Consider the following 129,077-nt stretch of genomic DNA (forward strand, 5'->3'; position numbering starts at 1 on the left):
TTTTTTCTAACTCTTATTGTTTACTTACAAAGCAACAAAAATGGTACTTCTGAGAAATGCTGTATGTAGTTTATGTAGGTACACTCTTCATAGTAAGTGTTCAAAATGTACGCCACCCTGTGCTAAACAATATTCTGATCACCTCCTAACATCCGTGATTGCACTTCAGAACAGCTGAGAGACCCACAGGCTTCTCTAATTCTTCGTTTTGTTGAAGATTCGGAATGCCTATTATATATCACAACCATCTATAATTTGTAGATGCACATATCCACTCTGTTGGTTTTTAAGAGTTGTTTAGGCCTATTATTATTTTTTGTAATTAGTTATACCTATACATGTTTCTTTTCACTGCGTATTTACAGGATTTAAAGTTGACTGAGTTTACGCTAATTGGCACATACTTAATACAGCAGATAATGATATTGTGTTTTGTTACATTTTATGTTAAAGGAATGTTTCTGTACTCTTTCATAGATCTTTATACTTGGCCTAGCTGTATTTAACACCACCAGAACAAATAAATTTATAATTATTATTATTTATTATTATTATTATTATTATTATTATTATTATTATTTACACCCTCATACTTTATTATTTTATGTCAATAGTTTCCTTTGTTTATATATTTTTTTCATAGTTTACGTTTTAAATTTATTTTCTGTAGTTATATTTATTGAAAATTATATTTGAAAAAGTTTACAACAAATAATTCAGGATACCGGGTAACAGTATGTTATGTTGACTAGCGAGGTTCAAACAAATACTGGGTTCCTAAGCATCTGAAATATTTATGGAAAAGCACGACTGATAATCGCATGAGATTAAAATGTATTACGATATCCTTGATCTTTCACGTCAGAGGGACACACCATAAAGCGACAAAACATTGTCAATTTACTAGCCACATATTGGTTAATTGATTGGAATAGGGTACTGCGAAAGTACATCGTTATTGAATTACTGAATTATTTATTTTTGGTACAAGTAACATTTATTTATTTATTTATTCATTCATTCATTCATTCATTCATTCATTCATTCATTCATTCATTCATTCATTCATTCATTCATTCATTCATTCATTCATTCATTCATTCTATTTATTTATTTCTTTATGTATTTATTTATTTATTTACCCTTGTGTACCACCAATAAAAACACGTATGCTTTAATTTTTTTAAAGTTATTTTAAGTGGCGCAATCTTTGTATGTAGGCCTAAGTACTTACGCGGTACTCTGAAACTCAAATAAAATATCTTTTCGAATTCCGTAATAAATTACGTATGATACTCTGAATCTTGATCATATTCACTTTTGTATAGATTAATATTGGAAACCTACGCGTGACAACGAAACCAAAACATTATAATGTCAAACATCGTGTTGTATTTCGCTTCCGCCCTTGCCTCCGCTCAGCGTTGCCAAACGTACGCATGCTCCGGCTTGGAACTGAAGAATGCTCTGACATAACCTCTTTAAATATAAAACAAATGAAGTTGAACCCGCCGAGATAAACAAAACAAATTTACGAGTGCATTGCAGGAGGGATAGACACAGCTCCCATAGGGGACAGTGTTGTAATCTCGTTACAAATTTTCTCGAATGGCACACAGAAAAATGTTCCACGTTTAAACACTAAACTTTGCCGCTGCTCCATTTCAACATTTGAGGCATTGACATGGGAAAGGTCGTAACTGCCAAAAATTCGAATTTTTATGTTTTTCATTGAGAAGGTAGTAAATGGCCATGCCAATGGCACAGAGAAGGTAGGATGTACGTATGTAATGAAACGAAGTTGAAAACGTAGTCACTAGATGTTGTAAGTTGTATGTGCACAGCTGTTGGCGCGGAGAAGGTAGTAGAGTGTGTCTAGACAAATATGGGCTGATAACTGTGCAGGGCAGAATAAGAATCGGATGCTTTACATTATTGCCAAGAAACATTTTGATTCACTGGACTTGAAATTCCTGGTTTCAGAACATTCCTACATGCCATTTGTGATAGGGAATTGGGCATCATAGAGAAAAGAAAAAAAAGATGCAAGACCATGGTTCCAGAAGAGGTAAGGCCTAATAATGTAATAATGATGAAGGATGAGGATTTCTTCGACTTTTCTGCAAAATGTGACAAGTTTTTGAATACAACTCCTATCAAAATCAGCACCCTCAACTGGATTAGACTCTCAAGAGCTGATTTTCCTCTAATAAAAACAAGACAGTCATTTAATAACATTGAAATGTGGACAGAGCACAGGATTTTTAAGAAAGGACAGTCATTAACGTCAATCACTAACTTGCATTGCTTGCAAGGCCTTGTAGGAAGACCAGTCGTCCCTGATGCCAAAAAGAGAGACTTGTTATCTATGTTAGACTTCCTCGATGAAAAGTATCATGCATTTTACCGAAAAATTTGTGAATAATGTATAAATAACGTTAATTCTCAGTTTGGCTAAGGAGTGATTTCAATGTTGTATTTTCATAAAATAGGATTTCACAGATAAATCTGTGCCAGACTTTTCAAATTTCATATGTAACACAAACATGAGTGTATGCCTTTCATTTAAAGCAGTTTCTGTAATAATGTAAGTGAGAAAGTGTTCATAAATTTGTTTTTTGCTTCCCCTGAAAAATTTTGTTTTTGGCAGTTACTACCTTTCCCATGTCAGCGCCTCATTTATAGAACAGGAAATTCTCCATTTTCTTTATTTGCTTATCATCTGAATACAAGGTCAGTTTACTGACTGCAAAGGAAGATACTTGTTGAAGTGCACCCTGTAAGACTTACTCATGATATATAAAGCAACAGGATTCAAGCAAATGCTCAGATTTCTGATACAGAATAAGATCACGTTGACTAGAATGAAAGTCCTGCCATCGAATGAAACTCCCAGTTGGTGATGGAGGAAGATCAAAAGGAAGTGGAACACGTATCCGAAGAAATATAGAATAACAAGTGAAAGCAACACTTTGAAAGCTAACATCCGGTCGTGCTTTAATTTTTTCAAGCCAGTCGTTCCTTCCCCTGGCATCTTCAGGACGCTCCTCTTAATGTGAACAGCAGCCAAGCCTGAGAATACGGCGAGAAGGATTGTGGGAATTATGCAGTACGTAAACAAATCAATTGTGCTTACCATCCCAAAACTATGGTATCTGACCTCAACACAAAAATCACAAATCACATCCCCAGCGATGGCGTGAGGGATACCAACGATGCAACCAATCAACCAGACGGTGATTAACATCAGGATGGCCTTCGCTTTGTTGCCCAGTTGAAATTTCCCTGTCATCGGAACATCTCTTACAGCCATAAATCTCTGAACGCTTATCATTACGACAGAATATGTACTGACGCTTATACACATGTATTGGATGAAAAAGAATATCTTGCATCCTGTTAAACCTAGCTGCCACCTATAACGAAGTCGCAGGAGGTCTACAGGAAGGGCAAGAACAACGGCGAGACAATCAACAAATGCCAAATTTATCACCATAAGATTAGGAAGCGTTCTCATTTCTTTGTGTCTGATAAAAATTAAGAGAAGAATAGCATTTCCTATTATACTAAAAACGAATACAATTCCACCCACTATAGGTTCCACGACATAGAGAGTAACATCTATGTCTTTGAATGAATCCACAGCCCCTTGGCTTAATGCTACGATCTCCTTTTGGTTGTGTAATTGCTTCTCCCAGAATTTGACATCGATTAACTGAGAAGTAGTTTTAGTTACGAATATGTTGGACAGATGGTTCTGTTGTATATTCTCAGATAAATTTCCAGCTTTCTGAACGTAGTCTGTCATTATATTCAACAATAACTTCTGTTCCTTTGTAATATTTTCCCACACTGCCGTTTTGTTAAATTGATCGAATGCTTTAGCTTGTTTATAAAAAGAAGTCTGTAAACGAACTATTTTGTTGTTATCGTCCACGAGATCTCTGAATTGTTGCACCACAAAGATAACAGACTGCGCGTCAGTTATGCTTTTTTGATAAGGTCTGGAATCAAAAACTGGCACAATTTCAATCTCCGTTTGTTTCAATTTCAGTTTCTCCACGAATTCCGTGCATTTCTGAACATAATCGTTCAAACTGTCGATAGTGTCTTGTCCTACGGAATCGTTTGTAAGACAAGCGAATATCATCGCAGATTTGATAACTTCCTGAAACTGGGAACGTATTTCACTGGCCATTGTTGTCAGTTCTTGGACCGGTTCTTCATGCGGTACATACACGTAGTATTGGTCGTAGCGCACGTCTTTTGCGCAGTCGACTTGGAGGCTGGAAATGTCAATAAACGGTTTTGTCTGAAATTCAGATACTTTTTCTGTCTTGCAGTCTGCGAATGAAGCACTATCATCTTGGCAATCTGTATCGTTTGTAGCGAAATCTGAAGCTATCGCGTTTATTTCAGAAGTATTCTCTTCTTCAGTAACGTCCATGTCATTGGACGTGTCAGATGGTAGAACTGTAGTAGCTGTAGTATACAGGAGGTAGCTCCACATCGCCACCAATATGAAAGCTCCGTGTCTGGACATCTGGGAACAGAATAATACGCAAACATTTAGATACAGGGACATCATTTTATTTTTACTTCAATTTTTATTGTAACTGAGTTTTTTAATGTAGGCCTACTTCACTCCCACCCCTTCTACTAATGAAGTTCAACCGTCCTCCACACAGATCCAAGACCGCATATACAGTCATAGTAGCCTTACGGTCATAGTAAACAGTACGTTCCAAAAAATATGTTCGCGTTTTCTAGTGACGAAATAGCTTTCAATATTGAATCATTTTCGCACAGGTACCGTCGTCCATTTGCCTACGTCGTATCCCGGTTACCCCCACAGCTTTTATTCGCCAGCTAGTGGCTGGGCTGTCTTAGCTCTTTTCCGAGAACATTAATTGCTGTTAGGAATTGGACGTCTACGTAATATTATACAACTGTTTAAAATAACTTAAATAAAAGGGCCTCGTTAAGTAATTAACTGTCACGTGATTTCCTCCCTTTCTATGACCCTACGACATAACCACTTGGACGGACAGTAGATAGTATGTCTGAATAATTTTATCTTTTCGGGTCGGGCAGAAGTGAAGATTGAGTTTACAGTACGTAAGGTACTCTTTCATAGAGTAGGTACAGAATTAGTTCAGCATGAGTTACTAGTACGAAGGACGAAACTGGTAATTGGGATTAGGTACAATAGTCTATAGTGCGATAATATGCACATTAGAACCGAAGCCTGTATCGAAATGAACGGCCACCATTTTCAAAAATGTTTTTAAATATCCATTTTATGATTATTTTTCAATTTAACTTCATTCTCTATATTGTACGCTAATGTGCTGTAGACAGTATAATATACACCGCATAATGAATACGTCCGCATGGACAGCTCAGTTCGTGAGTAAAAACATTCATTGTTAATACTGTACTGAATTTCGATTAAGTAAAAACCTAATGGAAATGATCAAACTCAAAAGTGCGATATTTCCTAGTTTACGTAAATGGATGAACTACTTTTCTTCCCTCCTATACCTAGAAAAGTGATTTGTTTGTATATTACGCCAGTATCATCGAACTCCAGTCGTGGAAGGGGGTAGCAAATGGCGTTGGCCCAAATGTATAGCCAGGTTAATATTACAAATGTTAGTAAAAATAAAATGATGTCCCTGTATTTATTTTAAACAAAATAACATGTGTCTCAACTATTCTTCCGTTAGCAATGAGTGTAATGACTAGACTTCGAAGTTGAGGCACATAAACTCTGAAGTTACGTGCACACAGGATAAAGCAGTTCCTACAGAACTGTTACGAAGTCATCTGAAATCAACAAACATTCCAATGCCAGATACCCTGAAACGTGTAGAGGAATGAAGACAGAACAAAAATGTGGATTAAAGAATATTTATTTATTTACTTATTTATTTGTGTGTTTATTTCCTTTTTAGGTTGTTGATTTATTTCCTTGTATATATATATATATATATATATATATATGTTTTTATTTTCTTATTCCTTTCATTATTTAATTGTTTATTTATTTATTTGTGTGTTTATTTCCTTTTCAGATTGTTTATTTATTTACTTGTATATTTATTTATTTATGTTTTTATTTTCTTATTTATTTCTTTATTTACTTGTTTATTTATTATATGTGTGTAGATTCTTATTTGTTTGTTTATTTACTTGTTTATTTATTTGTGTGTTTATTTATTTATTTATTTATGTGTTTATTTTATTATTTGTTTGTTTATTTATTTGTGTGTTCATTTCCTTATTTATTTATTTATTTATTTGTTATTTATTTGTGCTTATTTCCTGTTTTTCTTGTTCAGCAAATTATTATTATTATTATTATTATTATTATTATTATTATTATTATTATTATTATTATTATTAAGTTTATTATTGCAAGCAAAAATTACATACATTAACAAAGATTTTAGTAGATTTACTGGCATGTAAAAGAACTCCTGCGGGACAAAATTCCGGCACATCCGGCGACGCTGATATAACCTCTGCAGTTGCGAGCGTCGTTAAATAAAACATAACATAACATTTAACAAAGATTTTACAATATTATTGTAATACTCGTATATGAATATTCTTCATAATTCGAAATTGATTACCAATTTCATATTCAAATGCATTACAATGTTGTATGAATACAATGTAACTGGCTCACGCCCGAAAAAGCAAGATGCTTGAGGTCGGGTGTGACCAATAACGAAAACTGGATAGAAGAAAAAAAAATCACAACTGTGATTAAACTGTTAACTATAATTACATATACTTACTTACTGGCTTTAAAGGAACCCGGAGGTTCATTGCCGCCCTCACATAAGCCCGCCATCGGTCCCTATCCTGAGCAAGATTAATCCATTCTCTATCATCATATCCCACCTCCCTCAAATCCATTTTTATATTATCTTCCCATCTACGTCTCGGCCTCCCTAGAGGTCTTTTTCCCTCCGGCCTCCCAACTAACATTCTATATGAATTTCTGGATTCGCCCATACGTGCTACATGCCCTGCCCATCTCAAACGTCTGCATTTAATGTTCCTAATTATGTCAGGTGAAGAATACAATGCGTGCAGTTCTGTGCTGTGTAACTTTCTCCATTCTCCTGTAACTTCATCCCTCTTAGCCCCAAATATTTTCCTGAGAACCTTATTCTCAAACACCCTTAACCTATGTTCCTCTCTCAAACGTGAGAGTCAAAGTTTCACAACCATAAATAACAACAGGTAATATAATTGTTTTATAAATTCTAACTTTCAGATTTTTTGACAGCAGACTGGATGATAAAAGCTTCTTAACCGGATAATAACAGGCATTTCCCATCTTTTTTCTGTGTTTAATTTCCTCCCGAGTATCATTTATATTTGTTACTGTTGCTCCAAGACATTTGAACTTCTCCACCTCTTCGAAAGATAAATTTCCAATTTTCATATTGCCATTTCGCACAATATTTCCGTCACGAGACATAATCATATACTTTGTCTTTTCAGGATTTACTTCCAAACCTATTTCTTTACTTGCTTCCAGTAAAATCCTCGTGTTTTCCCTAATCGTTTGTGGATTTTCTCCTAACATATTCACGTCATCCGCATAGACAAGTAGCTGATGTAACCCGTTCAATTACAAACCCTCTCTGTTGTCCTGGACTTTCCTAATGGCATACTCTAGAGCAAAGGTAAAAAGTGAAGGTGATAGTGCATCTCCTTGTTTTAGCCCACAGTGAATTGGAAATGCATCTGACAGAAACTGACCTATACGAACTCTGCATGTTCATAAACATACTGAGTTAAGAATACAACATTGTTAAAGTGACAAAAAAAGTGACAAAAAGTAGCCTAAAGGATAAGAATTTACATGATTATAATTTTATATATTTTTAGGCCTATATATTATTTTTATTATTTTATATAATAATCGTTCCAACATTAAGTTTTTAATTTAATAAAACTCTTATAAAGTATTTATTTCTATGTCGATACCGTTGAAAATATGAATGAAACATGATTGCATATACTTACTTTTTCTCAATTAATGTGTGTGCGAATAAAATGTTCTACAAAAAATGGATATGTCCAAATGTTTTTTTTTTTTCTTTTCAAGAAATCATACAACAGAGAACAGTGAAACTTTTTACCAAAGTTGGTAGATATACCTATGAGATACCTATATAAAATATATCAGATTATTTTATTGTATGAGAAACATAAGGGACAATTTTTTTTCGTTTTCTGAAAAATTAATATTTTGGACTTGTCCGGTTTTTGCTATCAACCCTCAATTCATTCATTAATTCATTTGCTCGGCGTAAGTTATATTGCAAAGCCCCAACTGTTTAACGATGTGTATATGATGGAGAGGACTATTGTACCTTGCCAGCTGCTAGGTAAATACTATTTGTTAAGAGCTTTTTGACTTGGGAAATCTCGATTTGAGTATTTTTACTGAAGTTTTTGAAATAAGGATCTTCGGTTTCAGAAAATGGAATATTAGCAGATACCATCATTTCACATAATTCTTGAAAAAAAAAAAAAACAAATCACATTATGTAGCTGAAAATGCTTCTTAACTCTCTTTGCTTGCTAACAAGTAAACATTCTTCATGTGTTCTATAGATTTACTATGACGCTTTAGTTACTGGCATTTTAATCCCTTAAATTCTATCTGACACAGCTTACATAGTATATTTTTTCTTTTTACTGTGAAGTGTTGAATTTCAAATTATTTCTCTATGAGCACATTCTGTTTGTAAATACGTGTTGTTGTTTGTTTCATCTTAATAAAACCGATAAACATCCACAATAACTACCACACTATCAGTGGCGGTTCCTCGGGGGAGGGAAGGGAGGAACGTCCTCCCCACATTTTTCTTCTCATGTGCTGTAGAAAACTGTGAGAAAGATGCCAGATTGTTTGTGTGGAGGAAAGCCAATCCATTCCTCCTTTACTGCAGTTAATACACATAGACAACAGCACACTAGCGGCCAGAGAAAGAAGCAGAGTTTTAAAGCGAGTAAATGAACGGAGAGGGAGGAGATCCTCCTCTGAATCAGCGCATGGGCGGGAAATAGAAACCGACTGGTTGTGCAGCAAGCTCGCTACCGCTGTCATCTAACGATCTTGCATTCAACCAGACTATAACACATCTAGGAGGATGCACAATAAAACGCAACGCTATGAAAGACACCATATAAACCTTTTTTTTTAATTATAAATCAAAAATATTATTCATTGCACTTTATATAAGCTACTATTCATGGTTTGAAACTTTCAAGGATATCTGAAAGTTAAAGTCGGGTTTATATAAAACAAAGAGAAAGTAGTTCTGCGTTAGTATCGCAGATCTGTTTGGCCCCTGAAATTCACTTCCATTCGTTGTCTACTAGACAGGACAACAGCCAAGTTTTCAGTTTTGTACAAATATATTTGAAATTGAAAGTAGTACTCCAAATTACAAATTATTTTTTAACATAAAAAATTAATTGGCCACCGGCAACTTTGAACAATAATGGTAATATGACTTTACAAGAACTGATATTCTTCAAAAGCATGTGATACTGAACTTTTAAAATGTGCATATGGCAACACAGACCACGTGGGTGGGTGCAGTATTCTCGCTTTCTTCAAATTATTTCCCATTCCCATTTCGCGATTCCGATTACGTGTTAGTAGCTATAGTCTCTTCCAACACGTGTGATGCTGTAGTGTGCTCGAAAAATGCTGCGAGGTGAATTTCCTTGTAATTGTTAATTTGTGCAATTATTCAACAATGAATGGAAATGAAAACATTATAGGCCTATATTTTGGAAAATTTAGGAAACTCAGTTTACAAGAACAGATTATTGCTATACAGAAGGAAGACCAACCCCGAACACTACCTGGTCTTACATGTATGCATGTAGGCTAGGCTAATTTGTAGCATGTTTCATTCAAGAAGGTGTCATTTCGTCCTGTTACCTTCTTTCCTCCTCTTAAGAAATACGCAGGAGCCGCCACTGACACTATCCACTTAGGAAGACACTTAAGTACTGTTATTGAAACGAGACTGTATAGCAGCGGTGACCAAAACTCGAACGGCAGTGAGACACGCGAGAGAGAGTCTAAGAAGTAAGGAGACGGGGGAGAGGTAGATGGCATGAAAACTACAACCATTGGTGGTGGTTCGTACACTAACACTGAGTTCATCAACCCCACGAATAAAAATAGCAAGCTTTGCTGTATCAGTAATGTCACTATTGTCATCAAGAACCAATAAAAAAATATATACAAATTTTCTTGCTTGTTTCAAATATTCCTCATGAACACAATCAGAAATTTCCTGAATTCTCTTCTGGATATTTAGTCGAGAAATACTCAGTTTTTCAAAATAAAATAACAACTTTCATTGGACAAATTATTTCAGCCACCTTGATCATTACGCTTTTATAAAACTCTCCTTCGTTGGAAGGCTTAAGAGAACGAGCTATTCCGTTCCCCACTAGATAGCTGACTTTTTTACATTTATTTATGTCATCTTTCTCTTCATGACGATGATTTATGGCTGATTTCAGTTCTTGGAGTTTAATAGGTCGTTTCATTACTACACTAGCACGTAATATTCACTCAGTTTCTCTATATGATGATGATGATGATGGTGATTATTATTATTATTATTATTATTATTATTATTATTATTATTATTATTACTGCTGTTGCTACTGATAAAGATATCAGTATTGTTATTATTATTATTATTATTATTATTATTATTACTATTAGGCCTATTATTAAATCAATAACTAGTAAATAACTGATAATAGTCATCAAAGATTAAAAGAGAAATTAAAATGGAGATATGGCATAATTATGTTATCATTCAAGGGAAGATGTAGGCCTATATATTGAGGGATGCATATAAGAATTATGATTAACACTTGCTGATAAATAATAATAATAATAATAATAATAATAATAATAATAATACCTGTTATATGCCTGTGTATTCAGTGTAATGCCCTGTAATGGAGGGGCGTTTTCACAAAACTCGTTATCTACAAAATCTTGTTTTTTTTTTTTTTCAAGAGAGCTCTTTTCTAAAATACACAACTGTAGATACCGAGTTTTGAAAAATCTCTTTTATTTCAAGATCAATTTACTTACCAACTTTAGCTTAATTCTGATAGCAGTGATAGCACCATTGGATTCTCCTGACCCAAAAACATAAGGATACGCTAAAACCTCAAAAAAAAAAAAAAAAAAAAAAAAAAAAAAAAAAAAAAAAAAAAAAAAAAATGTAGATAACGAGTTTTGTGAAAACGCCCCTCAATGTCGCTTCTATATACTACTACTAATTGAACCGTTGAGCAAAGCAACATATTACATTTTCTCCGACAGAACAGCGAATAAATTCCTCTTCCCATTCTGTACGAAACCTTCTGTTCCTGCTAGTAGAGACAGAGGGCTTGTAGAGCGACATGGTACCGACACTGCTTACCTTCAGTACGTGAGCGAGACAGACAGCAATGTACAGCATACTCCCCTTACCAGTATGAATGTCTTTGATTACACGATACCCAGTTTGGTCACCGCTGGTATAAGGATTCACAAAGCAGGAAAACAGCTATAAATTATGTAGGCCTACTTTTTTTTCCGAAAGAATTAACTAGGCCTACATATCGGCAATGTAAATGTCTTTGACGTACTGCGTACATAATGGGGTAATACTGTACTACTGTCCACGAATGATGTGATTCAATAAGAAAATTATAATATATACTGTGCATAGGTAAAAATTAGTAAGGGCTATCCGCCTAATGTGCAGTCGCTGCAAATACGCGGTTTACAAGCGATTCTTTAAAGAGCGTCTTGTTGAGGATATACCATAATAATAATAATAATAATGTTGATGATGATGATGATGATGATGATGATGATGATGATGATATTCATAACAAATTTTTCGCGAAGCACCCTGGTAATATTTCATTTACCCCTGTGCTGTGTATTAAGTACTATTATTGATGGATTGTCTGTTAGAATTGTAGGCCTAGCTTATTTAATTCCGTCCATTAGACGCACTTATATTTTACAGCAAATTATATTTATTTATCCTAATTCCATTATCCTAATCCTGCATACACGTTACACTCAATCACAGAGGCCTCCTCAAAGACCCTATCATTTTTTCGCAGCTTCACAACAGTAGCTTATATTCGTATAATGATATAAACTTAGTATAGAATAAGAAGAGGTGGAAAAATTCAAATATCTTGGAGCAACAGTAACAAATATAAATGACACTCGGGAGGAAATTAAACGCAGAATAAATATGGGAAATGCCTGTTATTATTTGGTTGAGAAGCTTTTGTCATCTAGTCTTCTGTCAAAAAATCTGAAAGTTAGAATTTATAAAACACTTATTACCGGTTGGACTTTCACCTTGAGAGAGGAACAGAGGTTAAGGGTGTTTGAGAATAAGATTCTTAGGAAAATATTTGGGGCTAAGAGGGATGAAGTTACAGGAGAATGGAGAAAGTTACACAACACAGAACTGCACGCATTGAATTCTTCACCTGACATAATTATGAACGTTAAATCCAGACGTTTGAGATGGGCAGGGCATGTAGCACGTATGGGCGAATCCAGAAATACATATAGAGTGTTAGTTGGGAGGCCGGAGGGAAAAAGACTTTTGGGGAGGCAGAGACGTAGATGGGAAGATAATATTAAAATGGATTTGAGGGAGGTGGGATATGATGATAGAGAATGGATTAATCTTGCTCAGGATAGGGACCGATGGCGGGCTTATGTGAGGGCGGCAATGAACCTTCGGGTTGCTTAAAAGCCATTTGTAAGTAAGTAAGTTGTAATAGAATAAGAAATTGTGTTAAATTTTTGTCGATATGACGCTTACCTTGCGTATTAGTATCTTCTGCTTGTGAAAAGTAACGCTCCGGCAACCTCAGGTGCAGAAGCTTTCAGCGCAGAGATCTGCAGACGTGTGTACGGGGAACAACTCTCTGGTACGTACCTCTCGTAGCCTCAGGCGTGACGTGTTTCCCAAGCAGGTGACCTCGAGCCCCAAGAGTAATTCCTTGCGGACTGTATTTCGATGGAGAGATTATATCCACAGCGCTTATTTATTAAGTTAAAATATGGCTTTGGAGTGTGCAATACTAAAATAATATGTCTTGCTCTGTATTCGCATAATGCGTGGTGAATTCTTAACTAAATCTGTTCTTAACTCAAATACACGCGTAATAATAATTGATTTATTTTGTTATTATTACTATTGTTGTTGTTGTTATTATTATTATTATCTATAGTAATGTCACAAGAGGTCTGAGATTTGCCGATAAATCCACGAGCGAAGTGAGTGGATTTATTTGGGAAATCTCAGACCTCGAGTGACATTTATTAGGACTATTTCGTGAATAAAATAAAAACGTAAATAATATATCCCTAAAATTCGCTCACAAAATGTTAATAATCGTATATTTATTAATACTTAACCTATTCAGACATTGTGAAGTCGAATAAATGAGCAACGATTACTTCAATAAAGAAATTGAATGTTATTCAGTAATGCCAATTGAGAAAAGTGAAATACAGGTTTAATATGTTAATTACATGTACTGTACTTTCCTCTTGTTATAACAGAAATACGTTTTCATTATCTGCTGAAATCATAATTTAATTTAATCATGTTATAGTATAATTACAAATAAGATTATTATTACATTAATTAAATGAAAAATTGTTATGAAGGAGTGTCATTTTCTTTAGATACAGTGGACATGGAATTAGAAGATAAAGATGCAGATGTGGAAGTAGGATTTCGCACTTTATTTAGTACAATGGATTCAAGCTCATCGATTTGCGTGGAAACAGTTGACGACACTGACTAAACAAAAGAACGACCATGCGATAAATTGATAGTGATAAATCGAGCTGCAGAAATTATCGCAATGTATAACTGTGCTTGGTTGGAATTCAAAATTTCATTACACTTCATTGGCCGAAAATGGAATGACGTCATATAAACGAAATAGTCATCATAATATTATTATCATTATTTAAAAACTAGTTGTCAAATTCACGTGTCAGGTATGATTTTTGAAGTAAAGTAAAACTAAATTTATTTTAATCATAGCAACGAAAATAGCTAAACCTGTTGTAATAGTTTATATACCTTCTTTTAGGCTGTGCTATCATATCATGCATGAAAGATACTGTATTTTAAAAAATCGTGCTTTATGACGATCTTAAATTGCAATGGAAAAAATATAATTGATGATTTCAACAAATGTTTCCTTTTGAATATAAATCGCATTGGATAAATGCATTTACAAAATATTATTGACACACATTATGTAATACATTAATGTTCATATTACTTAAATTTTTATGATGGGCCCTTTTCGATTAATGAGATAAAAATTAACATATCCTTTTTTTAAACTAATCATCCTTATTTTATTTCCCCTTCCACCCACTCTGCTCCTTATCTTCAACATAAAAAGACATTTTAAACATCTACCATATGCTGGGTTTTTACGCGCTTTCGGGTCGAGAGATCAACAACAGTAGTAGGGAGCAGTGAGCGTTGTATTTTCAGGTAAAATCTGCCCTCGCACACTTAAATGCCATCGATCTGGCACGGGGTAGAACCCGCAACCTCGGGCATAAAAAGCCAGCGCTATACTAACTGAGCCAACAGGTCGACTCGTCTATTTAAAAACTGTGTAATACTTAATCTTGTAGCCTCCTGTCCCTAGTTATTATTATTGTTACTGTTATCATTTTGAGCCCAGCGGATTCGTCCATGCAGTAAAACGGTGCTGCTACCCATGTGTTAACATATTTTAGAGACACGCTGTATTAAGGAATACACAATTTTCGCGTAATTTTAAAGTGAACGTTCTGTTGATGTAGAAACAGAAGTAACAACTTTTTGCTCAGATGGTTAGACTTTAAAGATGCTACGTAATGGCATCTCATGCGTGCTGAGCAATAATTCAATGGTGGCATTTGACCCTTTCCTCGTTCTTGGCCTTGCAGGACGAAGCTAGTCGGCCGAGATGCCGGATGTGCATGCAACCTGTTCAATCCAGAATTTCCAGTCAAAGAATTGGCGTCGTAGTGGACACCAGAGAACCGACAAATTCATTCAGATTCCTTCCTCTAAGAAAGCATGTTTATCTTGTTTTGGGCATAGGCCTATACAAAATGGAAGTGAAATAAACTTGCAGATTTTCAGAGCGAATAGCTCATGTTGCATATGAAAAGTTCATAGTTTTCTCAGAAAAAAAAAGTGTTTTTTTTTTTTCAAATATTTAACACCCTGTTATTCGGTAACTATTGTGAGTATGATCGTGATTTTTGTCCATATCGATAGAAAATCTAATAAAAAAAATTATTCCTCTGGCGTATTTCCACGGCGTGGACGGCTTACTTGTAAATTTAATTTAAAAACCACTAAGTTCAAGACACTGAACGGTGCAACCGGATTGCAACGTTGTAGCCAGAGAAGGAAGTGGGAGGTAGTTCACGCAGGAAGACGGTCACACGTGATAACCATCACTCCACAGCGGTGGACTACGTCACGTCATGGACGTCTTTCATTTTCCCCCCCCCCTGTGAACTGAATATACAGTCTGATCCGTTTGGGTATGGATAATATTAATTTATTATTATAAAGCTATTATGATAGTAGGAAAAATTTCTTGCTGGTTATAGGCCTATTATTATGATTAAAAGATGGGAGTTTCCATGACAATCAACAATGCATAATCTGAAAGGACAAGTGAAAATCGTAGATGATTAAAATGGCTACTAAAAATCAACAGTGGGCACAATGTGGTTGTGAAATTTTTCTTTCATACCATGGCATGATTGTGACTATAATAGTATTTAATTCATTAATATGTCACATCAACGGACGTATATACGTCACCCAAACATCGTAAGATGAAGATTACAATGTGTTCTTTGGTATGCTAAATTTGAGAGTGTTAAAGGAGTTCAAAGGGAATTTCGACGTGAGTATGGTGTGCGTAATGTAGCTAAATACGAATGTTGTGGTATCCAACATTTGTAGAAACAGGCTCTGTGTTGAAAAAAAAAAACATGCAGGAGGCCGCAGGCGAAACCCAGTACGAGAAACAGCTATCTCTTGGCTTGGTCCCCAAACTCTCCAGATTTAACCCCTCCTGACTTCTTCGTGTGGGGTAGGGTTTTGTTAAAGACATTGTCTATTCACAGAAATCCAGGAACATTGATGATCTGAGAGTAAAAATTACTCAAGCTTTTCAACAAATCACCCCTCTTATGTCACTACGGACATGGGCTGAATTGCATCATCGTTATGAGTTGTGCAGGGTGCGCAATGGGGGTCATGTTGAGCTCTGAGGAATCTCCCATTTTTCAGTGTTGTATGCACAAACTTTCAACAAATAAAGTTCAGTAGTAAATGTTTTACGGCGTTTTTATTTTATCCATACCCAAACGGATCACCCTGTATTATACTTCGATCAGTGTAAGTTATTAATAGGTACTATTTTAAAAAGTCCCAGAACCAGACCAAATTTTCATCTCTGGCCTTAGGGGAAGAGAATAGTATAATTTAAATTTTTTTCCTAATTGTTGCACATTTTTCATTTTTCGTATGTAGGATTGTCATTGATGCAACAACTTAAATTCGAGATCAGTTTTTTTAAAAAGAAATTGAGGTAGAAATTTAAAATGAAAGTATCAGGATACACTCATTCACTAAAATGGACATATCTCAGCAATTTTTAAAGATAAATTCAAAATCTCTTTGACATTTTACTCCTGTATATATATTATTTTAATGTACCGAAGTACATATGATGTTTCCATGCAGATATTCTGCGCCATCATACGATGAAAGAGTAGTGGAACGGAGAAAAATTCTCTCCGGCACCGGGATTTCAACCCGGGTTTTCAGCTCTACGTGCTGATGCTTTATCCACGGGATGGGAATCCGGTGTGGCTTAGTGCATAAAGCATCAGCACGTAGAGCTGAAACCCCGCGTTCAAATCCGTTCCACTACTCTTTCATCGTATGATGACGCAGAATATCTGCATGGAAATATCATATGTACTTCGGTACATTAAATAATATACATATATGATATGCGTAAATCACTTCGTGATTTAAGACGGCGCTTATTCCGTCGGATCCCGGCCAACTAGTCACTCATAACGAGTGCACCTCAGCACATTTGTGGACTTCAGTCCTACGTTCATAGACATCTATGACGTAGTGCAGAGGGCGGCCACTAGAGGGAACTCAAGAAGTGGAACTTAAACTGAGACGATTCGATCCGACACCGGGATGGGAATCCGGTGTGGCTCAGTGGATAAAGCATCAGCACGTAGAGTTGAAAATCCGGGTTCAAATCCCGGCGCCGGAGAGAATTTTCCTCTGTTCCACTACTCTTTCATCGTATTTTACTCCTGGTTCAGGATTTTTCCGGCGTTTTCCCTCAACCCATTATGAGCAAATGCAGGGTAACTTTCGGCACTGAACCCTGGACCCATTTCGCCGGCATTATCATCAACTCATTCAGACGCCAGATAAACATAGCAGTTGATAAAGTATCGTAAAATAACCAATAAAAAAAGATACCGGTACTGTTGCAGAAAATTGCATCCTTTCTTTTGCCTCACATCATAGGTTCGTGTTTTTCCTCTCTCTGTGTAACAAATTAGAATACCAAATGGTTTGTTTCGTAACTCTACAAGCTGGAATGCGTACTGAATAAGTTGGGAATTTCCTCTCCCCACTACGTTACACAAAGCCAGACAGAGTTCAGTTCGCTACAACTACTGTAGCAATACCTCGTTGCATGCGTGATTGTGTGTTGGTTGAATCACAATGCTTCGGGCATCTACAGTACCTACTATTATAGAGCGGTGGTTTCCAATATTGTTAGCGTTGGACAGCGGATCAGCTGTTATAAAATATCTAAGTCAAGGACTCCCTACTCTTGAATTTTATAACTGTAACTTATGGTAGTTACCTAGCTATGCGAAACAATTGAGTCGGAGAAAATATAGGGTAAACCTTAATTAGTAAAAAACAACAGACCATAAATTGACAACGAAAACGACTCTTAGGAAAATTGAATATTGCAACATACTCTGAAAAAGGATAGAAGCTCAGTTAAAATTTGAATATTTTATAATTTTTTTGTAGTTTTCCACAACTTTGTAAACATGGAGCTACCTCGATTTTGAGGCAGGCCTTGAAATGTGTTCACACTTATCACATACAATCGGAAAACGTATTGTGTCTTTCTCGTGTTAAATTTTACAGTACAACTCATCCATTTTGTCAAGACACTCGCGATGTGCAGTGCGGAAACGTTTCTGTGTAGGGGGTAGTAGAAGGGAAGGTCGGGCGTGTGTCTACAAAGTTCAAGGCAAAGACAAACCCATTCCCCTATAATTCTTAAGTAGACTCATCCTATCTCGTGCACAGCTCTGTAAGAAGAGTGGGGGAGTGTCTTGACAAAATGCATGAGGTGTACCTCGTTAACATGTTTCAGCCTGTTATCGGCCATCTTTAGAACTGGTTGTTGTTGGTCTTGGCGCCTTTTGTTTGTAATTCCTGTGGGGATGTGTTTTTGTAGTGTAATGTGGAGTCAAAGAGTGTGTGTGTTCTGAAATTGAGTTGTGTTGAGAATTTCATTTGGATGTGTTTTTGTGTGTCTGTATATTTCATATTGTTCTAGTAATCTAGTGTGTTTAGTTTCTGGCTTTTTGGTTGAATATGTAGAATTTCCATGTCTGTGTTGATGTCTCTGTAAGTGTGGTTGGCATTTGTGATGTGATCTGTATATGTGGAAGTGTTTTGTAGTTTTGTTATGGCTGTGATGTGTTCTTTGTAACGTGTTTGAAATGATCTGCCTGTCTGTCCTATGTAGAAGTATGTTTTTCGTCATTATGTTTTGGTCCACACTTGTGGAATAACGGTCAGCGCGTCTGGCTACAAAACCAGGTGGCCCGGGTTCGAATCCCGGTCGGGGCAAGTTACCTGGTTGAGGTTTTTTCCGGGGTTTTCCCTCAACCCAATACGAGCAAATGCTGGGTAACTTTCGGTGCTGGACCCCGGACTCATTTCACCGGCATATCACCTTCATATCATTCAGACGCTAAATAACCTAGATGTTGATAGAGCGTCGTAAAATAACCCAATAAAAAAAAGTCATTATGTTTTGTCTTTCTTATTATGTTGGGGTTGTATCAGTTTTCTTGTGCTATATATTTGTGTTTAGCTCTTCTTTGTAGTCACGTTGGTTCATTGATATGTTAAGTAGTCTGTGTACCATTGTTCGGAATGCAGCTTGTTTGTGTTGTGTTGGGTGATTGGATGTGTTGTATATGTGTGTTGTTGTTGGTTTTCTGTAGACTTTGAATGTGTGTTTGTTGTCGACTTTTGTTATTGTGATATCTAGAAAATTTATGGATTTATTGTTTTCAATTTCTAATGTGTAGTGTAGCTTTGGGTAACTGAAAAAAAAAAAAAATCTTAGCGTAGCTCTGAAAAATCGTACACACTTCTACGGTTTCCTCGACCTGTCTTACGCAGCAATACTCTTATTATTCTGAAACTTTTTCATTATGAAACAGCAAGAAAGACGTGCATATCGAAAAGATTGAAAACAAAATGTAATTTCAACTACAGAACAATTATTAAACATTTCAGACTTAAAGATAAAAAATCTTTTTCTTAGAATAGTGTTTCGAACCCCTTAGATGGGTTAAGTGGTCCCCCTGGGATCAGCAGACCAATTAATTGGGGGGACCACTGTACTTTTTTTAAAGTGAGATTATGCCACACGAAAACAACATTCACCCGAAGAAATCAGTGCGCAAATGTGCTCAACAAGTAGGCTTTGTGCTCTGTAAGTTGGAAAAATGTTTGCATTTTACTACCTGTAAACTTCAGTTTTTGTTGTTCAGCTTGTAATTATTCTCTTAAATAAGTGGATGGATTGCATGTAGCAGTTCAGTATAATTTATTGACTTCAGCATCATGTTGGCAGCAGAACAACTGCTGAGTACCCAAAACTGCTCTACACTGTACTTCGTCTTGACGACGGGATCGTGGAAGACTCCATCGAAGATGGGAGCAGAATTAAATTTGTTAAGGAGAGGTTCCATTTAATAGTACATTATGCAACGAGCCTATAATGGTAGTAATTAAGACGCGAGTATGTTTATGAAACGAGCGCAAGCGAGTTTCATAATTTTCATACGAACGTCTTAATTACCATTATAGTCAAGTTTCATACGACTTTTTATGCTCGACCATAAGTTAATAAGTTATTAGTCACATCGAGTGCTTTTGCCGAAATTTCCGGCGGTGTAAGTTGGAGCTCATTATCACTAGTGTCCGCCATTTTTACTTTGTTTAATCTCGCGCTAGTTGTCTTTCGATTGCATATCCGAGAATAATTGATACTTGCGCTTTCATATTGCTACAATGGTATTTTCTGATTGGTGGAACACCTGAACTTCAATGAATAGGTGTACTTTAATGAGGTCCATTAAAGGGCTGCTACCAGGTGTATAATTACTACATTTCGGCATGGTCGAGCATAAAAACATAAAAAAAACTGTATTACCTATTTTGAATTATAAGGACACGTACTTTCATGTCCCAAAAGGATGTTCAATTCAAATTATAAAAGTGTTTTTAAAAAGTGACAGAGGAGTCTACTCTCAGTTGGCTGTCACTGTGATATTTAGATTTTTAAGGAATTGGTTCTTATTTATAAGGATTGCGAATATGATTGAGAGTGAAATATGTTTTATTATTATCACTGGTTATTTTCCCTTTATTTCTTTATTGAATATACATCGTATATTAGAGAGCCCCTGGTAGGCCTTGTCCTTTTTCAGAAGCACTCGCCAAGCATCTCTATCCTCAGCCTGTTTCTCCTAATTTGTAATTTCAGAATAACACTAACCTTGCATTTTGATTTAGGCCTTCTAATTTCAAGAAAAATAAAAGGCAGGATCAAATGAGGAGAAGCCAAGGCAAGAAAATTAAAAATTACTATTACAGGAACAGTATACTTGATTACTTAATACAAGGATTAAGGATGTAAGGACATGACATATGCAACAGAGAAAACTACGCAATGGTATTTAGAAATTTATTAAGATAAAATTAACTTTCATAAAACAAGTGATATTCATTTTTACATTTATAATACACACATTTAACACATGTACATAAACATATCTTCATCCAATCACACACTTACCTATAAAAATAACATAGTCCACACAGATTTCTGAGCAATGGAAATACAGTAGAATTCCTTCTATCTGGGAACTATGGGACACAGCCAGTGTCGGTTAACTGAATTTGTCAGTTAATTGGAAAATATTTTATAGGTTATTTAAAGATATAATTGGTACACTTGTGTAGAGATGCCGCCAACTTACAAGTTCTGTTCCCAAACCTACCTAGATCACTTAACTGCCTATCTCGAAAAGGGGCTCAGGTCGTGTAACTGTTCCGCCATTTGTCAAGCAGGCAAGAAAGTACGTATTATTCATGTAAGGGATATTTGTGCGCCTGAAAGAGGCACAAGACATGTAACAAAAGTATATGGAGTAAACACAGTTGTCCACTTTAAAAATGGCAGCTTCCAGCAATCTTAATCAGTGGTCGTCAGCACACTGCACCCTCGGGCTAGCGTCTCTTACCCACTGAAAAGACATTGTACTGGTGTGCATCCGTGGCTGCTGGCAGGTATGCTTTCTACCTCTCCCTTCTGCACAACCATATTACGTTGCTATCTTTACCCTTTACCCATTTCAGCGAGTGCTGACGACCACTGATCTAGATGTTTCTTTGTTTAGCTTGTGTAGTGATTGTGTGAACATTGATAATACTGCAATCTAATGGTGGTAGATTCAGGTGCCTCATTAAAAAATGTAGGTCGCAATATCAATTTCTAATTTACTTATTGACTTCCCTCATATTTTTATTTTTCAATATTTAAAAGTGCAGTTGTTTTGGAATTCCCGGATACCTGGCTGCTGGACATGAGGAATTCCACTGTAATTAATGACTTCATAACGTTTTGTAATTCATTACAATGATCGTAAGGTGATGTTCAGTTTTTTTAAACTTATAATAAACATACTGTATACAAGTGTAACAATGTATGGTTCTAAAGCATGGCCAATAACCAAGCAAAATAAAAACTTGTTATGTACTGCAATAGTGGGTTACTGGAGACAGTCTGCCGATATTTTAAGTAATAAAATAAACAGGAACATGATGAATTAAAAAATACATAATACATTAAACTGAGAAGTAACATCTGCTGTGGTATTAAAGCAATTTACAAACATTTCTACAGAGAAGTATCTAAACATGTTTGAATACTAGCAATCAAGTAGCACAATTTTCAGTTTTTGTATTTTCATTTTCTGATATTGAACAAACAAAATCAAAGAGCAAACTTATTGTCTGTGATACCATAATGTATCATTAGTCAGAAAAGAATTATTTCAACACAATTGCATAGGCAATCTGTTGTAAGTTGACTTTTACAATATGATTTATTTCTCCATCCAAAATTCTTGCACCTTATTTCCTTCTCTGACCGGGCCCCAGTCATTCAATCAAATACAGAATGGACCAAAAAAAGTAAACCCTTTTAAATAAGAATCATAATACTAATATCTCAGAAAGTATATTAAACTTCCTCATCCAAGCTCTCTCCATTGTAATGGATGATAATGTAGGATTCACTGAGGAAAGTTTTGTAAAACTTAGATAGGAAGTATAGGCAAGTACAGAGTCTATCCTTGCATCATTGCCTATTTTCATTCCATTATGTCCTACGGAATAATATTTTGGGGAAATTCTGCAGATAGTAAAAATATATTCTTATTACAAAAAAGAGCCATTAGAATAATAGCTGGTGCAAAGGCTAGAGAATCATGTAGATTATTTAAAAAAAAATTAGAGATTCTAACCTTAACAAATCAATACATATACTCTACAATAAATTTCCTCTTATGTAATGAAGATAATTTTCCAACTAACTCAGCCATACATAGTATAAATACCCGCAGAAGGAATGATTTTCATACGCCATCATCAAATTTATCATGCTTTCAAAGGGGAGTATGTTACATGGCGATAAAAATGTTCAATAGTCTTCCTGAAGACATGAAGAATAATAGTCAAAACCCTGCATTATTTAAGGTAAAACTAAAAAATTACTTAATATCTCACACTTTCTATTCTGTAGATGAATTCTTGACATTTCACAGTACTGTGTAAATATTATAATACTATTAAATGGTAAACATATTACATTGTATAAAATATTATTGTTATTAAGGTATTAATTCTGTACATATTTCATATTTGCATTTTGTATGTATTGCGTTTTATTGTTAAACATAAGAATTGGACATGTTCTTTATTCTATGCTTTAAAGCAAATGTAAGAACATTATGGAACGAATAAATCTATCTATCTATCTACAATAAGATCCCCATAAAGAAAGAGCTTGTATGGGATTGGAATCAAATTTGTGGTTATGTAGGTTTTGGACAGGGTTGCATTGAAAATAATAACTGTCCTTTAACCAGAGAAACTCTATTTTAAGGTAACTGCCTTAAAACGTAGCTGGAAAGTACCTGTTGGCTACTGCCTAGTAAATTGCACATCCGCTTCTGTAAAAGTATATTTAATACAGTAGTGTCATAGAAAACTGCATGAGACAGTAGACAGTAATAACAGTGGTCTGTCATGGAGTGACAACAAATAAATCTGTTATGGAGAAATTAGTTGTAATGTTTTCTGGCGATAACCTTGAGTTTTGGTTCCGTCACCTGTCTTTTGAGCAGAGAAGAGTTTAGAGTATATTTGAAGCTGCACATGTGTTAAAATTAACACGTAACCTAATGGAAGGAAAGTTCTTATTGATGTTACTGTAAAACGACATGACAATAATAAGATAAAGTGGGGATATTTTAGTACAAGTGGAAGAAGTTATGCTGTTTTATGGAGTTGTAGGCCTACTATAGCTGTAACAACGTAGGCCCATTTACCAGCAAGAGGATGTAACCATTATTTCACCTTTATCAATATCTCACCTCTTGATTATCAGTTGTCACTTTGAGAAGTGCAGAGTTTACATGCAGAGAATAAACTAAGAAGACAACATAATCCACTACAAAACCCAAAAAAATGAAAGTTGCTGTCGTTGCTCAGACATTTAGTAAGTCAGTGGATTCTGCCACGTTTTTTTTGTAATAGAACTGGATTTCAGGAATCTGAAGGATGTGACGCTACTGTTAACTTCATTAACAAGATACATTTGACATTATTGATATCTTGAATTCTTGTCACTCAATGACTAAAGGAACAAAATCGCCTATTTATAGAAAGAAAAAGTGACTGTCTGTAGCCAGATTAAGGGCAATGTTATTTCTTTACAAAACTTGAATCCTTTCTATAGAATACTTATCTATAAGTAAAATCAGATAATGCTACCGTAAAATGGGGTAACTTGAGACGGTGGTGTAACATGAGCCATTTTTACGTGTGTTGTTATTTTGAAGTGGTGTGGCAACACTGAAGACACATCTGGTGTTTGTGTATGCTACAAATGACCTACATGTGGCTGTATGTTGTTGTGATAAACTGACGAAAATATATATAAACGGTAAGAATAATATACTTAAATATATAATAAGGATAATTAAGATAAGAAATTAGATGCATTAAAACTTTATTTGCGGTGACAACACCATTTAATTTAGAGTGATGTTATTGTTATTATGTCCTAACCTCATATTAGCTCAATGGGAAGCCATGATGAAAGTCGCAGTATGACCAACATACCTCAGCCAGGATGTAAAATTTCCCAATGTGACTACTTGTGGGGTAACTTGTGACAGTGGCTCAAATTACCCTATCATATTTATTTTTAATAATAAATCACAAACTATTGAAAGTGCTTTAAATTTTAGTAAGTTACAATGCCAAGAAATCAAACACACTAGAACAATACGAAATATACAAATACACTAAAACACGCCCCGATCAAATTCTCAACACAGATCAATTTCAGTACACACACACTATTTGACTCCACTCTTCAACACCTTTCAACAATCAAATACACCCTCATAACAGGCAGAGAAGTTCGAGATGACGCAGTGATCTAGTAGGCTCTGAGGATGGTGCGTGAAGCACTGAAACAGCTGTAAGCCGGACAAATTTTACATAATTAGCACTAGTAAGTCCACTAGTTAATCAATTAATTATATTCAAGTGTTAAAAGTAGTGTATGCAAGATTCAAAATGGAATATCCAAACAGACATTCTGAGGCAAGAAAATACCAGGATTATAGCAAGGAAAATTTGCAGAAAGCCATTGAAGCTGTCAACAGTGGGAAATTGCCGCTGTGAAAAGCTGCAAAAGAATCTGGAATATCCAGAGTCACAATAAGTTAACATATAAATGGGAAAAATGCTAGGAAGGTAGCCCACCTTGTGTATTGGTGGAAGAAGACGAAAGGTCATTACTTCAATGTATCACTGCTGCTGGTGAATGGGGGTTTCCACTCACATTATTTGACATCAGATTACTTGTCAAGTAATTCCTTGACAAAAAGGGAGTAACAGAAAAGAGATTTTGCAATAATTTGCCAGAAAAAAATTGGGGCATGAGATTTCTCAAAAGACAAAAGGATATTTTGTCTTGTGATGATGTGATTTCCTTCTGTTCTTCAGGCCAAGAAAATGAAACAGAAGCCAGTGAAATGCCAGAACAATCCTCTTCCAATGTAAAAACAGTCTTCAGCAGTGACAGTTCTGTCCATAGTGATGATCTTCTAAGTGGTGTATTTGTTATTGTGATATTAAAATATAATGAAAACACTAAAAAAGAATGTGAGATAACATTTTATGGTCAGAGGCAATGCTATTTAAACGCTTCTCTGTAAGAAGACAGGCCATCATGAAAATGACTTTGGCTAACCTATTTGGTCAGGCCGAACTAAGAGAAACAGAAGAGCAAAATCCACAATCTCCATCTCCCTCATGTAGGAGCTCAGTTGGTTCAGATGAAAGAGTGTATACTGAGTATACAGTAGTAGTAATCATTCTACCCGTTTTGTGGGAACTTCACTACCGTTTATGTTCCCCAAGATACAAAGTTCTTCTTCAGTCGTTCAACATTCCACTCCTGCCATCAACAATCCAAATGCACTGGACCCCCCCCCACCTACACACGTCACCCAAGAATACAGCACTGCGAAGGATATTTATGAAAGTGGAGTACATTTCTGAACATTCAGTAACGTGACTGTTAACCATTTTGTTTACACAGAACGCTCATCAGTTTACGTTGAACAAAGAAATTCTTATATAATGTAGGACATATTTATATGCCAATTTTTTAGTAAAATTATGTATCTCATACTAATATCAAGTAAATGTTTAAACTAAATGCAAATTTGAATTACTTTGGTGAACCTACCTTAGACAAATGGCAAACCTTTCTCTTGCAAGTATCGGCCTCATCCAGTTTGTTATAAATTTTGCAATCTTTGGTTCCAGTAATTGATTCTAAGTTTCGATGCATTCACGAGGCATCGAAAATAAATAAAAAGAATCTATCTTCAAAAGATTCCAATTCTCGGCACAGTCTGTGATATTCGCCAAGTTGTTCCCGTTTCTTATTGATGTCATAGATCCATTTCCCCTTTCTACATTTTCTCATAACAATCAAAAGTGCAAGCATTTCCTCTTCATCAGAAGAAGAATTCATTGTAAATAGATAGATCACAATAGCCACTAGAAATAGAAACTGAGCAGCATGCACTCCATGTTGCTATTATAGGTTCATATTAGATTTAGCGCCGTCCGTCTAGTATATTGCTGTACATATGTCTGACGTCTCTGATCGCAGTCAACTACATTTTTCTGCAATGTCCTAACCGCTGCGGTAGCTGCATTCTGTGTGGTGAAGCCAATTATGGAGTCATAATAGCTATAATAGCTTTTATGGCTATAAAATAGTTGTCTAAAACATATAATTGGGATTAGTTGTAATGTTTTCTGGTGATAACCTGGAGTTTTGGTTTTGTCACCCATCTTTTGGACAGAGAAAAGTGTCTAGTATATTTAAAGCTGCACATGTGTTAAAATTAACATGGAACATGATGGAAGAAAGAAAAGTTCTTATTGATGTTACTGTGCAACGACATAACAATAATAAGATAAAGTGGGGATATTTTAGTCCAAGTGAAGGAAGTGGACTATGTTATGGAGTTGTAGGGAAGAGTGCCCGAATATCGGATGGTTGCCTAATATCAGATAGTAAGGTTTTTGCATTAAGGAACTGCTGCACTCTATCGGAGAATGCATAGACTGCTTTGCTTAGTTCTCCATTTCGGTATATGCTTGTAAAGTTTAAGTTTGAAACTAATGAATATAATTTAGTTCTGTTTTGTACGTAGAATAGTTCTCATGCTGTGAACATTAGTATTTGTTTATGGTGTGGGTTCCCATTATCTGATAGTTAGCAGGTAACCAATATCAGATATCCGATATTAGGCTTCAGTTATTTTTTTACCCATAATATTTGTCTTACAGATGTCATTGTCTAAAAGTGCAAAACAGCGGTAACAGTGGGAACCACAATCTATGATGGAAGCTGTAAATGCAGTTAAAGAAAAAAAATGGAGTATTTGAAGGCATCAAAAATTTACAATGTGCCAAAATCAACACTTTAAGACTATGTGGAAAACAAAATGGACAGTAATTCGTTAATAAATACAAAACTCGGCAAAATATGCGCGTTAGCCAGTAAACTAGAGAAGAGTTAGTGAAATATTGTAAAGTCACAGAAAGTAGATATTTTGGATTAAGAACTTCTGATACTAGACAACTTGCTTTCCAATTGGCTGTAACAAACAACAAAGATCATCCATTTCCACTCTCCAAGAGAGCTGCAGGAACTTTTTAAAGCGGAATCCCTTACTTAGCTTGAGAACACCGGAATCAGTATCACTAGCTAGAGCCAAAGGATTTTCTAGGGAGAGAGTAACTTTGTTTTTTGATATATTGGCGCCAGAGCTGGAGAAAATGGGTTTCAACCCAGCGAAAGTATACAATGTGGACGAAACGCAGATAACCGTTGTTCAGAGTCATCAATCAAAAGTTGTTTTTGTTGTTTTCTAATGCCAGGCATTTGACAAATCATGGCCTGTTGCCAATCTAAATGCAGCTACAGACAATTTGCGTGGTAAATCGGGAATTATGACTTTTTATGACTTTGGATAGCCGAGTCAGCCAGAAATGGTAGAAAGCTTACCGGCAAAGGAAGGTTTTGCTCAATGTACACACGGACGAGTGGGCCAAACATCGTACATAGACCTGGAAGTTGGAGGATCAAAATGGCGATCACCATTAATAACTGCAGACATAATGGCGGATATTTCTTGTTATCATAATGAGACGCCAAGACCTAGAGATATATTACTGGACTACGCAATCTTGAAGACCAGAGAGGATTTTCGTCTGCCAACTAAGGTCAAGATGCTTCATCTCAACGATGTGTTTTCGTCGGACCTGGATATATGGGATAAATCGCCTGGCCTCCCATGGTGTAAGATTGGCTACAAGACGAAGGGAGACATCAGAAAGGATCCGGATGCTGTACAGGGAGTTCGACGTTTCTGGCACTATGTAAAAGGAGGCAATCACATCCATCCTCCCGATTGTATGGCGTTTGCGAGATCGCACATGTGCCAGTGCGGCGAGAGAAAGGTTAGAGCAATCTGGGGTTACCCAGCAACTTTAACCTTTGGAGAGGCAGTGTTTGCCAAGCCGCTCATTGAAGAGCCTATAAAGATATGGCTGAGCATGACTGCCCCATTGCATATGGTTTTGAGATCGCAACTGGAGGCATGCGGAAAGTCATTAACAGGTTCGGCCAGTATGAATACTTTCCTGCACTGGATTTTAGCAGCTTCGATAAAACAGTGCCAGCATGGATGATCGACTTAGCGTTCGACATCCTATTAGAGAACATTGACTTAGTCAATTATCAAGATCACGGAGTTGCTGATGGCCGAAGGATGCTGCTTATGTATTATTACTTAAAGCAGTGTTTCATTAATACCATCATCAGAACATCTACAGGCTCAATATTTCAGAAGTTTTCCGGAGTAGCAAGCGGCAGCTACTTCACACAGCTGGTGGGATCAGTTTGCAATGGCATTATTGTAAACTGGCTGAGTTTATCCTTCGACGGTGCATTCCCGTTGGAGAAGTTATACATGGGTGATGATTCCTTGGTAGCCACCCATTCACTTTGGTCGCTAGACCAGTGTCAACGATTAGTGCGACGCCTTGGAATGAGCATAAACATGAGCAAATCGCAATCTCAGCATGATTTGCATAGCAGCAAGTTTCTGGGATACACCATCAATCATGGCATACCAACCAAGCCATTTGATGACTGGATGACAGCTTTGTGCTTTCCAGAGTATCCAGACAGAGATTTTGACGTAGTCCAGTCACGGGCCTTAGGCCTTTGCTATGCTAACATGGGAATCGATGAAAAGTTTCATGCTATCACCAGTGCAATAGTGAGGTTTAAACCCTTCACAATAGCAATCTCCAAGAATCTGGCACGCATCGATCAAAAGTAATAAGTATTAAAGGAAAGAAGCAGGTAGGAAATTTGTCTTCACAAGAGAGAGGGTCTCTTATGACAATGGTATCCTGTATGAGTGCATCCAGCGTGTTCGTTCCACCGTTGATAGTATTTCCGAGAAAAAATATGAAGGCTGTGTGAAGGATGTGTTTTCGTCGGACCTGGATATATGGGATAAATCGTCTGGCCTCCCATGGTGTAAGATTGGTTACAAGACGAAGGGAGACATCAGAAAGGATCCGGATGCTGTACAGGGAGTTCGACGTTTCTGGCACTATGTAAAAGGAGGCAACCACATCCAGCCTCCTGATTGTATGGCATTTGCCAGATCGCACGTGTGCCAGTGCGGCGAGAGAAAGGTTAGAGCAATCTGTGGTTACCCAGCAACTTTAACCTTTGGAGAGGCAGTGTTTGCCAAGCCGCTCATTGAAGCCTATAAAGATATGGCTGAGCATGCACGCCCCACTGCATACGGTTTTGAGATCGCAACTGGAGGCATGCGGAAAGTCATTAACAGGTTCGGCCAGTATGAATACTTTTCTGCACTGGATTTTAGCAGCTTCGATAAAACAGTGCCAGCATGGATGATCGACTTAGTGTTCGACATCCTATTAGAGAACACTGACTTAGTCAATTATCAAGATCACGGAGTTGCTGATGGCCGAAGGATGCTGCTTATGTATTATTACTTAAAGCAGTATTTCATTAATACCATCATCAGAACATCTACAGGCTCAATATTTCAGAAGTTTTCCGGAGTAGCAAGCGGCAGCTACTTCACACAGCTGGTGGGATCAGTTTGCAATGGCATTATTGTAAACTGGCTGAGTTTATCCTTCGACGGTGCATTCCCGTTGGAGAAGTTATACATGGGTGATGATTCCTTGGTAGCCACCCATTCACTTTGGTCGCTAGACCAGTGTCAATGATTAGTGCGACGCCTTGGAATGAGCATAAACATGAGCAAATCGCAATCTCAGCATGATTTGCATAGCAGCAAGTTTCTGGGATACACCATCAATCATGGCATACCAACCAAGCCATTTGATGACTGGATGACAGCTTTGTGCTTTCCAGAGTATCCAGACAGAGATTTTGACGTAGTCCAGTCACGTGCCTTAGGCCTTTGCTATGCTAACATGGGAATCGATGAAAAGTTTCATGCTATCACCAGTGCAATAGTGAGATTTAAACCCTTCACAATAGCGATCTCCAAGAATCTGACACGCATCGATCAAAAGTAATAAGTATTAAAGGAAAGAAGCAGGTAGGAAATTTGTCTTCACAAGAGAGAGGGTCTCTTATGACAATGGCATCCTGTATGAGTGCATCCAGCGTGTTCGTTCCACCGTTGATAGTATTTCCGAGAAAAATATGAAGGCTGAAATGCTAAATGGTTGCCCTCCAGAAACTATTGCAAGCTGTCACCCTTCAGGATGGATACAGCTTCATATATTTACACAGTGGTTCCAACACTTCTTGGAGTATATGAAGCCAACTCCTGAAAGCCCAGTTCTGTTAATCTTGGATGGATATTTTTCTCATACGAAAAACATTGATGTAATCCAATTAGCTAGGCAACATGAGGTTATAATTGTGTGCCTTCCCCCGCACACGACACACAGATTGCACCCCTAGATGTAGCCTTCATGGCACCATTTAAGAGTTATTACAATCAAGAGGTAGAGTCTTGGATGACCAGTCATCCATTTAGAGCCATAACGTCCTACCAAATTGGGGAAGTTATGGGAAAAGCATATGCCAAAAGCGCAACCCTGAAAAACGCCATGAGTGGTTTCAGTAAATGCAGCATCATTCCCTTCAACAGGAATGTCTTCGACGAACAAGAATTCTTTCCCTTGGACGAGCAGCAGGGTGTTGGAAATGAGGGTGAACCTGAAGAGACAAGTGGGACCAAAAAGACAGTCTCACCTTTCCATCTGCATCCACCCTCAACAGGTCAGTCTACGAATAGGCCTACAACAGGACGACCTACAGGTACAGCAGCTAAAATTCAAGCTCACCCTTCAAGAACGCCCTTGAAGTAAAGCTAAAAAAATACAATCAATCAAGAACATCGAACAGGAAGTCAGCTAGGGCATTGGCAACTCTGTCATCCGGAACATCGACGAGCAGGCCTACAACAGCAGTATCATCAACTTCTCAAGAAAATGGACGTAAGAAACTGACGAAAAGGCAGCGATGCCCTTCATTCTCCTCCTCCTCATCTGAGGACAATTGCGTTCCTTCGATCTCAATTGAGGATGAGGACAGTGCCGATGAAGGATGCCTATATTGTAATCATCCTTATCGTTTAGACAAAGGTGGAGAACAATGGATACATTGTATCAAATGTCTTCGTTGGGCTCATGAACTGTGTTCTGGTGTTGAAAAGACGGGATGAAAGTAATTTGTTTGTGACGTCTGTTCTTAAATTTTATGTAGGTGTAGTAAATTCAATATGTATTCAATAGATATTTTCGTGATATAACGTGGGATTGGATAACTTACCTAACCTTTTATAGAGATTCAGTAGTCAGGATCGCTATCCTTTTATAGAGATTCAGTGGTCAGGATTGCTATCTTTTTATAGAGATTCAGTAGTCAGGAACGCTATCCTTTTATAGAGATTCAATAGTCAGGAACGCTATCCTTTTATAGAGATTCAGTGGTCAGGATTGCTAGGATTGCTATCCTTTTATAGACATTCAGTGGTCAGGATTGCTATCCTTTTATAGAGATTCAGTAATCAGGAACGCTATCCTTTTATAGAGATTCAGTGGTCAGGATTGCTATCCTTTTATAGAGATTCAGTAATCAGGAACGCTATCCTTTTATAGAGATTCAGTGTTTAGGATTTCTATCCTTTTATAGAGATTCAGTAGTCAGGAACGCTATCCTTTTATAGAGATTCAGTGGTCAGGATTGCTATCCTTTTATAGAGATTCAGTAGTCAGGATCTCTATCAAATAGTCAGGATCGCATCCTCACTGCCAATATATTAGAGCTATCCCCCTATTATTTAACTGTTGGGCATGTTGTCAGAAAAATGCATTCATCCATGAGGTGGATGCAAGGGCACTCGCTGGCTGTGGGAGAGGTGGGTGGCATTGGTTGGAAGGTAAAAATTTATAACCTTATTGATCTGGAGGGTGGTACACTGTCTCACTTCAACTGAGAGAAAGTTTGTAACTGAAAAAGGGATTAGTTGAGTTTGTGCTTTTGGTCTGTGCGGCAGTGCATGTAATGGCTTTAATTTACAATACAAAAATAAATATATTACATTAGAAAATTGCTGGTCAGTAGAGTTAAGAAGTGTAGTTTATATTTTTTTGGTTTTAAATGAGCTCCGTGTGTATAACTTTCGATTTTATATTGTATGACTTAGTGTTTTATAATGAATGGAATTAAGTATTTATAATCGAAACATTTAAACACATGCAGACAGAATTACTGCAAAAGAACAACAGCTGAAAGTAAGCATTGTTTTTCAACCCTTAATCATATTGAAACATTTTTAAGAAATTCAATGGTAAATGAAAGACTGAATGCATTAGTTGTGCTCTCACTGGAGAAGAAAGTGATTTGTGACATTTCTGAATACAGCAAGAAGATTATTGAAGAACTTACTGCAGCTATAGAAGCATTAAGTTTTCAGGTACGTGTATTAGGATATTTTTGTGTTATTTTTACGCTTATACAGTGTGTGGTATGGGGTTTTCTTCGTTTATGTGCTTTTTTACGACCCAATATTATACGACATTCCAATTTTACTCTTCATGAGCCACCACTGGTGTTAATGGGGCTGCCAGAAGGTACAATGTATCAAGCATGACATTGCACAGACATTTGACAGGCAAGAACTGTTTTGTTGTGTAACACAAAAAAATTGTAGGCAGTACAGCTGACCTGCCCACTAAAGTCGAGTGAGAACTAGTTTTTCATGTGCTGAAACTCAGGAATTAATGTTTTGAATAATACCTACAGAACTGAGTTATTGAAATATCTGAGAGAAACGTAATTCCAACTAGGTTTAGCAAAGATAAAAAATGGTACTGCCTGTTAATGACGAGGCATCCTGGACTCAGTTTGCAACAGCTAGAGTTAACATTAGCTTGAGTAATGGGCTTTAACAAAGAGAACATACAACACTTTTTTGACGTGTTAGAGAGCTCAATTCAATGCAAGTATTTAATGTTGATGAGACAGGTTTGTCTACTGTCCGCGAAACTTATCTGGGCAGCTAAAAGAGGGGGGTGCGGGGAGCAGAGAAGTAGGTTCTAGCGGTAGCGAGGCAGGAGAGGGGAGGACAATCTACGAGACAGGTAAAATACATTTGCTTGCTTGCTGCTGAAGATACCTAGGCAAGAATAAAGAAGTGTATACAGTATTTGTGGACCTAGAAAAGGCGTTTCACAGAGTGGATTGAAATAAACTGATGGGGGATCCTAAAGAAAATTGGCGTGGGTTGGAAACAGAGGAGGCTGTTCAGTAACCTTTGTATGAAACAAGTCAAAGTCAGGATATGAGAAGAAATGTCAGAAGGAAGCGAAATAGAGAGTACAAGGATGACCTTTATCACATACCCTGTTCGACATCTACTTTGAGAATTTAGTGAAGAACTGTTTTCAGAACATGGGAGAAGTGATAGTAGGAGGAGGAAGAATAAATTGTGTAAAAGATTTGCTGATAATATGGCATTGTTAGTGTTAGCAGAAGAGGAGATGATACTAAAGGATATGCTACTGGAGCTAAATGACAGATGTGAGCAGTATGGAATGAAGATAAATGCCAACAATGTTAATGTTAATGTTATGTTTTATTTAACGACGCTCGAAACTGTCGAGGTTATATCAGCTGGTGTACCGGAATTTTGTTCCGCAGGAGTTCTTTTACATGCCAGTAAATCTACTGACATGAGCCTATCGCATTTAAGCACACTTAAATCCCATCGACCTGGCCAGGGATCGAACTCGCAACCTCGGGCATAAGGCCAGCGCTATACCAACTCCGCCAACCAGGCCGACTAAATGCCACCAAGACGAACATCATGGTCATAGGAAGAAAAATAAAGAAGGTAAACTTGCGAATTTTAAATGAAGCAGTAGAACAAGTGGACAGCTTCAGATACTTGGGAAGTGTACTATAAGCAGTAACATGAACTGCTGCCGGGAAATCAAAAGGAGAATACCAATGGCAAAGGAAGAAAAGAGGCATCTTCTGCGGAACTCTGAAAAAATAACTAAGAAAGAGACTAGGGAAGTGCTTTGTGTGGAGTGTAGCATTGTATGGGGGCAGCAACACGGTCATTACGACGAAGTGAAGGGAAACGAGTAGAAGCATTTGAAATGTGGATATGGAGAAGGATGGTGTGTGAAGCGACAGAGTGAAAAACGAAGCTTTGTTAGAAAGAGTGGATGAAGAAAGAATGATGCTGAAATTGATTAGAAAGAGGAAAAAGAATTGGCTGGGTCACTGATTCAGAAGAAACAGCCTTCTGAAAGATGCATTGGAGAAGAGTTCGGAGCAAAGAAGATATCAGATGATAGACGACATTAAGATTTATGGATCTATGAGAGACAAACAGGAAGACAGAAAATTGGAAAGACTGAAGGATGCTGGGTTTACAGTGGAACACCTGCCCTTGGACAAAACACTATGAATGGATGTACACAGACGAAGAGAAATACGATTTATTTATATTTTTGTGGAACCATATACCTTAACCTACCATATCCAAGCACTGAAAATAAATACCGAATGATGTTTTTGTAACTGTACGTACAACTGCAGCATCGAAGGTCAGGTAGCTAGCAGTTGGCTACGGGGCAGCGAGAGAGCACTAGGGGACCCAGCTGCCTAGATAAGTTGCGCGGACAATACTGTGCTGTACAGTACTGTTTCCCACATATGCTCGTGTTTACAAACAGAAGTTTGAATTTGTGATTGTGGATTACTTGATATAGCGTTGTTTATAGTTTGTTAGTTACTTTTAGTTATTAGTTATTATTATTATTTTTATTATTAGTGAACATGGAAAGACCCAAGGGACTTAGATCTAGTTATAGACAGCCAAAGAAGCGCCCTTCTAAGAAAAGTGCAGCAGCAAAAATTGCAGCAAGTAAAAGGAAGATTGCAAAACGAAATTCGAGTAATGACGAACTCCAAGTTGACTGCAATTTACCAATAAATGAATCTGTGTGCGATTCTAGTGAAAAGAAAGTTACAGCTAGTGAAAGGAAATTGTCTGCATTTGTTACTGCTAATTCTAATCCTAACACTGAGAATGCAGATTATTCTCGTTAGGGTCCGGCGTAGAAATTGGTTATCGCTATTTTACACTAAACCTTGTTTTGAAATTAAGACTATTGCTGTCTGATAATAATTCAACAAAAAAAATTGCGGATTATCCACAAATAAGACAATTTATAAAGAAATAGAGTTGCACTATTTCTCAATGCACTGGAACGGGTCATAGGTCTTGTGTATAATTCTACCGACTGCTTGTGTATTCTACGATGCAATCTTCTTTCATCGGAACTATTTTCTTCCTTCCGCATTGTGAATAAACTGCACTAAGGTTTCGATTAAGTGAATCGATATATCTCGGTGATTGTAATTGTTCAAAATGAGCAGCAGGAAAATGTCGTGGCACAAAATTTATATAGAAATACAAGATGTAATAGGCGAAAGGGATAAGTGGTCTTTGTACATCAGAAGAATACTATGGACCAGCAACTTAAAATACAAAGACCGTTTGCCTTTAACAGTTTTTTTCTTCGGAAATGGCTGCCCTATGGATTTGTTCCTAGAATTTGTTCAAAGTATCAGACCACGAACAATAACCCGTAAAAAGATAGCCAAGTTTCAAGGATTGTGGCAGTAGCTACAGCGATGTGTCGAAGAGAAAAGAATGGACATTTTAAAGAAAAGGAGTTACTTCGACATGATTTTGGGAAGAGTTCTAGACTTACGCCCAGATGACCCTTAAGGTTTGACAGTGGTCCAGAGTGTATTTTTTATTTTAAAGAAATAAATTATTTAAATAGCTTACGAACTTTGCATTATATAATTTTAATAGGCAGTTTTGGTGTATGCATTAGAAATAATAGAACTGTAGGCTATTACGTTATCGTTCATAAATATGTTGGGTCATGTTCCTGTATGTCTCCATCCCACTTTTTCTTACGAGAGAGAAATATCGTCTACAATTTCTAACTTCACATCTGACTCTTCGGAAGTTTCCTAGTACCCGATGCTCGCTACATAAGCTGTTAAGTCAGCCATTGTTGTATAATCATAAAAAATGTATATTTTCCCTGGACCAAAAATATATTACAAACTGACTAGAAACACACCTAGTAACAAACTATTAAAATTCTTTTCAGAAATTAGCTATTGTGTAAACACAAAAACGACCTATGTAACGAGTACCAGGTACTAGGAAACTACACACTCTTCTTCTTATCAATCTCATATCTTGTAAAGTTCTTAACGTGTTCTCATTACCTCATGAAAAGGTTTGGATAATATTCAATATACCTCTAACATCCATGATTGTCTGAAAATTGATGTTGAAAGTTCCACGCTTGTCATCTGTTACGCATTAATGCGCGTGAGCCTTTAATGCCAAGAATGTACTTCTACAACGCCATCCCAACGCGATGAGAAACAGTGCAACACTTTTTCTTTATAAATTGTCTTATTTGTAGATAATTCGCAAATTTTTTTTGTTGATTTTTTTATGAGACAATACTAGTCTTAATTTCAAAACAAGGTTTAGTGTAAAATAGTGATAACCAATTTCTACGCCCGACCCCAAATGCAATTTAGAGAGCATTTTGGTTATGTATCAAAATTGGTGGCAAAGTGTGAGGAGTGTGGGTTTATATGTGGTAGTACATATTCTTCACCAAGAGTAGACAACATACATTCGCAAAGACCAGCATTTCAAGTAAATAAGAGAATGGTGGAGTCATTTTTCTCCATAGGGAAGAGCCATAGTGCTATGGAACAATTCTCTATGAGTATGGGAATGAATGTTATGGGGGTCAAGAACTTTTACAACCCATTTGAATGCTGTGTGTGCTAACAACAATACAGTGAAAAAAGATGTGCTGCAGTTAGCTACAAATTTTGTGAGAGAGACACACAAGAAAATTGACACTTCTCTAGAAGTGATAGATATATCTGTGTCATATGATGGTACTTGGTACAAACGAGGTCACACATCAAATTATGGTGTTGGTATTGTAATTGATGTGTTGACTGGCGTTGCATTAGACTATGTAGTATTGTCAAAATGTTGTGCAATGTGTGAGAATACTGCAAAAGAATTAGACAAAAATAGCCCTGAATATGCCATATGGCATGAATGTCATGTCAGTTCAGGTGATGCCAGAAGAACTACTCTGTCTCTTCCAATGCAATGGAGAAAGATGCTGCTGAAATAATGTGGAGCAGATCTGTCGCAGAGAGAGGATTCAGATATACAACAATTGTGTCTGATGGTGATGCAAAAACACATGCACACTTGAATGATATCAAAGTATATGGTCCAAATACCGCATAGCAATGGAAGAGTGTGTAAACCATGTTTCAAAGAGGCTAGGAACTGCTCTCAGGAATCTAGTGAAAGAGTGGAAAGTAAAAAAGGTAACTTTGGGCGGACGTAAAGCTGGAAGTCTAAAAGAGTCTACAATAAAAAGACTGACCAGTTATTATAGAAATGCAATTACTGACAATGTTCCTGATGTTGAGAAAATGAAATCAGCCATATATGCCACCATCAGTCGTTATATGTCTACCGATGACAAGCCTCAACATGGGAAATGTCCACCAGGTGAAACGTCGTGGTGCTTTTACAACAGACTGTGAGCACAAGGTAAGACTCCAGAGTCACACTAAAATGAAAGTAACACTGACACCTCAAGTGGTAATTAAACTTATGCCAGTGTACCAGAAGCTTGCATCAGATGCTTTGCTCCAATGATGTGCAACAGGTAGAACTCAGAATGCTAATGAGAGCATTCACAGTGTTATTTGGAAGAAGTGCCCAAAGGAAATATTTATTTCAAAAAAGAAGTTAGAATTGGCACTAGTTAGAAGTATTGCAGAATTCAATAATATGGGATGCACGAAAACAATTGAAGTTCTCCATGGAATAGATGCTGCAAAAACAACAGTAGAAATTAGTCAACAACGCAACAAGAACCGTCTTCGACAAAGCAGGAAAAAGAGCTCACTGCATGAAAGATCCACCAGAAAGAGGACCAGAATTATGAAGATCTCTTCTGAGGAGGTGAAAAAGAAGAAGGAAGGTCCCACTTATGGTGCTGGACTGTTCTAGACCAAAGGTTGGTGACTATAATCTTTGAATTGATTTTTTCATGAAAAAATTTTACAACGCCTTGCCATCTATAAAAAGTTCCTTGCGGAACAATTTTCATTCAATTCCATTGAAACTTTGTGAGACTAACGAGGACAGTTGTAAAAACCAAAGTGGGTTAGCATTTTATTGTATATATTTTAGATGTTGTAGTTGTTGTTGTCTAGTGCCTTGCATTTGGCAAGGAAGCCATTAGCAGTCGTGCTTTCCAATACTTTTGAACTGTAGTTTCTTCTGATCTTAATGCTTCACAGGTCTGCAACTGGTCTTCATTCATTTCTGCTGGATCGTTACACAGGACACATATGGGTGAAGCTGAGATATCTATTCTGTAGAGATGACTTGCTAGACAGTCATGATTTGTCAATAGTCTGAAGGCTGCAACTGCTGTTTTCCTTGGTCTATGGGGGATTATATTTTAGATGTCAGAATTTGAAAAATTACAGATTTTGTGAAAGAAAATGAAATAAGAGGATTAAAAAAAAATATTTCTAACAAACTAAATTACTGTCAACAAAATGCTAACTAATTATTGTTTTTATACATATAAACTATGTGCTAACCAATTTTCAGAATTAAATTTAAAAAACTGTTCCGCAAGGGGCATTTACAGTATCGGTTATTAAAAAATAACAAAAATGTGTATACCTCTGAAATGAATTAAGTTAGGAATACAAAATTTTGTACAGAACCTATTGGCAGTGGCATATATATGTGGTTAAAATTTGAAAATAATTGGTATAAAAATGAAAAGGTTACAATTTTCACTCCTGTGTCCCCTAATAGCGAGAGTAGATGAGTTATTAGTTTAAGAGGCTGTCGAGATTGCATGCTGATTGTAGTTATATTAATAGAAAGTTATGGTGAAACCCGTATACATAAGTTGTGGTACACCATAACTAATATAAATGTTGATGACAAATAAATATCCATCCATCCATCCATCCATCCATCCATCCATCCATCCATCCATCGATCCATCGATCCATCTATCTATCTATCTATCTATCTATCTATCTATCTATCTATCTATCTATCTATCTATCTATCTAGATGGCCATTCTACCCATAGTAGAAACCTCGAAGCTTTAGAGATTGCTCGAGAAAACAGGGTAATAGTGTTGTCACTTCAGGTCACACACCTCAAAGACTGCAACCTTTGGATATGTCTTTCTTTAAGCCCTTAAATAGCTATCACGATTCTGAAATGGAAAATTCTTCTGCAAAAAAGAGCAGTGAAGAGAAACCTGCAATTGTCACATAGTTTTATATTGCTCGATTATTTGGTGAAGCATATGGAAAGACTGCAACAATAAAGACAGCAGAATTGGTTTGCAGCAATACGAGTTTGACAAGTCAACAGGAATGTGTTTAAAGATTGTCATTTTGTAGTAGCAACACAATTTGAAACATGTGCCATCCCGCCATGGAAGTACAAGAAATAGTTGTACCAGTCAGTAAGGAATTTCATGGGACACCTGTCAAAGATGTTTCAGCAAAGGAAGCAGGATCATTTAATAGTACCAATGGCTCAGAATCATTTCCATCAAATGAAACAGCACTGGCATCAAAAGTTCATGATTCTTTAGGTACAATCTCTTCTTTCCAAGACAAAATTTCTCCTGGATGAGCTTTGAATAAAAAGAGAAAAAAAGCAATAGTCATCACTACAAGCAGAAGCTGGAAGAAGTTGAAACACAAAGGAGTAAAAAACAAGAGACCACCAAGAAGAGAAGTTCCCAAAACCCTACCTCAGGGAAGTCAGCAAGAGCCAAACTCTCTTTTTCTTCGGATGCACTAGCAAAACCTCATTCTAAAGAGTCATGGTTGTGTGTCATCTATTTTAATGACATAAAGAAAGAGTTGAATATTTTCCCCACTACTGCTAGTATTTCAGAACAAATTAATGTTACTACATTCTATACAGTATGTAAATTATTTCACACACACTTCCAAATTTAAAGCATAAATCTTCACTTGTACTTTTCCAGTTTAAATTGAGCTAAATTATAATGTATAATTCTAACATGCTTGTCTCAGGTACAACAGTTTTACACATACATTGGAGTATCAATAAAATATTAATTATGGGTTGCAAGAAAACAAACATGTAAATAAATTATTCAATCACTAAGTAACCAACCTTTAAAGTTATTGCCGAAGCAATATTTAATAATATTGTAACTTATTACTACAAGAGACACTTGACATTGTATTCCAAGTGAGATGAACTTGCTCGCTACTGTCTCTTACATGATGTTCATAAACATAGTCTGATCTGTCTGGCTATGGATAATATTAATTTATTATTATAATGCTATTATGATAGTAGGACAAATTTCTTGCTGATTATATTATGATTAAAAGATGGGAGTTTCCATATATGACAATCAACAATGTATAATATGAAAGGACAAATGAAAATCGTACATGATTAAAATGACTACTACAAATCAACAGCGGGTACAATGTGTTCTTTGGTATGCTAAATTTGAGAGTGTTAAAAGAGTTCAAAGGGAATTTCGACGTGAGTATGGTGTGCGTAATGTACCTAAATACGATTTCATAATGTTGTGGTATCGAACATTTGTAGAAACATGTCCTGTGTTAAAAAAACACGCAGGAGGTTGCAGGTGAAAGCCAGGACGAGAAGCAGCTATCTCTTGGCTTGGTCCCCAAACTTCCCAGATCTAACCCCCTGACTTCTTCATGCAGGGTTTTGTTAAAGACATTGTCTATTCACAGAAACCCAGGAACATTGATAATCTGAGAGTAAAAATTACTCAAGCTTTTCAACAAATCACAACGGACATGGACTGAATTGCATCACCGTTATGAGTTGTGCAGGGTGCGCAATGGGGGTCATGTTGAGCTCTGTGAAATCTGCCATCTTTCAGTGTTGTGTGTACAAAGTTTCAACAAATAAAGTTCAGTAGTAAATGTTTTACGGTATAGTTATTTTGTCCATACCCAAACGGATCACCCTGTGTATTTTGTTTGGCTGAATTCACATAATACATCTTTTGTCATATTTATTTATCATATTAGATCTGTGACAGAACTGATGTGGCTGCATTGTATTAAAAAATCCTCATTCAATATTCAATAACGACACATCTATCTGCAATATACAAAATGAAGCAGTTGATAATCTATACAAATAAACAAACAAATAAAAAACTTTTTTTTTTTTTTGTAAATTTACCATTTTCATACACCTGTGTCCAATAACAGTGACAAACTGTAATTCGTTTTGATTTTATCACTATGTTCAAATACCAATTTAACTAGGTAATCTTGCAATCCAAGAAATCCAAGCTCGTTTATTTCCTGCTTCCTAACGAAGCATTAACTTCTTATAGAGGACCAAAAGCAGTCCTATAATTTGAAGAACTCTTTAGCAAACCATTAAAGTTAGTGGACATCCTTGCAACTCTACAGGGACATTAAAGATTGAAGAACCAAGAAATACGTTCTTGCAACCCAGCAAAGGTCAGTCAATAAATAAAGAGACAAATGCATGTTACAGTATTTACTCGCATAATTTCCCTTTCCTCAAAATTTGGAGCCGAAATTTCGATGAGGAAATTATGCGAGCACTACAAAATATCGAGAATTATCTGGTCATAAATAATAATAATAATAATAATAATAATAATAATAATAATAATAATAATAATAATAATAATAGGTCCAGAATGTAAAAAAAAAAAATCATGATTTCTTTATGGAAAAAAATAATGATCAATGATTTTTTAAAATTAAATCAGATTTGATTTAAATCGATTTTTTTAATTACATTTTTGCTTGTATAAATCATTTGAAATTATTCTTAGATTGGTGTATGCTTCAATGTTTATGATGTACCTAGAATGAATAATGAAGAATCAATCTACATGCTTGTGTTTTAACAATATTTTGAGTTTGGGATATGATACATTACATCATATTTTTAAACCAGTTCTTCTATCTTATAGCTGAATGCAACAGAAGGAACTGTTTGTAGTATAACAAATTTTTGCAACTTGTTTATCTAAAATCCTCTCTTTGTTTTTCACTTGTTCAAATGACAAAGCTGTCTTCGCTTAATTTTCAGAGATGGTCTCTCATTGGATAGCTGATCCATAACTGATGGTATCCTTTTGTTTTGATACTGAAGGTGCAATTACTAGACTTGTCTCTAAATTTTGATCTTCACTGTCAGATATTGGAATATTTTAACTTTTTCTTAATTTATCTTTTATACCATTACAGTTTTTAATATGTAACTTCATTAAAGCAACTGACCCCTGTGTTTCTAAACCATATAATTTGCATTTAGTTTTTATGTCTTTTTTTAAGTTAACAGCAACTTTCTTGCTACACTTTTACAACTATAACAACTCAATAAAGCCACTCTCCTCTTAGCACAGCAAGTTACTAATACATGTTAACTAAAAAATGACGTAAAAGAACTGAAAAGAAAGAAACAGCAGTTTGAATTTGAACAAGCAATAGACAACAACAAAAAAGCAAACAAATTTTAATTATTTATGCAGTGGGTATATCAACATTATTAACACATGGGATGTATTTGTAAATTATTACTTTAAAAATTAATAATAAACATGATTTAGAAACTAATCCACCAATAAAAATAATTTGATTTAAATCAGTGATTTATATAATAAAAATCAAGCAATTAAAATCAGTATTTAAATTTTGATTGAAATCATTGCACCCTGAACAGGCCTACAGCAACTGCATGTAATTATAGACAATTTGTGGCTTTTATTTTGTATTGCTGTGTATCAGTTCTACAGCCAGTAACCTGAACTTGACTAATCTCAGATCATTGTGTTATGTCCAATTTTATTTTATTTAAGAGGCAGAAATTACGAGGAAAATAAAATTCTGAAAAAAAAAAAAAAAAAATGTTACAAATATTTTGAGAAGGGGGGGATTACTCGAGAGGGAGGAATTCTGGGAGTAAATAAGGTATATTATTATTATTATTATTATTATTATACATTCATTTGGCTATTAAGAATCTAACCTGATCTTTATCTGTGTGGACTTCAACATAATTTCAGAGACAGAAGGAGAATCTTGAATTGTGCAAGATACATCCCTGAAAATCTTGTATTTTCCTTTATTTCACTTGTAAACATGTGATTCATTCGTGGTCATACCTTCTGTGATCGATGGCGCTTCTTCTTATTCTTCTTCTTATATCCTAAAAGAGAAATTCTTGACATTAATACTCTTAAAAAAAACACATACACAGTTTCAATTTTGTAGTTACACCCACTTCAATAAATGAATAATAATAATAATAATAATAATAATAATAATAATAATAATAATAATAATAATAATAATAATAATAATAATAATAATAATAATATCCTCCAGAATGTTGACAAAAAAGCTATTATAATACCCATTTATAAGAAAGGAGACAAAAAGAAATGTATGAACTACAGAGGCATCAGTCTTCTCAATTCAGGCTATAAATTTTTTACAGCCATAATAAATTGGCTCAATTCTATAAACATAAAATTACTGAAGAACAAAATGGCTTTCGACAAGGTCGCTCTTGTTGCGATAGTTACTTCATTATGAAAATTTTAATAGAAAAAAAAAACAGAGAATTCAATACTGAAACACACTTGGCATTCATTGATTTCGTTAAAACATTTGACAAAGTAAACAGAAACATTTTTATTGAAATTCTATGCCACGATATTGTACCAAATCAAATTATCTTCAGTATCTACAACTTGCATAACCAGAATGAATGGTTGAGAAGAGAGTATTCAGCAGTTTTTCGCATGAATCTCAGGATAAAGTCAGGATAATAACACAGAATTCAGTGATGTCTGAGATTATGGTATTACCAGAGTTTTAGAAATCTAAGATAATAGCAAACATTACTGGCATTTGTAAATATGGGCCTTGCCCTTGGCCCCATAACACACTACAGTGAGAAATATGTAATGCATTTGTCGAAGTATGGAAAATGCTTTCCTTTAGCACAGAGTAACACTCGAAATAAACCGTAGCTGACATTGGTCCGCTAACGATTTTTTGAAAACATAGCTACCCCCACTACCTGTATTTCCCGCTTCCTAATCTAATTGTAGCCTATAAAATTTATATATTAGGTGAATGAAATTGAACAATTAATAGTAAGTCAGCTGTCCAAATTTATGTAACTTTATTTCTGTCAGCTCATATCAAACTGCCTTCTGTATGGCATAATAAAATTCGTGTTTTAATTATCTATACAGAGATGGCTCCACTGTGTAGCAACATATTTCTCGCTGTAGTGTGAAGACATAAGCATTGCTAGCTGTTTCCACATATATTACATAGTTCATAGTTCTCAGCATAGTGTGTTATGAGCCTTAATGTCGAAATTTCAATTTCATTCTACATTTAAGGGGACCAGAAACCTGTGATATGCTCAAAATTTCAACTTTATATATTTTTTTGTCAATATTCTCTGAAAAATCTTCTTTCCAATGGTATATCATTTAAGCACATTATTGTTATTATGGAAACATATTTTAAAATTTTTATCTATGATGAGGAATACGGAGCTGGGGTGTTCTGATAACTTTATCCGCCATTTTCTGTAAGTTTGTATTTTTCTCTGTAAAGTGTACCATATCTTGGCTTCTAATGGTTAAATTTCAAATTTTCTGTGTCTATTTAGTTGGTATTGTAAATTGACACAGGGGTTTTTAAAAATAATGCTTTTTAAAGCAGATTTCTTGAGATATCTAGCAAAAAATGAGATACAAATTTACTTATTAAGAAAAAAAATTCATAAATTTATAAAACACTGTTATTTTTTAAAATCCTTCTATCAGATTACTATAATAGTGTTAGAAATAAGTTGTAAACATTTCATTGTTCTACTCCCAGCAGTCTTAGAGAAAAAGTACTGTAAGGCCCGGTTTCTTCAACCTTTGTTAAAATGCATCTAACATAGCATTAATTAACTGTAAGTTAAAAGTATGAATTGCTGTTAAAAATATTGCGTTTCTTCAACTTTACATTTCACATTTTAACATTCTGTTTGCTAACTCTCTGTTAGGACCACAGATTCTAGAGTTTAACCATAATCTATAACCAAGTATAGGCTCACTTCTGTTTTCTGAACTCTGACAATTGCGATTCTCGCTTTTTTTCCGTTGTTTGATTCAGAGAGGATAGAAGTCTTTCTATTCTCTCAGGTTTGATTTCTGCTTCTTTCCTCGTCTGTATCACAACAGCGTGGAGCAGCGTATTGATATTGCTGTTATGAAATGGAAAACACTGGAACAAAAAGAAATCGTGGGACTAATTTCTCTTCGTTCGAAAGAAACCTTCTGCTGGAAATTATTTCGCGTATAAACCAATTAATGAGAATAAACAAACAAACGGATCTAAGTTGAAAGCAAAAAGTGAGGCTTGGCAGAAAATAGCCTGTACCTTTGTATGAACTTCTGGTCTGTCAAATCACTGAAATCATCCACTCTGTTTATATATTCATGGATATCATTTTCTAAATAATCCAGATATATAAGTTCAGTAACTAACGCACCAGCCCTATTGGATACTTCTATGCTAACAGAGAGTTAAATGATTTAACTGCATGAAATTGGGCAGTAAATTAACATGGGTTTTAACAGCCTGTTAGTACTAACAGTAGTTGAAGAAATGCTTCAACTGTTAAATTTACAGTTAAAATGGAATAACACACTGTTATAATTTAACAAAGGTTGAAGAAACCGGGCCTAAATATAATTAATTTAACATGTGTTTAGATAGGAGATTCCCGGTCCCCTTAAAGTTCCAGTTAAAATGCAAAAAAATGTTGATTCTTACCTAAAATTCTCTGCGTGTGATACATCTCGAAGCAGTCTGGCATGTGGAGGGCAGCTCCACAGTTTTCACATTCCCATCTTGTTCTGGCTTCCACATTTTTTTCACAACACACCACGCATTGCCTAGTCGGCTGCGAGTTTGTGGGAATTGCAGGAATATGCCTTGCGAAATGTGCGAGATGAGATGCACGGAGCCTTGCAGGCACGACGTTGAATGGCTGTCCTCTTTCTTCATAGTTCGGCAAATGCACACGCTTCAACATATGCTCTGCTACCAGAAGTCTAAAATTTCTGTATAATAACTTAGTATTTCTAAGCTTATTAAAAAGAACAAAAGAATTGTAAAGAACTATTTCGAGCAGCACAAATAAAATGTTTTTGTGTGATTTTGCACAACTGCACAACAGTGGAAAGGATTCAAGTTTCCGATTCATTCTTTTTACACCATCGTTTCCCTTATCGTAGTCTATTACACATTTTGGTTTGAGTTCAGATTTATTTTCTTTCCCTATGTCAGTCATTTCTATTCCTTTATGTTTCGTTGTAAGGATATACACGGGTTTCTTGTCCATCCATTTAACAAACATCATCCTGCGGCCATATCGTGCTATAGCGGTCCCTTTATTCAACCTCAGTCTTATTAAATCTTCAGGAATCTGTTTTGATTTCTCCTGTACTGTACCTAGGACATTAGTTTTGGCTTCAATCAATCTCTTAAACAGTGTTGGTGAGGAAAACCAACTACTAAGATAAAGAGTATGACCCTTATTCAGAAAGGAAGCCATCATTTTCATTACGACTTCTTCGCGCGAAGAAAGAACTTTGTCCAATTCCCTATTATCAACGGAAATTTGAAGCTGACAACAGTATCCAGTTTCTGCTTCACACAGCTTATTGTAAACCACACCACATTTCGCCCTTACAAAGCCTTTTTTATCTTGACACTTCACTGCTTTCTCAACGATAACAATGTCTTGCTCGGGAGTGTACAGTTTTGTAAACTTCTCATTCATGTAGTCCAAATAATGTCCTACTTTCAAAAACGAGTCAGAAGAGTTCAAATTACTTTTATCTGCAATATATAAATATTTATATATAAGAGAAAACCTCCTAAATGGCATGACAGTAGCAAAAAATGGAGTTTCTGTCACTCCCCCTGTACTCCAATATGCTTCCAAATCATGTTTCTTTATGTGAGACTGTATGATACACAACGCAATGAACGCCTTCAATTCATCAGTAGTGCAGTCGAACCACTCAGATGGTTCACTACCCACATTTTGGTTGTTCTTCATTTTAAAGCTTGCATACCTGTTACACCCATCCCGCAACATCTCCCAGAAGTCTTCATCTAAGAATCGGAACGTGATATCTGCTATTTCTACACTACTGCCAAGAGCTGACACCTCACAACTTAAACCTGCTGAGCCACAAAACGTCTCTTCTGACAGGTCATCACTCCGCAGCACACAGTTCGATCTCCATGACCATGGTTCTAATTTTCGCTTTTTTATTTTTGTTACAGGAACTTCCTTCTGATCCTCCGCATCATTCTCACTGTCCGAAGTCGTTAATTCAGGTTCGGAATCACCATTCCAAGAAAAACAGAACTCATCTCCACTGGCTTCATCAAAATGAAATTCTGTCCCCAGATCTGGGTTGGAATCATTCTTCTCAACCTGAAAGATGAACAGTTTTCATTACACAGAGTGATTCAACCTGCAAGGTGAACAGTTCTCATTATACAGGGTTTTTCACGAGGATTTACCGCCATTTATGGAACTTATTTCCGAAGACATTCTGAACAAAAAATGTCATATAAACATGTGTCCTGATCTCAATATTTTCAGTTACATTAATTTGAAGTTGTTAGTAAAATACCTTTTTTCTTTAGTTTTAAGAACAAAGAATATTACAAATAGAGAATGAACTATTCAGAAGTATCGTTTCTTTAATTGACTAGTGTTCTGAAGCTAAAAATGTGTTGTTAATTGCTTTGTACAGATTTTATTTTTCAATTTTTAACTAAAAATTACATCATTCTTACGTACGTATCACAAAAATTGTTACAAATCATACGACTTTAGGAACTTGATTCTTTACAGTTTAATTATGCATCCTAATGTACACTCTTAAAGAATTTACAAGTGTGGCGCGATTTGTAACAATTTTTGTGATAAATGCGGTAAGAAAAATGTAATTTTGTAATTAAAAATCGAAAAAAATTCAGTACGAAGCAACCATGGAATTCGCAACACATTTTTAGTTTCAGAATACTAGCTAATTAAAGAAATTATATTTCTGAATAGTTCATTCTTTATCTGTAACATTCTTTTATCCTTAAAATTAAAGGAAAGTGGTATTTTACAAAAAACTTCAAAGTAGTGTAACTCTGAAAACATTGAGATTAGGACACATGTTTATATAACATTTTTTGCTGAAAATGTCTTTGGAAATAAGCTCCAGTAAGTAGTGGTAATCTTCGTGAATCACCCTGTATACACCTAATTTATGAATAAAATTAAATCGTATTTCATCGCATAATCGTCACCATTGCATAAAGACCACATCCTTATTTATTGACAAACTGATCGGACTTTAAAAGTTCACCACATAATCATCGCATCGATACTTCCGTTTATCACAGTCAAGAAGTACTGGGTGGAGCAGATGAAAGTAGCCCACCTCCTGTTTGAATGCAAATGTGATATTTTAACTGCTTGAAATTCCATTACCATATTCTATCGTATTGTATCATAACGAAATGAGTAAACAGCTACAACTATGGATAATTTTATGCAATAACCACTTGGCATTCTTCCCGTCAGTATTTCATCAGTCATCAGTCGAATTACACGTGTCTCTTCGCATTCTGCAAAATGACTTACTCAATACATGAAAGAGTGGAAATTGTGGAAGCATATGTGAGAACAGGTTCGATTAAGGAAACACGCAAAATTTTCAGGGACAAGTTTCCAGATTGAGAACAACTGGCAAAGAGAGCGATACAGGGTTTGGTTAAAAAGTGACGCACTACGGGATCTGTCAAAATGCGAGAAGAGAAAGAGTTCCTTCAGTTCGCACATCAGAAATTATTGAGGTCGGGTGTATCTAAACATGGTTAGACCATACTATTTTTTTTTTCTGTCTACTTCTCTGCATTCACATTGTTAAGGATTCCACACAAGCTACGAAGCTGAAATTTTTACTGTATGTTGTTTAAAGTATACTTAACAAAGTTACGTTCGCAATTTTTTTTTTTCAGAAAAGAAAATAGTTTTTTTAAATAAATTAATTAATAAATGTGTGGATGCACTCTGTGAATTTTATAAATTTCAATATGAATAGGTTCCATTTTTTTACCTGTTTTTACAAGGTAAAACTAAAAGATGTGTGAGCACACACTTTCAAAAGGCATCAAAGATATTGTGAAAAAATTTCAGACATGATACTTAAAATTTGAGGGAGAAGAAACATTATTTTAAGCAAATTATTTTCTTTAAATTTAAATAACTCTTAAGGGGAGTGGATAGTGATGTCTGTGCAATTAAAAGTTTACTTCAATATTTCTAGGCTTTTAGTATTCAGAGGAGAATAAAAATTTCCATGCTTATACGATCAATCATTCTGTATTCAGTAGTATAAAAGACAACTTGTTACTTTCTTATCCAAGTGCAAAAGAAAGGCCTAACTGATAACCTGTTATCCCACTTGATAAATGCACCTCAATCTTCAGGTACAATCTTCACTCATATGCCTTGTATTTTTTTAAGTTATCAATAATGTATATTGTAAATTTTTAAGCAAAATTTAGTCAAATATTTCACCCTTAGTGAAACAGAAAAAATACTGAACTTTGATTAACAATTTTTGCCCTATTTTTCAATGCATGTATAATTTTTTTCCCTCATGTTATGTGTGTGATATTTCTAAACCCGTAAGTCTACTTTACAGTATACAGGTTGCAGAAAACACTACAAATTTCATGTAAACTGATTCAGTAGTTTCAGAAAAAAATGCACTTAAGTTCGAAAAATAAAAACTTATGAAAAACTGCATTTAAAAATAAGAAAGGTGAGGTATGAATTACATGCACTGCCAAATTTAAAGAAGCCATTTAAAGGGCTTATCTACAGAGATACCCCCACAATATAGATATTGTTTAAAAGAGCAGGTTTTGTACTTTCTTTTTTATCGATCTTCTTAATGTATCCAGCTGTTTACTGACAACATAAAGTCCACTGTAGTCTATTCGGTTGTTGTTTTTCACGAGAAATGAGGGGTATTTTGACCAGTGTTCATTATAGATGCCTGTTGCTAGTAGCCAGAGGTGGGATACTTTCTTTTTTAAACACAAAAAAAAATGGGATTTTTGACCCTGGTCCCCTTAAACTATTCAACCTATAAACATGAAACTTAAACACATCATTATTAATATGAATAGGAGTGTGTGTACGAAAAATAAAGTATCTCGCTTAAAGAATGAAACCTCTTGGTACACATTTTAAAGAGTACATAAATAATCCTCATAATCAAGAAGGATTTAAAAACAGCAGAAACTCACTTCAGAAGCATTTCCAGAAGTAGTTATACAGTCGGCTTTGAAACTGGCTTCACTGCTTATAGAAAGCGGGTCTGGCTTCACTTCAGAAATCAGCTCCACTTTAAAATCATCAACCTCTGGTTGCTGTAACAGAAATAGTTCACATGCTTCAATCTATTTAATAACTGAAGCATCAGCTGAAACAACATTGTAAGTTACAAAAATTGTAAATGGCTACTTTCCACGTAACAACATTATATATCATGTTCTCTTCCTATACTCATTAAGTTACAACGAGGGACCGGATTTTTTAAAAATGCATATGCGCATATGCAAATGTATATTTCGAGAATTATTGACATTACAGTAGACCCTCGATTTAACGGACTAATAGGAGCTAAGGGATGTCCGTTAAATCTGAAAAGGGGGGAGGGTTATACAATAAGAATCGTGAAAAATCTTCTTTTCCCAAACAAGAAAATCACCTACATCCATGCGCACATGCACACACACACCCACGCGCGTTTATAATTCTTAACATACAGAGTTTAAAAAATAACCAATCCAATATAGAATTCATCTCAAATTTCAATAATATATCCACTGATGGATTTCTATAGCTAACAGCCATTTTGCCACTCCCAAATGGCAATCAATAAATAGAAATAATTTCTTAGCCATATACTTATAATAACCACTTTCATGTCTCTAAAATAAAAACTAATTTGTAAATGACAGTACTTCCTCCGTACTTCGTATAATGAGAAAAGGAGAAATAACTTACCTCAGTGTTGGAGTCCAAAAAAGTGGAAAATTGAGCTTCTAGTTGAATTCCATTACTTATGGGAAGAGAGTCACTCTGAATTTCAGGATCCAGTTCTTCCTTGAAATCAATCCTCTCAGACTGCAATAAAATATTGATCACATGCTTCAAAATTATTTTAAGGCGATATGCCACTGAAATTTCTAAAATTCACAATCTTTCAGCTAGAGAGTTTAATAATATAAAATGGTTGTATAATTTCAGTCAGCAACTTATCGAAGTGTGAGTACAGATTTGTGAAATATATATATATTTAATGTGATGTAACAGAATTCATTCTGTACTTACACTTCAATAAGTTGTTGACTGAAATTATACAACCATTTTATATTATAATTCCAACTTATCTGAATCTTAACTTGACCTTCAAATTTAGAGAGTTTAAATTTTTACTGAATACGCATTTCAATATCATAATGACACATTATAAATTCCAATTGTTTTCTTATAAACACTGTAACAAAAACATTGAACTTATTTTGTTTGGTTTTCCTTAGTGAAAATCCTATTTCTACAAGAACCATTATTTTTTTTTAATGTAATTTTTTCTTAAAGGTAACACTGCATATTGCGCAATGGAGCATTAGTAATGCACTACTCTAATTTTTCATTTGTAAAAAAAATGTATATTGTTTCTTCAATGTTTAAACATTAATAAAAAGTAATACTGCTTTATGTATAATTCTCTAGCAATGAAACTATGCTGCATTTCACAACAGACATGTTAATGAATAAGTATGTCAAGTTTCATCACTCTAGCTTTAATCACTGAGAAACAAAATGAATACTTGTGGTTGAAAACGTAAAAAATTTCTTCTTTGAGATATTAAATTTGAAGATTTGGTTACACGTAACTCGTACATTAACACAAATTCTACCGATTATACAGATGTGGACAAATTATTAGCAAAATTGACGATTTTTATGGTATAATTTTATAAAATTTTATTTTTCAATTTAGACTACAGTTGACATTTTTACATATTTCTAAGTACTATAATCATAAAAATGTCAACAGTAGTCTAAATTGAAAAGTCAAATTTTGCACAAATATGTAAAAAAATAGCAAATTTTGCTAATAATTTGTCCACGTCTGCATAAAAGTATAGTAGAACCCGAGTAGGCGTCATCCTATTAACAATCGGCAGATTATCCAACTGTCTTTCTCTTGCTCTGTTTTTTTTTTTTTTTTTGCTGCAGAAAAAATTTTCAGTACTGTACCTTACATTTGTATATTAGTAAGTATTTTTTTAGGAAGTGTTATTACTTATTACAAGCCATAACACTTACAAAATACTGCTGTAGCTGCCGACAACAGGAATATTACTTCTGGGTGTTTTTCAACTTATAAAGTAATCACTCTACTTGCTTTCAAAGAAATAACCCAAGAACTTCCACAAACTTCATAGCAAATCCATGCACCATTCAGCCCTTGTCCTACTATTCCTGTGGCCTTACCGTACAACTTCTATGCAAAATGTACTTCCATGCATGTCGAAAAAAAAAAGTTTTGCTATGTACCGGTATATAAAAAATGTTCAAATAATTGAGCGGTTTGGGAAAATAGGAACTGTGGCTCATCTCGCATCAGAATACGAGATTGGTGTTACAATAATAATGACAAAAAAATACGTTGAAAAATAGATCAACATTTGTTGCATCTATTCCAATAAATTTGTCCAATGAAATTGTGTTTTCTTCCTGTAAACGGCCCCAGGAAAACTTAAGGTTCGTTCCAACAAGTCAGGAACCGTCCATAACCATCGTGAGCATGCGCAGTACAGAAAAAGCATTCCAACACAACCCGAACCAATCCTGAACCGGAAACATCTACTGCAGTCGGGCGTTCCAACAAGCTTTTGACACGAGTTCGGAACTGTCGGAAATAGTCCGCAGATTGAGGCATGTACGGAAGAGTCCACGAGACATGCATGCGCATAAGCTCACCAACATCTCCTGAATACTGAAGAAAGACATGATTGACTGTTTACATCAATGAGGTTAAAGATGAAAAGTGACACTGCAGACGAATAATAAAACTAGATATTTAATTTAAACTTTCGCCAAAAAGAAAGGGAATGGGAATTATTTGGGTATTGAAATAGTTAATTACAATTTCAACATGCAGCTTTGATTAAAAGTACAATAAATAACGTACATACATTAATAATTAAAAAAAGAACTATTTTTAGATGAGAGTCCCCTAGTACACGACATTGAATTGGGGGAATTCTTGCCTTCCATATTTTTTGTCATCTTTTTATAGAAAATGATCGAAATGCTATTTTTTGCAATTAGACTTAGCTGCGAAACGATAAGAATAAGCATCCCATTCTTAGCAAAGATGATCACAGTTATAGCATCTCTGGATTTAGTACATAACGATCCACGAAAGCGTTCCAACAGTGTCCAGTCCAGTTTGAATCCCATAGCAGATGCTCAACTAATGCATGCGCATAAGATGGCACAGGAACCGTACATGAACTGATCCATGAACCGCTTGTTGGAATGAACCTTTAGTTTTTACGGCCATCGTAATTGCACTCGAGTGGCCAAAATTTGTACAAGCACTTGCTTAGACATTATTAACATGGTGGAAGAAAAAAAAAACTTTATGTGTCCCCATGAGAATGTTCGCTTGTGAGTTAGATTTAAGTTTTTGATTATGCATGAATCTTGGAGCAGTCTCAATTACAAATAATTGTTGCCGTGTAGCTTACCTTAACACTGACATCAAAAATCGCTGTAGATTCCACGTCATCAAGATGAGCTTCAGAAATATCTCTTTTGAAATCATCATAATCACTCTGAAATTAAAAAATGCATAAGCTGTCACAACAAATAAATGAAATTACTGCACAAATACACCCCTCATCACAACAAAGTCAGCATTATGAAGACGACAAAGGCTTTTTCCTTGTACATTTTGCTACAATTTAATCTTTATCCTGTCTTTGTTGGTCTTCATATACGTCTTCTTCTTACTAAACTATACTGAAATACTTTCAGCATCCTGTTGAAGTGTTGTAACCAATTGCTGTGATATTCTTGTACTATACTACTATTTTGTACCTCTAATGGGTTTGAAATTGAACGGGTTACATCAGCTGCTTGTCTATGCAGATGACGTGAATATGTTAGGATAAAATCCACAAATGATTAGGGAAAACACGGAAATTTTACTGGAAGCAAGTAAAGAGATCGGTTTGGAAGTAAATCCCGAAAAGACAAAGTATATGATTATGTCTCGTGACCAGAATATTGTATGAAATGGAAATATAAAAATTGGAGATTTATCTTTTGAAGAGGTGGAGAAGTTCAAATATCATGGAGCAACAGTAACAAATATAAATGATACTCGGGAGGAAATTAAACACAGAATAAATATGGGAAATGCCTGTTATTATTCGGTTGAGAAGCTTCTATCATCCAGTCTGCTGTCAAAAAATCTGAAAGTTAGAATTTATAAAACAGTTATATTACCGGTTGTTCTTTATGGTTGTGAAACTTGGACTCTCACTTTGAGAGAGGAACATAGGTTAAGGGTGTTTGAGAATAAGGTGCTTAGAAAAAAATATTTGGGGCTAAGAGGGATGAAGTTACAGGAGAATGGAGAAAGGTACAAAACACAGAACTGCTAGCATTGTATTCTTCACCTGACATAATTAGGATCATTAAAACCAGATGTTTGAGATGGGCAGGGCATGTAGCACGTATGGGCGAATCTAGAAATGCATATAGATTGTTAGTTGGGAGGCCGGAGGGAAAAAGACCTTTAGGGAGCCGAGACGTAGATGGGAAGATAATATTAAAATGGATTTGAGGGAGGTGGGATTTGATGATAGAGAATGGATTAATCTTGCTCAGGATAGGGACCAATGGCGGGCTTATGTGAGGGCGGCAATGAACCTCCGGGTTCCTTAAAAGCCAGTAAGTAAGTAAGTAAGTAATTGTATGTCCTTATTTTATGTGGTCCAGTCTACCACATCCTTCTATTTATTCCCATGGCACTCATTTCTACAGTTTGTATTTTATTCAAATCTTCTTTGCCGGCACCAATGTATGACATTCACATAAATCAGTTGGTCACCACTGCCTTATCAGCTTTTATACTCATTTCTCGGTCTATTCATTTTCATTTCATTATTTAAAAAAGTACTGAGATACTACACAAACTAAATTTTGAGATTTTCATGGAGATATAAATGTTCAATAGCAATGGTACCAAAAATGTGGTTTTTGGCATGTCATTTATCTGTCAATTTGTACATAGTAATTTATCTTGAACTACTGGATGGATTCTGTTCATATTCAGTATCTATGAGTGAGTTTATCAGGGAATGATGTACATGAAATATAATAATTTTAGTAATAGCCTGTGTACAGAGATTTCTACTAAACTATTGGATGGACTTCGTTCATACTCAGTATTTATGAGTCAATTTGTACAGCAATTTCTACTAAACTATTGGATGGATTTTGTTCATATTCAGTATCTATGAGTCAATTTATCAGGGAATGATGTACATGAAATATAATAATTTCAGTACTAGCCTGTCTGTGTACAGAGTTTTCTACTAAACTATTGGATGGACTTCGTTCATATTCAGTATTTATGAGTCAATTTGTACAGCAATTTCTACTAAACTATTGGACGGATTTTGTTCATATTCAGTATCCATGAGTCAATTTATCAGGGAATGATGTATATGAAATATAATAATTTTAGTACTAGTCTGTCTGTGTACAGCGATTTCTACTAAACTATTGGACGGATTTTGTTCATATTCAGTATGTATGAGTCAATTTATCAGGGAATGATGTACATGAAATATAATAATTTTAGTACTAGTCTGTCTGTGTACAGCGATTTCTATTGAACTATTGGACGGATTTTGTTCATATTCAGTATCTATAAGTCAATTTATCAGGGAATGATGTACATGAAATAACTTATAATAATTTTAGTATTAGTCTGTATACAGCGATTTCTACTAAACTATTGGACGGATTTTGTTCATATTCAGTATCTATGAGTCAATTTATCAGGGAATGATGTACGTGAAATATAATAATTTTAGTACTAGTCTGTGTACAGCGATCTGTATAAATGGCAATAATATCAGCAACATGGTAAAGGAATTAATTGTTGGAAAATGTGTAAAACATATACCCAAAAAAAAAGTAGGCCTATGTCCTACATTCGTGATGCTAATGTGTTAAGCTATGTCCAAAGTCTGAAGATTATTATACATAAACCCTTACCTCAACCTCTGAATCTGAGATCCTTTCTTCTTTCACTTTTATCGTTCCACTGTCACTGAAAAATTTCAGGTGGTTAATGTCTTGTGGTTGATCCGGATCTGTCTTGATGGTTTCCATCTTTCTACACCTGTACAAGGCAAAATATTTTATATCATAAGAAAATGTGTACTAACACCGGCAATGACGAAATTATGTGAATCTGGTTACCTTTTTGAACAGCATTCAGAGAGATTAAATATGTACCAAACCTATATGAACATAGAATTATTCCAATTCAGAAACAACTAAGTAAACTAAAAAAACTCCAGAAGGAAATATCATTGTATTTATGTATTGCCATCTGCTGATTCCAAAGTACAGCCGAAAATATGCTTCACATACATTTTACGTCAATAAATGTAATTTCAGCTAAGATATCATAATACTATAAGTATAGATAAGACAAATGTTTTTCATGTGATTACTCTAAAACCCTGGGTGATGGAAAAGTTCTTAAAAAGATTTGAAATCAGCATAAAAAAGTCACTTAGAATCACCCATTGTTTACCTTTTAACAGACAAAAGTTTAAATTTTGTTGACCCGTGTAGTTATAGGGCACAACTTGTGCGCGTTTCCGTTTATATAGGCTATAATAACCTATATTTAGTTCATTCAGTGTATGTTTTGTAATGGGTTTATAGCGATACATGGCAGTTTAACCTTATTGTTTACAGTCCTTAAAGAATGGTAAGTGGTTTGGGACTATTCTGATTCTTCTAACAGAAATGAATGCATTGGTACTTACTTATATTGGAAATAGCTTGCATCCATTTGTCTCTCAATCCTTCGGCACATGAAAATTTATAAAAATACACATCTTTATCTCTTCCCTTCTTTACAACAGAATAGCGATGAAACAAACAAATTGGAAATATCAGGGATACCACAGTCGGGGATACACATCATAGCAGAATAATCCCATTTAATGTTATTGTATCTTTGTATTAAATAATATTAACAATAAAAGTATTACAAATTTATGAATGAATATAAATGGTTATGTTTATAATTAACTTACACTGCAACTTTTTTTCACGTTTATTACTCCTTTCACTAACAACTTCAGAGATAATTGGCTACTTTCTGGCGCCTTGTTGGTGTATAGTTGGCGACATTGGTTTGGAATCCTGATTTCGCGGGAGCGGGAATTCTATTCCAGGTCGAGGGTTGTTTTATAGTTCTTTGTGTTTGTCTAATTTTGCGTCGACATCATCATCATAAGGTAGGAAAAATGTGGATTTCAGGTGGAGTGTTCATACGCTACTGGAAAAAAATATTGCACACTTTTATCACACCGAATCTGGAAACTACTGTGTGAATCATTCATTTCTCTATAGGTGGTCAGGTAGCTATCAGGGATAAATCGCAATATAGCGAACGCCAGTAGGGGAAGTTATCCCCTCGCCTATCACGTAGAGTGTCTGGTGAGCTAGTAGGGGAAAAGTGGAAAGGGTCGTGAGCGGAGATTCTACGTTCGCTATATTGCGATTTGCCCTCGCTCTTTCTTCCTCGCCCCAGGAAGTAGCGCTATTTTTTCTTAATTTGAGGACCAATTAACTGATAAATACTGGAACTTATTCAGGATTGTTTCCGATCTCTGGAAACGACTTTCAATGACGTCATGTACGTTAAGAGTCGCACGACAGCTGATCTGTGGCGAGAGGTGACAGAACATTAGTGGGTGATCTCATAGAGTGCACAGTGTCTCACGGCAGCAATGCCCAAGAAAATCGAGCCTTTTTGGAAGGGGTACATTTCGACCCTTTCCAATGTCAAGTACAGTTACGTGAAAATCATAGGAGCTTGCAAAAAATGTGGTTTCGTTATTTCCAAGAAAGACATCTTCTGTGTTCTTAATAAGACTGGCGAAGCTCGAATGAGATTAATTCCAGAGGGGAAAAAGCAAGCAAATCCACCACACGCCACAAGCCACACCCCCGGAGATGATACAAATTAATCCCATCCGAGCTTGAGCATTGCTGCTGTGAGACACTGTGCACTCTGACTGAGATCACTCACTACTAGTCTGTCACCTTTCGCCACAGTTCAGTTGTCGTGTGACTCTTGACGCACTTGACGTTATTCAAAAGTCGTTTCCAGAGATTGGAAACAACCCTCTGTAGACGAAGCATTGTAGAGATTTTTCTAACAACATAAAAATTAACAATCTAACCGTAGTTTCTACTCCAACTCCCTAAATATTTCATTTGTTCAAAGGTGTTAATATTGATTTTTATTTTATTTTAGTTGGTTATTTAACGACGCTGTATCAACTACTAGGTTATTTAGGTCAATGAGATTGGTGATAGTGAGATGATATTTGGCGAGATGAGGCCGAGGAATCGCCATAGATTACCTTGCATTCGCATTATGGTTGGGGAAAACCTCGGAAAAAATCCAACCAGGTAATGAGCCCAAGTGGGGATCGAACTCGCGCCCGAACGCAACTTCAGACCAGCAGGCAAGTGCCTTAACCGACTGAGCCATGCCAGTGGCCATTAATATTGAGATTGGCTTAATTTGTAAGGGGGTTTAACAGTGACTTGTGTTGTGCAAAATTGGAGAAGTGTCAGAAGATTGGTACAAAAACCAATGCAAAGCATAGGCTACACCATAAATACTAAATTTATAGAATTTATTACATAAATATGATATAATTTTTAAAGTAGAAAATTGGCGACATTGGGCTACAATAGCACCAATATTTGGCGACTTTAGGTAAAATCAAACCTGTGTTCGGACAGTTGACTAAACAACAATATGCAGGACATTCGAGAAATAACGACAGTATAAATACTATATTACGATATATACCTATAAGAGTACATATACTTTGGTTCAATTGACAAATTTTTAAAAAGAAGCTTTCTTTTGTTTTCACATGCAATGTAAATAAATTCCGAAACGAACTAATATTTAATTTTGAACAATGAGTAACATTTTGTAATGGAGTTGTGTTGGGAATGAGACTAAAAACTCAACATTATTACCGAAGCTAGGTGAATATCTAGAGGTTTTATGTGCATTTGAAAAATTGAAAGTAGAAAAGTGATTACTTATCACTAGACTTACCGGACTCAGAAAAACTTAAATACTCATTTTCAAAGCTAAAATCAACTATAGAATCAAAACTAAACAGAATAACTATATCAATGTGCCAGTGTTTTATTCTCTTTCTTTCATGGCTTTAGATCAAAATGAACGAAGAACACCTTGAGGACCTTGTCCTCTCGATCACAGAAAAGATGCCAGATATGAAGGTGCACACAACAGACCTCAAGAGGCCAACATCCACGTTCGTGCGCAACTACTTCACGCGTGTCTTGGAGGAGCTTAATGTGGATGTTGAGAACCTGCAGAAGCCTAACTTAGCGCAGCTGCCACACTTGGAGCACCCCGACTCATTCAGCCACATATTGCCAATTACGAACTTGTTTTTTGCTCTGAACATCATCTTCAAGACCATCTTCGTAGACGACTTCTCTTTTACAGACCTCACAGACCCAAGTAAGAGCACATAGAATGTTGGGATCTTTCTTGATCTTATTCTTCTTTCTCTTTCTAGTCCTTAGCTCTTCTAAAGCCTGGATCACACTAGGCTGGTTTACCAGCTGCTGCTTTCAGCTTGCTAGTAGCAGCTGTCAGCAGCAGCTGCTTCGTTCCAGCGGCTGGTGCAGTAGTGCATGTTCAACTTTACCAGCCACCAGCTTGTCAATGTTACCAGCCTAGTGTGATTCGTCTTTTGAAGGCAGTGGCTAGCTGGAGCTTCTGATCGTAGTCAATGTGTCTTCTTGAATGGCTCTTATTCTAGTTCTGAGCCTGTTTCTGTTGGGGTCCCTCAAGGCTCTATTTTGGGACCCCTATTATTTTTAATTATGATAAATGATCTGCCTAAAAATATTTATAGTAACTCGATTGTATTTGATACAAAAATTGATATAGGCCTAACTCAGTTTTTTTTTTTTTTTTAGAAGTTCGTTTACCATTAGATTCACAAGAAGATATACATTCTTACAAAATGACTTCATTTAATTAATAATATGCTTTGCATATTATTAATTATTTTCATATTCAATTTAAACGTCAAAATTCTAATGGAGCCAAATCTTTTTAAATAATCTGTTTAAGATCTGTAAAAAATTTGAGCTTCCTATCGTTTATAGTCTGAGTTATATCAATTTATAGTGAGAATGGTGACAAAAAAAGTAATTTACGGAAAAACACATCTAAAGAGTCATTTCATTATAAATTTCACTTGAAGGGCCAGGCAATGATTGTTGTGGGCTTGCTATATTTACTATCTTTTTTTTTTTTTAAATACATTTTCTGACTCATTTTTTAGCAGTTCCTCACACTTCTCATATGATTCATAAGTCTAGCCTTCTGTTTACTAATCCTGTTCATGATATGTAGGTAACTATGTGTACAAATACACTACAAAAGCTAAAACTACACTAACTGCAACTTACATAATATACACTATTTACATACTATGTATTTTTAGAGACTACAATACTTTAGATCGAAACAATTTTCAAGCAGACATGTCTGACGAAAACAACCCAAGGAATAATACCATCTCCTGCTGTCTAATGAATAAAACGAAAAACTATTGGAGATAGGGCTGCCACACTATTGAAGAATGAAATTATACAACTGAATGCAGTAAATTTGAAACAAGTGTGCTTGAAGAATGAAGTGGGCATAGCCTTTTAAATACCTGGCTAACAAAGGTTTAAAAATAGCATCATTAAATGTTGTAGCATTGAGTTAGAGCTTATATTTTATTTGTGATATTCTCTGCAGTCAAAAGATTATTTTAAGCGAAAAAAAAAATAATGTGAATTTTAGTCAAAAATCAGTATCCTCTTCCTTTAATTTATGAAAATATTTCATAGTACAGATTATCCGATTTTTTAGATTAACTGTTCATTCCACGGATAATAGAGGTTCTACTGAATAGCTAATGCCTTACAATTCTGAGCTAATTGTGGTTAATAATTGAGAAATTATTGTACAGTAGTTTCAAAGTGTATACTATTTACAAATTTACTCAGTTCTTTTAGTTGTTAACGAAGTTAAAACTAGAAACCAACCAAGCACCTAATCAACATTGTAATGTTGTGTGTTAGAACCCAATCACACACAGGTGCTGATTAGTGCCATGGACAACTTCCATACATTTGCTGACTGGAAGGCTCTGACGATCCAAGAGCATGTGAAGGAGCACATGGACCGTAAGGACAAGTATGAACAACTGCGAGCTCAGAGAGAAGCGTTACAGGAGCAGCTGAACCAACGTGCTGCAAGGAAGGTTCAGCGACCTTTGCGAATGTGTGAGGTGAGTATAGAACTAAACCTTAGGGACATACTTGGGTCTTTGCATATGGTACCCAAGATTTCATACTCCAATAATTACACTGGTTGACAGCCATTTTGCATCTGATGTGTGATACATCAATTCATATCAATCTTTGGTTGTACAATCCGAATATGCCTTCGGAATTGCTATATCACGTAAGGTTTTTGGGATATTTTAGATTTTATATAGGATTTTTATCTTTTTTTGTGTGTGTGTGTGTGTGTGTGTGTGTGTGTGTGTTCTCATTTTTTCAAGGAAATTCTATAATAAATTAGGGTATGCAGGTTATACTCTACATTTGGTATTTGGATGTAATATACAATGGAACAAGTTTTCAAAAGAATATGTTTCCATAGTGACTGGTCTACTGGATAACTGCAAGAACATGGGGTGTAAAATATCACTGAAAATTAATTTTGTGCGAGATCGTGCGTATTTGCTTGGTTTCCGCACAAAACCAATCCGTGGAAAGTCTCAAATTCCACATTCAGTATTCCCAACCTAACACACATAACAATTTCCCACTTCTTACCGCTTAAATGACATACTGATTTTAACATATTATTTTTAGAGACATTCAATATAGTAATAATTATAAATTGGAAACTTACCACTGCAATTTCACCTAAATTGCACTGTTAATTATTGTTTTTAAATATTTGCAAAAATTAAGTAAATTCTACAACTCCACTAAAGTTACTGCATTCGTGATGCAAGTAACATTGAGGAAGCCGTGAAAAAATCAACAAGATTCCAGATGCCGATGTTATTACTGCAATATGTTATATAAATAATATTGTTAAAATATTAAAATGAAAAATAAATCATTACATAACCTTACCGTTTGTTTTAAGTTCGCATTTATAGACTGGGGGAAAAAAAAGACAGACGTATATCACGGCCTGCTGGAGTATAGTAAACACAGAAAACATTTTAAAGCAACAATGTTGAAGATAGATATTTTTGTTTTGCAAATTTGCCATCATTGAACAGAAACCAAGATGGAGATTTCATTGCAACTAATTAGAAATTCCTCTTTCGGGTATGTAATAAACGATCTTTGCACAAAATAATGTACGATACACGAACGGTATGTTTTCTTTCAATTCTCGGAAGTTAAAAAAGCTCAACTACATTTCGCTTTTTCAAACTTTTCCTCGAACATGAAAACTTAACATACCACTCTTGTAACGCATATTACTATTTTACACTCGTGCTTTAACCAAGACATCCTTATTATGGAGCACCTTTACCAAGGTCATTGGAACCCTTCAATGTTGGGTGATTACTGATGAGACAGCGTACAAAAAAGGAAAGAATTGTCATCCCATTTTACTGAAGGAAATTGTTATTAAACAATGTAAATAATATCTTGGATTACTGTGAATTATTTTAGTATGCCTTTATTGGTTTATATGAATTTTTTATGTTACCAAGAAAACTTTTGTGAGTCTTAAGTGTTATGTTTATATTTAAAATGGTAAATGATAGCCAATATTTTATTACTATCTTTATGTTAGTGCTGTGTATCTAGAAAATGTGACATGTTAGAAAGAAACTGATTTTTTCATTGAATTCAGCACCCCAAAATTAGGTAAAACCACCCATTTACAAACCAGATACAGGAAAGAAATTTCAATTTGTTGACTAGTGTATCAACACAAAAGTAAAGTAGGTGATAGTTCTGTCAAAACATCAGTGGCGTAGCCAGCGGGTGGGTCAGGTGGGCCCAGGCCCACCCAAAAAATATGCGAATTTTTGCGTGTTTTTAATGGAAAATACTCAACATTAAAACTAAACCATGGATCCAGAGCAATAGTTACAGTCGATAGCATTAAGGTGAGAAGTCAAAAATGCGTTCATTTCTTCAAGAGCCAATTTAACTGTGTTGGATTGGGCCTAAAAATTGTCTGGCAGCGAAAAAAAAGAAGGAAGCCGTGGAGGCTACTGAATTGTTACATCAGCTAGAAAAATTTGACACCTTATTTTATTTGGTATGTTTAGACGATATTCTTGCTCTTGCAAATTCATTATCGGAAGCACCTCAGTCTCCAAAAATGGATATTAGTAAATGTTCGTCCTTCGTTAAGGCAATGATATAAAACTTTTCAAAGCTCTGAAACGAAGAAAAATTTGACAATCATGTCAAACACAAGGCTTTGTAATCTAGCAATTCTATCCATCGAGAGAGAAAAGTTGGAATTTGTTGAAGGACCCATCATCAGCAATCGACAGATTCGTTGCTAGGGAATCTCGATAGCTCCAGTTCATCTTATGAAGCGTTTGTATAGATATGCCTTGCGTGATTGTTTATCATAATTTTGCATGTTATTAAATAAGACTTCCGAGAATGAGTCTCAAGAGAGTTGACGGCAGCGTTGGATAAATCGCAATATAGCGAACGCCAGTAGGGGAAGTTATTCCCACCTACATGAAATGTGCATTCGACACAACACTTGCCTATCACGTAGAGTGTCTGGTGAGCTAGTAGGGGAAAAGTGGAAGGGGTCGTGGGAGGAGCTTCTACTTTCGCTATATTGCAATTTGCCTGCAGCATTATTGTCAGAAGATGGGTCAGGTACTTTCTAAACCCTGCATATCTGGCCCACCCAGAATAATTAATATGGCTACACCACTGCAAAACACATAGTTTTCCAACTGTTGTTGTATTAAGCATCATTTGTGGTAATGCCAATATACACGGTGTCCCATTTATCTTGCTCACCCAAAATAATTTTTTTCTCAGGTGCCAAATGAAAAATTGTTTCAAACAAAAGATGTTTAAGTACAATGGGGAATTAATACCAGTAAAGAGATTCGAGTAATGACTTCATTTCTTTAAATGACATCATGTACATTTTATTCAGTGAATCATTTAACTTCTATGCCTGTTCAAAAATTCATCATAGTGTACCATTCTAATACACAAAACATTGAGGGGTGTAAGAGAATATGGAATTCATATTACTTACTTACTGCAAGTCCAAAGTATAGTGCCGTGTTTGCTCGCGTAATTTGCGCACTTTGAATCTATTCTGGCTGTTTGAAAAATTAGGATGCATAAAATATGCCAATTTTTTAAATTAGACTTCTTGATCTGGGTTTTATTCAAGTATATAGTAATTAAGAATACAGTACTTTTGTCACCTAAGACTACTGCTAATCTTGAATTATATATATTAATTAAATTGGGTATATGACAATCATAATGAATGTGAAGTACATAATAGACATACCATTCTTAATAGGTAGTCTTTAATTGAGCAGATTGTACAAGTTTATAGGTCTATAGATGATTGATCGATGCATTCTTCAAGTTGCGGTGACAACTGCACGATATCTGTTAAACAGTAAAACTAACATTACTAGGATTACCGGTATTGGAATCTCGAATAGTATTTACTGTTCTCGGACTTGTCACAGTCACTGCCCTTAGGGGTAATATACAAGGACAAGCATCAGAGTTGAAGTAACGTTATTTAGGGGTTCTTTGTGGAGCACGTAGTTGAATTGGGTACTGGTCAATGAACAATGCCGTGGAATGCAAATATTGGCAATGGAATTTAGGGAAGGAAAATTCATACTACACTGAAAAAAAAAATTGTACGTAAAATGTGTGCGGAAAATACATGGAGCAGAATTAAAGTTCAAAATAATCCTTTAAAAATTAGGGTGCGTAAAATACGCCATGGCGCAAAGTACGCGAGCAAATACGGTGGTAGTAGTAGTAGTAGTAGTAGTAGTAGTAGTAATAATAATAATCATTATCATCATCATCATCATAACAAATAAGCAGTGTTTCAGCTAAATTTTTGTCCACTGCTTGTCACTGCCATTGTGAGAAAATAGCCATTAGTGCCTTAAAGGGATCAATTCGGATTTTACGAAATCACTAGCACCAGTAACAACTTTTGAAATGTATTTATATTTCCATTTTGCTGTATTTTTACACTATTGTACTTGTTTAATATATTTTATGACATAGGTTTCTTTGTTTCCTCTTTTATTTTTCAAATTACATGTTTCATATTTATATCTATAAACAGTCATAAATATCAGTACACTTTGTCAGTCTTGGCAGTCTTTTAATAAGGGAAGTTTATAAATTAAAATTATTTAAGATTATCGTATATTTATTAACATGACCTGAAAATTTTGTAAATTTGGGCGAGAAAGAAAACAAAATAAATTTCTAGCTTAGAATGCGAAAGATCACAATAACTCAAGGTTAAATCAGTAGTCAGAAGTTCTCTCATTCAGCACAAAAAATATTAAAAAATCTACGAACATTAGAATCAAATCTATGGTAATCAAATTTCAGGCAATTTTTTTTTTTCTTTTCCATTTTTCCTTCCATATACCATAACAATCGTTCTCCCTTATTACACCAGCTTGAACTCCTGTAATTCTGTTTGTGTCATTGTCCAGAACTCATCACCAGCCATCTTACACACTTGTGTGCAAAGTATTGCAACAGTGGACTGAGCCACTATTGGTCAATGTCATGTGCTATTCTGGTATATTGTGTTTGTGCAGAGCTTGCTGATCTCATTGCTGACTGTTTGTACAGGTGAACGAGAAAATAAAAAATTTGCGCCAAAGATTTCAACAGGTAGAGCAAGAAAACAACTTGCAGGATCAGGAGAATACAATCATTGAGGCTGAAGTACAGGAGGAAAAGCGACATGAAAAAAAACTCCAGTCTGAGTGCCAGAAGGTAGGTAGGTAGGTAGGTAGGTAGGTAGTCATCAAAAGTGGATGTTGACGACATAGGAACACTTTAAAAGACCTGTAAAATGTCCTCACATCTATAGAAAAAGTCTTAAAATAAAAACTTAGAATTTAAAATGTTTTACTAATTTAATCTCAGATGATATGATAATACCATAAAGTAACTTCAGGACTTAAGTTTGTTTGTGTATGAAAGCAACGTTCTAGGGTGTAGAATTTTTTACTAAAATACAGAATGTCTAAAAAATCATTTTATCATTTTTTAAATTTATCCTTATCCAGAATATCATTAAAAATTTAAATGCTCTCCCTATGCTTGAGTCGATAATTTTTTGCACTCTAGAGATCAGTAAGTTACATCTGGAGTTCCATGTGTAGAAAATGAATCGTGTCACCTTTATGTGGTCTTCATCCTCATTATTCAATTGCATTCTCTTATCAGACACCTCATAATGTCATATACTTTTTATATTTTTTCAACTCTATTATATGGTTTTGGTATTGCGATGGAATATTCTGTTGACAAGTTGAGAAATGTAACATTTATCTCCCTCACCAAGTTTATTTTCAAACTTAATTTAATTTTAAACACTTTTATGAGTGACATTAATTGAAAAAGGAAATTATTTTTTGAACTTGAATGTTAAGGTCATTAAAAGTGGTCCAGAATGCCACACAAGAAAAATAAATTTTGATTACATTTCCATTCATTATCTCAGAAAGTTTTTCTATATTTTTTTGTGATCATAAAAACTCATTTTACTTTATTTATGAGATGGTTACAAGTGTAGATTTTTTTTGTCAGAATGCCAAGAGAACCATGACTTTAATTCCTTTAAGTGACCCAGAATGTTACACAAGGAGAATAAATCTTGATTACATTTCCATTTATTATCTCAGAAAGTTTTTCTGTATCTTCTTGAGATCTTAAAAACTCATTTTACTTCATTTATGAAATGGTTACAAGTGTAGATTTCTTTTGTATGTATGTATTTATGCACACTGCAATGGGTATATACTCGGTGGCAGAGGTAACTAATTACACTCAATAATGACAATAACAAACTTATTAATTAAAAGTACAATTAATAATAATAATAATATTAATAATAACAGGGAACATCCTAAATTAAATGAAGCATGATCACTTAAAATAATATTTAAAATAAATCTAATTTGTATCTTAAACCTAAGTTCGAACTAAAAGCCACGAGTATGATATGTTCATATCTGCAAAAGTACCTTTCAACACTACACTCATTTCGCTGTCAACTCACTCACTGCACTGGAACTACGACACATTTCACTGTTCAAATACTTTGCACTGCCACTATAAACTATAAAGCTTCACTGACAGGAACACGTTTCACTTACACAACACACTTCACTGACACAACATAATTCTTCACTGATACAACACTTCAGTAACAAAATATCATTTACACCCTTTAAATACTGTGTATAATTACCGTCTATTAGTAAAGTCCTTAAGCCTATTTTTAAATACATTTTTGGTTGTTGGTAAAGCCTTTAGTAAGTCTGCAGGTAAAGCATTCCAGTCCCTGATAGTACAATTGAGAAAAGAAAACTTTCCAGTGTCCGTCCTCTTTTGTCAGAATGTCAAGAAAACCATGACTTTAATTTCTTTAAGTGACCCAGAATGTTACGCAAGGAGAATAAATCTTGATTACATTTCTATTCATTATCTCAAAAAGTTTTTCTATATCTTCTTGAGATTCTAAAAACTCATTTTACTTCATTTATGAGATGGTTATAAGTGTAACAGATTTCTTTTGTCAGAATGTCTGCCCAGAAGACCATGCCTTTAATTCCTTCAGTAGACATTCCATGATTCATACTTGCGTGTGCAGTTGGAAGAGGAGGCAAAACAACTGGAGAGTGCCATTGTGAGTTCGCCCACAAATCTTATGGAAAAGCTGTCCAGCCAGAAGAACAAGAAGGCAGAGCACGAAATGAAGTTGCAGGCAATGGTGCAGACCCTGCAGCAGAAGGGCCACCAGAAGGAAATGTATCGCAAACACTTGGAGCTGTATGTGGAGCGTGACGCCATGATCACTAAAATTCTGTCTCTGCACCAGCACTTGAGGTACTTCTCAGACAGTACCATCTCTTTCTTCTCATTACATTACTTCTTTTTCTGCTACACCGGGGACAGCATCTAGAGACTTGGAGACTGTTATTTATTTATTTATTGATTGATTTATTTATTATTTATTTACTTACTTACTTATTTATCAATACAGATATTCGTTTACAAAAAAAAACATAGATAACATGAAAAAAAGAGATGAAACAGATACAAGTGTAAATACAAATTAAAATGGAAAATGAGAAAAGGAAAGAAAAAAAAAAGAGAACAGACAAATAGATACTACCTAAATAAGAGATACAGATATAGATATAAATGAAAAATACAAAATAAAATAAATGAAAAATAGTTAAATATAGATATCATAGCCAAAAATGTAAAATGTAGCTATAATTGGCAAATTACAGAGTAACAAATAGCAATATTATATATAATCAACTACCTTCAGTATATTAATAAGAAAATGCTTGTATTCCATGTAAGAAATGCAGATATCTAGATCCCATGTTTTACATATTTCATTGAAATTTGAACATATTTTTAACACTGGTGAATTTTTATGTGCTGAAGTGTTTGGTTTTTTTATAATATAACAATTGACGATTTCTTAAATGTGATGTTCTAGCGTTAATCTGGATTTGTGATAATATTTCGCTATTATCCAGTAGACCGTTGAATATTTTATGTAATAAAAGCTGTTCAGCAAGTAATCTACGACTGGCAAGAGACATTAAATTAAATTCAGGAAGTAGATTGTTGTACGAAATTTTGTTATGGAGGGCTGAACAATGATATCTTCTAAAATACAGATATCTAGAGAATCGTTTTTGAATTTTTTCAATTTGATTACTATGTGATTTGCAAGTGGGTGACCAAATTACAAATTACATTATAGTGAGGATCACGTAAGAGCAGTTCCTAAAAGTCTAATTTGGCCATCTCTTCAGTGTTGCCAACTAATATTGGTACCAGATATCACCAAAGAGGGTAAAATCAAAATGCTACGTACTGAAATAATAATAATAATAATAATAATAATAATAATAATACAGTGTTAACAATAACAATGTCTTGCTTATTTACCACATCTCATCTTTATGTTGCGAGGTGTTTCCTAAGTGGTTCAATAATTTATTTATAAAATAGTATATTTTCCTTCTGGACTTCTCGCTTATTATGTTGGTCATTAGGATTAGTATGATCTAATATTACAATTTATTTTGTCAGGCAACATGAAATTTATTGTTTTGACTAAAGAATTTACGATTCATGAGACCTAACCTAAAAATGTATTTACTTACTTGCATTTTCATCAATTTGCTTCACTGTAAACCGAAATCATTGCTGCCAACATAACAGTTAGAAAATAACTGCCAGTTGTGGTATTTGTCAGTACCCGAAATTCGAAACGAAGTTGGTAAAAGAAAATTCAACCTGAAAGCTAGAAAATCACTATAATCCACTAGCATATTTCGTAATAGTGGAAAAATGGTTAGGTTTCACCCTTAGGGTATTGAGTAAGCTGATCCGGACTATACTTTTAAGTAGTCCAACCACCCCCTCCTACCTCACTACCGGGTACAGTACCATTCATCTGCAAAACATTTTATTGTATTGTAGAGCACAGCTGGATCAGTGAAAGCAAGTGGTCAACGTTTTCAGTTAGTAGTGCAACGAACAATTCTGCTGTGTGCGGCTCTTCTGCAGTGACGTCACTGAAACCTCTAAATGCTCTGTCCCCGGTATACCCATCTTCTTAATCCTTTTCTTCTTATCATCTTCATGTCCCCTTTCTCTTCTCTCCTCTTCCTCCTCCTTTCCATGTTTTCTACTTCCCACCTCTCCTTCCTCTCGTCTCTTCTTATCCACCTCTTTATCCTTCTTCTCTTCTCTCCAGCTCCTGGCTTACCATTCTTTTTTTGTATCCCACTCTTTATCTTTCCTTTCCTATCAACCTCATTATTCTTGTTTTCTTCTATCCAACAATTTTGTATCTTTTAGTGATGCTATTACTGCTTTGGAACATTATTGATATAATAATAGATAAAAAAAATCATTTTGCTGAAGAAAATGGATTTGGATGGTTTTGGAACTGTACGCCTCACACATCCAGCTATAACGGCTGGGGGGATCATCGTGCTAACCACACGATACCTCCATTCTGGTTGGATGATCGTCCACCTCTGCTTTGGCATGTGGGCGTGAAGCCAGCAGCTGGCTGGTCGGTCTAGGCCCTTCACGGATTTAAATTTATTTTTAACGCCTCTCTCACACACACACACACACACACACACACACACACACTTTTTAACACTATATCACTTAGGAATATTGTATATGGTGATTATGTTGACGTGTTAATATTGAACCCACAACAAATCCTCAACACACAATTGAATTTCAGAAAACACACACTATTTGACTCCACATTACACAACACAAACGCACTCCCCAACAAGCCAAATGAATACACTGGAAGACACAAGGACCTCACCAGTTTTGAAGATCGCTCCAACCCGAAACTAATCAACTAGGTATTTATAAACTTAGTTCAATATTAACACGTGAAAGTATATATAGGCCTATACATGGTGAACCAGGAAGTAATGTCACTAATTCTGGTGGGTGATTCTTTGAGTAAAGAGCAACAAAAAATCGAATACCATTTTGCTATATTATGATTAGTTTTTCAGAAAAAACGTGCTGCATGCTGAAACCAGCTGGGAGTGCAACATTAAATTGTGTTGCTCTAAACAACATCTTTACCTGGGTTGTTGAAGGTCATTGCCATCATCCCAATTTTCATTGCTTTTAAACTCGTAAGAAAATATACAGATGATGTACCGTTTAATTTTTGTGTTTAAACTGTGTTAGAAAACAGAGAATGAACACTGCTTGTTTCACATTAAACAATATCTTGGACAATTTAAAATAAACTCTACAACCTAATTTTAATTAAATGTTAAGAGAACACAGGCAATAATACACGCTTCTTTCAAACTAAATGGATAAGATTGAGAAATATTTCTACACTTCCATTTCAATTGAATATGATAGAGATTGTAAACAATAATGATGAATGTTTCATGTTATAAAAACAAAATTTTAAAACATTTGAAACTCTAAAGGAAAAAATAAAAATATGTTGTGCTTATTTTATGTTAAAGTAACGAACAGAATCAAAATAGTAAAAATTATGAAACAAGTTTATAATGTTATAGTTTATTACATGAGTAAATGTTATGAAACGAACACAGTGAGAAATAACATGAGATTTGTAATGATGGTAGTTTGATATCATGGTATATGAGGAAAGAGGTTGCTATGACAATAATGATGTATTAAATCTTTCATAATGTTAACTCTATGATACAAGTTACGACATTTTAGTTGTCATGGTAATATTTTACAGTACTAGTATGATGATGTGGCATATTATGCACGATTTTCACTAACAATAAAGACTGTTTATAATGCTGATGTACAAATAATTTTATTTTCAAACTCTTCGACTTAATTTTAATTAAATATTCCGTGAACACAGCCAATAATAAAAGCTTATTTTACATTATACATATGTAGTTAATATTTTAAAAAGCTCCGCTTGTCATACTACAAGCATTTTCTTCAGTTGTTAGAAATTTTCTTCAGTTGTTAGAAATAGTTCCTTCTCACTTTAATTTTTTAAGTAGTAATCGGTAAACTTACATACAAGAAATCAAATTCCCCGAGCCATATTTAAAAGCAATTGTGTTATGTTTCTATTTCTCGTTGTATTTTGCATATGCGAGCTGCATCTCTCAGGCATCTTTACAGTGTTGCCACAGTGCATCTGGTTTTAAAACTTCTTTGTAGAACGAAAACCTGCATTTGTTCCTGCACATATAAAGGACGAAACTAAAATTCTTTCAGTCATTATTTTATTATCATAATATACTATTCTCTTAAATAATTGACTGAGCATATTGGGAATTAATTCAATAGGTTTTCCAAAATATGCTATGAAATGTTTGATGTAAAATAATTTTTTTCTCGAGAAGGAAGCACAAACGAGCAAATTGTATCAAACTTTTTTGTTTTAACCCCTTCAGACCTGAATTTATATTTTAAAAAACTGAAAAAAAAAAAAAAAAAAACTGGTCTCATATTCATTCTGGGGATCCAAAATTCCCAAATCAAGTCTTCACAGAAAATAAAAATTTGGGGACAATTTTGACCTCTGGGGCCCCAAAATTTTAAATGTTATTTTTAATTCTGGTATAGAAATGTTCCAAAAATAATATTCTCCATATCTATCACATTGAATTTTTCAAAATATTTCAAAGTATCGAGGACATTCCAAAAAAGAAACATTGTACACTATAATGTTCATCAGGCCTGAAGGGGTTAAATATCTCAAAGAATAACCCCTGAAATTAATGACATTACTCACGGTTCACTCTATATCTATAACATCTTCCTTAAGGTAAAACATATCAATAATTTCAAGGGAAAAATTGTTCTGGGGCCGGGTATCGATCCCAGGACCTCTGGTTTAACGTACCAGCGCTCTTTCCAACTGAGCCACCCAGGAACTCCACCCGACACTGTCTCAACTTTTCCCTTTATATCCACACAACTCGCATGGGCTGACAAAACGCCAGAGACACACATCGAGTGCACAAAACTCTGTGTGACTTTAAATTGTGGTTTTCTGTTAACGTACACAGTGATGTATATATTATGCAAATCTAGTCTTTCAGGTGAGGCTCCCTGTAAAGCAGATTTGAATAATTTCAAGGGAAAAATTGTTCTGGGGCCGTGTATCGATCCCGAGACCTCTGGTTGAATTTCCAACTGAGCTACCTGGGAACTCCACCCGACACCGTCTCAACTTTTCCCTTTATATCCACACAACTCGCGTGGGCTGACGAAACGCCAGAGACCCACATCGAGTGCACACAAGCTCAAGTCACACAGAGTTTGTGTGCACTCGATGTGGGTCTCTGGCATTTCGTCAGCCCACGCGAGTTGTGTGGATATAAAGGGAAAAGTTGAGACGGTGTCGGGTGGAGTTCCCGGGTAGCTCAGTTGGAAAGAGCGCTGGTACATTCAACCAGAGGTCCTGGGATCGATACCCGGCCCCGGAACAATTTTTCCCTTGAAATTATTCAAATCTGCATTACAGGGAGCCTCACCTGAAAGATTAGATTTGCATAATATCAATAATGCTGTGATAGATCGATTTTGGCAGTGATTTCCAAAATCTCTCCTACTTTCAGTTTGAAAACCTGGTAACCATAGTTGCCATTATAACCAAGTTAAACTCTATATCCATGTCCAAAATCAGACACATGGAGTCATCACCCTATTCATAACTTTCAGGCAATGACATTTGCTGAATATTATGTGCACATTAATTTTTCATAAAATCTAAGTGTTAGTCTTAAATAAAATTCTTGTCTTAAGAGATGGTTGAATGCAGGTCTCTGGAATCCAAGATGGAAGACAAAAAGAAGCAGAAGGAGGCATCGAACAATGTGAAGCATGATATTGAGGCGAAAATTGAAAAGCTGCGAGCAAAACTGGCACATATGCTGGAGCTGAAGCCGAATATGGAGCAAGAAATTCTGAAGATCTCGAGGTAAAGAACCAACTGGCAGAGGGAAGCAAACTGCTAGAGTAGCGATTTTTTGTAGCTTTTTTTATAGAATGAAAGTAGTATAAAAATGCACTATACTTTCGCATTATTCGAAACTTTCCTGCTATTACAGGATGTGAATATGTTGCCAGGCAACACTCTGTGGTCATTAGACTACCTTGACTGTTCAGCAGTATTCAATGAGTTCTGCATTGAATTCAGTAGTGTAAAAGCCTAGAATCCTTGTGACAAGGGCATCAAAATGGTGCTGTCAGGGTTGTCAGACATCCTGGATTTCCCAGGATTGTTCTGGATTTTAATGGTGTGTCCTGGATTGAGTTATATTTATCCAGAAATGTCAAAAAGATATGGGAAAATATATATATATATATATATATATATATTTTTTTTTGCTCATTTCTATAAAATTATTTCTAAAATGCCTTATTAACTTTTCAAGACCCTGTCCAAACTGTGTTGAATGTCATCGTCAATGTCGCCTGGCGCCTTCAGTCAGATTGTATTGAAATAAAAATAATAATACCATAGTATTGTAACTTTTATACAAAACAATAATGTAACTTTATTGTTTCAACAATAATCGCTTTCTATAATTTACTTTAAACACTCTCGTCAACAATGGGATTTCCACTCCACACAGCAACTCAGTATTCGTTATTTCACTCCACAGACGACAATGACAATTCACTTGGATTATTGAAAACAACAATGTACTGTTAATCTCAATTAAGGGGAGAGGATGGTATTTTTTAAAACTTTTTTCCTATTTGGTGTAAAATATTAATTTTTTGGATGTAGAAAGCTCATAGCTGTGGCAACTCAACCAAATAAAAATATTTAAAAAATATATATTTGGGGGCCCAAATTTGAAAAAAAATATACCCAATGCAGGATTGTACTGAAACCAATATATCTACACCGTTTTTAAAGATAGATTCAAACAGTGTTTTGCAATGTATTTGCAAAAGCATGTTCTACAAACTGTCTGTAACAGAATTTTGATATTAGTTCCTATGTTTGTAAAATAAACAATTAAAATTTAATAAAACGTTTCTGATTTCCTTTCTTGCAAACAAACGGACGTATTTTTAAAATGAAATCAATTAACAAAATTCTGTTACAGAGAAAAGTTTCCTAATAGTCTAACGAATGTGTGTTCTAAATTTCATGCATGATCTTTAATAGTTCAGAAATTATATCCATTTTTGTCTGGCAATGTAGCAAAAAAAATGAACTTACTGGAAACCGATAAAAGCGGGCGTGTGATTTAAAAATCCATAGCGCAGGAAGTTTAAAAATGACGTCTCAACATCCGATAAGGGCACAAATACCCACAAAATGTTATGCAATGGATTTCATACATATCAAAGGGTATTTTAAAGAAAAAAAAATTTTTTTTTTGAAAATTTAATTTACCCGAAACAACAATAAAAGTGGGCCAGTAATTAAAAAATCCATAACGAAGGAAGTTTAAAAATGGCGACTCAACATTCGATAAGGGCACAAATACCCACAAAATGTTATGCTATGCATTCCAGACACATCCCAGAGTATTTTAAGATTTTTTTTTTAATTTACTCATTTTTTCACCAAAAAATACCATCCTCTCCCCTTAATGTTCACAAAGCACTATTTACAAAACAGAACTGTCAGTTCACAGTTCGTTGCCTTGGCTAGTTCGTCTAGCTCATTCACTCAAATTCACAATATATCGCACCCAAGTCTTCCAGAGACAGTTCACTGAACTTCGAACTCAGGTCCCCCAACTGCAGTCCACTGCACAACGAACCAAAGACTCCGGGTTCGCCGCACTCTCCAGGACGCTACCCCAGTTGCGGACACACACAAGTCGAACTCCGGTCTCGAAGCTGGCTTCACTGCTACACAAAACTGACTGGCTTGCTGTCCAAAAACTGCAACAACTGCTCAGCTCACTTGCGTCTCCAATTTATAACTAGACCATAGTTTCGGAAAAGTACGATGCTAGAAATTTCTACAGATGTCCAGAAGATGGCGCCTCTCGACTTCTCTGGATTTCTTCCCTCAGTCGCAGGCGCATTACTTCCCCCTCTCTGCCTTCGTCACGTCTGCGCCGGCTCCTCGCGCTCCCCCCCCCTTTCCTGCTGGACGCGCACAAAGTTCCCTGAAGTGCCGAGAGTATTCGGCCTGCTGTCACAGTATGTATTAGGTATTGTACAGTATCTTAATCCTTTATCCTCTTGGTAAATATGAATGGTGCTATGTTGCTGTGAAAGTTATTCTAATTACAGATTTTTAAGTGTAATCTACAATGACAAATTCTCATTAATTTTTAACCTGTTTTGTTAAGTGAAATTTCAATTATTGTAAAAGTTTCCGAATGAATACAAAGCGAGTACCTAGTAAGTATTAATAGTTCTATGAGATTCATTTTAAATTACTTTTGCATACAGTAATGCTGCATACAACGTGCTCCTAAAGGTAATGTTGTGATGGAACGATTTTGGTAATTATTTCCAAAATCTCTCGTATTTCCAGTTTGAAAACCTGACAACCCTAATTGGGGTTGTACTGTAATGGTATTTGTTAAATTTAAATTTTTTAACAAATAACATATAAGTAAATTATGAGTAATTGATTTTGAATCGATAATGAGTACATGCGACATAATGATGAAACTAAATTGAGGTTGATTATGTAAGCAATTTGTCAAGCTTGTTTTTAAGCAGGCATGCGGTAGTCTTCGTAGAAGTTACGCAAACGTTTCTGCTGACATGAAAATATTGTAAGAAAGAAAGATTAACCTACATATGGAATGTACCAATTCAGCTATTTCAGGTTCATGACTTACAGTATGTCGACATCTGATCATCTAATTGGAATAATAAATTATTATGTAAAATAAGACCTAAATATTACAATTAGATTTTTGAAAAGGAGCAAATAATTAAGGTTTAAAGTCTTAAGGGTTATCACGATTGGTTTAAACATGCACTAAAACAAGACGTAAGTGCAAGTTTGAACCAATAAATTATTGAGATTTGCGATAGATTAATTAGTTTAGGAAATTGTATATTTATTATGTAGAACTACATTTGTATATAGATCTTTTGTTAAATTATTAAGTTTTGTACTTTTGTGAACAATATCAATAAAGCTATCTATCTAATTATGAGTAATTGATTAACTAGCAGACTTACTCGTGTTAATTATGTAAGTCTTTGCGGCTTACAGCTGTTTCGGTGCTTCATCACGCCATCATCAGAGCCTAATAGATTTTGGCGTCATCTCGAACTTCTCTGTCTGTTGTATGGGTGCGTTTGATTGTTGAAAAGTGGAGTCAAATAGTCTGTGTATACTGAAATTGATCTGTGTGTTGAGAATTTGATCAGGGTGTGTTTTAGTGTGTTTGCACCCACACAACAGACAGAGAAGTTCGAGATGACGCCGAGATCTAATAGGCTCTGAGGATGATGTGATGAAGCACCGAAACAGCTGTAAGCCGCACAGACTTACATAATTAACACAAGTAAGTCCGCTAGTTAATCAATTACTTATATTCAAGTGTTAAAAGTAGTGTATGCAAGATTCAAAATGGAGTAAATTATAGTTGCGTCGCTGTTATTTCCGACGTGACTCCTCCTCTTTGCTTACACCTTAAGAAGTGAAGACTGTATAAAGTCTAGATAGGTAGTATCATTCGCCATTTTTTTTCTTTTGTTGCCGAGATACCAGACGAATCTATTTGCCGCACCGTTAAACATTATGTCGTAGCTCATCTGTTAATAAATCAAATGCACTGTAATTGAGTAAATGAGTGGCAAATAATATCCTCGTGTGCTTTCTGTGAACCCCAACAAAAGAACCAAAATGGCGGGCGATTAGCTGCCGGAAATAAGAGTGACGGGACTATAGCAATAATCAGAAAATATCGTTATAAAGACATTTCACTGCACTGTGATGCCAGAATAATGTAATTCAGATTTCAAATGACATAATGTGTTTTTTTAAGTGTTTATTTAAATTTTATCGAGACAAACATTTGTTAAGCAAATTATAAACAGTAATATTATTTGCAACATAATAAATGAACTAAGTTGTTGAAAGTAAAATGTATGAGAAGAAATGTTTGATCCCCACAAGAGTAATTTTTAAAACAGTCATATTGTCTTTGGCTTTCTTCCAGATTTAGTGCAAAAATAAACTGTTGTACACAATACAATTTGACATTGTGTTATGATATGTGTCCGTAGGGAATGTCAGAAAGTAGTAATGCAGGCGGATGATCAGGCGAACAAGGCTAAAGCAGTGGAACAGGAGGTGGTGTCACTGGAAGAGGAAATAATCCAGCTAGACGCACTGGCCAAGAACAAGGCTCGCGAATATGATGCTCATTATAGCAATATGGTGGCTGAGGTGAGAGACTTCTTGCTTATGTGTTACTGCCTTAGAGAAGCTGTAGAATGACGTCATGTCTTGGTACCAGGGCTATGGAATTTGATTCCAAAGTGATTTTGGCATAGTTAGAATCAAGTTTTTATACATTTCCAGGTCATTTGGTTTCTTTTGTACAGACTGTAAAATTTTTCCTTTGTCAGAAGAGAGCCAATTGTTGATCCATAGGTTTGTAAAATGAGACTTTACTGAAGCAGAAGCATTGGATAGAGATCTCACTTGAAGAGGTCTTGGTTGCAGATATGTTGCCTGTTTTGCAATATTATCGACTTTCTCGTTTCCAGGTATACCACATATTGTTTACGTATAATAATATATTGACTACACCCCCAACTCTGGCTACTAGCAACAGGCATCTATAATGAACACCGATCAAAATACCCCTCATTTCTCGTGAAAAACTTCTTCTTCTTCTTCTTCTTCTTCTTCTTCTTCAGTCCCTTCTGCTGCTAAGCGTCGGGTTCGCCTCTCTCCGTCCATTTCATCCATTTTTCCCGATCTCTACACATTCTCTTCATCTCTACCATTGTTTTTCCTTTCTGTTGGCCTATTCTTTCTATTGTATCCTCCCATTTAATCCTTGGTCTTCCTCTTCTCTTTCTTCCTTCCACTCTCATTTCCATCACCTGTTTAACCTTCCTTTCTTCTCCCATACGATATACATGCCCAAACCATTTCAATTGCATTTCATTAATCACCTCTGTTAATGCTTTTCTCATTTTAACTTCTTCTCTTATCCTGTCATTCCTTATCCTATCTCTTCTGGTCTTTCCTACAGTTCTTCTAAGATATTTCATTTCCACTGCTGTTAATTTACTTCGATGTTTATCTAAGAGTGGTAAGCTTGCGGTACTATATTGTATTATAGGTTTAATTATTGAATTATATATCTGTATTTTTGTCTTAGTGGTTATTTCTTTTTTCCCAACTATTGTATTACTTATTTGATAGTATGCTGATGTTGCTTTCTTTACCCTGTTCAGTACTTCTTGATCTACTCTTCCATCACTAGTTATTATTGTTCCTAAATATTTAAAACTCTCGTGAAAAACAACAACTGAATAGACTACAGTGGACTTTATGTTGTCAGCAAACAGCTGGATACATTAAGAAGATTGATTGATAGTTAGAATCAAAAGTAATTCTAGAAAATTTATAGTCAGTAGTCATCCTGGTATAGGGTTATCAAATGTTCTAGTTTTTAATGTGTCTGGGGACGTCCAGGGGGATTTTCTAAATTGCCGAGGTACCTATTAAAATTGAATTTATAAAACTTACTCACATCCGAGATTCGTTATAATCTTGACTGGGATAAAATTGTGTGTGTGTGTGTGTGTTTTTTTTTTTTTTTTTTTTTTTTTTTTTGCGGATGGAGAAGTTGGTGTCACTGAACGACCGAAATATTTACAACGATCTCTGGTACCTCGCGAGTTTAAAATATCGAAACGAGCAATTGATTGATTTCTGGAGTCTCGCTGCGTGACACTATTTTGTTTTGTAAGTGAAGCAGCATGTGGTGGAGATCGCTTAGTCATTGTAGTATAGCCGACTTTGATACTTGTTAAAGGTAAGGAGGTACTTATTTTTATTTTTTATAATTACATTTAGATTGGCAACAGGCCATGATTGTTTGGCCAAACACCTGCATAGAATTGGAATATATCAGTCCCCTAACTGCCCATTGTGCAACTCAAACCAAGAAATGAATTCGGAACACCTCAAAATCTGTGCTTCATTGGCTGGCCATGATAATATCTTTGAAAAATATTCGAGTGCAAGAGGTCAAATGACTTTATTGTCAAACGCCTGGCATTAGAAAACAACAACATAATTACAAACTTAATTTCGGCACAATGGAATATATGCGAATTTTGGCACAATGGAATATCTGGGAATTAGGCCTACTAACTAAACTGCAAACTTTATTTGCATTTAGATTTAAAGATGTTGAAGTGGAAACGTAGCTTCACTAATGAACTGAAAAGTAAATACTGTACCCCAGTTTCATTTTGCGGCCTGTAGAACAGAACTGGGAAGTTAATTACATTGTTTGCAATGTTTGTATTATAACCAGCACTTTTTTTCAGCCAGAACGGTCCGGAACGCATTCCGGTAAACTTTTTGCTATTACAAATTCCAACGAGATATATTTTATAAGCGAAATTGAAAATTAAAATTTCCGCCACTGCCGAGTCCAAGAGTTTACATGTTCTCATTATTATTGTTGGTGCAAAAGTAACTTACGCAATCTAGTGCTGCCATCTTCCGTTATTGTTCCTGAAACTATAGCTCGAAATCGCAAAATTTCCGTTATGCTTAAAATCGATGAGCTCCGTTTGGAACTTATTGTAATATAAGGTATGTAGGCCTAATATTTTTAAACCTACGTTATTGTTCTATAATGTGATCCAGTGATAGAGTTCCGGTAAACTTTTTTCCAGAAAAAAAGCACTGATTTATAACTATTATTATGCGTAAACAATATGTTAGTAATATTAAATAGTTTTATTATGCAATATGACAATTTTTATTATTTAATCTTGGTGTCCTAGTTTTCAGTCTCGGATGTCCTCAGGCTCAGATATTTCATCTGGTAACCCTATCCTGGTATGAATTGAAGGGTTTATAGCAAAAACCGAACAATAGTTTACCTTCTTTATTTTTCTTCCTAGTACCACAGTCTTCGTCTTATTGTATTTATTTTCATCCCATACTGTTCACAGCTGTCATTTATCTCCTGTAACATATCCCTTAGTATCATCTCCTCTTCTGCTAACAAAGCCATATTATCAGCAAATCTTATGCACTTTATTCTTCTGCCTCCTACTATCACTCCTCCCATGTTCTGAAAACAGTTCTTCTCTAAATCCTCCAAGTAGATGTTGAAAGGGTAGGTGATAAAGGGCATCCTTGACGTACTCCTCTCCCTATTTCACTTCCTTCTGGCATTTCTTCTCTCCTAACTTTGACTCGTTTCATATAAAGATTACTGAACCCTGAAATTACCTCTTCAGAGTTTGATGCTTGAACTGCATTTGTGTGTTGCAGCAAAATTCTGCCATTCAAGAAATGGAACAACAGGACGCAGAGTTCCTGCAACAGCTCAGGGCTTTGAGATTGAAAAAGGAAAAGGAATTACAGTAGTGCAGTTTAACATTGTCCCATTCTTCAGTCTTTTGTAATGGAGAGTTTTAGAAGTTAATTATGAAAATATAAGTAGCTTTTTTATGTTCCGTTCTTATCTCGTCACCTTTCGGTTTTCTTTAAACTCGTGAATTTTCATCATTATTGCTCTGAAGGTTTTCATGTTATCAGCACTCACCTCAACACTTCATTTTATATTACCTTAAGAATCTGTTAAAATTTTTCACTATACTTGTTTTTTTTTTAAAGATGGGACATGACAGGAGCGTTGCGATTGGAAAAATAACTGAATGTCACATAGCGTGGTAGGCCTGTTGCTATGGTAACTATGATTAAGTTGCCAAACTTATCGTTCCCCTTGGCGAGTGCTTAATAGCTCTCTTGGCGACATTTATTGTGCAAACAATGTTAGCATTGGTGCGTTTCGTGTTTGATTCTCTGTCGATTTTTGTATTGTTTTCTTACCTTCGCATCAATTGTCAATGAATGTTTTAACGTCAGCCATCTTAACGACAATTGCTAGCTTCCATCAGCTAGCAGCATAGTAGTCCATATATTGGCAACGTGGCACTGTAGTTCCAAGCTCGGCCACTTAACTGTCGTGTCCCATCTTTCAAAAAAACAAGTATAACTATTGGATTGGTGCATAAGTTCCACTGCCTGCTGGATCATATTCTGTAGCTGCGTAAACTGCCTGCTCAATCAAAGTTATTTTGCCACTAGGTGGCAGGCAATGCCCACCGCTATTAACATTATCAGTATAAGCAAAGTCACTATCTCCCACCTAGCGTTTACTCGCACATAAGCATTGATTGGGCAGGCAGTGTAAGCAGCCATAGGATGTGATAAGTTCGTAGCATAAATAAATACTTGGTTGCTATGGAAACATGGACAGCAGATGAATGAAAGTACAGAAAAACGTTACAAACTTATGCACCAATCCAATATATATTTTAAAAACTCCTTATTCGTACCTAAAGGATGATATGCACTTTACTATCTGTGGCAATAGGTTTCATGATTGTTTATTTAACTAAAAAAAAATGTTATTTTCTGTAATGGATGTGACAATATATTAACACATAAGACATGTTCTTACTTTTTTTTATATGGAAAATTAATGCTTCACAAATATTCTGTGAACACATTAAGCTATGGAATATTAAGACATTTTACTATACCCATTATCTTATTTTCACACCAGGGTAAATAATTAGCCTATATTTTTTTAGTATGAGGTGTCTGTTATAAAAGAATGGCTGCCTTGCTACTTAAAGTTCTCTTTTATAAAAGCTGTAATACTTTCCTGTTTTGTATTATGTGAATTAATAAAAATCATTACTTTAATTTGTTTCATTAAGATTTTTTTTGTCACTCTTGCCTTGGAATGTTCTATACGCTTATGCAGTGCTGCTTTTTTTCTGGCAGAACATGCCGGAACAGTGTTCTGGAACGTTTTTTCTTCCGTTATGGAGCCGAGAAATGTGTTAATAATTATGTTTTTAATATAATTTTTCTTTGAACTTCGCTTAGTCCTGGATAGTCTTAAAGTTGGACAAAAATGAGGTTAAAATCGACAAAATTTCCATTGACTGGACAATAATAATCTCCCTGTCAGTTATAATATATTCTACACAGAGTTCCATCACCTTTTTCTCCAGAAGAAAAGTACTGGACCTAGGGAGATGGCAAAAACAAAAACAAAAAGGGCCAAATAAATTAAAAAAAAAAAAAACTGAGGAAAAAATGCATATTAGCAGCCGTGCATTCCATCATTGAAAGTTCTCTTTTGTGAAAGCTATAATACTTTTCTCTTTTGTGTTATGTAAACTACAGTCGAGCCATTCTTATTTCCGGCAATGAATCTCACATGACAGCTTCTGGTCAGCTGACTTGCTGCTTCACTGGCAGTGGTGGTTGTCAAGGTTATGTAGACGACTTACCACTTCATGCTCATGATGGATTTTACTGAGTTGTCAAGTCTACCTTTGTAGGCTACTCTTAACGAAGTGTTAACAAATGTCAATTCTTAAACATTGAACGAAAAATTATTTCCTACGATAAATAATTATTAATACAGTAAAACCTCGATAAGACGCGCCCGCTTATTACGCTATCCCATGTAATACGCTTTTTTTTGTCCGGTCCCTGCACATTTCATATATAACACCTTTATAAAATACCCCATTTGTTGCACTCAAGTCCCGCATAATACGCTGATTTTGTGGAATATTTTCGATGTAATTTTCAGCAATGTACTGTAACAGCAATGAAACATCTTGGTCACTGAGCACACTGGTGCCATTAACCTGAAAAGTATTGGTATTCGACCCTTTACCTGCACATTTAAACCTTCATACTTCATACCTTAGTGTACCCCACACTCTTATTACGCTCTCTTATTCGACTCCTTACCTGCGAGCTTAAAGCCTACATACAGTTACAATACCTCACCCTCTTGCTAACCCTCTCTCTCAAACAGCATTCTTCACTCGGCCGTAATAAAATTCTGGAAATTTTTGCTGGGCAGTTTGTTGTCCTTTAGTGTATTGAAGTGTCTGTGAATGTGATTACAATGAATGTTAAACGAAAATCCCTTTCTGTGTCGGAAAAATTGGAAATCTTACGAAAGTACGATGAGAATAGTACTCTTACTTAGAAACAACTCTCTGATTCATTAGGAATCCCATCATCAGTGGCGTATACTGGTTAAAGGGTTTGGGCTACCGATGACCCTATTATTACACAAAATATATCTAACAATTACTTTAATTTTAATTACTATGGTAAAACTAATAATACATAATTATTACATTATGTTATATTATAAACTTTTTCTTTTGTAATTTCCTTGGGCTACCTCTGGTAGCCCCAGTAGTCCGCAGAATACGCCCCTGCCCATCATCGACATTAAGAACGGTAATAAAAAACCGCGACTCAATCACTACAGCTGCGATGTCGGGAGGATGTAAGTGCAGAAACTGAAGTGTGGAAAACATGAGGACTTGGAGAATACGCACACGGCAAACTATAAATGGCGTTTTTTCGAAAGAATTAAGTACAGTACATGTTGTAAATGTCTTTAACGTACAGTACAGTAAATACATAATGGAGTAATACTGTATTACCTTTCATGAATCATGTATTTCAATAAAGAAAAATGCTAACACACTGTATATAAGTCAAAATTAGTATACCCGCCTAATACGCGGTCCCGGTTAATACACGTTTTACACCCGGTCCCTTGAATAGCGTCTTATCAGGGTTTTACTGTATATGCATATATAATATTATATATTATTTCTATTGCTGATTGTGAGTTAGATCTTAAATCCTAGCATCCCAGGACACAGAAAACATCCGATGCTGCACTATACTTGGCTTTTCTGACCACTTTAAATAATGATTTTCGTAAATATAGAACAATTAGAAATTACTAAAATGGAGAAAGCTTGAAAATATAATAAATAACCATTTTATGTGAATAATTAATAAGAACTAAAATCACACAACTTGCAAATTAAGTAAAATATGTTGGTATTAGAAACTTTGTGATGATAAGCTATTGAGACATAAAAAATTAAACCAAGAACCTTCCTTACTAGTATTGTTTCAATTTAGAGGTGCTATGCCTAGATCGCTATAATCATTGCTGGTTCCTGCCACCGTCATAAGAATATCACCAAAATCATTATCATCATTACTGCTGCTGCTGGAACTGCTATCTTCCTTTTCCAAATTGATGACACCCTCTTCAACCTGTTCTTTCATCACACCTTCTTGCTCCCATGCTGTCTGTATAAAGTCCCTGGTGTGATATACAACATCGCACCAATTTTCTGGGGTCACTTGTGATACAGCTTCTTCGTCAACTTCAGTATTTTGGCAGGGGTGAGTGGTAATAAAGTATTGTTTTTCCCTACAAGTCCTTTAACTTGAGCTGAAATCAGTTCTGTTCCATTGTATGTATAATGATTAGGGAGCGGATTTTTATGTGCTAAAAAATTTAAATATATTTATTTTTATGTGCTAAAAAGTACGAAAATATTTGCTAAAAATAAAAAAATATTTTTTTTTTTAAATATGACAAAAATACGTTACTTAGCTTGGAAAAAAAAATTGTACTAGGTACTCACCAACCACACTTGAGTGCTAGTAGTTGGCCGAGAATTGCAGTGAACAACAAAGATCATCTCCAAATTGTCCATCACAAATGCATGCCGATTATCTCTGAAGAACGACTTATACTGTGAAAACGATCTTTCCACATCACAGGACATCAGACATGCATATTTAAAGAGAGGAATGTCACAAATACAAACACCTTCAATTTCACCTATAGGCACATCCTCCAATACTTGAGCAATTTTACACATTTTTTTATATCCACTGTTTTTCCCAAACACATTCTGGAATTTGTCCCTTAGTAATTGTACTTCTGAACCTGGTAGCGAGTCTAGTTTAATTTCCACGTCACGCACCTCCCTGTTTCAGACAACAGGTTTTTGGATGTTTCGAGTTTTTTTATGGAGTCACACAAAAAGTTTAGATTTGCTAATAGGAAAGCCAAATCGTTTTTTAAACAACCATCTTTCAGTATAACTTGAAGGATATCGATTGACAAAGCCCGATAACAGGGAATCACAACAAGACGTATTGCCTTACTTGATGGACATGAGCGAGAGGCGAGAGATTTGTTTAAATTAAATAATGTTCATACTCGAGCTCTTATCTGTTGTGTTTCACAAACAAAGCGTGGAATGAAATCATCTTCAGCAACGATAAACATTCCTAATTATGTGTTGCAAGATCTCTTCCTTGTCCATGTTAATTTATTCTCTAATAATAACACTGATATGCTGCCTAGCAGTTCTCAGAACTTGAGGCGATACTATTACGAAAATGGATCACGGATACACCACACAGCGCTTAGAAACACGAAGCAACCAAGAATTCTTAAAAGGATAACGTACTTCTGAGTGGCATAATTGATTTAGTTTTAAAATGTTTAAAAGTTCTTGTAAAAAAATTATTTAAGTAAAAAAAACTCCAAGATTTATGTGTTTATAATAGATTTCCTGAAAATATGTATTTTCATAATTTTTTTGTGAAAATATGTGTTTTTATGTGAAATAAAATTCGGCTTTTAAACTTGAAACTTCATGTTCGGAATTTTTAACTTTGTTAATTGTGTTTTATCACACACAAAAATAATACATAGGAATCCGCTCCTTAATAATGATAATGCACCAGACGAACAATGGTATGACCTACTTTTTGAGCAAGGAGGTCAATTTTGTATATTGGTGACTTGGGTTTATGTATCTTGAACTTCAGCAATTCAACTTTATTTTAAATCGGCACTACAGGGCACATTATGATGTAAGAGCCAATTGGTAATGTCTCTTTTTCTGTTTGCACTCGTTGGTGTCTTGTCGACTTGCGTGGAGTGGTAAGGGGCTTGTCAATAACAATTGTTTGAGAGGGAGGATTGTTAGGCAACAGTTTTTTCTTAAACCATAAGATGTAATGGGTAGCGTCCATATCATTTTTTAGAATGAAATGCCCATAATGCGCCTTCCACGAACCTATTAACAGAACCCGCATGACAAAGATGATACGACCTCCTTTTCCAGTTGGCATATGCAGAGTTGAGGATGTAGTGTCGTTAGTCCATATTTTAGAAATGCATGATTTGCATTTACCCATGTTTCATCAGTAAAAATGAAGTTTTCAAAGTCCACTGTCATCATTTGTCTCAGGAATCTACCTACAAAGCCATAAAACAATGTCTTGTCGGTCCATTAACACATTTCGGCCACTATACTACTTATATGATATTGATATATCTGAAAATATTCAACATTTTAATGGAGCCTTAAGAACCATCAACCAGGTTTTCACAACCACGAAAACCCAAAAACATACCAGGTTAAAAGCATATAAAGTTCTAGCAAGACTAAAGGCTAGTTCACAATAAACCTGGAATGGAAACGAGAACGAGAATGGAAATAATGTTAAAATAAATTCATTTAAATGTGGGCACTCACAATAGTTAATTGTGAATATTTCCATTTAAATGAATTTATTTTAACATTATTTCCGTTCTCGTTGTCGTTTGCGTTTCAGGTTTATTGTGAACCATCCTTTATCCTCATGTATAGTAGTGAGGCCTGGACTGTCCGAAACTCAGATGTTCAACGCCTAACAACTGCAGAAATGAGATTTCTAAGGAGGACTGCCGGCTACAGCTTACTTGACCACAAAAGGAATGAACTAATTACAAAAGAATTGAAAATTACACCTATTTATGAACATCTCAACCACTATAGACAAAAATGGCTTAACCATGTCAATAGGATGAGCTGTTCCAGAGTCCCAAGACAAATTCTCCGCTATATACAACATGGAAGACGATCTTTGGGATGCCCCCTGAAAAGATGGATGGAGACCGTAACAGGCCACTAGGCCTAATACCTGCAAGGACAATGATGATGATGATGATGATGATAATACCACTTGTACTTAAAATTCATTTCCCTAAGAAGAGTTGTTAACGAAGTTTTCTCACCCCTGAAGACACCTGCTTGGTTAAGGGTTTTGTAAGTTTATTCCTTGTGAAATTTCCCCTCGAGCATAATATTGATATACAGGGTGGAATTGAAATAATCCTGCAGATTGAAAGGGAAGATAGAGTACACTTAAATGAATAGAAAACCTATATTACGTTTTGTGATTAACTGCACAGTTAACAGGGGCGAATGCTAGTCACGAAAGTTAGGCTTGCTCTTTTATTCATAGGGGAAGATAGGAGGATATAATAATTCATAATTAATAAAAATAATCAGATCCACATAAATAATTTATTTGATAATTATGAAATCATTGTGAGTCATGGATTATATTCGCTTATCAGATGTAGAAGTTCGATATAATATAACAAACATGGCCAACAAAAAAGTTTATTTAGTTTTTTCGACCCTGCCAACCAATGCATATTGTTGTATTGAGTTGCACTGAACGAGCGCACATATTCTCTATAAAGTGTCTTCTCTTGAATAGTCCTTCGGGAAAATGGATTTAATAATAAAGTTTCAATAACACACAATTCTGAACTCATTGCAATACTTCAAATTTATGTTTAAGGATTAATAATACATGCAGCAGCTAACATACGCACTCCGCTCATACAATTACATTGCACTCGCAAATCACAGCACATTCCCGCTGTCAATACTGCTCTATGTAACGTTAAATAGTCGTTGGTGTAGCTCTCGGATCAGAGCTTCAAACAACACACAACACAAGCATGTGCGCCTAGGACGGACTAAGGAGGAAGGGACTTGCACGCGCATCATATTCTCGCTATTTCTACGTCTTTCCTGTAGCTCCGAGAAACGAGCAAGCGTTGCGATACTTGCAGTGTGCAACCCGCGGATGGTATTATGCCTATACAGTGTTCCAAAAATCAAAATAAATTTTAATGTACGTAATCCCATTTTACGAAATACACATTCTACGAAAATATTGGGCTTGCGCAGCAAGCATAGCATGCCCTGAGAAATCGCCCCTGACAGTTAATTAGAAAATTAAGTTGGAAGTTTCAGCAGTCTGGGAACGTCGCTGCTAAAAGTCTCCTTTTGTATCATAATACAGATGTAAGATGTCAACGAACTCAGCATACGTGAACTGCCTCGCACCTCTAGCTACAATGTTGCGATGTGGGGTCATCATTCTACTACTACTACTATGATGGCATCACAGCCCAAAGTCGAGCCTTAGCCTCCTCAATTTTCTTCCCCCAACTGTTCCTGTCCTGTGCTAATCTCCTCCAGGCAGTTGTTCCGAGATAGTCCTGAGAATCGATCGTTACCACATCTATCCATCTATTTTTGGGCCTTCCAATTGGTCTTTTACCATGTATTTTCCCTTCTAAGATCTTCTTTGGTATTCTGTTCCCTTCCATCCGATAGACATGTCCGGCCCATTCAAGCCTCCTTAATTTGATGAAAGTAACAATATCGAAACTTCTATATAATTTATATAGCTCGTTATTATAACGTATTCTCCACTGCATATTTTCTTGCACCGGTCCAAAAATTCTTCTGAGTATTTTGCGTTCAAATATACCTAGTTTAGCTTCTGTCTCCTTAGATAATGTCCAAGTTTCGCTTGCATAACAGAGAATACTTCTAATAATTGTTTTGTATATTTTAAGTTTTGTTTCCTTGTGCACACAGTTAGATTTCAGTATTGTGCTTAATGTAAATAGGCCTTATTGGCTGCAGTGATTCGACTCTGTACTTCAATTAATTCGTTATTGTTACTTGTCATTACTGTTCCAAGATATTTAAACTTCTCAGTTTCTTCAAATTTATCGTCAGATTAGGAGGGTTGTATACATTCTGTTTATTTATTATTTGTGTCATCTGTTTGGTTTTACTTGCATTAATCTGCAACCCGATTTTAGCGGCTCCTTGTTCGAGGTCTTTATACACTTCTTCTATTGCTGTCAACGACCGTCGCATAACATCCAAGTCATCTGCGTATCCTACTATTTGAACGCTTTTGTAAACTAAAGTGTTGTTAGGATCTATACCTGTCTGTGTTATCACCCAGTGTAAAGCAAGATTGAAGAGCATTGGTGCTAGAGCATCCCCTTGTTTCAGCCCATTATCAATATTAAATTGTTCTGTTGAACCACCATATATCTTCACTTGAGCCATGGTTTCTGCCATGGTCATCTTGACGAGTCTGATTATCTTTGGATGTATCCCTTGATGAATCATAATTTTGTATAATCCTTGTCTATTAATGCGGGTCATCATTCAGTGACTTGAAATTAGTGGTTCTTTAATTAAATTTACACGAAAACCGCCCATGTTATTGAAATACTACAGATAAATGATTCTTTATTAGATTTTCTATCGATATGGACTAAAATCATGATCCAACTTGCAATAGTTACTGAATAAGAGAGTATTAAATGTAGAGATATCTGAATTACATACATCTAGGACATTGCAAACAAAATAGGTACGGAACTAAAAATCCATTACCTACTAATGAGCAATGAATTTTCATTTTTGAGATCTCTTAAAGAAAAAGTTGTACAGGTACGTGAAATGTTTCCGAAAATTTAGACTACATTTCCCAGAAGCTACTCAACCATCTAAGAATGTCATTGACATGTTTAAGAAGTGGCGTGAAATGGACTCCATTTTAAACAATAAAAAAATACAATATGCAAAGATGGTCCTCACTCAAAATCTTGACAATATGTGAATAAAATTTATGCAATTTCCGAAGTCATATCTTCAAAGTGGTTAGCACACTAATTGTATTGCAATAATCTGTTTTAAAAGGACTCAAAATTCTTAAATTTTATCTGTTTAAGTGTCAGTATCTTGTCCTTCAGAGAACAGACTGCCTGACGGTGAGTGAACATGTTTCCAGGATCGAGTATTGTTTACCGCGTCTTTACAAGTACCAGTATAATAATACAATGCTTGTATTTGGACCTGATCCTATTCAGCTTGTGCAATGGTCTTGACGAGTCCATTGTCAGAATAGGTTCACTTTGAGGGGTATTGGGTTAGTTGTGGGACGGTATTCAGTGCGGTCAGATTGCTGTATGGTATAGGACACCTTGCTGCAAAGTAAGTCGAGTGAGGGGGAACAATCACATGCTACTTTCCTCACTTGCGCTGAATCAGTATCAGATCTAAATACAAGCACTGTATAACAGGAGGTACAAATACAAAACTATTACTTACTTACTTACTTACAAATGGCTTTTAAGGAACCCGAAGGTTCATTGCCACCCTCACATAAGCCCGCCATTGGACCCTATTCTGAGCCAGATTAATCCAGTCTCTATCATCATATCCCACCTCCCTCAAATCCATTTTAATATTATCCTCCCATCTACGTCTCGGCCTCCCCAAAGGTCTTTTTCCCTCTGGTCTCCCAACTAACACTCTATATGCATTCCTGGATTCGCCTATACATGCTACATGCCCTGCCCATCACAAACGTCTGGATTTAATGTTCCTAATTATGTCAGGTGAAGAATACAATGCGTGCAGTTCTGCGTTGTGTAACTTTCTCCATTCTCCTGTAACTTCATCCCTCTTAGCCCTAAATATTTTCCTAAGCACCTTATTCTCAAACACCCTTAACCTATGTTCCTCTCTCAAAGTGAGAGTCCAAGTTTCACTTCCATATAGAACAACTGGTAATATAACTGTTTTATAAATTCTAACTTTCAGATTTTTTGACAGCAGACTGGATGACAAAAGCTTCTCAACCGAATAATAACACACATTTCCCATATTTATTCTGCGTTTAATTTCCTCCCGAATGTCATTTATATTTGTTACTGTACTTAATACAAAACTATTACTGAGTAAAATATCTGCAACAAATTGAAATAAAATCAATACAAATATTAATAATGATAATAATTTTTTATTTATTTATTTAGGTGCTGGACAACAGCTGTTTGCAGTAAAAGTCCAGCACAATAATACCAATTAATACAATAATAAAATGAACAATAATGTTACAAATGAACCATACAACAGTGACATAATAAATAACAAATAGAAAAACAAAGTTTGCAATATTTATTAATGGAAAAAAATTCGTTCCGGCACTGGGAATCGAACCTAGGACCCTCAGCTTGGTGCGCCTGAGTGCTCTTACCATCTGAGCTATGCTGAGACCTGATCTGCAGTGCCAGCCGAACTCTCCCCCTTTGTATCATCAATGGCCTACTACCTGCATTTTAGACATATATGTGATATATGCAGGAGCACATATTTTAATGACTTCATGGCTATTTCAACAACAGTTTTAGATACCTGTCAACACTGACATATATATTATATACTGGTTGTTCATTTCAAAGTGTGTCATGACGTCACTGTTGATGAGTCAGCGATTTGAAGCGAGTTTCAGCTTTTGTGTCAGAGAAGTTGCTATTAATCCAGGCGTTCAATCTGAACTTGAGAACGTGTACGGCATAACTTGAACGTCGTAGCAACAGATGGCAGTCTGTACGGTCTGTGTCTGTGTGCTACCATAACCTCTTTCGAACTGTGTTTTGCGCGGGCAAGTCGTACGCAGGATATTTGTTATCATCGGTTGCATATGGCACTCTTCTGAATGAACGCAGTACTTGCTAGGCAACTTCTCTGGCACATAAGTAATACACCTCTGCGGAAGTGTAGGAAGATTGAATTCTCTAGGCTCATCGACTAGCCACATGACAGCATACAGCGAGCCATGACACACTTTGAACTGAACACACAGTATTCTTATTAGAGGACCTTGCTGTTCTCTATTGAATATTGTGTAATCAATGACTGTGTAGTCTTCATGTAGATACTTATTAATGGAGAAAAAATTCGTTCCAGCACCAGTCCTCTAATAATAATAATAATAATAATAATAATAATAATAATAATAATAATAATAATAATATATATATATAAAACACACATACATACACAAAAACACACACACAGGGTGGAAGTGAAATAATCTTACAGATTGAAAGAGATGATAAGGTACACTGAAATTCATAGAAAACCTATATTACGTTTTGTGATTAAATGCATGGTTAATTAGAACATTGACTTTGAAGTTTCAGCAATCTGGCAACATTGCCGCTAACACACTCTTCTCATGATACAGATGTAAGAGGTCAACGAACTTGGTGTATCTCGCCATTTTTCTCTGGCGCTGTGTTGAAACCAAATTGTATGTGCAATGGCTTCAAATTAGAGGTTTTTTAAATTAAATTTACACGAAAATTGTCCACACTATTGAAATATGCCAGAGGGCTAAATTATTCTTTATTAGTTTCCCTATCGATATCGACAAAAATCACGATCCTATTCACAATAGTTACCGAATAAGAGTTCGCTTCACCCCTCTTCATTTCAATAGTACTCACCCAAATTGGTGCAGTATGATGTATTGTGAGTGGCATACATATGTGATCAGTCTGAGGGGGCATAGTACACTCTCAAGGAATGAATGGATGCAATACAAGAACTTCACCGGACCTTTAGTCTATATGGCTATATCAATAGTTGGCACCATGTAGATGAGTCGTGTAGAGACGTTAATGATAATTACTTAATAATAAAAGTTTTATGAAAACATTGCCAACTAGAATACAACTTCATATATGACTTTGTAACATAACTAACGAGAAAGACAGGCTACAGCGCAAATTAGAGTCACATGATAATCTCTGATTAATCATGGCCATCTTGACAATCACCTAATATAAATACATGTTCAAGGTTCTAAAAAACAAAGGAATTGCTATATTAAACTCCTGTTAAACGTTCATTTATATCAGTAGCGGATCGCCGTAAAAAAAATAGATGAAGTGCTGTTCGCATACACAAATGCATAAACAGTTTTACCAATATAATGAGTAGGCCTACTATTCGAAAACTGCGTGCAATTTTAATAGTTCTAGAACACATGCAAACAGGAAAATTAATTTATTCCAGGACTCGCTCAATTTCTCGCATACCAAGTCAATCCTCCTATCTTTTAAAGCAGCAAACCTGTTGATGATGTCTTCATAAAATGTCTGACTTTAACTGAGGGTGGGCAGTATATCTCTATGCAAAGCTATGGAGTTAATGATGAAATTCTCTCCTGTGATGTAGCGTTCTGAGTGAAATTTTCGATCTCTTCAAACAGAAAAGTTTCTTTTATCGAAAGATTTTTTTAAAGTTATTTTATACAACTTCTCTATATTCTTAGCTCTTGTTAAAATAAAGAACACAAGGAACTGTAGGTCGTCCAGAATTTAAAACATCTTTTTTATCCCCGTATTTAAATCTACCAAATGGCATTTCTAATAAATTACAAACCGTGTCATTTTCGGGATACATATTTCACACCCATTTATCAATATTTTCCATGTACTGGTACCTAAGTATTTGTATAATAGCACTACAGTGATTAAACATATAATATACACTATGATGCAGGATTAATACACTGTATACACTTATCACTAATATACTCTAAATACATCAACTAATAAGTTAATATATATGTACACAGTATTAAACTACATGTCTACATTTACGCACGCGTTAAACTTTCAAATACAAGAGCTGGAACAAAACTGGCAAGCTCATGAGAAGAAATAATACACGCCGTGGAAAACAACTTTTAAACTTTAGGAATGTGTGTGCGGTGTATTCCTGATAAAATAACATAGAGCTAACTAATTTACCACTGCAGGGGTAGCTGCTTGGACACAAGGAATGAGGATAGTATTCTCGAGTCAGGTAGTATATACTCTAAAATTTCACAGCCCTTAAACAATAGCCCTCGGCTTTGGAGACTAGCTTCAACCCTTCTCTACCGTTAGATCTGCAGACTGGTTACTCCACCTACAAGTCTGACAGTTCTCCGTAACTGAAAGACTCATAAACGCACTTCACTCATACAATCTTTCTTTAGTGCGTGACGTCACGTTACCATGGAAACCAAGTGCTGTATGAGAATGGGAACCCAAATAATTTCACCTCTACAGTATTGTAAGTTCTAATAGACACCGCTTGGTGCTCGTAACAGTTCACATTATTCTATTCAGCGGACGGTTACAGGTACTATTTATACAACTAAACACTGTTCATAACGACTCAAAATAAGACTTTTTTTATTTTAGAAATGTGGTACCGGTAATAACTAGAATTAATTATTAATACGAGATAAAATTGTGTTTTACGCGTAAATAGGTGAAGTCGCACTTCACCTACTTCACCTGAATAACCGCCCCTGATTTATATAATATAAACTTGTTCAATGTTGGCCATGTTATGACTAGACATCGGATTTTTAGGCACTAAAAATTGCAGTTTTAGGCGCCTAAAATAAGCTCAAAATTTGTAAAATTAGGCTCTATTTTAATGAAAATAGGCATTTTAGGCACATCAAGGTATCATACTTATTTCTTTCACTGAAATTTTTAGTTATACACTAAAATACGCACAAAAAAGTATGTTTAAACATTAAAAAAGAATACTATATTATATTTATAAACAGAGCTGCACAAATTTAATATATTGAAACTAATGAAATAATGATTATTGATATCAAGATTACTCATTTTAAGTTATTGAAATTCAGTTCCAGTTCGGAATTTAAAAGGTTAAAGTGTAGTGGTCTTAAAAAGAATTATACCTCAGGATAGCTTAGTCAATGTATAAATATTATAGGCCTACTCATTAAAATTAATAGAATTTATATATTTCAACTATTGTTACATACCTGTTTGCTACAAATCTTGCAGAATATTATTTTTCCATCATAAGTGAATTCTGAATATTCTGTTAGCCATTGCCGGATCAATGTAGCTTTTGTACTTATATTTTTCGGCATTATCGCGTTAAACTTCACAGGAAAACGTCCTACCGCTCAAAACTTCTCAACACAAATAAGGTGAGGGAAAGAGCAACTGTTAACGAGCATTCAAATGAACCGTTGTTATTGAGATTCAATTGGACAAAAATACAAAGTTCCACTTATTGTTGCATTTCCTGGTAGTGTTAACACTAGGAGGGCCATTCTTTTAAATATTTTGTAACGGTTTACCCTACTAATTCGCAGTTTTACGACTTTTCATAAATATTTCAAAAACACTCTTTCTCTAAAAATTGTGATTTTTATGACTCTCTGAAGGGCAGTACAGCTAATCGGTTTCAGACCGAAAAGTCATTTTTATAGTATAGTATATCTCTGAATCGGTAGCAGCACATGTTGTGATTGTTGCCTGCTTCAAAACTAAGGTTGGTTCTTTGTCGGCATTTATGCCTCCAAACATGTTAAATTCGGTGAAATCTATTGCGAGTGTCGTGAGATTCAAAACATTTTGTTTCCTTTATCAATGGTTTCATGGCCGGTGTGAAGCAAACTTTCCATTTTTTAAATGCCTTAAATTTCGCAGTGAATGCATGTATAAATTATAAAAAGTAAGAGTAAAATGCGAAACTTTACAGTGAGTTAGGCATTTTTAGGCGAATATTAACAAATTAGGCTCTAATAACCGTTTTAGGGCATTTTAGGGCACTATAAAACTCTTTGAATACCTTTCAATTTCCATGAAACACAAATATTAATAATTATTTTTACTTTTCTCCTAAAGAAACAAAATAGGCATTTGCCCTAGAATCCGATGTCTGGTTATGACTAAGACTGTGATGTACCACAGCCTGTCTTTCTCGTTAGCCGCGCTTCGTAACTACAATAAAAATTAACAAACACACATTTGTAGTCAAGTCTACGACCACCGCTGCCGTAATATGAAGCTATGAAGAAGGCCGCCACATGATACTACTACGAAGGCCACTACATTCACCATTCTCACATGAAAGGTATGGTAGAGCACAATAAGCCTTGGACTGTGGTGCTAGCCTTTGGGTTGCCAGGTGTCTCATATTTGAGGCCTGAAAAACTTGTGTCTTATTGATAAACAGTCACTTTTTATTAACATCAGTGGCTTTAGAAACATAACAAATGAAACAAATAAATTTCAACCTGTAGCTGCCTCTGTTTCAGTTAAAAATAATTTTTTCCTAAGCAATAGAGCACATTGTTATTGGTATAGTAATTGTTGTTGAATTGTATGTAATATGTGAAAGTGCAACATGGAAACTACGTAGTATCATACAAAATAAAGATAGTTAATTTACTGACGCATGCTGTTAATGTTTTAGAATACAGTATCGTGTAAACAGCCAATTAAGACAACTGACATGCGTGCAGTGCGTGTGTATAGAATTGGTTTGAAATGCGTCCTGTTCCAGAATAACATTTATTGTTAACTGAAGTGTATTCGTGTTTAATTGTTTTTAATTTGTCGTGAATACATTTATTGAAATCACCATTTAATACGAGAAAAATTCGTTCCGGCACCGGGAATCGAACCCGAGACCTCTCAGCTCTATGCGCTGAGTGCTCTTTCCAACTGAGCTATGCCGGGTAGTAAGGCCGTAAAACATTACGAGAGGAGTTCGGCCGGCACCGTGGATCGTGTCCCGGCATAGCTCAGTTGGAAAGAGCACTCAGCGCGTAGAGCTGAGAGATCCCGGGTTCGATTCCCGGTGCCGGAACGAATTTTTCTCGTATTAAATGGTGATAATACACATTGGCTACTTCATAGTAGTCGTGTAATATTCAATGAGGTAGGCGAGACCTCATATATAATGAATATGTGATGTATTTATTGAAAGTATTTTGGTAATATTTATTTATCCATTCATTCACTTGTTTGTTTTTCTTTATTTGCTTTTCAAAAGTGGGGTGCGCAGGTTATTTGAGGGTGCGGGATATTAGAGAAAATACGGTATTTGTATCAACATAACCTTTGCAATCACAACTTATAGGTCTATTGCGAGAGTCTGACGCAACATATGCAACATCTAAAGGTTGCGTGATAAAGCTGCGGCCCTGACTGAAAATTCAAACAAGAGGGGGAATATTCACCCTTAAGAGCACTTGTTACCTTACTTTTTTTTAAACACCCTCATATACGCTCTGAGATGGCACTCATAGATTTCTCTCTCTCTCTCTCTCTCTCTCTCTCTCTCTCTCTGCTAAAGTGAATGCAAGGTAATCTATGGCGAATCCTCGGCCTCATCTCGCCGAATATCATCTCGCTATCACCAATCTCATCGACGCTAAATAACCTAGTAGTTGATACAGCGTCGTTAAATAACCAACTAAAATAAATAAAATCTCTGCTAAACGTTCTTCATATTTTCCTCAAGTTAAATATTGCTACTGTATTTTATTTACATCCTCTTACAGAAAAAAAAGGGTATGGTAATATTAAACCTTGTGATACAGTAGCTTTTAATTACCGGTACACTTACATTTCTGTAGTTTAATCATAAGATTGAAGAACAGTCTCAGTTCGTGTATTTCACAGTGAAACTGGATCCCATCATGGCAGGTAAAGGGCTAGGCTACCAACAGTCTTGAAACTGGCCTGTACATGTTGAGCAGTAGAAATTGGAAACAGTACGTACAGTAGGAAATTACGGACACCCTTTTCCCTCATTTGGCCATAGAATTGAGGCCGACTACTATCACATTATAACTCTCGTTAAATTATGGTAATTGAAGTTAAAATTTTTTACAATAAGTGGATGGTATCGCTTCTCATTTGCAAGGGAACAATGTAAACACACTAAGATTGTAGTCTTATGTAATCAGACCAGGACCAACTATGCACATCTCGAACACCACTAAGTTGTCCATTGTATTGCAGAATAACCGCAGTCCTCCAGAGTATCCATTGAATGTAAGGATAAATAGAAATACCAGTAAGTAAAATCATGTATGATAGTGAACCGTACTTTAAAATCTTCTTCATAGTCAAACGACATGTTTCAATTTCAAAACAATTTTCCACAGCCTTGTACAATTTGCCATAACGGACTTTTATTAATGTGATTAATTTAATGCATAATGACAGCATTAAAAATAGAATGAGCATTAATATTAAACCGGAAACAATAAAACATCCTTCTAAGTCAAGCGATGATGTTAGGAAAGTTGGACACACAGAGTTCCACACTTTTATCAGAATATATATAAAAATAATGGGATCCACCAATGTCCTGAATATAAAACAACATTTTCTTAGATCAGTGTCTTTTGTTCCAACATTGTGGCCATAAACTACAGTCAAAATTCCATCAAAATTTTCCATGCCTATAAACATACATTTCTGTTCAAGTTGTTTTTGTGTATCAGGTTTCATAGCTGCACCGCTGTTTATAAGAAAATCGACAGCTTCAAAGTAGATGTTATCTTTAGATAAAAACTCTAATGCTGTAACACCGTCAGGGCCAAGTATATCAATTCCACAACCACTTTGAACTAAGCAGTTGAGAACATCAATATCAATGTTGTCTTTTGTTGCAGCACACCACAATGCAGTACGACCTCGATTATCAACACTGTCCACAGGAAATCCATCCTCAAACAACTCCTGAATTTTTTCTAATTCACCGTCCTCAGCAAATCTGTGCAAATCAGAATAATATTTTGGGAAAACTTCAATCTCGCCTATCATTCTTTCCTCTAATATCTGCACAATTTCGGAGCACCCCAGTTCCTTGGCAATTTGGAGAACTGTTTTCCCAGCTTTCTTGTCCCTTATTCCTATTCCAGCTCCTCGTTCTACGAGGAACTGGACAACTTGTGTACGTCCATGTTGAACAGCTCTCAATAGAGGCGTTTCAAAATATTCATTACGTGCATCTATTGGCATTTCTTTGTTATTCAAATCAGTCAAAAATTCCACAAAGTTAAAGCATTCAACAATGCCATACTCTGCTGCTATATGCAAAATAGTGTCACCAAAAGAGTTGCAGGAACTTAGGAGTGCTCCGTACTTCACAAGATGATGTGTGAAAACTTGCCAATACCCCATCTTAAAAGCATAGTCCAATGGCGACCATCCCAGTACTTTGTCTGTAATCATATAATTTGCACCCCGCTGCAAAAGATGACGAATTGCGTCCCTCAGTCCATACATTACTGATAGGTGAAGGACTGTTCTTCCTCCGTCATCACTTTTATCGATTTCACATTCTTCATCCATAAGTTTCTCCAGCTTATCGTAGTTACCATTCAAAATTGCATTGTGTAACAAGTTATCATTTGTCACTAACATAAAATCTAATATATTTCTTACTGTCTTGTACTTTGTATCTGCAATGTGATTACACAAAAAGAGGTGACTCTGCTCAAAATGCGTGTACAACCATTTTGCAACAAAGAAATCTGCAAATGTCTTATGCACAAATTGAAGTTTACCATTTACAGCACCACATACCATACCTTTCTTCTCCATACTTTCAGTTTCCACAAAGTCAACACTGTTTTCTTTACTTACATCACCCAGCTTTTTCAATTCTTCTTTAGACAACATTTGAAACAGAGCTGCCAGCATGTGCTCCTCAATGAAAACACTAAAAAGCTTCTTGTTATCGTCATGCACATTCACATTTGTTACATCATCCTTCTTTTTCTCTGTTAAGTAGATATTCCATTTCTTTTCTGTATACAATTCGTACAACTTGAAGAGGTTTATATTCTTCGTAGAATCTGTAAGTTCAAGTGTTTGGTTATTTAGAAAAATCTCTCCAAGGATTTGACATTGTAGAGCGATTCCCATGAAATCAGAACCATTGTCAGTTAGTTGTTTCTTTGCAAGTTCAATCACGTGATCGGCTGCAACGTCAAGAATTTCATCATCTACATCCACGATTTTACTCTTCCAGAATTTTTTTAGAAATAGCTTCTGATCTGCATCTTTGAAAGGACTCAGAGAATAGGAATGCATTTGAAGTACTGCCTCGAGAGAAGCTGAGAGATATGGTCGTACAGTGATCCATATTTTCCTGACCCTGGTCTTGCATAGACTTCTGAGAAGATGGAACAACTCTTCCTTGTAATGTGGACAAACTTCGTCTGCACCGTCCACTAGTACTACCATATTCCCTGTGTGCATGCATGCTAAATTGAAGAGATGGGACTCTAAATTTGTGCTGCCAGGTCTTTTGATACCGGCAGCTTGATTCAAGATTTGAGTTGCACAATCTGCTCTTGCATTATTTGACTTTATACTATTCAAAATCACGGTGTAGTCATTGATGTTAATTCGTACTATCCACATGTCTGGGTGTTTCTCTTTGGTGTCATTTGCGAGAGTTGTGAGAAATGTTGATTTTCCCATGCCTGGTTCTGCTGCAACTATTACTATTCTATTCTCCCCGTCTAGTAAGGACGAAGGACACCACTGAACAGATTCAACGGATGCGTCAGTGGCACAGTTCTTTGATAGAGTTCTGCTGATGTAATATTCCAGTCCTTCTTCCACAGCAACACCAACTTCAGGTGTTTCGTTAACCAATAAGAGAGATGTAGACTCTTGGTCAAGACAGTTTAATATGTGAGTGCGTGATATTCCAAGCAATTGTGACAAAGTTATTTTCTTACCTTGGAATAAAACTTTCTTTTCTAGATACAAGTCACAGCTGAATTCTATTAATGTCGAAGAACTCCAAGTATCAATGATTTCCTTTAATGATTCTCCGAACACTGTTCGTAGAGAATGTATTTGTTCTTCTTCTTCCCCGAAAACAGTTATAAAAATAATTTTTCTCAGATCTGAATTCGCATCTAGTATTTTATTTATCTCCAAGTACACACCATCAATTGCTTCATTTATATGCTGGCTTTCTATTACAAGGATATCAAAATAATTCTTCTGCCACGCTAACAAGACTTCTTTTGTCTGTGTGACGAAATCCTGTGTCTTCAATATTGAATAGGATCTACCATGCAATATCTGACCGATTCTGATTGCAGTAGGAGCAGTGGAACGTCCAACTGAGGAAATGTGAGTAATTTTACTTTTATCGATTTCCTTCTTCATGTGTTGTAAAGATGATTCATGAAATACAAGACCAAGTCTTTCTAGTTCTGATTTACGACGACCTAACAATTCTGTTAGACCCGTCGAACTCAAGGTTGCTGCTTCGGAAGCCTTCATCAGGAGTTTGCTGGACTCATCCAGGAACGTGCCCTTTTTTTCTTGTTTCCACCACTGTTCTAAGAGTCTTATATATTCCGTGTATGTGAATTTAATATTGTTCTTCGATACTGTAGGATTCAATTCAATCTGTGTCATTATACTTCGTTCTAGTTCGTCTTCATTCGCTTGTTTGTAAACAATCCTCAGCTGATTCAAGAACTCTCGGTACTTTGGCTTGTTCTGGAGTGCTTGGTAGACATTTCTATGGTCCTCGTCATTGAATTTCAGAACATGATTATGTGATTCATCTGTAAGAAATATTTCGAGACATTCCTCGTTACTTGCTGGCACTAGAATGCTTTTATCGACGTCTGCATTTGTGTACAATATAAACAAACAGTCTTCGAACTGGCCATCGAACCAAGAACATAGTTTTTTGGATTCAAATTGTTTTTCTACTTCAATATATGAAGGGTAATATCGAAACAGACTGAAATCTCCTTTTGGTGAAGATAAAAGCTGATCTTCTGAGATTTTCGTTTTCTTCTTGTTTTTCAGTTGTATGAAATATGTTTGTATTGTATTATTAGTACCGGTAACATTACCGGTACTATATAATTGTAATGCAATATCGTCAAAATTTCCTAGTTCAGCCATGTTGGATGCCAAACGGAAATTTAGACCTGAATTCAAAACCCGGGCATAAATAAGGGCACTAAGCTTCAACTCAAAGGCTTCCCCTCGATATCCAGAAAATCCGGAAGGTTTATTGTAGTGCTTTCTACTTCTCCCTTCCAAATCTGATGATCTGAAATAAAGAAAAAACGTACGAAAACAAGAACACATACAAAATTGCATCATCTTTCAAGAAACTAAAATACAACATTGCATACAGAACACAGAATACACTGTAAAAACATCTTAACACACAGACAAGACATACAAATAAATACCTACAACTTAGCAGGCGTATACAAACTAGCATGCAATAGTTGCAACGACTTCTACACGTTACAAGGAACATATCACAACCATAATCAAACTACACAATAACCTACGCAGAACACGTCACAAATTCCAATTACAACTACAGCAACATAGACACTGACATGAAAAATACTACACATCCAGAAAAAAAAAAAAAAACAGAAATTTGACACTCTAGAATAGGCCTGCACAAGGTTTGCGTTCTCTGAGCCGGCTCACAGCTCATGAGCGGAATGCAGATATTAGCTGCGCTCTGTATAAGGGTGAACTGGAAGAAGGGGTGATCTTGTACAACATATACACGAAAGGAAGTACTATTACGAGTGTTTATGAAATGAATTCCCGTTCAGTGTTTGCAAAACTATCTTGGACTATTATTAATTAATAAAGAAATATTTATTTTACAGAAATAATAGAAATTCTATAGCTACTTAAATGTATAATATCATTTTGTTATATTTTTTATTTATCAGTATATCAAAACGAGGTTTTATGCAGCTGAAAGGAACAGTAGCCTACTGATCGTAATGAAACGTCCGTTACACATGTTCGATGTCTGCCTTTATTAAAGTTGATTATAGAAAACAGTTGGTCACAAATATAAATGTTGAGCCAAACATAGCAATCATTTTCACAGCCAGCCTGTGTAGTCGTGGATATTATTGCTAATGTTTAGTCTTGTAAAACTCAACCAGGCTAGTAGTATTATTCAAATGATCTTTAGCCTTTAGGTCACATTGAAGATCAATAAGTTCGAGCTGTAAATCGTTAAATGTTATGTTCCATTTTTAGATTCCTCCATACTGTACTGTAGCAGTAGGTAAGCAACGTGAAATAGTTGCTGAGAATAGGCCTATAGACTCCACTCCACTAGATAAGTGAGTGGTCGTTTCCCTCTTCTCTACCCATAGCAAGTCTATGTCATTCTGACGTATCTTCCTCTCCGTTTTGGCGAGCGGTAAACACCGCTCTCTTGCTCCGAAGGAGCGCTGTTTGTGCAGGCCTGCTCTAGAACAATGTGGAATTTACAAACATACAAAAACACACATCCTGAACACTCAACTCAATTTCAAAACGCACACCTTTTCAACACAATCATGAACACATCCCACCACAACAGGAAACCAAAAGATAGTGCGGGACCTTCACTAGGCTTTAGATAATGAAGAACATCACTTCGAAACTAGTCAACCAGGTAATTTCCTAAGAAGTTAACACAGTAAAAAGTTGTAAAGTTAATCAGTGGAAAAATAATAATTTAAACCTATTTATGCTACCAGTAGCCTACCTATTCTTAGGGTCCACATCTGTGGAGTAACAGTCAGCGCGTCTGGCCGCGAAACCAGGTGGCCCGGGTTCGAATCCCGGTCGGGGCAAGTTACCTGGTTGAGGTATTTTCCGGGGTTTTCCCTCAACTCAATACGAGCAAATGCTTGGTAACTTTCGGTGCTGGATCCCGGACTCATTTCACCGGCATTATCACCTTCATTTCATTCAGACGCTAAATAACCTAGATGTTGATAAAGTGTCGTAAAATAACCTAATAAAATAAAAATAATAAAACCTATTCTTAGGTGTCAGTTGCATGTAGGTCTAGACCTTCAATAGAAGTTTTAGTAAATAACGGACGCTTTTACAAAATCTATTACGAATAAATTTAAATAATAACCACGTTATTTAATGTTCATTTATTTAGCCGCCTTAGTGGTCCAATGGCTAGAGCACTGGACTCATAATCTTTTTCTTTTTTTTACGACGCTTTATTAATATCTATGGTTATCTAGCGTCTGAGTAAGATAATGTCAGCGAACAGTGCCAGATTTAAGCCTAGGCTACATAGGCAGTTGCCTAGTGTGGTAATTTCCAGGGGGGGGGGGCGGCATTTTCTTTCTCTCTTTCTCTTCCTTTTTCCTTCCCTTGTTTTATTTTCATTTTACAGTGAAATTTGTTTTTAAAACACTTGTTGGTAAATTTTTTTCTGAAGCTGTTCTTGAACACCTTGTGGAAGTCGGATATTGGTTTGTTATCGCATTGTCGCGGTCGTGGCGAGAGTAAAAGGAAAGTGCAGCTGCACAGTTACATTTTAATGTCGGTATCACGTTATTATAGTCGGCCTCGGTAGCATACTTGGTATAGCGCTGGCCTTCTATGCTCGAGATTGAGGGTTCAATCCTGGCCCAAGTCGATGGCATTTAAGTGTGTTTAAATGCGACAAGCTCATATCAGTAGATTTACTGGCATGTAAAAGAACTCCTGCGGGACAAAAATTCTGGCACATCCGGCGACGCTGATATAACCTCTGCAGTTGCGAGCATCGTTAAATAAACCATAATTTAATTTTTAACGTTATTATACTATAAAACTGCTTAAATTTAACTACTTGTATAAACAAGGATGCATTTTTGAAAATGAAATTGGATGTGTGTATTATCGCTATGAATAGCAACCAGAACTCTGTTACCGGCACATTTCCAATATAATATCGTCAACAATAGTATTTAATCACTTTCCAGCATGTGCACTATATAATTCGATATGAAAGGTTTATTCCGCAAAGAGTTGGAGTTTATTTTTCAATTTACTTTATACTTCCTATCGAAGTAAGAAATACTCGTAATAATTATACCACCAACAAAACCAATGCTTAAAAATAAACCACAGCCTGCCTTTCACAAATAAATTTTGTTGAATCTTTCGTACACTACTTTTAACACATGAATAATAAATAATTGATTAAATGGCGATCTTACTCGTGTTAATTATGTAAGCATGTGAGGCTTACAGCTGTTTCGGTGCTTTATTTGTGTATGATAGTTAAGACACTTTACTTTAGCCTATACTATAACAGGCAAATACATGGAAACAATAAAATGTGTTGTTGTTATTTAGTCCAACTGTCCGAAGCACAGGCGGAGAGAGAATCGTTTCCTTGGGGGAGGGTGGAGCAAAGCAAAACAATAGAATCCCGAAATAACGAGGTTTGGGGGACATCATTTACCTCCCTCCCCCGTTATAGCTTGACTGTGGTACAGTATCTATACTAATAATAAATCTGTAGCCGAAATTTTTCTGATAATTTTCGATTTTCCAAAAATAATTGGTGCTAACATATATAATTAACCGTCCTGAATCGCTTTTTTGAAATTTTTGTTTGTATGTCTGTCTGTCTGTCTGTCTGTCTGGATGTTTGTTACCTTTTCACGCGATAATGGCTGAACCGATTTATATGAAAATTGGAATATAAATTAAGTTCGTTGTAACTTAGAATTTAGGCTATATGGCATTCAAAATATTTTATTTAAAAGAGGGGGGTTATAAGGGGGCTTGAATTAAATAAATCGAAATATCTCTCTTATTATTTATTTTCACGAAAAATATTACATAACAAAAGTTTCTTTAAAAATAATTTTCGATAAGTTTTACTCTATGCAAAATTTTGATAGGACTGATATTTAATGAGATAAATGAGTTTAAAAATTACAATAACAACGCTATCTAAGGCGGTGTAATGAAATAAAAAACAAATGACTTCGTCTATAAGGGGCCTTGGACAATAACAATCGAAAACTATGAAACATAGCCTACAGAGAATGTTTGTGTTTGTATGAAGTAATATCTTAAGCTAAATTAACCGATTTGTATAATTAATTATTAATTCACCATTGGAAAGTGTAGTTTCTCTAGATGGACATAATGCTATAATGTTATTACAGTAACTTCTGAGTGAATCGAGGACAGGTAAGGTTAAAATATCTTCTTATGCATAGAAAACTTGATAAGCTATTCTGTACATTCGTTTCCTGTGTTTTCTAAAATAATTTTTATGACCAAATGAGTGGTCTCTGGATCAAAATGATCGCATTTTAATTTTTTTAAATACAATTTAAATTAAGTAACATAATAAACGATTTATCCTTCTATCAAACACGAATGTTTCCTGGATCAAATGTCCTATTTTAATTATGCAATTACTTCATATTTATTTCTAACGGCTGCAGCGGAGCGCATGGGTACAGCTAGTATCACAATATAATCATTTAATAAAGATATTTTCGAGGGGCATGTTTCTTACAATGTTACATCCATAGGGTAAACTAGGGCATGTTGGACACTCCATACTTTAACGTGTTACCACGCCACTTGTGGGCACCACATTCAGCTAGAAGTCAATGACGGAAGTAGCCCCACTTGTGGCTACTTCCTCCATTGACTTCTAGCAGAATGTGGTGCCCACAAGTGGCGTGGTAACACGTTAAAGTACGGAGTGTCCAACATGCCCGACTGTCCAACAGACCCTAGTTTACCCTATACATGTTGTCACCGATCGATATTTTCATAACATATTCACAACAATAAATTGAAAGTAAAATTGTAACAATTATAGAGACACTTTTACATTTAATTTATCTGTTTATTTTAAAAAGCTAGATATATTAATGTAATTTCTAATTATTTTATTTAATCTCGTCTTTAAGTTTACACATTATACCGGAATCACTTTTCTTTTTTCTGCATTGTTGTGCAGTATGTTATTCATATTTCTCCAAGTGGCGGCCTGAACACCTGCAGACTTCAACACATGAGTACAGGCTGTTACAAAAGAAACATTACAGTGCTTCCATTCCTCAAATGAGGCATAGAAATTCTTATACGTTCAGAAATTTAAAATAAATATTATAGTCCAGACACATCATCTGAAGACATTAATTTGTTAATTTAAACACAGAAAATTAATCATAAACAAAAGCAAAAAAAAAAAAAATCTTTTGAATTCAATATTTTCTAACGTTAATAGAAAAAAAAGTTCCGCCCATGGTCCGAAGACAGGTCTGAACATCCCAAGTTATACCAAGAAGGCACCATTTATATTGAAATAAATTTAATTAAACACAATAGGATTTTTCTCGTTGCCAAACTTTCAGAACGGCCCCGAGGTTCACTCAGCCTCCTATAAAATTGAGTACCGGGTCTTTCCCGGGGGTAAAAGGCTGTCAGAGCGTGGTGCCGACCACACCACCTCATTCTAGTGCCGAGGTCATGGAAAGCATGGGGCTCTACCTCCATGCCCCCCAAGTGCCTTCATTGCATGTGACAGGGATACCTTTACCTTTACCTTTAATGGAACATGGAACCTATAAAGGATGAAGAATGAAACTGTCATGATAAATATATTGAAGGAGGGGTAGGAGGACTATGCCTTATGTCGATGTAGATTTTGTTACTCTGATAGTGAAAAATTAGAGAAAGGAAAACGATTATGAACTTAAAAAACTCAAATCTTAATATGTCATTTCTTTTGTTCAAGGGGAGGGGGTTCTAACCCTGTAACCTCCCTCGTTTGCATACGCCTCTGGCTTCAAGTTACAAGTTCTTAGTTGTAATGGCTGCAATTTCAACAGCAGGATTTGAATTGTTGGACTGTCCACCTAATTCACCAGATCTGGCACCCAATGAGTTCAAGCTATTTCCAAAACCCAAAGAACCCCTGGGGGGGGGGGATTTTCATCCAATAATGAAGTCACGCAGTCCATAAACTAGTGGTCTGCAGAGGTTGGACAACCCTTCTTTCAGGAAGCTGTGGAAATGTTGAAGCATCGCTGGGAGAAGTACAACAATCTACTGGGGGACTATGTGGAAAAATGAGCTAAGATTTTTTTTTTTCAACCAAAGTGGGTCAGGACCACAGCATAAGAATCAACCCTCGTTACGTTACAGAATGGCAATACCCACCTGGTGTCACTTTCAGCAAGGTCAAGATTTTCCTCCATCTGAAACAAAGCACAAGCCATGTTAAAATTACGAAAATGAAATTGAAGAATACGTTATCTGTATCAGTAATGGTAGGTACTGGATTTTTAGGTTTTTAAGAAGTCCATCTTAAAATAGAATAGGTGAAAGAAGTTTTTTTTTTTTTCGTCCAAATTGTTAAAGAGGTCGCAAAAAATGTACGCACCACAGGTAGGAAGTTCGTACCAAAAAAAGTACTGATGACTTTGGTCGGAAAACAAACCTCAATTACGCGTGTTAACTCCACCATTTTAGTGGGTTATTTTACGACGCTTTATCAACATCTTAGGTTATTTAGCGTCTGAATGAGATGGTGATAATGCTGGTGAAATGAGTCCGGGGTCCAGCACAGAAAGTTACCCAGCATTTGCTCATATTGGATTGAAGGAAAACCCCGGAAAAAACCTCAACCAGGTAACTTGCCCTGACCGGGAATCGAACCCGGGCCACCTGGTTTCCCTGCTAGACGCGCTAACCGTTACTCCACAAGTGTGGACAATAATGGAATAGACAGACTGTTACAGTGAAAGGAAAGCGCTACTACAGCATGTTACAGAACTTCGTCATCCCTAGACTGAGGAATCACGATATGGAAAACATAATCATCATGCAAGATGGCGCTCCACTCCACATCTGTATCCCTGCAAAACAATTAATTACGCAGATGTTTGGCGATTGTGTCATCAGTAGGCACTTTCAAACAATGTGTCCTCCGCGATCTCCAGATTTCAATCCGCCCGACTTTTGGTTGTGGGGATACCTTTAAGAACAAGTTTTCCTGACACATCCAACAACCCTACTGCAACTCAAAGATGCCATCTCGCAAGAAATTGTCAATATTCTAAGTCACTGGTGTCGCAGACAGAATGCTGTACGTTGAACAAGAAAACGGCTGACATCTTCTCAATGTTTTGTAAACCCCGTTGTTTGCCCAACATTGTGATGTTTTTTTGTTTTTTCCCTGTCTCAAATATTATAATAATTATAGTGGTTTAATGTTTGAACTGACTTTTGAAATACCCTAGATTTTATTGTTACCATGGGTTTTCATTTTATGTAAAGTGTCTTACTTACTTACTTACCTACTTACTAATTACTTACTTACTTACTTACTGGCTTTTAAGGAACCCGGAGGTTCATTGCCGCCCTCACATAAGCCCGTCATTGGTTCCTATCCTGAGCAAGATCAATCCAGTCTCTACCATCTTATCCCACCTCCCTCAAATCCATTTTAATATTATCCTCCCATCTACGTCTCGGCCTCCCTAAAGGTCTTTTTCCCTCCGGCCTCCCAGCAAACACTCTATACGCATTTCTGGATTCGCCCATACGTGCTACATGCCCTGCCCATCTGAAACGTCTAGTGTAAAGTGTCTTACTCTTGGTTTCACAAGTAAAGAACCTTCGTTGCAGGGTTGGGTTCAGGAAGCCATAAATCTGACTGACACGCTCCCCCAATTAGTGAAACTGTGGACAAAGATACCGCCAGGAGACCGCCGAGAATGCTGTGTTGTGAATTTTACATTTTTGAAAGAATCCATCCAGTTGCAAAAGAAAATACATTTAAAGAGTCAAGCCAAGCGCAAACATGGCAACAGCTGAAAGTTTTAGCAAGTTTACCTCCCCTAACTGGCTTGTCAATCACTGTCATCAGTGTAGAAGTGGTATGAGGCCAGGGTTCTTTACTTATGGAGCCGAGAGTACCTATTATATATAAATAACTATATATATATATATATATATATATATATATATATATATATATATATATTATTGTGTAAGTGTAATAATGACACAAAATTAAACAGAACTTAAAATTTGTTAAAAATTGGATGGCTGTGAAAAAATTAGGCTACATTTCAAAGATTTTATAAGGATATTCATAAATATGTCCTATTAGGACAGGGCTGGGCATCGGGAGCGCATCCAGACTCTAAACGAGGAAGCTTAATATTCATCCGTGACTGAATCAACGCTGCGCGGTGTTCGGCGGGGAAGAAAGGAATGAAGAGAAATCATATGGCTCCCCGTGAGAGAGTAGAATCCGCTCTTGGTGCCCAGCCCTGTATTAGGACCTAGTAAACTATTAATAAATATAAAAGAAAAAAGCTAAAGGTATCCCCATAACACGCCATGAAGGCACTTGGGGGGGCCCCATGCTTTCCATGACCTCGGCACTAGAATGAGGTGGTATGGTCGGCACCACGCTCTGGCCGCCTTTTACCTCCGGGAAAGATCCGGTACTCAATTTTATAGGAGGCTGAGTGAACCTCGGGGCCGTTCTGAAAGTTTGGCAACGAGAAAAATCCCGTCATCACTCGGGATAGAACCCCGGACCTTCCAGTCCGTAGCTAGCTGCTCTACCAACTGAGCTACCCCGCTAATATACCTAACATAATAATAATGATAGCCTAATAATAATACACATCATTTAATATACCGATAATTTATTGTAAGTAATCTTAATAATGACCCCCCTCCCCTTGACAAAATTCTGCGAACGCCAGTGAGCAGTTTAATATGGGCTCCACCGTAGTAAATAACCTCATACTGAAATAACGTCTCCTTAAGAGGGCTTAGATTAAGTACTTACATTTTAAGTGTATTTAAAATGCTGCGTTATTCATAAATTCCATTGGGCGCCACTGGCAGCAAATTCCAGAGTTACGTCATACAAGGCCTCAAATACTTCATGGCCTTGGTGATCATTTCTGTTTGATGCAATGAAAACGAAATCGTAGTTCAATTCATTGTACTACATAAATTCTAATTAAGCGTTGCTATGACTCCGTCTGAAAATAATAAATCTCACTGAAATGTACTCACTGTCACGTGTCACCATCAGACTTTAGGCCATGTCAATCTGATTTGTTGAAAGCACAGAGTCTATGACTGTAGTAGATGACCATGGGATATGTTACTGTAATTTCATAGACTTTAAAACATATATTTGTCAGTTTTACGTTTAAATCCTTGTACAACAGACTGCCTAAGCCATCTCCATGAACTATGAATTCTGCAGCGCGAAACATAACTATACAGCCTGCAGGAAACGCACGACTAATTACGTAATTTACATCAGCTGATAATTTCACTTTTCCGACGTGCTGCAAGGTCACGCCCTTTTTCTCTCTTTTTATTTCCTTGCATGCGACCTTGCAGCGGGATCAATATAACAGATACGTTTCAGACTGTCAGCGTTTTAATGAATATGCTAATGCTATGAAATAGACTACAAGATTTTTAGTGTATTTAAAAAAACAACGGGGTTAAGCTCTATCGGGTATAGCCACAAGTGTTTCAGGCGTGAATATATTTATGTGGTCTGACGAAATAAAATGCTACGATTTATTTTGAGCTTTTCATTACTTTTAGGCACACGTTTCGTATCGTGAGGTTGCACTTGAACATCGCGGCACCTTTTAATGCGCATCTTGTCAGTTCTGACTCTGGACTTTAAGACTTGCCAATATCTACAAAGTTGAGTATAGCTTTTAGGCACACCAATCGATTCAATTCTGAAAATACGCTAATTATTTTCATTATTTATATTTAAATAAACTACTCTATAAATATGAAATTTACACAAGACATTATTGATATCAATAAGAGTAAGCTATGTGTACAAAAAATCAAGTCTCTAGCTTTAAAAAATGTATAAAATAGAAATTTCACCCCTCACCTCCCTTAAGGGGTTAGGTACAGCTTACAAAAGTAAAATATTTGGAAATATTCAACTTTTTTCCTCCAGATTTACCGTCAATGGGGGTAACATTGGCCCATTAAGGATAACTTTGGCCCAACAGATTACATATTTGAATTGTTATATCTAGGGAACGGAATTTGGAGTAGTAAAAGCTAGTATTGGCATCTACACAGTCATTTCTTTACAACCCTTTATACCAAGTCCTCCCCTCCATGACATACTCGCAGGTCTACACGTCAACAACAGGTGAACGGGACAGTTGTCGCATAAGAACTTCAACGTGCAGGTTCGCAGTTCAGAGTAGTGAAGTGCAGGTACAATGCCGAAAGTGAAACCAACTAACAATACAGTAATGAAAGACTATATTTGTAAAACCTCCAGATCAAGTATCAAAATTCAGGAAACAATTCCCTAAATTGTCGCTTCCCCCATGTCCTGTTCCTACGAGATGGGGGTCATGGTTAGAAGCTTGCAATTATTACGCACATCACCTCCAATCTGTGAAGAAAGTGGTCCAGTCTTTCGATACCGATGACGCGGCTGCGATTCAAATACGCCAAGAACTGCTAAATGATGAAACAATCGAGAAAGAAGTCACGGATATTAAGTCAAATTTTGGATATTTACCGGATGCCATTATTCAATTAGGAAAGTCAAGAGTAGAACTAGTTGAGCAAATAAATATTATGAGAACTATTGTAAATAAACTGAGTGCAGTAGAAGGTGAAATAGGAAAACGTGTTGGTGAAAAAATGAACAAAGTTTTGATTAAAAATGATGGATACGATATTCTTTTTTTTTTAGTAGGTTATTTTACGACGCTTTATCAACAGCTTAGGTTATTTAGCGTCTGAATGAGATGAAGGTGATAATGCCGGTGAAATGAGTCCGGGGTCCAGCACCGAAAGTTACCAAGCATTTGCTCATATTGGGTTGAGGGAAAACCCCGGAAAAAACCTCAACCAGGTAACTTGTCCCGACCAGGAATCGAACCCGGGCCACCTGGTTTCGCGGCCAGACGCGCTAACCGTTACTCCATAGGTGTGGTCTACGATATTCTTAGTCGGATTTCAGATGTACTAACAAAGACGTTTCCCAATGACGTCATTCAACATGTGAATTTAATTGACGTATCTTGTTTCAAGTACTCTCTAATTGTCTCTGCAGATGGAGAGCGGAGTTTTTCCATGTTACAAAATTTCCTTCCTTGCAACAGAGCAAAGTTGTATTTTGAAAATTTGAAAATAATATTTACAATTTATTATAACAAGGCATAACAAGGCATAGCATTAATTGAAAATGCCATTTCGTTTGGATATACATATTCAGAGGCGAGTTCCATACAGAAGACAACTGTCTATCAACATCAATATGTCCACTGACACGCGAAGATGCAGAGGTTCATATTTAACTATGTATATTTGTAATGTTGTTTATTGGTGTCTTGTGCGTTGCGAAGAAAAGCACATGTAGTTCAAAAAGAAATGCAGATTATGTATGTAGGTCACTATATGTCATTAAACTATTCCATTTGTTTATTCTGAAATATATTTACAGACGCTGCGTGTAAGTTTGTATGAAGTGAACTGTACTCTTCCATGAGCCGTGACGCAGCTCGCTTGACAGTCACTGAGCTACGAATATCTATACTACGTTTCACCATTCTTTATAATACTCCAAATCCCTTTCCCTGGTTATATCTCTCACAAAATACTGGGAGGAGCTGCTATCTACATAGTACAGTTGAAGCTATTAAGATATATCACACTTTGTGGGAGATATAAAAATGCAAATATATATTCTCTATTGGGCCAATGTTACCCCCGTTGACGGTACATTTTTTTTTTTTCAAAATTAAAAATGATGGCAGTTCACTGTGCAGTAATGAAGCATTTCCCTCAGAAACTTGTTAACTTTTTCATGTTCTCTCTCTTTTATTTTATTGCTGAAACTCATGTTTACAATATCATGCTCTTTCAACTACATTCCTTAATAAGTCAATTTTTTTTTGTGTTAAAGAAAATACTGATATTTGACCATTTTTACATGAATTTATTTTTATCAGACAATCTATCAAAGGTAGAGCGGTGATTTTGCATCATATTATAGATATGACATGCATTAATACACAAAAAATTTCGTCACAGAATGTTGGATACTTTTTCAGTTATGAGGGAAACGTTTCATCACTGCACAGTGAACAGCCACCATTTGAATTTTGAAAAAAAAAATTGTAAATATATTTTTTTTTAATCATAAAAACATTTTTATCATATAGCGTAAGGACAGTGTTTTACACATACCAATTTTCATTATTGTACAAGATACAGTACTGGAGGAAAAAAAATGTAGAATATTTCCAAAATTTTACTGCTGTGAGCTCTACCTAACCCCTTAAATGACTGAGAGAGATGTTTATACTGGAGTGTAGGCTAATATATGTTGAGGAAAGACGTGCGTATAGTCTAAACTGACAGGCGTTTTATAGTATGGCCATTGATTATACAGCCAGAAATCAATTGACTATCAATTCCATCGAGCTAGTTGATTGCGCAGTTCATAAGAAAACAATAAACAAAATATAGGAAGCAACAACACCATAACGATAATCATGACGATAATAATAATAATGATAATAATAATAATAATAATAATAATAATAATAATAATAATAACAACAACAATATACCTCTGATTGAGGTTCTGACTGATATGTTGCCTATATCCATTATGAGGCAGTACATCTCACTTGACGATATGTGTCAGAGGAAGAACAATTGTTTGCATGCATCTGAAGTCTGATTAGTGGAATATGTAGCTAATCGGCGATGTATGCATTGGAGGGGGAAAGAAACTGGCCACCCTACCAATTATCTCCTGGCCTAGTTGCCTCACGAGTGATGCCTTATTGGTGTTACTTATGAGGTTCAAATCTGTCTTCGGACAATTGACTAAACAACAACAACAACAACAACAATAATAATAATAATAATAATAATAATAATAATAATAGTAATAATAATAATAATAATAATTCATTAATTCATTTATTGATATTTATGTCCTAAACAATAGCCATTGGCCAATGAAAGTCCAGCATAATGATACAATTAATAGGCAATAAAATGAACAACTATGGTACAAATTAAATAACTGAGATAACAACAAAATGAAGAGCATAGATTACAATGATTAATTTACAAGAATTAATACTAAGTATAAAATTTTATGGAAAAGAGTTGGTTCTTACAAAAGTAATACTTAAATTTGTGTATAAGGATTATGCAAATAATATTAGCAAAGACATTGCCATATTCTGATACTTCTATAAGTTACATTGAATGGATCGAAATCGCCTACATGTAAGTTAGCATGTTTAATACATCTGAAGACCGGCGAGGAAGATTTAGAATTTCTAATATAAAAGAGTTTGTGATGTCCCATGTCCTTCATAGGAATACGAAGGCTGACACTGTTTAAGAAAGACTGACAATTAATGTCACCTTTAAGGACCTTACATACGAAGTAGTAATCGAGATCATGACGTCTAGCATACAGCTTCGACATTTAAAGTGCTTGCATTTTTGATCATAGTTATTATATAATAATAATAATAATAATAATAATAATAATAATAATAATAATAATAATAATAATAATAATAATAATAATAATAATGACTGTGAAAACAGTATATCATAATTATTTTATTTACTAATGCCGGGTACTCGACTCTTCGTCATTCGCCCATATGAAGCCAGTTGTGTAGACGACCAATTTACCTACAGAGTCGTTGGCCATGGTGTGCCATAGGAGGCTGGACTACCTACATCCGAGGTGAGACGAAATGATGATGATTTGTTGGTATGGAATGGAATTTTCAGTAAGGGGGTACTATGACTGCGCATTGCGCCCTTTCACGATCTATTGCCTAACACTCAACCTAGAGCATTCCCAAACCCACACCGGCTGTACTAAGAGGAAATGGCGTCATTGTTATGTTTCCATGGTTACCAAGTATGTCTGCTGTTATGTTTATGTTCCCATCGTTAATGACTCATACCATCATTCACGATGGGAACATAAACACAACAGCAAACATACTTGGTAACCATGGAGACATAACAACCACGCCATTTCCTCATATTCTGTCGTATACTTCAGCGCTCCACGATTGTGTTCTATTTGCAAATCACGTAAGCATAAGCATGAAAGTTTGGAGTTTGCAAACTTTCATGTTAACGTCTTACGGTAATGTTTATGTTAATTCTTATGTGAATCATTGTGAATGATCCCATTTGGTAGCCTGGGCGCAAACTTCTGTGTTTATGTTACGGTCATGTTTAATTTTCATTGTGAATAGAGGTTCGCTGCGTACCCAGGTTTCGTCCTAGGCCAGCCCCCTCTCTGAGTCGCCAGCCGGCGTTCGGGGAATGCTATGGAATGATAACGAAATGGAGAAATGTTGATGGAATGATGTAGATGCCTAATATGCAGAAACGGGAGAACCCCGAGAAAAACCCCAACTGCGACCTTGTCCGCCACAAGTGTCAAAATCCCGGGCCTGACCGAAACTCGAACCAGGACCACCTGCATGACAGGTTGAAGGTCTGACCACTCAGCCACTGCAGGGATGTTGTTGGGGAACCGGATCTCCCGGAGTAAACCCCTGTGCCCATAATTAAAATAATTTTAAGGTTAATTGCACATTCAGGTAGAAAAATCTATATCAGCGAAGGGCAGAGGGCAGATTCTGCACGCCGTGCATACACTATGCAAGATGTAAACAACGAACGTAGCATACAGTTAGGTCTAATCGAAGGAAGACTGGGCCGTTGCAATATTTGAAGAAGGCACCACTTATGAGGCAACTAGACCAGGAGATAATGGGGTAGGGTGGCCAGTTCCTTTCCCCCTCCATTGTATACATCGCCGACTAGCTACATATTACACTAGTCAGACTTCAGATGCATACAAACATGACACATATCGTCAAGTGAGATGTACTGCCTGATAACAGATGTTGAAATATATGTTGTTATTTGCAAAATTTCAAGAGTGTGACATTTGTTCACCATCGAAGATGGAATACAATTTTGTTTTTTCGTTTTGAAACCTACCTGTTTTGAATAGGCCTACTGAACGTAAAGTATCGTTCTGTTTATTGCTGAATGTCCCTGCGAATGATACACCGGACGTAAGATGTTATAAAAAGATTGAAAAAAATAGAAGTTCCTCGAAATGTAACATATTTCCTTCATAAAAATGGAGGTACTAACTTGCCACCCTATCCCATTATCTCCTGGCCTAGATGCCTCATAAGTGGTGCCTTCTTGGTATCACTTGTGAGGTTCAGACCTGTCACTCGTTGTCTTGCAGTAAAAGTAATTTTGTGCGAGATCGTGCGTATTTGCTTGTTTTCCGCACAGAACCAATACGCGGTAAGTGTGAAATACCACATTCAGTATTCCCAACGTAACACACATAACAATTTCCCTCTTCTTACCGCTTAAGCGCGACATTCATTTTACTGCTTTAGGCTTTTAACATATTATTTTTAGAGACGTTTAACATAGCAATAATTATAAATTGGAAACTTACCACTGCAATTTCACCTAAATTGCAATGTTAATTATTGTTTTTAAATATTTGCAAAAATTAAGTAAACTCTACTACTCCACGAAACTTATTGCATTCCTGATACAAGTAACATTAAGGAAGCCGTGAAAAAATCAACGAGATTCCAGATGCCGATGTTATTACTGCAATATGTTATAAATAATATTGTTGAAATATTAAAATTAAAAATAAATCATTACATAACCTTACCGTTTGTTTTAAGTTCGCATTTATAGACTGGGGGGAAAAAAAGACAGACGTATATCAGGCCTGCTGGAGTATAGTAAACACAAAAAACATTTTACAGCAACAATGTTGAAGAAAGATATTTTGGTGTTCCGAAGTTGGCGTCATTAAGCAGAAACCAACATGGAGATTTCATTGCAACTAATTACAAATTCGTCGCACAAAATAATGTACGATACACGAGCGGTATGTTTGTTTTCATGTTCTCGGAAATTAAAAAAGCTCAACTACGTTTCGCTTTTTCAATCTTTTCCTCGAACATGAAAACGTCAACATACCGCTCTTGTAACGCATATTACTATTACAGCAACAATGTTGAAGAAATATATTTTGGTGTTCCGAAGTTGGCGTCATTAAATAGAAACCAACATGGAGATTTCATTGCAACTAATTAGAAATTCGTCTTTCAGGTATGTAATAAACGATCTTCGCACAAAATAATGTACGATACACGAGCGGTATGTTTGTTTTCATGTTCTCGGAAATTAAAAAAGCTCAACTACGTTTCGCTTTTTCAATCTTTTCCTCGACCATGAAAACGTCAACATACCGCTCTTGTAACGTATATTACTATTGTGTATCAAATATTACTACGTGGATAAGAAGCGGTAGAACTCAATGTGACACTGCATCACCTGAAAAAAGCTGAAAGGCGCCATATTGAGCATCTACTCTAATGCTTACGATCGCATCATATTATTCACCACCAGCTTCGTTATTATAAAATGTAATAGGTCTACTGCAAAGCAAATAATTTTAATAATTAAATCTACAACCAGCATTCGACTTGCTTATTTCAATTTGATAAGCATCCCGAAACACATAAACGAAGGAAGGGTTGCCTACGCTCCTGCAATGTATAAAAAAGTTTTGTAACTTTGAACTGAGGCGTTTCCAGACCAGGTTTTATCTCGCTTTCCACATTTACCACCATCCTTAACATAGTTACGTAGGCCTATATGAATAAATCAAGTGTATCTATAATAATAATAATAATAATAATAATAATAATAATAATAATAATAATAATAATAATAATAATAATAGTAATAATAATAATATCAACAACAACGAAACAGTTACATTACCGGTATGGTTGTGAAACTTGGACTCTCACTTTAAGAGAGGAACAGAGGTTAAGGGTGTTTGAGAATAAGGTGCTTTGGAAAATATTTGGGGATAAGAGGGATGAAGTTACAGGAGAATGGAGAAAGTTACACAATGCAGAACTGCACGCATTGTATTCTTCACCTGACATAATTATGAACATTAAATCCAGACGTTTGAGATGGGCAGAGCATGTAGCACGTATGAGTGAATATAGAAATGCATATAGAATGTTAGTTGGGAGGCCGGAGGGAAAAATACCTTCGGGGAGGCCGAGACGTAGATGGGAGGATAATATTAAAATGGATTTGAGGGAGGTGGGATATGATGGTGGAGACTGAATTAATCTTTCTCAGTATAGGGACTGATGGCGGGCTTATGTTAGGGCGGCGTTGAACCTCCGGGTTCTCTAAACACCATTTGTATTTATTTTTATTTGGGTTATTTTACGACGCTGTATCAACATCTCAGATTATTTAGCGTCTGAATGAAATGGTGATAATGTCGGTGAAATGAGTCCGGGGTCCAGCACCGAAAGTTACCCAGCATTTGCTCGTATTGGGTTGAGGGAAAACCCCGGAAAAACTCTCAACCAAGTAACTTGCCCCGACCGGGATTCGAACCCGGGCCACCTGGTTTCGCAGCCAGATGCGCTGACCGACCATTTGTATGTAATAATAATCATAATAATGATGATAATAATAATAATAATAATAATAATGATAATAATAATAAATTTTATTAGGATTTTTAGAATAAAGTAGTTATCCTTCACTCAAAGAAATTTTGCTCCTCCATAAATTTCTATCCTCAACGTCTTAGTAAGATCTCTTCTAGTCATACTCCTTCTGACGTCATACATCCATTGTTCTCTTGATTTTTCTTTTTTTTTTCTCCTTTCCTTCGCAGTTCACTCCAGTATCACCTTAGATATTCTTCCATTTTTCATCCTCAATTTCAATTTTACAGAAATCATTATTTTAATACGATTGTGCATGCAGTTGTTTCGTGTTCATGTCAAAACACAACTGATTAACATTATTTTTTTTAAATATATTTCAAACCAATCCGTACATGGATTATAACAACTTCTTCCACGTAGGTTAAATTTATATATGGACTCCCGTTGTGTAACGGAATGAACTCGTTTCTCATTGTTGAGTTTATTGGATCATGGATAAGACGTAAGCATTTCCATGGCTACTTATTTCGAATTCCCATTTCAAAAAATCCTTCAATTTTCTTCTATTAGTGTAAATTAAATAGGCATTACACAGAAAAAAGATTTGAAATTAAAATGTTCACCACTTACACAGAGCGCCAATAAAATATAAACGATTTTATTTTGTTATATTGAGAAGCTATTAGTCATTTGTTCACGGATTGTCGGAGAACACAAAGCGAGCTTGGGAGTTTATTTAAAATGATTTTAAGAGTTTTAGAACTATTTGTGAGCTGAAGAGAAACGAGGAGATTTCGAGTCTATATCTGACGATATGTGCCAGAGAGTTATTGACAATTTTAAAGAACATTTAAATCATTGATAATAGGGATTGGAAGAATTTTAGTTTTGTCGCTCAAATATGTAGAAATTTAATGCGAACAAACGTAACTTTTCGTTCTGCAAAGGAATTTTACAAAGTTACATTTATTCAGATCAAATTTCTACACATTTAAAGAGTAAAACTAAAATTCTTTTAATCATATAATCATAATAAACTGCTCTCTTAAATTGACTGGGCATATTGAGAATTCAATCAATGTCTTTCCCAAAACATGCTATGAAATGTTTCATGTAAAACATTCTTTATCTCGAAAAGAAAGTAAAAAACGAGCAAAACTGTATTAAACATTTTTGTTTGAAATATAAGTATCTCGAAGAATAATCTCTTGAAATTAATGACATTACTTACGGTTCACCCTGTATATTTTTTCTCAAATTGACGAAGTAACTAATTCCAAACAGCTCATAGGAATCATAATGTCCAAAGAACAATGTATTAAAATGTTACTACTTCTAGCTGAAAACTTGGCATCAAAATTTCCGAAAAATGCAGCTATTAAAGAAAATATCAGAAAGTAATGGATTCACTGTTATTGATGCCAACTAATGATACAGAAATCCAAAATATTATAAAAATTATAATCTTCGTTTCATAGATTTAAAAAAAACACAAACAATAGTGTTACCAAGAACTTAAGAAAGTCGGCAAATTCTAATATCTCTGACATAAAATCACTGATAAAAATTTAATAGAAATCGAAGTTTTTCATCGCATTTCAAAAGCAAACAGATGCTTTTTTTTTTGCACTGAAATCATTAATGATTTCCAAAATTCTTACTACAGCCACAAAAATAATATATGCTACAAAACAATAATTCTTCCCATTTTAATATACGGAGCAGAAACATAGGTTGTAACAAAGAAAATAGGGCACTAATAATTTTTGAAAACAAAATATTGAGAAAGATTTCCGGTCCCATTCAAGAAAACAGGCAGTGGCAAATCAGGAAGAATAGGGAATTAAGAAATCTGTACCTGGAACAAGATATTGTAGCAGTAGTTAAAAAGCTGAGCTGGTTAGGACATATAATAAAAAGAGAAGAACAATCCCTGATAAAAGTTACTTGGGAAGAACTACCAGATCGAAAAGGACCTTTGGGAAGACTTAAATTCCATTGGAATGATCAGGTGCAAAGGGATCTGGAATGAATAGGAGGAAATAGGACCATGGAAGAAGATAGAGAAGCTTGGAGGAAAATTGTAATTGAGGCCAAAAACCTTCTGAGGTTTGATGCACCACAGTGATTAATAGATTGATACAATATTGTTCAAAGGAAGAAGCTGCATTGTATGATGACAGGGTTAAATATTCCAGATAAATTAATTAGTATAGCAAAATTGACAATAGCCAAGAATATAAATACATCAATACAGAATATCTTTAACTGGATAAACAAATGCAATAATTTTATAATACTATCAGACTCCAAAGCTGCTATTCAAGCTGTAGCCTGTACCAGGTATCCTAAAATGCAAAAAAAATCAAATACATGCCATGATTCGATAAATTCAAAATCTTAAGAAAAATATATTACAATGGATCCCAGCTCATTGTGGAGTGATTGGCAATAAGACAGCAGACATGTTGGCGAAAAAAAGAGAGCAAAAATCAAACAAAGATCACAACAAAATCTTGCATATGAATCAATGAAATGAATCATCAAAAGAAAGATCAATCAAACCTATCAATTCCAAATTAAAAACAATAATGAAAATGCTCAGTGGAATAAATTGATAACTGAACGTAAAATGATTCCAGACTTTCTCCACAAATCATCTGTAGTAATGTTCAGACCTTCGAACCAATTAACATTCAACTAGATTTAGAAGAACCAGTTACAAAATCTGAAACTTCCAATCCTGTACTAAAAGTGCTGGCATTAGAAGCTGTGAACAATAGATACCCACCATAAGAATGGTTACATATCTACACAGATGGGTCTACTATCGATAACAACTCAGGATCAGGAATTACGTGTGAGTTATTCTCATTTTATCAACCAGCAGGACATCATACAACAAATTTTGATGCGGAAATAATGGCTATTCATATCTCACTCCAACACCTACTATACAGAATAGATCAATTTCAAAATGCTGTCATTCTCTCTGATTCTAAAGCAGCATTATATGCAATAAATTCATATAAAATGATGTCAATCCAAATTAAAGAATGTCACAAAATGATCCAACAACTTCAAAAACTACAGAAAAGAATTCAATTGCAATGGATACTGCACATTGAGGAATTGCTGGAAATGATACTGCTGACTTTCTTGCCAAAAAAGGATCCAATTTAATTCAGAATACAAATACAAGCCTACCTTTTACATCCATCAAAAGACTAATTAAAAATAAATATAAAATCAAGCAAAACCAAGCACTATGTACCAAAGCCAAAGATAAAAAATGGAGAATTTTAATAAAATAAAATAAAAAAAAAAAACAAATTATTCCAGAAATCCCACGTAAATCTGCAGTATCAAAATTCAGACTGCTTACAGAACACGATTATTTGGCCAAACACTTGAATAAAATAGGAATTTACACAAATCCAAATTGCCCTCTATGCAACAAAGAAGAAATGACTGAAGATCATCTACAAACCTGTGAAGTTCTACCTGATGGATCCATCACAGAGAAATATTGGAGAGCAAGAACGCTAATGGCTTCGTTGCCAAAGCCCGGCATTAGATAACAACATGTTCAGACTTGTTACTGGCCACGATTTCCTAGGCACATCTGCATAAAATATCGGAGTATTTGCATCGCCAAGTTGCGTTTTGTGTTCAAAGGAAGAAGAAATGGATGAGAGACATTTATTAATATGTGATGCACTTTCAACATTTAAGGACCCCATCTCCAAATATTGGGAGATGAGAAGAATAATTTTATTGTCAAATTCAGAGCATTAGATACATATACTAAAATACAAACACATCTATAAAATCCAAGTACAACTTATAATGGTGTCATTCAAGGAAATGCATTAGAATGCCTCCTTTTCAACAGTGCTGTTCAAAGTGTGATTAAGAAGTCTGGACTTTTTTTTAATTGGTTTTTTTCGATGCTTTAACAATTGCTATAGTTATCTAATGTCTGAATGATATGATGGCGATAATGCCAGTGAAATGAGTTCAGGGTCCAGCACCAAAAATTACCCAGCATTTGCTCTTAATAGGTTGAGGGAAAACCTTGGAAAAAACCTGAACCAGGTAACTTTTCCCAACAAGGATTTGAACCTGGGCCTGCTAGTTTCATGGTCAGGCATGCTGTTACTACACAGATATGGACAAAAAAATTTGGACTACAAACAATAAGTTTTATAATTAACTGAAATACTAACTTTTCCAGAAGACATCTTTGGTAGATCCTTAAATTATGCAAAAACACCATCTCTCTCTTCGAAACATACTGCAAAATAAATGGGATTAGACATTAACAAAAGAAGTGAGAGGAGTTTTCTGAAATCTATTGAATTCCGTGAAAACCTTTTATTCTTGATACTGGTATTATTTTATGCTCGACCATGCCGAAATGTAGTAATTATACACCTGGTAGTAGCCCTTTAATGCACCTCATTTAAGTACACCTATTCATTGTAATTCAGTTGTTCAGCCAATGAGAAATCACCATTGTACCATTATAAAACCACAAGTATCGATTATTCTCGGATATGCAATCGAAAGATAATTAACGAAAAGTCATGGAGGCTGGAAATCCAATACTGTCGCAGAAGGTTATGTTCTGTTACTATAATAATTAGCGTTAATTGTAGATAATATTAAAATAAATTCAATTTGTCATCTCGTTTTTCAATTCTAAATCAATTTACAGGTTATATCAAGACTAATCTTCATCTTATTCTCTAGATTATATCAAGGTCAATGACATTCGTGCCTTGGAAAAAATCAATACTTTCGCATCTGCGCACATCTCACAATTCAGAAAGTCAGTTCCGCTCCTCACTTACATAACCATAACATGAATACTTATGAATAATTTCAAGTTAGAAATATGGTCGAGCATAAAAAGTCGTATGAAACTTGCCTATAATGGTAATCAAGACACTCGTATGAAAATTATGAAACGAGCGCAATACTCGCGTCTTAATTACCACCATTATAGGCTCGTTGCATAATGTACTATTTCGGTTAGATAAGGATGAATTTAAGGATTAAAATACTATCACAGGCAGGATGAGTACATCCTATTCAATAATTATAATAGATAAAGGAGCAAGATGAACCACGGAGAAAACTTCAGGGCATATTAAATACAACTGAAGCAATATAGATTGCATGGAAAACGAGGCACGAAACTTATCTTATACTTCTGTTTCCATGGTACCATGAGTGACGACAGTTTACAGAAAAATATTTGAAGCAATATAGATTCCATGGAAAACGAGGCACGAAACTTATCTTATACTTCTGTTTCCATGGTACCATGAGTGACGACAGTTTACGGAAAAATATTTCATGTCAAAACACTAAAATTTTTGTGCGAGATCGTGCGTATTTGCTTGGTTTCCGCACAAAACCAATCCGCAGAAAGTCTAAAATTCCACATTCAGTATTCCCAACCTAACACATAACACAATTTCCCTCTTCTTACCGCTTAAGCGCGACATTCATTTTACTGCTTTAGGCTTTTAACATATTTTTAGAGACGTTCAACATAGTAATAATTATAAATTGGAAACTTACCACTGCAATTTCACCTAAACTGCACTGTTAATTGTTTTTAAATAGTTGCAAAAATAAGTTAACTCTACAATTCCACTAAAGTTACTGCATTCGTGATGCAAGTTAACATTAAGCCGTGAAAAAATCAACAAGATTCCAGATGCCGATGTTTTTACTGCAATATGTTATGTAAATAATATTGTTAAAATATTAAAATGAAAAATAAATCATTACATAACCTTACCGTTTGTTTTAAGTTCGCATTTATAGACTGGGGGGAAAAAAAACAGACATACTGTATATCGCAGCCTGCTGGAGTATAGTAAACACAGAAAACATTCTAAAGCAACAATGCTGAAGATAGATATTTTAGTTTTGCAAATTTGCCGTCATTGAACAGAAACCAAGATGGAGATGTCATTGCAACTAATTAGAAATTCCTCTTTCAGGTATGTAATAAACGATCTTCGCACAAAATAATGTACGATACATGAGCGGTGTGTATTCTTTCAATTCTCGGAAATTAAAAAAGCTCAACTACGTTTCGCTTTTTCAAACTTTTCCTCGAACATGAAAACTTCAACATACCGCTCTTGTAACGCATATTACTATTCTCTTCTTGCAGGTCAAGTAGAGATGTTCCATATCAAATATATGGTCACAGGCTATGGTAAGAACTGTATAAACATCGAAGTTTAAAATAGAAAATTACAAGTTTGAAATAATAATTACAACTCTACATATCTCGCATCTCTAATCACTAGTGACAATAACATGTAAAAGAAAAGGATACAGACAAGACACTGGCCCCGCTCAGGGCTGCAGCGCCAATGATTATGGAGAATAAAACAAATGTAATGAAAATGGCACATACTTTCTTATTACACATTTATGAATTTCATAACAGTTCAAATCTTTATCATGTTACCAAATCATTTATACAAAAGACATACATAAATGAAATAAATTACTGTCTGCCTGAATAAAACTATAAACTTTTGTTTTTCTATATATTGCACACAAAAACGATGTTTATGATTCCAAACAGTAAGGCATCCAAATTTATCTGCAATTACTTTTACACAAAAATCACATACTGTAATCAGTCAAAATACTCTTCTGCTATTTACAACAATCCATATTTAATACTGACAGAAACATTAAAGATATCCATGCATTATAATGAGATTCTCATATTACTTACATAATAAATATGTCACAGGAAATTCATATCCTTTTGTTCTTACCGAACAAAAGTATATTTTGGATATTAACCTGGTACAAAAACAGTTCGCAAAAAGCTAGTTAGGAAAGGCATTTTTAATACCCATACCAAACATTCATCCTCTGATTGAGATTCTGGCTGATATACAGAGTGATTCAAAACCTCTGCGACAATCTCTGAGGGGTCATAGATCTAACAATAAGGAATCAGTTAAGCAACCTATGTCTTTTGACGTGTCATTTCGAAGTTACCGTTAAAAATGTTTTTTGCACGGGCATACGTCAATGTATGCGAATGTGTGCATCCCTGTTTGTTGAGATGTTTGTAAGAGACGAGAATGGTTGCTGTTGTTTGTTTAATATTCAATACCTTTTCCTTTCAATTCAGTGTAATCATCAACTGAGAATGGATGTCTACGTGGTCTTCCATCAATGCACCGGGGACGAAGAGACCCATCGTCTCGAAG

General features: G+C 35.5%; 4 protein-coding genes across 5 annotated transcripts; 1 reads left to right on the forward strand and 3 right to left on the reverse strand.

Moving 5' to 3' along the window:
* Window positions 1–2,692: 2,692 nt before the first annotated feature.
* On the reverse strand, window positions 2,693–13,026 carry LOC138691205 (neuromedin-B receptor-like). The gene is made up of 2 exons (XM_069813000.1): window positions 12,921–13,026; window positions 2,693–4,543 (listed from the first exon to the last, which is right to left on the reverse strand). Exon 2 carries the CDS (start codon window positions 4,541–4,543, stop codon window positions 2,735–2,737), a length of 1,809 nt encoding a protein of 602 aa, XP_069669101.1. The 5' UTR covers window positions 12,921–13,026; the 3' UTR covers window positions 2,693–2,734.
* A 27,149-nt stretch (window positions 13,027–40,175) lies between these two features.
* Window positions 40,176–58,779, reverse strand: LOC138691211 (piggyBac transposable element-derived protein 4-like). Its single transcript, XM_069813010.1, has 7 exons — window positions 58,412–58,779; window positions 57,627–57,753; window positions 55,082–55,168; window positions 52,323–52,442; window positions 51,560–51,682; window positions 46,997–48,674; window positions 40,176–44,354 (listed from the first exon to the last, which is right to left on the reverse strand). Exons 1-7 carry the CDS (start codon window positions 58,459–58,461, stop codon window positions 44,305–44,307), a joined length of 2,235 nt encoding a protein of 744 aa, XP_069669111.1. The 5' UTR covers window positions 58,462–58,779; the 3' UTR covers window positions 40,176–44,304.
* Window positions 58,780–58,798: 19 nt separating this feature from the next.
* LOC138691227 (kinetochore protein Nuf2-like) lies at window positions 58,799–84,439 on the forward strand. The gene is made up of 8 exons (XM_069813032.1): window positions 58,799–58,888; window positions 60,858–61,173; window positions 62,799–63,007; window positions 67,599–67,745; window positions 69,631–69,866; window positions 75,334–75,492; window positions 79,743–79,905; window positions 82,993–84,439. The coding sequence occupies exons 2-8, from the start codon at window positions 60,864–60,866 to the stop codon at window positions 83,086–83,088; spliced, it is 1,320 nt and encodes a 439-aa protein (XP_069669133.1). The 5' UTR covers window positions 58,799–58,888; window positions 60,858–60,863; the 3' UTR covers window positions 83,089–84,439.
* Window positions 84,440–98,033: 13,594 nt separating this feature from the next.
* Window positions 98,034–113,590, reverse strand: LOC138691233 (uncharacterized). 2 transcript variants are annotated; one of them, XM_069813044.1, is made up of 4 exons: window positions 113,282–113,590; window positions 113,049–113,166; window positions 110,399–110,436; window positions 98,034–104,489 (listed from the first exon to the last, which is right to left on the reverse strand). In XM_069813044.1, the coding sequence occupies exons 3-4, from the start codon at window positions 110,434–110,436 to the stop codon at window positions 100,322–100,324; spliced, it is 4,206 nt and encodes a 1,401-aa protein (XP_069669145.1). In that variant the 5' UTR covers window positions 113,049–113,166; window positions 113,282–113,590; the 3' UTR covers window positions 98,034–100,321. The 2 variants fall into 2 exon arrangements, with proteins under 2 accessions (XP_069669145.1, XP_069669152.1); XM_069813051.1 differs by lacking the exon at window positions 113,049–113,166.
* Window positions 113,591–129,077: the final 15,487 nt, after the last annotated feature.

This window comes from Periplaneta americana, chromosome 2, assembly GCF_040183065.1.
Source record: "Periplaneta americana isolate PAMFEO1 chromosome 2, P.americana_PAMFEO1_priV1, whole genome shotgun sequence".
In the NCBI taxonomy this organism is placed as follows: domain Eukaryota; kingdom Metazoa; phylum Arthropoda; class Insecta; order Blattodea; family Blattidae; genus Periplaneta; species Periplaneta americana.

What these genes read in the sequence shown, in the direction of transcription:
- LOC138691205 (XM_069813000.1), bottom strand. Translation starts at nt 4,543, where the DNA reads ATGTCCAGACACGGAGCTTTCATATTGGTGGCGATGTGGAGCTACCTC.
- LOC138691211 (XM_069813010.1), bottom strand. Translation starts at nt 58,461, where the DNA reads ATGTGCCGAAGGATTGAGAGACAAATGGATGCAAGCTATTTCCAATAT. An exon ending in TTTTGGACTCCAACACTGAG is followed by an intron (nt 51,683 to 52,322) that starts GTAAGTTATTTC and finishes TTTCTGTTACAG; the next exon opens with CAACCAGAGGTTGATGATTT. An exon ending in TCACACGCAGAGAATTTTAG is followed by an intron (nt 44,355 to 46,996) that starts GTAAGAATCAAC and finishes TTTCTCTTTTAG; the next exon opens with GATATAAGAAGAAGAATAAG.
- LOC138691227 (XM_069813032.1), top strand. Translation starts at nt 60,864, where the DNA reads ATGAACGAAGAACACCTTGAGGACCTTGTCCTCTCGATCACAGAAAAG. An exon ending in TACAGACCTCACAGACCCAA is followed by an intron (nt 61,174 to 62,798) that starts GTAAGAGCACAT and finishes GTTGTGTGTTAG; the next exon opens with AACCCAATCACACACAGGTG. An exon ending in GACCTTTGCGAATGTGTGAG is followed by an intron (nt 63,008 to 67,598) that starts GTGAGTATAGAA and finishes CTGTTTGTACAG; the next exon opens with GTGAACGAGAAAATAAAAAA.
- LOC138691233 (XM_069813051.1), bottom strand. Translation starts at nt 110,436, where the DNA reads ATGGAGGAAAATCTTGACCTTGCTGAAAGTGACACCAG. An exon ending in CTTGCTGAAAGTGACACCAG is followed by an intron (nt 104,490 to 110,398) that starts GTGGGTATTGCC and finishes TCTTTATTTCAG; the next exon opens with ATCATCAGATTTGGAAGGGA.